General features: G+C 41.8%; 2 protein-coding genes and 1 pseudogene across 13 annotated transcripts; 2 read left to right on the top strand and 1 right to left on the bottom strand.

Moving 5' to 3' along the window:
* Nucleotides 1-61,481: 61,481 nt before the first annotated feature.
* On the bottom strand, nt 61,482-110,982 carry ASB7 (ankyrin repeat and SOCS box containing 7). The gene is made up of 6 exons (XM_005560609.4): nt 110,542-110,982; nt 110,261-110,359; nt 103,728-103,849; nt 101,169-101,430; nt 83,100-83,705; nt 61,482-64,873 (listed from the first exon to the last, which is right to left on the bottom strand). The coding sequence occupies exons 4-6, from the start codon at nt 101,377-101,379 to the stop codon at nt 64,734-64,736; spliced, it is 957 nt and encodes a 318-aa protein (XP_005560666.1). The 5' UTR covers nt 101,380-101,430; nt 103,728-103,849; nt 110,261-110,359; nt 110,542-110,982; the 3' UTR covers nt 61,482-64,733.
* Nucleotides 67,023-67,781, top strand: LOC123574390 (ribosome biogenesis protein WDR12 pseudogene; annotated as a pseudogene).
* Nucleotides 110,983-111,055: 73 nt separating the features above from the next.
* On the top strand, nt 111,056-141,974 carry LINS1 (lines homolog 1). 12 transcript variants are annotated; one of them, XR_012415490.1, is made up of 8 exons: nt 111,404-111,471; nt 132,506-133,002; nt 133,098-133,187; nt 134,744-134,885; nt 135,940-136,230; nt 138,120-138,291; nt 139,530-139,742; nt 140,076-140,957. XR_012415490.1 is itself a non-coding variant. In XM_073996846.1 (7 exons), exons 2-7 carry the CDS (start codon nt 132,847-132,849, stop codon nt 140,953-140,955), a joined length of 1,731 nt encoding a protein of 576 aa, XP_073852947.1. In that variant the 5' UTR covers nt 111,404-111,471; nt 132,707-132,846; the 3' UTR covers nt 140,956-140,957. The 12 variants fall into 12 exon arrangements, 8 of the variants coding, with proteins under 8 accessions (XP_073852948.1, XP_073852947.1, XP_045251990.1 ...); XR_001492333.4 differs by having other exon boundaries at nt 135,640-136,230; XR_012415488.1 differs by lacking the exon at nt 139,530-139,742 and having other exon boundaries at nt 135,640-136,230; nt 138,164-138,291; nt 140,076-141,974.
* Nucleotides 141,975-144,179: the final 2,205 nt, after the last annotated feature.

Below are 144,179 nucleotides of genomic sequence, written 5' to 3'. Positions count from 1 at the left end.
TTCTGTGCCAAGGCCAGCGTTATAAAGTGCATGAGCTGCCTGGGGCCTGCTGGAGCTATACCTATACAATGGCATTTAATTTATGAGCGCACCAACCTTCCAGATAAGCATGCTTATCCCTGACTTAGAGATGGATAAACAGACCAGCTGAGGCTCCCTGCCCAGGCTCCACAGCTGAGTCAGTACAGGAACCCAGGTCTGTCTGATAGTGAGGTTTCTGCTCCTTCAACCAGGCCATGAGGCTTGCTGGCCAGCCATGGGGGACAGGCAGGACCCAGGTACCCCAAAATGATCACGCCATAAACTCTAGCATCCAGCGATTCCTAGTATAATGTGGTCAATCAAATACTCCACTGAGATTCATATATGAGGCTGGCTGCGGAAAATGCTGCCCAGGGAGAGAGGTAGTCGGTAATCCATTTAAATAGAAGCAGGTCTGTTAAAACCATTTCATCTTCATTTCCCTTTTAAAAAATTAAATAGACTGGGCGCGGTGGCTTATGCCTGTAATCCCAACACTTTGGGAGCCTGAGGCGGGTGGATCACGAGGTCAGGAAATCAAGATCATCCTGGCCAACATGGTGAAACCCCGTCTCTACCAAAAATACAAAAATTAGCTGGGCGTGGTGGCATGCACCTGTAGTCTCAGCTACTTGGGAGGCTGAGGCAGGAGAATCACTTGAACTCGGAAAGCAGAGGTTGCAGTGACCCAAGGTTGCGCCATGCACTCCAGCCTGGCGACAGAGCGAGACTCTGTCTCAATAAATAAATAAATGAATAAATAAATGGCACAGCTGGAAGAGGCTACCAATAGGAACGCAGCAGAGGCCTGTTCTCTGCTACAAGGTCATTTTGCTTCCATTTGCCAGTGAGGGTCAGGTCTTTGTCCATGCAGGAGTTCTGGAGACCATTCCAGAAATTCCCTGGCCCACACACCATGCCCACTCCAGCTCCTCCCACACAGCTCTCAGATGGAGTAAGGCTGGGCCTGGCCGGGTGGGCACCAGTGGCCTCAGGGGAGACCAGAATGTGGCCTAGTTGGGACCCCACCCACTTCCCTGGGCTTCAGGCCCGACCTGCAGGCTTGTGCGCATTCTCGAGCTGCCTGGGAGCTGGACATTGGGGGCGACTGACGTCAGAGCCAGGAGAGAGCATCCTCTGGTCTGGCTGTGGCCTATGGGATGTGGTGGGGATGCAGTCTGGCAAAGTTTCGCCTGCTCCTTTGAGCACTGCAGGCACAGAACCTCAGTAGGCCAAACCCCATCGGCACCAGCAATGCCAGGAGGACACCACTCATGCAAACTAGAGGGTTTGGTTAGCCTGTTTTTTGTTTTCTACATAAATACCAAACAACCATCTCTCCTTCCCTTTGACAAATCAGCAGCTCCATTGTGAAAGCTGATGGTGGAGGATGCATTTCACGGAGGGAGGGAAGGGGTCCAAGTCAGCCTGGGTATCTACTCATCTGGAACGGGGGGTCCTGGATGGGGTGTCTGGGGAAGGTCTTTTCTCTAGTGGAGATCAAGAAGGAGCTGCCAGTGACCTGGACACAGCAGCTTCCCCCACCCCATAGGCACCACTCAGAGCTCTTGCCTTTTCCCTGTTACCATAAGATGACGTAAGTCCCAACCCATGCCTCAGCTCTACCTTCCTACTAGTGATTTTCAAGATGTTTGGCTCTTCTGAAGCCTGGACATTATACACACAAGTTAGAGCCAAGCACAACTGCTTTAGCTTAAAACAGACTCTGCCTTCCATAAGTAAGCCTCGACACAATGGCTGTAATGTCTGTGTGCTTGCTGGCTTCTTTCCTGTGATCTCTCCAAGCATATCACAAGTCGCTCACAAGCCACATGCAAACCCAGATGCACAGAACCCTGCCCCCAACGCCCCCAACCTTCCCTCCTGATGGTGAGCCATGGGCACTTAATTTATCAAAGTTCGAAGAGGCCATATAGGTGCCAGGCATCCTGCTGCAGCTTGTGGTCTTTGGCTCCATTCGAGTTGCTGGAACATTTATCTAACAACCCCAAGGTGCCAGAGCCACTAACACTGTGCTAAGGGCAGTGCACACTAAAGGGCTTTGAGGAAGGGAAACTGTGTAATCTGAACCCAGGGCCAGTTAGCATGGAAACAACACAGCCATCTGTAGAGACAAGCCCAGCCCTCTTAACTGTCAACCCAAGATCAGTCAAGGGCTCCAAGATGCAGGTTCTTCCACTCCCAAATGGCACACACATCTTTCTCCACCAAGTGGCTGCTTATGAGCAACTGGGCAGAAAGCATGCACCTACTCCCTTAGGTCCATGACAACAGGGCAGGTGAGGGTGGAGGTGGAGGTGGTGGCAATGGTGGAGATGGTAGAGCTTGTGGAGATGGTGGTTGTGGAGGAGGTGGTGATGACGATGGCGAGGAATAGCAGTGGACAGGCCCATCCTGGTTCAGATGGAGCTGGGTTGGCACTCCTTCCTGCAAGAGCATGACCAACTACACCACTGGATATTATACTTAAGGAATTTTCTGATAGATTTAACACTTCAGAGGCACAACTGCCCCTTCTTACTAGAGCTTAAAGAGCACACCATAACCTGGGCCCAACATCAACCTGTCTTCCTTCTGCTCACTTTTCCTGAGGTTCCACCAATTTCTGTGGCTGTTGACTCCCAAGTCTGTATCTTCAGCCTAGAGCTGTTCCCTGAGCCTTAGCTCCTACATGATAGTTCTTCAGGACATCCTGTGTCTGTTCTGTGATCAAACTTAGCATGTCCAAATGAGCTATTTTTTAACATCCATCCTGGTCTCAAACCTACCATCATTCTACATTCTCTATCATGATGAATCCATGCAGACACGAATCAGAAATTTCTACTATGTCCCACACTCATCATCACCACCTCCCCTACCACCACTCTACCATCACCTCTTCCACCACCTCCATGACCTCAACCTCCACCTTCACCTCCACTTCCACCCCCACACCCACACCCACCACCTTCACCTCCACCATCACCACTTTTATCTCCTTTACCTCTGCCACCACCACCACCAATATAAACACTATCAACATCACGTCCACCTCCACTTCCACCACCACCATGACCTACACTTCCACTTCCACCTCCACCACCCCCATCACAACTTCCACCACTGTCACCAGAAAATTCCTAAGTATAAGATCCATGGTGTAGTTGGGTCATGCTCTTGCAGGAAGGAGTGCCAACCCACCTCCACCTTCACCTCCATTTCTACCACCACCATCTCCACCTACACTACTTTTACCTCCACCTGTACCACTACCAACATAAACACCATCATCAACTCCACTGCCTCATCTTCACCTCTAGCTTCACTTTCACCACCATCGCCATCACTGTCACCTCTAGCTTCCATCACTACCACCACCACCACCAATACCACCTCCACCTCCTCCACCACCTTCACCTCCATCATCTCCACAGTCTTCACCAACATGTCCACCTCCATCTCCAACACCACACACACATGCACAAATGTGCATGTGTGCATACATACACACACGCACACACTCCTACTGGGTCAGGTCACCTAGTTCTAGTGATTCTTTCTCCTTTCTCTGGAGTCTGCCCCTGTGTCAATCTTGCCATATCCAGCTCTTCACTCTTCATCTCCCTCTCCTCCCATCTGGCCTAGACACAGCTGTTACAGTGACCTTTCTAGAGGGCTTAAAGCCTGCAATGACTTCTTACCACATGCCCCCAGACTTCCCCAAGTGTGCCCTAAAAGAAAGAGTCTTGATCAAATTTGGGAAAAGCTGAGTTAAAAACTTAAATGCTTGTGTTTATTGCAAGCTTTGTCACAGCCTTTAATATAAATGGGTATTGAGCCACATCTAGAGGAAGAATAGAGTTTCCCATAACTTGCTGGGACTCCTTAGGGAAAAGTGGATACTAAGCCACCTCTTTGGCTCTTGCTTCCCCTTCTCTGCCTTAAAAACCCTTATTCTGCTGATAAGAATAAGGGTTCCTTACACACCTTCCAAGGTGAATGTGGTCAGCCCCTCTCTACTCCTTCCTCATTCCTTCTCCAATACTATAATCATCTGTCTCCATTTCTGATTGCCCCCACTGGTCTGGAAGCGCCCTAAAGCAGGTAACAGTAGTGATCCTGGGCCAACACAGCAATCAAGAAATGGTGTGTGTCCCTTTCGCATTTGTGGAGTAACTGTTGAACGTTTACTGATCTGGGCAAGAAAAGTTGAAGCAAAACCAGTGGTCTACTGGAGTGACATGCCCACCCTCTGCATCTCAGGCCCTCTTCTCCCTCCAACACCTCAGCTCACTGCCCCAGACCCTGCCTCCTCCCCTCCATCAATGTTGCTCTTACTCATTTCACCAGTGACTGGAACCACTAACTCCCCCTGGCATATTTCTTCTTTCAGCCAACTCAACCTCTCAGCAGAATCCTACACAGTCCACCCACTGGTCTCGCTGAGACACTCTCCAGTCCAGCCCTTGCCTGGTTCTCCTCCCACCCCTCTGGCTACTACTCTGTCCTGGTCACCTTTACTGGCCTGGGCCTCTCTACCCTTCTGGCCAATGCGGGTGTCCCTTCAGGCTTGGCCCTAGTTCTCCTCATCCCTTGCTCTGGGCTCTGTCCAGCAGCAGTTTTCTGACCCTTCCCAGCTTCTCCATGGCTGTGACTATCCCCATCCTCTGATGACCTCTCATGATGTGTCTGCCCCAGACTTCTCCTTGGACCTTCCAGTCTGATCTCACTAACTGCCCAATGGACTAATGTCCTTTAATATCTCACTGGCACCTCAAACTCAGTGTAGCCCAAATCTTAACTCTTGATCTTCCCCCTCCAACCTAATCTGCCTCTGGTATTTTCACATCTCCCTAGATGGCTCGTCCATCTGGCTTAGCTCCATGGCTTGGCCAAAGTTAGTTCCTCTACATAAATGTATTTTATAAATTCCTCTTGTAAATGTATTTTATTGCAATAAGAATAATAAATGTGTGATCTGCACTTTTAAAATACCATGTATAGGCCAGGTAAGGTGGCTCATGCCTGTAATCCAGTTTGGGAGGCTGAGGCGGCCAGATTGCTTGAGCTTGAGACCAGCTTGGGTAACATGGTGAAACCCCATCTCTGCCAAAAATACAGAAATTAGTCAGGCATGATGACGTGCACCTGTAGTCCCAGCTACTTGGGAGGCTGAGGCAGGAGAATCACTTGAGCCCAGGAGGTGGAGTTTGCAGTGAGCCAGGATCATGCCACTGTACTCCTGCCTGGGTGACAGAGCAAGACCCTGTCTTAAAAAAAAAAAAAAAAAAGTAATCATCTTGGTTTACTGAAACTCTTTGCTATTGATTAGCAAATCCCCATTTCCCCCTGCTCCAGCCCCTGGAAATCACCATTCTACTCTCTGCTTCTATGAGTTTCACTATTTTCAATATCTCAGATGTAAAATCATGAAATATTTGTCCTTCTGTGACTTGTTCATTTCTCTTAGCATAATGTCTTCCAGGTTCATTTACGTTATTGCAGACAGCAGTATTTTCAGCTTTTTCAAGGCTAAGTAATATTCCCTCGTGTGTCTATACCATATTTTCTTTATCCATTCATTCTTTGAAGACTCTTAGATTGTTTCCACATCTTTGCTAGTGTGACTCATGCTGCACTGGCACAGGAGTGCAGATGTCTCTTTAAGATCCTGATTTCAGTTCTTTAGAACAAATACCCAGTAGTGGGATTGTTGGATCATAATAGCTCCATTTTTACTTTTTTGAGGAATCTCCATACTGTTTTCCAGAGCGGCCGCACCATTTTGCACTGCTACACAGTGTGTGAAGGTTCTAAATTCTCCACACCTTTGTCAACACGTATCTTTCGGGCTTTGGTAATAGCCATCTTGACAGGTGTGAGATGCTATCGCTTTGTGGTTTTGGTTTGTGTTTCCTGGTGATTAGCAATACTGAGCATTCTTCCCAGTCCACCTGTTTCTCTTGATCCTCATTGCCACCAGCCAATCCAAACACCAACCTCTCTATTGCTTGCATTCTTGTGGCAGCCTCCAAACAGGTCTCCTGGCATGCTCCTACCACAAAAGGCAGCAGCCTCACCCTTCTTGGCAGATCAGCAAGAACCTTCCTTCTTGCCTCCTGGAGGTTCAGGGCTCTTAGACATTCTGCTTGTGTCGTGCATAATAGAACTTGCTTTAGTTTCCTGGGGTTGCCAGAACAAATACCGTAGACCGGGTGGCTTAAACAATGGATATTTATCATCTTACCGTTCTGGAAGCTGGAAGTCTGAGATCAGGGTGTCAACAGGGCTGATTCCTTCTGGGGGCCATGAGGGAGAATCCGTCCCAGGCCTGTCTCTCTCCTGGTGGGTTGCTGGCTATCTTTGGTGTTCCTCGTCTAGTAGACCCCTGCCTTCATCTTCACATGCCATTCTTCCTGTGTGCGCATCTGTATCCAAGTTTCTCATCTTTATAAATTCACCAGTCATATTGGATTAGAGGACTACTCTATTCCAGTATGGCCTTTTCCTAATTTAACTAATTACATCTTCAATGACTCTATTTCCAAACAATTAGGGCAAGTTCTAAAGTACTGAGCATTATGACTTCAACTTCAGTTTTAGGGGCAGATCCTGTCCACAGGTCCAAAGAGGAGGCCACAGAGCCCTGGGTCAGCTGGCCAGGAATGAGTGGGGGTCTGTCTGTGGTTGGTAGCATATGGATAGGGCAAGCACCCAGTGTGGAAGGCATATGGTGGAGTGGCCAGCGTTATGAGACCTTCAGGCCCTGCCTGGCCTAGGAAGGTTACTTTTGAATGAAGGGACCTTCACCCACCTCCAGAGAAGGCGGGGATCTCCACTACATCTCTGGTAAGGAGATTGAGTGGGGGCCTCCACAGGGCTCCCTAGACCTCTTGCCAGCTCAGCTCTGACCGCCCCAGTCACCAAAAAGCTCTGGGGATGAAGCTGGGTGGCCGCTCACCTTGGCAGGGCCACGGCTCTGGCACCTTACTTATCCACTACCTGGAAGGTGCCAGCCCTCCCCCTCCTTATTCACTCTGTCACCAAGAACTGAGGGCTGGCCAGAGCCTTCCCAGCACTTGCAAGATAAATGGGAGTGAGCAGACATTTCTGTGGCCCGACTCCCTTTCTGTGGCTGCCTTGTCCACTTCAAGGTCCGCAGACTCCACTCCAGAAGAGTAGTAGTGCGAAGAGAACTTCTCCCAACACGGAGGTGTACAAAGGGTGCACCCACGACAGCTGCTCCAGGTCGCTGGGAACCCATGGTCTGTGTGAGCCTTGGCACCTGGAAGGCACGGAGGGCCCTTCACATTGACATTTTATCTCCATTAAAGATGGCAGAGGGATTCCTGCAGAGGCCATCCTTTGAGGTTGGCTCATCACAACCACGAGTCCTCCTCTTCCCTCCCACACAGCTGGGCTCCCAAGATTTCAAGAGTGCCCATAGCTGGCAAACTGCAGACTGGGCACAAACAGGTGCTCAATAAAGGCCTCCTGGCTGCTTCTTTGTTCCCCATTGACATGCTCAGCTTCCTCCTAGGACTCCCTCTCAAAGTATGATTCTCTGATTATCTTTAGCTGACCTCTCTCCCAAGTTCCCCTGTGCTGTCTCTGGCCAGGGTAACAGTATCACAGCTTTCAGTTGCCTCAGCCAGAGATGTTGACTCCTCATAGCCTGTCCTCTCTGAGGCCCCTAGCTTCTGTCTCCCTATTTCCCTTGAGCCCTGCCGTATCTTTCCATGCAGAGAACCTCCCGTCAGGCCTGAACATGGCCTTGTCCTTAGCATGATGATGGCCTTTGCTCTTGGCTCCACTCTGGTGGGTTCTTTCCATCCCATCCAACTTCCTCTCTGCCTCAAGAGCCCCAGGACAGCTTGAGAGCCTGTACCAGCCGATGGTACACTGTTTGGACATGCATAGTCTGGCCTCTGCCTCTTTGGCTTCACTTCCCCTGGCCAGCTTGCACCATCCCCTAAACATCCATGCCCTTCACCTCCTGCCTCAACCACACCAAGCCACTTTCTATCCCATACCAGGTCATGCCATCTCCTACCATTGTGCCTCTCACCACTATGTCCCTCCTTTTTGGAACACTCTTATTCTAGTCCTCTAGCCCCTGAACCCTTACTCATCCTCTGAGGCCCAATTCCAACGTTGACTTCTGTGACATCAGCCTGAGTCACCCCACTCCTTCATGTCTCCTCCCAGAGCAGGTTGGAACTTCATCCACATTGGATTTGTCACTTCCTATTGTGATCCTTTGTCAACCAGCCAGTCTCTCCCACAAGAGTCCCAAAAGTTCTCAAACGTCAGTGTGCACAAAATCACCTGCCAGCATGATAAACAGCAGGTCACCTGGCTCCACGCCCGAGATTCCAGTTTGGGGCCCAGGAATGAACACTTTCACAAACATACCAGGTGATCTTTGTGCAGGTGATCCTGGGGCCCCACACTAGAGCTGCTGCTCTCGTCGGTTCTAGGCTTGACGAATCTTGTCTTCTTCAGGGGTAGGCGTCCCCAGCTCTAGCTCAGCGTCCATCACATGGAGTAATAAGTGAAAGACCTCGGCTCACAGCATGGCTTCCCCCCTTCTGCCAGCCAAGTGGCTATGGCAGGCTCCATAACTCCTCTGAGGTTCAAGAAAGACTTCCACCAGGCCCGGCTCACAGAGCTATGCAGAGGATTCAGGAACATAAGAACCTCAGGTACAACATCTGGGCCAACTACATGATCAGTGAATACGGTTGAATCTATAGTGACATATGCTTCTTATAGTTTTCAAAATGTGCTGAGGCCTTACTCTAGTCATGCAATGGGATATCTACTTGCGAACAGTCATAGGAGGAAAAACATCCCTTCGTCCCCTCCCTTCTTAGGTATCAGTGGAGTTTACAGTCTGTTCCGAGTTTCCCCAGGTCTCCTGCCAAGTTCTAGGAGGATGGGTGCTGATGCATAGGGAAAAAGGCACTGATATTTCCCAAGAAGAAGACAAAGGGAGGAGAGTGTTTCCAGCCTGCTGCATGTCCCCTGTGGTGGGGACAGGCCCTGAGGTAGGGACCATGGGAAGCTGCGGTGTTCCTGGGCCTGTACACACTAGCCAGCAGAAATCACCTTTTCCCCACAGCCCCTCCCAGAAGGCTTGAGGAACAGCAACGAGACTGGGGCTGGAACAGAGACTGAATGAAGGCCAGAGCCATGGAGAAAAAGGTGGAGGAGGTATGGCGGGGCTCAGGCCAGGGCAGCCACTGGAGGGTGTGGGCAGAAGAATGTCACCATCTGATTTCCACTATGAAACCATCACTCTGGCCGTTTTCTCAAGACTGGAATATGGGGAGAAATAGGGAGGCTGCTTGAGAGCTTGCATCATTCAGATGTGAATTGATGGTGCTTAGACAAAGTGAAGGTGGCAAACCTGATGAGAAGCGGGTAGTTCCAGAAAGATCAACAGGGTTTCCTGGCAATAGGATATGGGGTGTGAAAGAAGACAGAAGTCAAGTTTGAATGGGTTTCTGTTGCTTGCAGCCAAAAGAGCTGAGTCCTGACACTGGGTTCCTTTGCTCTCCCCAGGAGCTGGAGGTGCTCTCTTCCAGCTGACTCCCCACTGGGCCCAAGGAAAGCCTGGTAAGATGCTCTCTCAGAAGCCACCCAGGGCCCCATGAGGAATTAGAAGTGATGACTAAGCCAAAGAATTGAGTGAGACTGTTTACATACAGAAGCCCAGAGTCAGAAAGAACAAAAGGTGTGAATGAGAAATCCAGGAAATGAACCCAAGAGCTCCTCCGGGTTCAGCACACTTTCCCACACATTGTCAGCAGCTGCAAGGCCCATCTTCTGTGGCTGAAACTTTTCGGTGAAAGCACCAGACCACACACATCAGCCTTTATGACCGTGCTGGTGTGGTGGAAGCAGTACTCACCTACCCTCTCTGTGAGCACTCCAAATTTCCCAGCCTCCCTAGTTATGAGGCCAAGTCATGTGACTAATTCTGACCAATGGACTGTGAGCACCAAAGATGGGTTTTACTTCCAGGACAAGCAGTAGGAGGCAGTGTGTGTCCTCCATCCCTCTCTTTCTGTGTTACAGTGACCTCAGGCAAAATGGACTCATCTTGGATCCTTGAGTCACCAAGTGGAGAATAACTATTGCCCACTCTTGCTGGGCCTTATAGGAGCAAGAAATGAACTTTTGTTTCTTACAAGGTTAATTTATTGCCAGAGCATGGCATGGCATAGCTGTGGCAAATACAATTGGGTAAGGACTTGGACACCAATTTAAAACAACAATACAAGGGTAAGTCATATTCATATATTACTTTGCAGTTTAAAAGAGCTTTTGCTTATTCTCATTTGATACTCACCTGTTCTATGAACTAGGTAGGTCTATCTGAATATTTTCAAATGGACACCTTCTGACTGGATTCAAAAACAATTATAGAGAAATCAATAGATTTCCTTTGTAGAAAACAAAGTGTAAAAGACGACTTTTTAAATCATACTATTAAAAGTTAATATAGACATACAGACAAACTTACTAGAAACAAAGCAGGACCTACTGAGAAAGCTATGAACTTAACTGAGGGAACTAAAATTTTAACAAATACTGAGTTCTTGATTAGGAAGATTCAGTATCGTAAATACAAAAACTCTTCCAAATTAACATATGAATGTAACATACTTTGATTCAAAACCCTCAGATGACTTTTTGAGAGGCTTGACAGCATGAATACGAAGTTTTTTTTGGAAAATGAAGAGGTGATAGTAATTTAAACATTGTGTGTGGGAGAGGGCACAGTGCACTACTAGATATTATAACAAAGCTAACCTTAAACCACAGCCATCAAGGTGGGCTCTAATGGAGAAATAAACATAACAACAAGATAGAGTAAAAAGTCTGCCAACAGACTCCAGTACTTCTTATTCCAAAGGGATTTGAAACCAAAGCTTAACAATTTTCAAACTCTGGGGTACTCCACACATTCCCAGGGTAACAGTGGCTTATTATGTCAAAGATTCTCACTAGAATGGCCTGAGATGGAAAGGAAGGTGTGTTGAAGTGTGTGTGACTTTGAAAAACTGCCTCCACACATATACATATTCCTAAAATGCAAAAAATGATAAACAGTTCAAGATATTGCTTACTTCTGCAAGAGAAGAAAAATAATGAAATCAGAAAGACTTCAAAGGTTCTTCAAAGACTTAATGATGTTCTATTTATTATGTTGAGTGGTAGGTAGATGAGGGTTTCTTTCTTTTTTTTTTTTTTGAGATAGAGTCTCACTCTGTTGTCCAGGCTGGAGAGCAGTGGCGCAATTTTGGCTCGCGGCAACCTCTGCCTCCCGGGTTCAAGCGATTCTCGTGCTTCAACCTCCAGAGTAGCTGGGACTACAGGCACATGCCACCACACCCAGCTAATTTTTTGTATTTTCAGTAGAGACAGGATTTTACCATGTTGGCCAGTCTGATCTCGAACTCCTGACCTCAGGTTATCTGCCCATCTCAGCCTCTCAAAGTGCTAGGGTTACAGGAGTGAGACACTGTACCCAGCCCATTAGATTATTCTTTATTCCGTATATAGACAATCTACACATTCTTTGTATGTATGAAATATTTCCTAATACATTTTAAAACCCCTGAGATGTATTGATATCCCTCCCAGGAAGATGTATCCACTCCATCTTCAGTTACAAATCAATGAATTAATAAATGAATAGTAAAATGATAAAAGATCTTGAAGAATTATAGCTTGAGGCATTATCCATGATTCACCATATTTTGCACACACACACACAAAAAAAGGTGATGAAGATGAGGTCCAGTGCTTTCATAAAAACAAGTGAGGAAATAACTTTTAGTGTCATGCTATTCTTCCCCTAGCACTTTAACCTCCCTACCATACTGTACAAAAACGGCATAGACTTTCGATACAGCTGCAATCACAATTTGGAACTGTAATGGAAAAAAACAATAATTTTTCTCCTTTTCTTTTTGAGATGGAGTCTTACCCTGCCACCCAGGCTAGAGTGCAGTGGCGTGATCACAGCTCACTGCAACCTCTGCCTCCCAGGTTCAAGCAATTCTCCTGCCTCAGCATCTCGAGCAGCAGGGACTACAGGTGTGTCCCACCACACCCAGTTAATTTTTGTATTTTTAGTAAAGATGGGGTTTCACCATGTTGGCCAGGCTGGTCTTGAACTCCTGACCTGAAGTGATCCACCCACTTTGACTTCCCAAAGTGCTGGGATTACAGGCGTGAGCCACCATGCCTGGCCAAAAACAAAAACAAGTTTCAACAATTTTTAAACTCCCTATAGAAACAGAAGATTATAAATTCTATATGGAAAACTCAACAAAAATTTACTGAAGGACATTTTTTAAAAGACACGAATAACTCCATGTTCCTCATGGAGTTGCTCATTTTTATAAAAGGCTCATGTCTCCCCCAAATAGTGTACAAATTGAATAAATTGCCAACCAGTATCTTAAAGGATTCTATGGAATTTGCAAAACGGGTTCTATTTTAAATATATCTGAAAGAAGAGCCAGAAGTGTCCGAAAAATAAGATAATTGAAAGGTTCTTGAGATATTGGATATCAAACTATTCTATAAAGTTTTAGTTATTAAAGCATTGTGGTATTGGCAATAGGATAGACAAATTGATGGAAAAAAAACCCCAGCAAATCTTGAAATGAACTCATAATACATGGTAGAGGTAAGACCCTGTCTTAAAAAAAAAAGTGAGCTACTCAGATCCCTAACACAACACTATATACAAAAATAAAATTCAAATGAATCAAAGAATCAATTGCAAAAAATAAATTTATAACAGTATTAGAAAAATATATAGGAACATATCTTCGTACTTAATATGCAGAAAGTTTTGCTAAGCAAGATATCAAATCCATTAGCCATAAAATAAAATAATGATATATTCAACTACCTACAAATTTTAGAAGTTCTATACATTAATAACATCATTTTCTAAGTTTAACGGTAAGAGAGACTCAGGGAGAAATTATTTGTAATGTGTATGATAAATAATCCCAATTCACAAACTATAAACAATTTTAAGAATTAATAAAAGAAAAAGAGCAACCTGGGCAGAATAACCAGGCAAAAGACACCAAAACACAATTCACAGAAGTACAAATGTTATACTTAAAAACGCAAGTTCAAACAATGAGATGACATTTAAAAATGTACCAGATTGGCAAACATTTTTAAAGATTGATAAGATAACATGTAGGTTAGGTTATGAAAGAAAGGAATCCATTACAAGGCTGCATCACAAGCTCTCAGACTATGGAATGGGCGCCCTGTTTTGGAGGGCATTGAGCAATGCCCAGTGACCAAACAGGCGGCCCTCTGATCCAGTAATCTCACAGTTAGGAATGTACCTGACCCAAATCCTCACACCATGCACAAGGCTACACATTCAGGAACATTTCCCGCAGTATTGCTAATAATAGCTAAAGTTGGAGAAACTTAAATGTCTCTTAGAATGGGACTGGCCAAATAAATGATGGTGTATGACTCCTATGAAATATCATGCAATCATTTATAAGAATTAGGTGGTTCTAAATGTACAGAAGCAAAATGAGACCAAAGGCATATTCTTAAATGCAAGATAGAGCCTCAAAACAATACATTTGTTATGACCCATTTTTCAAGTGCCTATATATATATGTGTGTATATATATATATACACACAATATTTGTAATCATAAGTAGGCCTTTAGGGAGGGAGATAGATAGATAGATAGATAGATAGATAGATAGATAGATAGAAACAAAGAACTAGAATGGTCCTCACCAACCTGTTACTCTAGCAAGAGAAATCAGATTGAGAGTGAGGTGGGAAGATGGGATCTTCAATGAAGAACTTTTAATAATCTATGTTTCTGTTGCACGAAACATTTTAAAAAGATATGTTAAAAAGTCAACGAATAGTAAGTGAAGAATTATTTTAAATTTTTAAAAATTATTTCATTTAAGTTTTTAAATCCTTAAATATATTTGCAGCAATCTTTCCTTTGTAAAGATACAGAACCATAAAATGACCATGTAATCTGAACCATGCAAAGCAATCTTAGTGATTAAGAGGGAGAACCCACCCTAAATCTCCTCTGAGAAGGGAAACAGGACTGGGTCTTGAAGAGAAACCTACAAGTTTTTCTTTTTTGTTGTTTTTTTTGTTTGTTTTTGAGATGGAGTCTGGCTCTGTCGCCCAGGCTGGAGTGCAGTGGTGCGATCTCGGCTCACTGCAAGCTCCGCCCCCCGGGTTCACACCATTCTCCTGCCTCAGCCTCCCAACTAGCTGGGACTGTAGGCGCCCGCCACCACGCCGGGCTAATTTTTTGTATTTTAAAGTAGAAACGGGGTTTCACCGTGTTAGCCAGGATGGTCTCGATCTCTTGACATCGGGATCTGCCCGCCTCGGCCTCCCAAAGTGCTGGGATTACAGGCGTGAGCCACAGCACCCAGCCAAGTTTTTCTTAATATACTTCTGTTATTGGATAGTTGACAATGAGCCTCAGAATTTTTAAAAGAAGAAAAACACATGCAGAAAAAGAGAAAGTCATCTGACAATACCATTGTTTTTTTAAAGAAATACTTAAAATGCATATACATGAAAATATTTTATTGGATTATTGAATTATCTTTATTGGATTTTTAAAGTTATGAAGTAATACATGTCTGCAACAATGAAACAAGCCAAGGATGATGAAGAAAATGTTACCATTTCTGCATTTGTTCCGTTTCACTGCTTTATGTGAATATTTGAGCGTCAATGCCACACTGTTTTGTTAAAACAGTTTTAAAGCTGTAATATCCCCTGAGGCAAAATACTCCCCTCACACCATTGTTTTATAAGATGTCCAGGCTATTCTCAGACTTTGTTCTTTTCAATTACCTTTAAGATATATTTATTTAAAGATATAGTATAGGGATTCCATTTAAAATCGCATTTCATTTTCATTTTTATACAATTTTGACTTTCTATTTAGGTATATGATATGTCTGTCCAATGTTATTTTAATTTCTTTAATACAGTTGTATAATGTTCTTCAGTAGGTGTTAGATTCTTCTTGCTAGTTTTGTTCCTATGAATGTTGCAGAATTTTAAATAACTAAGATGAGTAGGAGCTTTCCATTTTCATTTCTAACTAAATTTTGACAATAGAGAAAGGCTATTTATTTTCATATATTTACCTTGTATCCAGAAAACTTGCTACATGTTCTACTCAATACTAAGTTTTTAATTACTCTCTCAAGTTTTCAAGATATGCAATCATGATAATTGCATATAAATATAACTTTGTCTGTTTCTAATATTTATATTTTTAATTTAATTTTCATGTTTTATCTTAGTAATAAAAACACATAGTTTTAAAAGTCAAATGATACTAGAAGATTTATAATTTTAAAAAGCAGTTTCTTGCTACATTCACTTTTTTTGCCACACTTACTTTTTATTCTGAATCTTCAGATGCAGTGACCTTGACCTATTTTAGCTACTTCTTTCAACATTTTCACAGAGCCATATTTTTAAATAACATGTTCATACAAGCACATTTTTTTTTAGGTTTAGATACTATCTATTGACTTCCTACAATGGGAAAATAAGAATTTAGCTCTCTTATACCACCCCTCACCCACATATATATTCCCCATTCTTCTAATATAGTTTTACCTACCACAATAAACCAATTTTTATATTCACATAGTCGTGGATATGTAAATATTATCTATAGTTGTGCCATACACATAGTGACCATCTTTCCTTTGCTTTACAGTTTTTCTTTTCCCTGAAGTTAATAATGGCTTTAGGTTTTTGTTTCTTCCTTCCTTTCTTTCTTTCTTTGCTTCTTTGTTTTCATGTGTGTGCATGTGTATTGTTGTTATTGTTTCGTTTTGCTTAGCTGTTCATTAACATCTCCTCTGGATACATTCTCCTCTCAATACATTTAAGTATACCCCATAATCTATTAATTTTGTATTTTCTTTTTTTTTTTTTTTTTTGGAGATCTCTTTTTGGTGGCCCTCTATATTCCTGCTACAAATGGGATCAGCTGCTCTCATAGGCAACTACATGGCTGTAATTCTGGAATTCCATTCACATTAACCTTTCAAAACATCTTTTTGCCTTTCAGTCATGTTTCCTGCTCGCTTATTTTTCATTTTTTCATGATCTTTTTCTGTATTAATTTACTCTTTGCAGTAGTTAGAAGAGAGATGATGAGAAAGAAGTCATTCCCACTTGTAAAAGTTTTCCAGTAGAGAGAAACATGAACTACTAACCCAAAATGGCAGAAAAGAAAGGGTTAACTGAAAGAGAAAAACTGTGGTCACCCAAGATAAGAAGGTACTATGTGGGAGAAAGTTCCCAGAGATCACACATGGGTGAGCTGGCTTTGGAGAGAGGAAAGTCTTCCCACAAGCATCGACCGGAAGAGCTGAAAGGCAGACTCTGCTTCTGGGAATTTGGCAGACTGGACTATTTGGGTCAACCCTTCTGCAGAACACAATGACAAATGTCAGATAAAATAGGAGAGACACATATTTTGAAGCATCCAAAAGCTGGCTAAATATTAGATCTATTAAAGTTGCCTTTTGACAGTCAAAAATGGTGTACTATTAATAATATCATATGTTGCAACCTAATAGTGAGGAATAATTAGGCCAAACATTTAAGAGAAAGAGGGAGCCCCAGAGAGGAAAGAGCAATACTGGAGTTGCTTTCGTTTTGAGGGCATCTGCTGATCCAGCAAACTTGAACTTTGATTGGTTCCTGATGGTGAAGGGGAAAAAACAAAAGTGAAGAGTATAACAGGAGAATCTCCCCATATTAAATCATGAGCCAAAAAAGCTATACCCTCAGAATAAAAATGAGTCAGTAGTAATCTTCTCCCATCCAAGAGAGGGAATTAAATGAGGCACTGAGCAGAGCAGGAGAGGATAGTGATGTCCTCTCAATATCTGTAATGATAAGTAGGCCTTTAGGAAGATCTGCATCCCAAATTCACATTCCTGGGATGGTCCCAAACTAATCTTAAGTGCAAATTTAGTTTAAAGTACTCTTTGACTAGTAGTGACTTCACACAACTTCAGGAAAAAAAACAAAAACAAAACATGCAAACCCTGAAGGAAAACACTTTATCCCACAAATAATTTTTCAAGGACAATGAGTATTATACAATAAAAAATAACCAAGAACATAAGGCAACAAGGCACCATGAGTGAGACCCAATAGAAAGAATGAACAGCAGAAACAAACCCGCAAAAAGTCAGATACTAGAATCATATGACATGGATTATAAAATAACTACACTTCTTGATGTTAAAAGATTTTTGAAGCTTAAAAGATCCTGCAGAGAATAGGAAACTATAAAAAGTGACATAGCAAATTTGAAATTGAACCAAATGGAACTTCTAGGAATAAAAATAAGGAATAATCATAGGTTAAAACTCAGTCAACAGGTTCAACAAAAGCAGAAAAAGCTGAAGAAAGAATTTGGGAACTGGAAGCTAGGTCAATAGAAATCACCTAGAATGAAGCACAGAGACGAAAAGTGGAAAATATGAAAGAGAAGCTAAGAAATATGGACGATGGAATGAGAAGACCAACATGCATTTAATCAGAGTCAGAGAAGGGGAAGAAAAGAATGGAGAAAAGTCAATATTTGAGGAGATATTAGCTAGACATTTTCAGAACTGGTGGAAGTTTGGAATATGATCCTGGGTAGTGTTCCTCACTAAATACATAACAAAATTTGTTCTGCCGTCATAGAGTTGTGGGTGTTAGTAGGACTTGGGGAATTTAAAATTTTATTAAACCAAGATCACACCACCCCACCCTCTGACTTAAAATCCAGTATCAGTGTGATAACGCATTACAAAATTAGCCCTTACTCTGGATGGGAAATGATGACTTACAGCCCAGCTGAAATGGAGTGGATGAAGTTGTTTAGAAACACCGATATTAGTATAGAATTCCTTTGAATCTTCCCAAAAGAGCCATGAAGGTTCATTTTTAAAAATCAGTATTTTGGTGAAAAAGCATAACTTCCTTAAAGGATGAAAAAGAAAATCCCACAAGGTCCTACATCAACAACCCGGGCCAAGGCGCCAGAAAAACTTCATATACTCTGGTCTTGTCATGAGTTACAATCATTGTTCTGGGAATTTTCTCAGGGGCTTGGCATTTTTCCTTATAAACAAAACTACATATCATTCTTGAAGCTGTCTGATAACTGGAATGCTGGCAGTTATAGCATCTTTTCCAGGCCAAAGAGCAATGCCCAGTGGTCCCAAGGGGCAACTAGGGGTCTAGGTTTCAGTTTTCATTCCCCAGTGGAGCTACTCTCATTCAGGACACATGTGGAGACAACCAGCTCACACGGACCTCAGAGGGCTTCTTCCTCTACTCCAAAGCCCTGTACTTTTCTCTGCCTGGAGATATCAAAGGTCAAGGGCTAAGGCTTCTGAGGGTCTATTAGTGTGTACTAAGTTCCTTGAGACTCCTAGCTCAAGTACCCATGGCTGGTACAGCACGTTCCTTGTTTGCAAGTTAATCCTGTGATGAAGTTTATAAGACAAAGTTTGATGACCTCTTGGATAAAGGGATGCAGGCTCAGAGATAGTTTAAATAAACTGAACTAAAAAGGCAAAGAAATAATCATTGGCAAGCTTCCCAGTCATCTTTCTTTTAGTTTCTCTCCCTCTTTTCCTTCCTTCCTTGTTTCCTTTCTGTTAGTAATATCAGGGTAGTTTATCTCTTCATTATCTAGCCTTGATTCCCCACCATGCCTTGAGCAGAGCCCCTGATTCCTTTAGAGATTGATCAGGGAGTCATGTACTCTTCTGTGTCATTGTACCTCTATTGGTAGTGGTGCTGGGCTCTTTCATGTGAATATGAGACTGATCCCTGTAGGACTGGCAGAAGGTGGCTTACAGGTATTCTCAGCTGCCTTGAAAGCCTGCTCTCACTGGAGTCTAGGTTCTCTCCTTCTCCAGTGCCTCCCCCTGGCTGCCCCGCACACTCTTCTTCACTCATAAACCTTCAGTCACTCCCCATCGTCTCCAGCCTTAAGGCTAACCTTGTTTGGCTTTCAAAGCCTTCCTCAGTCTAATCCCAATAACAGTCCCCAGCTGATTTCCAGCTCTTATTTCTCTAGTGGTTCTCAACCTGGGGTGCCCTAGAGGGTATTTGGAAATGTGTAGAAGCATTTTCATTGTCATTAGGATGGGGGTGGTACTTACTGGGCAGGGTCCAGGCATGAGAATTACCCTCTAATGCCTGGAACAGTCCCACACACTGAACAATTGTCTCATCCTGATGCCAGTAGTGCCCCTGTTGAGAAACGCTGCTTGATTCTGGCCAAACTTGTTCACTCTCCGTCCATCAAACCAGTTATGTGTGTTTGTCACTACTGGCCCAACTCACCTGGAATTTCCCTCCTTTCCTCTCTGCTTTTCTGAGTTCTACCCACTTAGAAGGCACTCATTTTGAAGATATGGCTTGCTTGGACACACAGCTGAAGCCATTCCCTCTAAACCTTCAAAGCCACGATTATCACTGAGAGGCTGACCAGCTAGTGGGAAGTATGTGGACACTGGAGCCACATAGCCCCAGGTTTGAGCCTCATTCTGCCACTTTACCCATGTGGCCTGAGGGGAGCCACTTCCTCTTGCTAAGCCTACTTTCCTCATCTCCAAAGTAGAGATGATAATAGCACCTACCTTTTTTCTATGAGGAATTTTCTATGAGGATTAAATGCTGCACCATAGGGTAAAGTGCCCAGTGCCTCCTGGCATGTGGCAGGAACTCCATTAATGCTATATATATACTTATATATATTCCTTACAAAATGGTGTGCTTATTCACTAAATGCTTGTAGAGTTGATATCCACCCCAAGGCTATCTACAAAGTTGAAGCATGTAGTTGCTGCAAAGTTGAAGCATCATGCTAGACAGACTATGTAGGCAAAGATTTATTTTCCTACAGCCACATAATGTGTCTTAGTATAGGAGCCACTTAGAAGCAGCAAATGAAGAGGGGCCCCCATGGGGCAACTCCCTCAGAATCCTATCTTTCCACTATGCTGAAGCACATGCTTAATGATGCCCACTCCCGGAGGTCTGTGCACATCCTGAAGAAGAGCTAAGAGGAGAACCTGGGCTCCATCAGTCTTACTGAGGGCAGTGACTGCCCATAAGAAATGGAAGCCAGAGGGTGGGAGTGAGATGCTGCCCCATGAAATGGAGTGCAACTTCCACGCCACTTCCAGCATCTCTCAGCTGCTCTCTCCTTGCTCTGGTTCTGTACTCCTAAAACTCCATTACCTTGGAGTCTTCCTAACTCGGCTCTGCTCTGTGGCCTAAGAAAAGGCATTGACCCTTAGTGGAGGAATGGCTTCACTGCATTTATCCAGTGACATGGGATGTTACAGATATCCAAGAATGAGGGCAAAGGCCAGACCAGCCCCAGCTTGCTGGTCTGAGCCCAAAGCCTGAGTCCCTGCTGTCTTTGAACTGGCTCATAGCAAACACGAAGGCCTCACCGATGAAAGTCCAGGATGTGACTTGCTTGGTAACCTTTAAGAAATGAAAGTTGAGAAAAATTCTTAGCAAGGAATGACTAAGAGTGATACTGTAAGCCAGGGACTTTCAAGTGCCTCCTCAACGATTTCCTACTTTAAAGCTTAACAACATTCCAGAAGTCTAAGAAGATGCATAGAGAGTATTGCAAACTCCCAAGAGGAAGAGTTCAGATGCAAGGCATTGAATTTGCTGGGCTTTGAAGACAAGGAAATGTCAAAACCAAACTCAGGACAATATGTTAAGGGAAAGGATGGGACTGTCTGGTGGGAGTGAAGGAGCCATGGACAGAGGGAGGAGGACTGAACCTAAGCTAAATGACAGAAGACTTCTGGGCACCTCACACAACTTCTCTGAGCGTCTGCCTCATTATTCCATGAGAACACTGGCCTATAAAGACTACGATGCTCCCTGACTTACAATGGGGTTGCATCCCAATAAACTCTTCATAAGTTGAAAATATCACAAATCGAAAATGCATTTAATACACCTAATGTACCAAACATCATAGCTTAGCCTAGTTGACCTTAAACAGGCTCAGAACATTGACATAAGTCTACAGTTGGGCCAAAATCATCTAACACAAAGCCTACTTTATAATAAAGTGTTGAATACCTCATGCAGTTTATTGAATACTGTACTGAAGTGTGATTTCTAGTCAATGTGTATAACTTTTGCACCATTGTAAAGTTGAAAAACCCTAAGGGAAACCATCATAAAATCTGTACGTTTATGTGATGAGCCAGTTAAACACCCAATGGACTTTTACCCAAGGGATTGGTAAGTGGCCAAAATGATTGCATTGGATGATTCTTTGTCTGCTGGCTCTTTCCACAGAAGACGTCCCCCTCACATGATGAGCCACAAAGGCATCTGAGGATGCCCAGCTCTCTCGGGTCACCCCAGATCCACCTGATGCTACGTTCCTGGCCCTGGGTCCTGGCACCAAGCTCTGCTCTTGACACCAGTCATCTGTTAGTTACCCCTCTGGACTTCCCCTTCTTCGTGTCTCCATGAGCTTGCTCCCAGACCCCAGGGCAGGGTTAATTCCATCAGGGCTCTGGACTGGGTGTCAGTTGCACCTGTGCCCAAAAGCCAGAGCCAAGAAGCTGCGATGTCCTTTGCTCACCACACTGCACTGGGTAGCACCTGGTGTACAGTCAGAGCACCAGGCTAAGAATAGACAAGGGCCAACTTGGACTCCTGTTCTCTGAGGGGAATGTGGCTGTCACTTCCCTGAACAGGTAAGTCAGAGAGGAGCTGGAACAGAGGCCTGATTGGGTTCCCGCACCTGTTGGCACACCTCTCAATACAAGGTCTCGACAGGAGCTCTGGACTGAGAGTCACAATCGTTTACACCGCTGGGTAAAAGTCTCTAAAAGAGAAAGGCTGGAGGGGACTCCCTGGCCAATGACAAACACAGTGTTCCTCTTCAGGAGCTGGAGAAGCCTAGGCTTCAACATGGAGAAACATGTGTCTGTCTCAAACCTATGTCTGGTCAATGTAGGCACATGTTTCCCTGCCAGGGGCCAGCTGAAAGCTTCCTAGAACTCCTTATGCTTCTGGCCTCTTCAACTTACAAACTGTTCAGCGGGGCAAAACCCTTAACAAGCTGGAACATAATCAAAACTCTAAATGTATTAGGTCATTTCTCCTGTAATGAGAAAGAAATCACAATAAAACAAATTCACATCAAGGACATACTATAAGAACAATAACAATAGCCATATCCACAAAACAAGTCTTAGCCTTGTCACCAACGAGGAGGCAACCTTAGGATGGTGACTCTAAGGCCATCAAATCCCCAAGGAACTGTCCAACCATCCAACAAAAGAATCAATACTGGAGATGATTGCTGTTTCCCAAGGCAGAGAACAAACACATGCATCGCGCCTTGTCAGTGACGACGCAAATGGAAATGCTTCTGTGGTCAATCCTCAGTGAATTCGATGATTTTATTAACTGATTCTTGAGTATCCAGGGCCCTCCTTAAACATTTGGGTGAAAGGACATTTGTAAGATACACAAAGGATTCACACACCCTACATCTTGACAAAATCAGACACTTCATATCCTTTGTGGAAATGAGATCGAGAACAAAATAAAATATAAAAATCTTTGAAAATCCACAAAACAATGAGGAAAAGAGAAGGGGACGAGGGGACAAACAAAAAGAAAAGGGGCCACTTGCACGACCCTTTGGAGGCCTGGAAAATTAAGCGTGTCCTGAAGTCATGGCACTGGCTGCCCTCCAAAATTTGAGAGGTACCTCAAGGCATTTGGAAGAAAGCACCACTTGGCTGGGAAAAGTGGTACCAAGGGAGGCTTTCGGGCCAGGAATTACAAGGAAAGTAACAATAATGTTAATCAAGTGCCTAGAATTGGCTTCACACTGACTTTCTCTGCAACTAACTATTGGCAAAGCATAACTTTCAGTTTATTTGCACAATTGACCAAAATTCCTTCTACCTTAGAACGTATTAACCTGTTCTACTTGTTCTTAAGATTCAGGAGATCACAGATTCCTTTGAGAATCCAACAAAGCTATGTACCCTTTCCACCAAAAAATTATTGTTGGCACATACTTTTCAATGAATTAAGAAGGACCCTGAAGCCAACTCGTAGACCCTGGTTTGAAACCCCTGTGCTAAAGTGGGCTCCATTTGTGACCCATGGACCAAGGATGGGAGCAGTTTCATTTCCCAAGTTTCAATGTCAGGGGCCAATCATCTATGGGAGGTGACGGGATCATTCTAATCACAAAAGAAAGGCACCTTGGCACCTCCCAAGTTTGCCCTGGGAATTTAGTATCCTCACTGGTTATTGTGGAGGCATCCATGCAACCTTGCCAGGGCCCTTTCTCCCAGGGGCTTTCAGGCATTTACAAAACACCAGTTGGCACGACTCTTCTAGGCAGGTATGAGACAGGACGACATAGTAGTACTCAAATCAGGGACTGTCTCCATTAGGAGGGTGTGTGTGTGTGTGTGTGTGTGTGTGTGTGTATGAACGTGCGTGCACGCACCGGTGCACCTGGGAATCTCAGGCCATCTCAGTGGGCTGGTTGGGTTCATCTAGACTCACCTGAGCCATTTCTTCACTCTGGAGCATTTCTCCAAAGGAATTATGGGTCAAACCAACATCATAAATGATGTAATGATTTGGCCCAGAAGTGATCCTCATCACTTCCCCTCCCAGCCCTTTGGCTGGGAGCAGTGCTACGGCCCTGTCTGACAAGGGAGGAAAATAGAAACTCCCATGTGGTCCACCAGAGCAGAGCACTGGATCCAGGCAAGCTCAGGAGTTCTCCTCCACACACTCTTTACACAGGAGTCAGAGACACCGATGGGTAAAATGACATGCTCTAGGTTACTGTCTAGAAAGGGCACAGCCAAGACTCCTGCCTGGGTCTGTCGTACACAGTTCCTAAGCCCCAAATCACAGTCGGAGCGCAGTGAGGGTATACAAAGGGAAGGCAGAAACAAAGAACGTTCTTGCTCTGTGTGATGTGTTTTCAGATTGCAAGGAGCTTTCTGCGTGCTGGGGGACCACCTGCCCTGGGAGAGTCTGGGGTCTACAGGCCTCCCCCCATCCCACTACTGGGGAGAGCACACTGATGACAGCCCTCACCTGGTGTTACTGATGTCTTGGCACGTTGGCCATGCGATAAGCGGATTTTCATCTCACCTCTGACTTGGCGACACACAATGAGCCTCCTGGTGAGCTTGAGGGTCGCACTGCAACATTCCATTTCTATTGCATCAGTGTCACTGGGGCACACATAGCCCTTCCTGAAGCCCCAAACCTACTCTGGCTACAGGCTCCCCCTGCAAGGCCTCTCCCTACACAGGGACCAGGGTGGCAAAGAGTGCACAATGCCCTCTTCCTGTGGACTATTGAGAAGGAGTGGGCAGGGCACGGAGGCAGTGGGGAGGCTATGAAGGAAGGCTTGCCTTCGTTTTAAGGGTTGGTGCTTTTAGACATAAACTCTGAGTTTCTATCCTGACACCATGCCCACAGTCAGGAGGCTGGGAAGTCAGGCTTGCTGGGGCTCAGACCTGAGTAGCCCAGTCTTCATGCTCTGAGCCAAAGAGCACAGCAGGGTCTGTGCCTGGGGGCAGTGTCCTCACAGCAGCAGGGCAGCACTGGTGGCCCATAGCAATGAGACTGAACTATTGCCCTGGGGTCCTGAGTGGCACACCACCCCCCAGTATCAACTAGGAAGGGTCTGGAGTCAAGCTTCTGCCCCTACATTGTGTTGTCTGTCTCTTTCCTACACAATGTTTAGGGGTTTGCTTGATTTATTTTGAGGGCAAATTACTCTCACAATTAGAGAGCCCTGCGCCCTCGCCTGTCCCAGGGCTCTCCGTCATTCCCCCAGTGCTTTCTCTCTTTCTCTCTCTCTCTCTCCCCTGTACACTCCCACCCCTGCAGCTGATGTGACACAGCTCAGCAGAATGATTTAACCCTGGGATCATTCCTGCCTGACACTCTGACTTGGGAGAAAACCTGGAAGTTTTTGTGCATAATAGAGCTACCTTCCTCACTCAGCATCAGCATTTACAGGCTGTACAACTCACTCTTCCTGGAATTTGCTCTTCTTGTTCTTGTAATCCTGGGCTGAGTGATGCCATGCCTCCCCGTTCTCTGTTTCCTGCAAGGAGTTTTTTTTTTTTTTGGCTGGTCACATTAGATCCATTAGAAGGCTCCCCTTTTTTCCCCTTCCATTTCTCCCTTTCCATCCCCGTTTCAGTCCATCCTGAGGGTTTCTGAATAAAGCCGGAGGAGTGCATTCCCGCCTTTGACTCACACTGCTCCAGTTGAAAGTTCACTGAATTTCCTTATGCACCAAGAAGCTTCACATTGAGTATCTCTGAGAAACTCTTACTCATGTGATTACAACATTGCTAAACTTTTGGCAGAACACATGTTTACCCATTTAATTATCATTATTAAGTGTTTCTCCCACTCGGATTTCTGGTTTTACATATTATATCATTTTTGGCTGAGTAGACATGTGTGGGGAGTGGTATATAGAAGGGGGGAAAAGATACAATTGATTAGGCTGTGCACTTAAACTTTAATTTTTTCTCCCAAGGACAACTATCTAGGAGCTATCCATGTCACTAAGCAAATATTCTTTTATTTAAATCACTTTTCTTTTGTTTTCAGAAAAAGTCTCTTTCATTGGTCCTCCCCTCACTGGGTCTTACTCATGCCTCAATCACTTCCTACTGGGGTTATAAATGGCTTTTGTTTCATGACATCTAAAATGATGTCTTTTGAATGAATATCCAAGGAACCAAACAGACATAGAAAGATTGATTCTGGAAAATAAAATATTAGTCATTTGCTTTCCTCACTTGTGAAACATGCTGAAGGATTAAAATTCAAACCACTCATCCGGATTTCCAAGGTTTTCGTCATCCCAATCAATCTCGTAATTCAAATCCAGCATCAACTTCATCTATTCACACATGCCTTTCTTTTTCAGTGGATTTGTGGGTGACCATTTCCAAGCCACTGGCCAGGGAAGACAATACAGGATGACCCCTTTATGAGAACCGCAGGTCACTTGCCCACGAGCCCAGCTGTCTCTAAGAGAGGACTGAGGAGCTACTGCCAAGGACACACTGACCTCTGGGATGCCCTGGCCTGAAAGGACCGCCACATTTGACTCTGCTCTAACTACCTGTCTCGTCACTCTTTTGTTACCCACTGCTCCCCACCAGGGCTCCTGGCTCTAAGTCCACTCTCGAGGACGAAGGCACCAGCTGAGAAGGCATGGTCCGAGAACATCTCATGTGCAAGGGGCCACGCTCTGGCCCCAGCCTCAGCTCATGTGTGCGGCTGACATATCTTCCCATGAGTGGGAACTGCAGGTTCACCCTTGTCTTTGTTCTCCAGCAGGTGGCCCTCAGCGAGCAGCCCTTCCTCACAGTCACCCGCTTCCCTCTGGGCCTTGACGCTGCTACTGTAGAGAAGGCTGTGTGCTCACCAAAAATGTGTGCGCACCTCCGAGTGTGGGGTGGTGCCTGGGAGACAGCCCTGTCCAGCAACAGCCCTGCCGGGAACGACATTTCCCCCTTCGCTTGCTTACAGGCAAGGCCAAGGCCAAGTGACTAGTTCTTGCCAGAGGAATGTCGGCAGATGTGCTGAGTGTCGTTTCTGAGGCAGACGTGACTGAGCCTTCCCTCCACTCTCCAGCTGGAGAAGGAGTAGGTCCAGGGGCCTGGGGGATGGCAAAGACACAAGATGGAGAGATCCAGGTCTCTACGGACAGGTCGCCGTTGCCCAAGCACGTCTGCCTCGGACTGCTGGGCAGTCCGGACTGCCTCGGACTGCTGTTCTGCTGAGATGCAGGGGGTCATTTGTTCCAGCAGCCAGTGTCCCCTCAGCCTCCAACGGCCATCTTCACCCCTCCCCCCCTGGAGCTGCTAAGTTCCTGGCAGAGCTCCCTGGGTGTGGCCACCCGTCCTGAGCCTGCCACCTCCCAAGGGGCTAATTTCCCCACAACAGCTGAGACCAGCACCCTGAGGGCCAGCAGCAGTGTCAGCTTCGAACCTCCAAGTCTTTTAATTATTTATTTATTTTTTGAGATGGAGTCTCACTGTGTTGCCCAGGCTGGAGTGCAGTGGCACAATCTCAGCTCACTGCAACCTCTGCCTCCTGGGTTCAAGTGATTCTCCTGTCTCAGCCTCCTGAGTAGCTGGGATTACAGGTGCGCAGCACCACGCCTGGCTAATTTTTGTATTTTTATTAGAGATGGGGTTTCACCATGTTGGTCAGGCTGGTCTCGAACTCCTGACCTCAGGTGATCCACCTGCCTCAGCCTCCCAAAGTGCTGGGATTACAGGTGTGAGCCACCTCACCTAGCCTCCAAGTCTTTTGTCAAGATGACTTCTGTCCCTTCAGGGCACGTCCAGCAGGTGCTGCCCAGGCTGCTGTGAAGGGGACAAGGGCTCATTCCCTAGTAGAGGTGAGGTGAAGCTATACTGGCGTCAGCTCCCCAGGGTGCAAATCTGCACCCAGACTTCACAAGGAGCCTAGCCTGTCTCTCTCTCAGTTCTCAGCCTGCGAAAGAGGAGAATGACACTTCCTGCAGGGTGGCTGGAGGCTTTCAAAGGATAAGACACCTAACGTGGCTGGTGCAAGGGCTCAGGAAACATTAGCTCCCTTCCGCCCTCCCTTCTGAGTAGGAAACTATGAGGCTGAAAGTCATCTAGAGAGGCGAAGAGGGAAACCCCCCTAAAATCCCAAGACAGGTCGGGCACAGTGGCTCACGCCTGCAATCCCAGCACTTTGGGAGGCTGAGGCAGGCAGATCACCTGAGGTTGGGCGTTCGAGACCAGCCTGAACAACATGGAGAAAACCCATCTCTCATAATAATACAAAAATTAGCCAGACATGGTTGCACATACCTGTAATCCCAGCTACTTGGGAGGCTGAGGCACGAGAGTTACTTGAACCCCAGGGGGTGGGGGTTGCGGTGAGCCAAGATCGCATCATTGCACTGCAGCCTGGGCAACAAGAGTGAAACTCCATCTGAAAAAAAACAAAAACAAAAACAAAAAAACCCAAACAAACTCCAGACAGGCAGGCAAACCAGACAGGGCGCAGTCACTTCTGGCCATGCCCTTTCCAGTTAGGGCTGAGCTTTACCTGCCTTCTAGCATTCCAGGGAGGTGACATCTGGACCGGAGTCCACAGCAGCCAGCCTAGGCCCACTGTGACCTGTGCCCCAGAACACACCACAGTGGCATGCAGGGTGCTGTTGGGACCCCCTTCCCACCACACCTAGGGTCAGCTGGTGGCAGAAAGGAAGCTGCTTCCAGAGCTCTTTAAAACAGCCCTTGATTACGACAAAGCCAAAAAAAATAACGGATGCTGATAAGGTTGCTGAGAAAAGGGAATGCTTACACACTGTTGGTGGGAGTGTAAATTAGTTCAGTCACTGTGGAAGACAGTGTGGCGATTCCTCAAAGAGCTAAAAACAGAACTACCATTCAAGCCAGCAATCCCATTACTGGGTATATATACCCAAAGGAATATAAATCATTCTACCAAAAGACACATGCACACATATGTTCACTGCAGCTCGAGTCACAATAGCTAAGACATGGAATCAACCTTCATGCCCATTAATGACAGATTGCATAAAGAAAACATTGTTTACATATACACCATAGAATACTATGCAGCCACAAAAAAGAACAAGATCATGTCTTTTGCAGGGACATGCATGGAGCTGGAGGCCATCATCCTTAGCAAACTAACACAGGAACAGAAAACTAAACACCACATGTTCTCACAAATGGAAGCTAAATAATGATAAAACATGGACACATAGAGGGGGAACAACACACACTGGGGCCTCCTTGAGGGTGGAGGCTGGGAGGAGGGAGAGGACGGGAAAAAATAGCTGTTGGGGTACTAGGCTTAGTGCCTGGGGACTAAATCTGTACAACAAACTCCCATGACACGTGTTTACATGCACAGGTACCCCTGAACAAACCTGGACATGTATTCCTGAACCTAAAGTTTTAAAAAAACCTGCACATGTATGCCTGAACCTAAAATAACAGGTTTTTTAAATAATCCCTAGCTATATGAACTTAAATGAATGAATGAATGAATAAATAAATAAAACAGCTCCTGGGGTATGCGGCCACCTCCCTCCTTCTCGGATGGAGAATCAGTGCTCTCCCACTGATCTTGTCTTGATGCGGATGCAGCCCAGCCTGCCCTCGAGAAAGCCCACAGCTACTTTCCATCCAGCTGCCTGATGAGGAGGGAACACAAGGGTGGTTCTCCAGGAGCAGCTCCAGCTCCACCATCCTCGGGGGCCTGCCTCGCCCTCCACATCTCTTTCAGCACGTGGGCAGCCCTACCCTTGTGTCCTAGGAAATGTGCCTCATGTCCTGCGCTCCACCAGAGCATCTGCTGGAACCGCAGCATGGGAGCCCACTTGTCATCGGGGGTCTTTTTGAGGCTCTGGCCTTCGTCTCAATCCATCCATGAGCACATGGTGCCTGGATGTGGCTTGCCTTAATCCCGCTTCTGCAGAATGTCTGCTCTCAAGGAAATTCAGTCAAGACACCAAATTCCACGGGATGTGGAATTCCTGAAGAAGAATTCAGAACCTCTCATTTCAGATGGAATCAGACACTGAAGGATGATATTCGTCCTCTGTCTTTCCCTAAGACCTGAGAGTGTCTAAACGTCAGCCAGGACAAACTCCGTTTGGGGAAAGTAGGGTAACTTGTTTAAAGCCTTGGAGATCATAAGTGGAATTACATTTTTTTATATGCAGGAGTTCTTGGGGAGCTCAGGATGGCTACTGCCCCTCTCTTCTCAGGATGGCCCAGCAGTAAGGAGGAAATAAAGAAGTCACCTCCGTCCTTACCCTAAAGGGGTGCCCTAAAGAGTGAAGGCACTCTTTCCTGCTCTGTGGCCAAGACCTGAGAGCCCTCCAAGGCCAGCTTCCAGGAAAAAGGAGATGACAACTTAAGGGCAAAACATCTCCTCTCTGGAGTGATAAGCCCAGATTCTCTTCCAGACCCACAGGACAAAATCATGGGTTTTTTTTGGAGGATGGATAGAGGAAACCCTTCCTTTCTTCTCTGCAGATGGAGCTACTGTCACTAGTGCCTCAGCACCTCCAGAAAGGCCCACATGCCAGCCAGTCCTCCAAAATTAAAGGAGCAGTTCATATTTTCAGCAATCGGAAGGGAGAGGAAAGCATGTGTAGATGACAGCTCTGCATGGCAGGAGTGGGGACAAAAGGGGCTATCAGAAATAGAACCAGGAGACCCACCCCCACCCAGGGACCCTTACTGGCCTTGGGGCCCATGAGTAAAGTCTTGACCACAGCAGGGTCCACAGGAAACCACTCCCTGACTGCTCAGATGGCCCTCAAGTAACTTTGATGTTTAGAGAAGCTTCTGTTAGAGTCCACAATAAAAGAGTCTGTGAAAAAAATAAGATCTGGGGCTTTTGTCTACTGCAGTATTTGAACTGGAACTACCAACTGCCTCTAGAGTTATAGATCCAGCCCTGCGTTAAAATACCCTTTCATGCCTGATGACAAAATGCTAGCAAGTGTTTAAAGCACTCTTCATTTGTGGATGCTGCAAAACCATCAGACTTTAGAGTTTTTGATAGAGGTAGTTCAATGACATTAAAAACACCTTTGCAAAAATTATAACAGTGAGAAAATTATGACAGTTAAATGTGGTCTGACCTAACCAACTTCATCTTGCCTTTAACCTCCAAACTGCCCTTGGTCATTCCTGAGTGTGGGCCAGGCTAACTTCAGGAGAAATTTAGTCTATAGTTTAAATGATAACAGCCCTCCCCCCAAAACTAAACTGCCTCTGTAAAACGAATGAAAGGCCAGTGGCTTAGGCAGCTTAGAGGAGCCTGAATTCACAGTTAAACTATTACCAGCCATGACTCCGGAGGTCATAAGATTTGCAACTTCCCCAATTACTCCTGTAAATAACCTCATGATTGTAGAGCCTGAGATTGGCCTTTTGAGATGTGTTTTCAGACTTTTGCATTTCTGACTACTGGATGACTCCACCAGGACCAGTGATTCCTGTGGCCCCCATCCAGAAGCAAAATCAGTGCACGAGGACCATTTTTCACACCCCCATGATCGTATCCCCAACCAGTCAGCAACACCCATTCTCTAGCCCCCCGCCTGCCAAACTATCTTTAAAAAACCCTAGCTCCAAATTTTCAGGGATGCTTATTTGAGTAATAATAAAACTCCAGTCTCCTGTTTAGCCAGCTCTATGTGTATTAACTCCCTCTCTATTATAATTCCCCTGTGTTGAGAAATGGGCTCTATTTGGGCAGTAGACAAGAAGAACCTGTTGAGTGGTTACAACATCAACCACTTCATTACCAAACATTCATGAAACAGAAAGGCTTCATTTCAGAGGGACTGACCCTTGAGTGAGCAGATCCATTTGCTGGAGATTTTCCAAGGCTCCTGGCCTGCTCCCCATGCCCAGTCGTCATCAAGTCAACTCTTGAAGGTAGAGTAGATGTCTGAATGCTTCCAATCAGGGGTAGGATTTGCACTCCACACAACTCTCTGTGTCTCCATATGCAAAGTCTGGCCACATGCCTCAAGTTTCTCAACTTGCAAAGACACATGGAGGACATTCTGAAAGGATATGTCATGAAGTTTGTGAAAGAGGGTCCCTATGGGGCACACCCATTGTCTGAGTTAGAAGAAAAGTGGGGCCCAGTCCTTTGTGCCCATGAAACCTTCCTCACCCCCACATGCTGGCCAGTCTCTTCTCTCTCCCCTAATCTGATCAGATGCATAAGGGCTTCTGGATAATGGATTGTAGTTAGGAGTTCCTTTGCAACACTTTTATCTTCATCTTTTCTCCAAATGTCATAACATGATGGTCATAATGTTCATTTGTTTTCTTAAGAAATTTGTGTTAAGCACCAGGTGCTGGATGAAAAAGGTGTCCCATGTTCATGAAGCTCACATTTTTGTGGGAAGGAGAGTCCCACAGCAGGTGATACAGGGAATAACAGGACTCCCCACCTACTCTGGGGTGGTCAGAGAAGGCTTCCTGCAGGACAGGATGTCTCAGCTGAGACCTTAGGAATGCCCAGGATTCAACCAGCAGAAGGGAGAAACTGAAATGGCGTGGAAACCTAGCCAGACTCAGGCCTCAGAAGCAGCAGACGCAGAGACAGTGAGGTGAGAGAGAATGTCGCACTTGGGGAAATGGCTGAGACTGCCAAGAAGAGATGAGTGGGGCCCACAGACCCACAGGAAGCTTTAATTTCATCAGGCGTGGTGGCTCACGCCTATAATCCCAGCAGTTTGGGAGGCTGAGGTGGGTGAATCACTTGAGGTCAGGAGTTCGAGACCAGCCTGGCCAACATGGTGAAACCCCATCTCTTCTAAAAATATAAAAATCAGCCAGGTGTGGTGGCGGCACATCTGTAATCCCAGCTGCTCTGGAGGCTGATGCAGGAAAATTGCCTGAACCCAGGATGCGGAGGTTGCAGTGAGCCGAGATCATCGCGCCACTTCACTCCAGCCTGGGTGACAGAATAAGACTCCACCTCAAAAAAAAAAAAAAAAAGAAAAAAATCTTAAAAAAAACAAAACAAAACAAAAAGAAGCTTTAATTTCTTCCCAGGGGCAACGTCAGGACACAAACCTGGCCTGAGAATGGCTGACAGGTAAGTCTGAGTCAGCTGCTATGTGTTATAAACTATAAGATGCCATCCATTTTAAGCCACAGTCTGTTTCAGAAATGTTAAAATGTGAAAAACTGTCAATATTAGAATATGAGAGATGGAAGGCCACTCCATTGAATGAAGAAAAAGTAATATCAGCTCAAAGCAACCCATGCACCAGAGGGGTGAGGCAGTCCCACCTGGGGAATGCAGAGTGTGGGTTGGGGAGAGGAAGTTGCAAACAGTACCACTTTGCTGGGGACAATTGTATGCCCCTATATGCCCTACTCTCAACAATTTTTCCCAGGCCAAACAGATAAAAGTAAACCTCGGCAGGGTGCAGTGGCTCATGCCTATAATCCCAGCACTTTGGGAGGCTGAGGCAGGCAGATCATGAGGTCAGGAATTCAAGACCAGTCTGACCAACATGATGAAACCCCATCTCTACTAAAAATACAAAAATTAGCCAGGCATGGTGGCACATGCCTATAATCCCAGCTACTCAGGAGACTGAGACAGGAGAATCGCTTGAACCTAGGAGGTGGAGGTTACAGTGAGCTGAAATCACACCACTGCACTCCAGCCCTCCAGCCTGGCAACAGAGGAAGACTCCATCAAAAAAACAAAAACAAACAAACAAACAAAAAACAGGATTCCATTCCAAGACGGCTGAATAAGAACAGCTCCAATCTGCAGCTCCCAGTGTGATAGATGCAGAAGATGGGTGATTTCTGCATTTCCAACTGAGGTATCTAGTTCATTTCATTGGGACTGGTTGGACAGTGGGTACAGCCCACAGAGGGCGAGTTGAAGCAGGATGGGGCATCACCTCATCCCGGAAGTGCAAGGGGTCAGGGGATTTCCCTTTCCTAGCCAAGGGAATCTGTGGCAGACGGTACCTGGAAAAATGAGACACTCCCACCCAAACACAGTGCTTTTCCAACAGTCTTAGCAAATGGCACACCAGGAGATTATATCCCGCACCTGGCTTGGTGGGTTCCATGTCCATGGAGCCTTGCTCACTGCCAGTCCGATATGGAACTGTGAGGCAGCAAGCCTGGCAGGGGGAGGGGCGTCAGCCATTGCTGAGGCTTGAGTAGGTAAACAAAGCAGCCAGGGAAGCTCGAACTGGGTGGAGCCCACCACAGCTCAGCAAGGCCTGCTGCCTCTGTACTCTCCACCTCTGGGGGCAGGGCACAGCTGAACAAAAGGCAGCAGAAACGTCTACAGATTTAAACATCCTTGTCTGACAGCTCTGAAGAGAGCAGTGGTTCTCCCAGCACAGTGTTTGAGCTCTGAGAAGGAACAGACTGCCTCCTCAAGTGGGTCCCTAACCCCGTGTAGCCTAACTGGGAGACACCTCCCAGTAAGGGCTGACTGACACCTCATACAGGTGGGTGCCCCTCTAGGACGAAGCTTCCAGAAAAAGGATCAGGCAGCAATATTTTCTGTTCTGCAATATCTGCTGTTCTGCAGCCTCTGCTGGTGATACCCAGGGAAACAGGGTCTAGAGTGGACCTCCGGCAAACTCCAACAGACCTGCAGCTAAGGGACCTGACTGTTAAAAGGAAAACTAACAAACAGAAAGGAATAACATCAACATCAACAAAAAGGACATCTACAACAAAATCCCATCTGTAGGTCACCAACATCAAACATCAAAGTTAGAAAAAACCACAAAGATGGGGAGAAACCAGAGCAGAAAAGCTGAAAATTCTGAAAACCAGAGAGCCTCTTCTCCTCCAAAGGATCACAGATCCTCGCCAGCAATGGGACAAAGCTGGACAGAGAATGACTTTGACGAGCTGACAGAAGTAGGCTTCAGAAGGTCAGTAATAACAAACTTCTCCGAGCTAAAGGAGGATGTTTGAACCCATTGCAAGGAAGCTAAAAATCTTGAAAAAAGATCACACGAATGGCTAACTAGGAAACAGTGTACAGAAGACCTTAAATGACCTGATGGAGCTGAAAACCATGGCACAAGGACTTCGTGACACATGCACAAGCTTCAATAGCCGATTCGATCAAGTGGAAAAAAGGGCATCAGTGATTCAAGATCAAATTAATGAAATAGAGTGAGAAGAGAAGTTTAGAGAAAAAAGAGTAAGAAGCAATGAACAAAGCCTCCAAGAAATATGGAACTATGTGAAAAGACCAAATCTACATTTGACTGGTGTACCTGAAAGTGACGGGGAGAATGGAACCAAGCTGGAAAACACTTCTCAGGAGAGCTTCCCCAACCTAGCAAGGCAGGTCAACATTCAAATTCAGGAAATACGGAGAACACTACAAAGATACTCCTTGAGAAGAGCAATCCCAAGACACATAATTGTCAGATTCACCAAGGTTGAAATGAGGAAAAAATGTTAAGGGCAGCCAGAGAGAAAGGTCGGGTTACCCACAAAGGGAAGCCCATCAGACTAACAGCGGATGTCTCAGCAGAAACTCTACAAGCCAGAAGAGAGTAGGGACCAATATTCAACATTCCTAAAGAAAAGAATTTTCAACCCAGGTTTTCATATCCAGCCAAACTAAGCTTCATAAATGAAGGAGAAATAAAATCCTTCACAGACAAGCAAATGCTGAGAGATTTTGTCACCACTAGGCCTGCCTTACAAGAGCTCCTGAAGGAAGCACTAAACATGGAAAGGAACAACCAGTACCAGTCACTGCAAAAACATGCCAGATTGTAAAGACCATTGATGCTAGGAAGAAACTGCGTCAACTAATGGGCAAAATAACCAGCTAACATCATAATGACAGGATCAAATTCACACATAACAATATTAACCTTAAATATAAATGGGCTAAATGCCCCAATTAAAAGACACAGACTGGAAAATTGGATAAAGAGTCAAGACCCATCACTGTGCTGTATTCAGGAGACCCATCTCACATGCAGAGACACATATAGGCTCAAAGGGATGGAGGAAGAGCTACCAAGCAAATGGAAAACAAAAAAAAAGCAGGGGCTGCAATCCTAGTCTCTGATAAGACAGACTTTAAACCAACAAAGATGAAAAGAGACAAAGAAGGCCATTACACAATGGTAAATGGATCAATTCAACAAAAAGAGCTAACTATCCTAAATATATATGCACCCAATACAGGAGCACCCAGATTCATAAAGCAAGACCTCAGAGACTTACAAAGAGACTTAGACTCCCACACAATAATAATGGGAGACTTTAACACCCCACTGTCAATATTAGACAGATCAACGAGACAGAAGGTTAACAAGGATATCCAGGACTTGAACTTGGCTCTGCACCAAGCGGACCTAATAGACAGCTACAGAACTCTCCACCCCAAATCAACAGAATATACATTCTTCTCAGCATTACATCACACTTATTCCAAAATTGACCACATAGTTGGAAGTAAAGCACTCCTTAGCAAATGTAAAAGAACAGAAATCACAACAAACTGTCTCTCAGACCATAGTGCAATTAAATTAGAACTCAGGATTAAGAAATTCACTCAAAACCACACAAATACATGGAAACTGAACAATTTGCTCCTGAATGACTACTGGGTAAATAACAAAATGAAGTCAGAAATAAATATGTTCTTTGAAAACAATAAGAACAAAGACACAATGTATTAGAATCTCTGGGACACATTTAAAGCAGTGTGTAGAGGGAAATTTATAACACTAAATGCCCACAAGAGAAAGCTGGAAAGATCTAAAATCAACACCTTAACATCACAAACAAAAGAACTAGAGAAGCAAGAGCAAACAAATTCAAACACTAGCAGAAGGTAAGAAATAACTAAGACCAGAGCAGAACTGAAGGAGATAGAGACACGAAAAAACCCTTCAAAAAAATCAATGAATCCAGCAGCTGGTTTTTTGAAAAGCGCAACAAAATTGATAGACCGCTAGCAAGACTAATAAAGAAGAAAAGAGAGAAGAATCAAATAGACGCAATAAAAAATGATAAAGGGGATATTACCACCAATCCCACAGAAATACAAACTACCATCAGAGAATACTATAAACACCTCTACACAAATAAACTAGAAAATCTAGAAGAAATGGATAAATTCCTGGACACATACATCCTCCCAAGACTAAATTAGGAAGAAGTTGAATCTCTGAATAGACCAATAACAGACTCTGAAATTGAGGAAATAATTAATAGCCTACCAACCAAAAAAAGTCCAGGACCAGACGGATTCACAGCCGAATTCTATCAGAGGTACAAAGAGGAGATGGTACCATTCCTTCTGAAACTATTCCAATCAATAGAAAAAGAGGGAATCCCTCCTAACTCATTTTATGAGGACAGCATCATCCTGATGTCAAAGCCTGGCAGAGACACAACAAAAAAAGAGAATTTTAGACCAATATCCCTGATGAACATCGATGCAAAAATCCTCAATAAAATGCTAGCAAACCGAATCCAGCAGCACATCAAAAAGCTTATTCACCATGATCAAATGGGCTTCATCCCTGGGATGCGAGGTTGGTTCAACATATGCAAATCAATAAACGTAATCCATCACTGTTTATGAACCAATGACAAAAGCCACATGATTATCTCAATAGATGCAGAAAAGGCCTTTGACAAAATTCAACAGCACTTCATGCTAAAAACTCTCAATAAACTAGGTGTTGATGGAACGTATCTCAAAATAATAAGAGCTATTTATGATAAACCCATAGCCAATATCATACTGAATGGGCAAAAACTGGAAGCATTCCCTTTGAAAACTGGCACAAGACAAGGATGCCCTCTCTCACCACTCCTATTCAACATAGTGTCGGAACTTCTGGCCAGGGCAATCAGGCAAGAGAAAGAAATAAAGGGTATTCAATTAGGAAAAGAGAAAGTCAAATTGTCCCTGTTTGCAGATGATATGATTGTATATTTAGAAAACCCAATCATTTCAGCCTAAAATCTCCTTAAGCTGATAAGCAACTTCGGCTAAGTCTCAGGATACAAAATCAATGTGCAAAAATCACAAGCATTCCTATGCACAAATAACAGACAGAGAGCCAAATCATGAGTGAACTCCCATTCACAATTGCTACAAAGAGAATAAAATACCTAGGAATCCAACTTACAAGGGATGTGAAGTACCTCTTCAAGGAGAACTACAAACCACTGCTCAATGAAATACAAGAGGACACAAACAAATGGAAGAACATTCCATGCTCATGGATAGGAAGAATCAATATCGTGAAAATGGCCATATTGCCCAAGATAATTTATAGATTCAATGCCATCCCCATCAAGCTACCAATGACTGTCTTCACAGAGTTAGAAAAAACTACTTTAAACTTCATATGGAACAAAAAGGAGCCTGCATTTCCAAGACAATCCTAAGCAAAAAGAACAAAGCTGGAGGCATCACACTACCTGACTTCAAACTATACTACAAGGCTACAGTAACCAAAACAGCATGATACTAGTACCAAAACAGAGATATAGATCAATGGAACAGAACAGAGGCCTCAGAAATAACACCACGCATCTACAACCTTTAACAAACCTCATAAAAACAAGAAATGGGGAAAGGATTCTCTATTTAATAAATGGTGCTGGGAAAGCTGGCTAGCTATATGTAGAAAGCTGAAACTACATCTCTTCCTTACACCTTATACAAAAATTAATTCAAGATGGATTAAAGACTTAAATGTTAGACCTAAAACCATAAAAACCCCAGAAGAAAACCTAGGCAATGCCATTCAGGACACAGGCATGGGCAAGGACTTCATGACTAAAACACCAAAAGCAATGGCAACAAAAGCCAAAATAGACAAATGGGATCTAATTAAACTAAAGAGCTTCTGCACAGCAAAAGAAACTATCATCCGAGTGAACGGGCAACCTACAGAATGGGAGAAAATTTTTGCAATCTACCCATCTGACAAAGGGCTAATACCCAGAATCTACAAGGAACTTAAACAAATTTACAAGAAAAAATCAAACAACTCCATCAAAAAGTGGGCAAAGGATATGAACAGACACTTCTCAAAAGAACACATTTATGCAGCCAACAGACAGGTGAAAAAATGCTCATTATCACTGGTCATCAGAGAAATGCAAATCATAACCACAATGAGACACCATCTCACAGCAGTTAGAATGGTGATCGTTAAAAAGTCAGGAAACAACAGGTGCTGGAGGGGATGTGGAGAAATAGGAATGTTTTTACACTGTTGGTGGGAGTATAAACTAGTTCAACCACTGTGGAAGACAGTGTGGTGATTCCTCAAGAATCTAGAACTAGAAATACCATTTGACCCAGTGATCCCATTACTAATTTACCAACAGTGTTCAAGTGTTTCCTTTTCTTCATATATATATATATATATGAATTCCAAAGGATTTCATATATATATGAAGGATTTCATATATATATATATGAAGGATTTCATATATATATATATGAATGCCCAAAGGATTAGAAAATCATGCTACTATAAAGACATATGAACACATACACATGTTTATTGCAGCACCATTCACAATAGCAAAGACTTGGAACCAACCCAAATGTCCATCAGTGATAGACTGGATTAAGAAAATGTGGCATATATACACCAAGGAATACTATGCAGCCATAAAAAAGGATGAGTTCATGTCCTTTTCAGGGACATGGATGAAGCTGGAAACCATCATTCTGAGTAAACTATCACAAGGACAGAAAAGCAAACACCACATGTTCTCACTCATAGGTGGGAATTGAACAATGAGAACACTTGGACACAGGATGGGGAACATCACACATCAGGGCCTGTTGTGGGGTGGGGGGCAGGGGGAGGGATAGCATTAGGAGAAATACCTAATGTAAATGACTAGTTAATGGGTGCAGCACACCAACATGGCACATGGATACCTATGCAACAAACCTGCACATTCTGCACATGTACCCTAGAACTTAAAGTCTAAAAAAACAATTTCACATACCAAAAAATGGATTCAAAAATTCATCTCAGTCTGAAATAAAAGTAAGCCTCAAGGCCTAATTAAAAAGAAAAAAAAAAGGCCAGATGCCGTGGCTCACGCCTGTAATCCCAGCACTTTGGGAGGCCGAGGCGGGTGGATCACGAGGTCAGGAGATCGAGACCACGGTGAAACTCCATCTCTACTAAAAATACAAAAAAATTAGCCAGGCGTGGTGGCGGGCACCTGTAGTCCCAGCTACTCAGGAGGCTGAGGCAGGAGAATGGCGTGAACCCGGGAGGTGGAGCTTGCAGTGAGCTGAGATCGCGCCACTGCACTCCAGCCTGGGCGACAGAGCAAGACTCCATCTCAAAAAAAAAAAAAGAAAATTTATATATATATATATATATAAATATATGAATTCATATATATATATATATATGAAGAAAAGGAAACACTTGAACACTGTTGGTAAATTAGTACAGTCATTATGGAAAACTCTATGGAGGTTCCTCAAAAACATACAAATAGAACTACCATAGATCCAGCAATCTCACTGTTGGTGATTTAGCCAAAAGATTTGAGATCAGTATGTGAAAGAGATATCTGCACTCCCATGTTCACTATGGCGTTATTCACAATAGCCAAGATATAGAATCAACCTAAGCGTCCATCAACAGATGAACAGATAAAGGAAATGTGGTATATATACACAATGTAGTACTATTAGCTTTAAAAAGACAGAAATTCTGCCATTTGCAGCCACATGGATGGAACTGAAGAACATTATGCTAAGTGAAATAAGCCAGGCACAGAAGGACAAATACCACATGTTCTCACTTATATGTGGAATCAAAAATAAGCAGATGGCTGGGCATGATGGCTGATGCCTGTAATCTCAGTACTTTGGGAGGCTGAGATGGGAGGATCGCTGGAGAGTTAGAGACCATCCCTGGCAACATAGTGATATCCACATCTCTATAAAAGATAAAAAAAAAAAAAAAATAGCTGGGTGGGGTGGCACAGGCCTATGGTCCCAGCTACTGTGGAGGCTAAGTTGGGAGGATTGCTTGAGCCTGAAAGGTTGAAACTGCAGTGAGCCAGGGTCACGCCACTGCACTCCAGCCTGGGTGATAGAGTGAGACCTTATCTCGAAAAAAAAAAAGGGGGAAAGGAGAGGGGAAGGAGGCAGGGAAGGGAGCAGAGAATAGAATGGCAGTTACCAGAGCCAGGGGTTGGGGAAAATTGGAAGACAATGGTCAAAGCGTATAGGGCCTCAATTAAAAAGGAGGAGAAATTTCGTTTTCCTTGGAGATATAGTGCACATCATAATAAAATTATAAACAATAATGTATTGTACATTTTAACAACGCTGAGAGAGTAAACTTCGTTCTCACCCAAAAAAACGAAAACTTTTGAGGTGATATGTTAATTAGCTTGATTTAATTTTTTCACATTGTATTCATAAATGAAAACAACAATTTGTGCTCCACAAACACATACAACTATAATTTATCAATCTACAATTAAAAAAAGAAAAGTCCAGAAAGGGGTTCCCTAAGTGGGACGTGGAGATGAAAAGTACAACCTGTGCTTTTCTGAGGGGGCACATTTGGGCCAGTCTCATGCATATGAGGCTCCCACCCACACAGAGCTGCCTTTCCAACCCCAAACTCAACAGCAGCCCCCAGACTGTCCCCTGCTCTGTCTCCCACCCTCTAATGAGGCTGTGGTTGTCCTGCCCTCTGCCGGATGGTCGGCATTCACACACCATATTTCCTGGTTTACATTTTACCCTCTTTTTAACATTTCTGTATCGGTGATGCCTTTTACAATCAACACCTATATTAAGATGGTGGCATTTTTCCCTTCTGAAAATCTGTTACTACCCTGATGGCACATCTTACAATAACGGCACAATCTAGAGCCTGAGACTCCAGAATATTCGGTAATCCCCGTGCCCAGCAGATCATGCTGGAGCGAATGTGACTCATTAAAACACACACGCATGAAAACAGGACACGAGCTTTTTTTCCTTTTTGTAAATACTGCTGTCTCCAACTGGTCTCCCCCTTTTGCAAATGTGCACAAATAACCACTAATAAACAAATTCCAAGCTCTATTGGGTAATTCCTCTTAAAAAGGAAAAAAATGGGGGAGTCTTGGGTTAGAGTCACAAGTATTTTGGGTTAGAGTCACAGGAATTAGAGTCACAAGTATTTTAGGGAATGCTTTTTGCCTCCATTTGTAGCAGTATGGATTTTGCAGTGGGGTGGGGGAAACAATCCCAGCAAAGCAAAGGCTGGGCGATTTGGCTGGACGCAGCTTGCTTAACTTGCTGACTGGCATTTGCCAGTGCCTGTTGACACCCATCATCTGGGTCCTCTTCACAGGAGCCCTGTGCCCACTGTCCAGGTGTGGGAACTGAGACTCTGGGAGTGAGGTGGCTTATACATCACCACGCAGCACAGAGGTGCACAGTCAGGACCTGAACACAGGTGCATCTAATTCCACACACCCACAGAGATTCCCAGAGAGAGGCACGGCGCCCAGGGTGCTTTAACCCAAGATGCAAATGAGCTTTCCTTAAGTTCTCCCCAGTAGCCCCTAAGGGCAGAGTTCACCTCCCTGCTATACAGCGCTGCCATTTCCATGTTGAAGAGGAATCGCTGGGTGGAGGTTAGTTCATGAAACGTTTGTTTCTATCTGTACTCCCAAAGCTGCGCTGGAAATGGCCCCTTTAACAACAGAGCCATTGGCAGGGCCCGCCCCTTTCTGGTGACTTCCAGATATTAAAACAGTGTGGTCACCTCCTGCCATGCTCACCTGGCAGCTCTCAGGAAGTCTTGCAGGGGCGGGGGGACTGACTTTCCAATACCTCAAGCCTTTCCATTGCGGGTATGGGCCTTAGTGCCAGAGCCCAGCCTGGGGCTCTGGGGAAAGGGTCCTGAACAGCTGATGTATTAACAGGGCTGGGGTGAGGTAGCCCGGGAGCAGAGCCCATGGCTTCCCAGGTAATAGTGTAAGCATCCCAACTCTCCCCATCTCCTCTTCTCTCCCTGTGACTTCCACATATACCCGGTGCTCCCAGCACTGGGTCCCTGTGATTCACAGCCTCCTGCCACTTCAATGAGCATGCTTTGAAAAGTGAGCCCTTATCCTTCCGGTCTTAATCAAGTGTCCTATGACCATGTGGAGGTTGACTGCACCAAGCGGGCCATGGCTATGTGGAGCCAAATATGGTGACTCTGATGGTGGAATTGTGTTCCCAACTAAAATTCATGTGTTGAATTCTAACCCCGAGCGCTGCAGACTGTAATTTACTAGGAAATAGGGTCTTTGCAGGCTGTACCAAGTTAAGATGAGGTCATTAGGGCGGGCCCTAATCTAATGAGACTGGCGTCCTTATAAAAAGGAGAGACGTGGACACAGAGAGACATGCACGGGAAGACTGCCACATGGACATGAAGGCACAGACCAGGATGAGTTTTCAACTAGCCAAGGGACACCAAAGATCGCCAGAAAACCCCCGAAGCTAGAGAGAGGCCTGGAGCAGAGTTTTCCTCCCAGCCCTCAGTAGGAACCCACCCTGCCAGCACCTTGATTTTTGACTTTCAGCCTCCAGAACTGAGAGACGATACATTTCTGCTGTTTAAGTCCCCAGGCTGTGGCACTCTGAAACAGCCCTCGCAAACTAATACAGCGACCAAAGACCCTGGAATCTCCAGGAAAGTTACAGTTCCAAGTGTCTAAACCTCAGTCCTCATAAGCTGTCAAAATGTCCCAGAAATTCACATTTAAGCTACAAAATACCCTCTCCCAATCTGCGTCCGAAACCCCCAAACAGCATAAAAGCTCATTGAGAGATCTAAGTCTTAATTCAGGATTCAGAAAATGAGGCCATCAAACAAGTAGATCCATCTACAAAAGCCTGCCTCATTCACGACTCACTTTACCCAGGGGGAAGTAACCAGGTTTTCTCTCGCTCTCCAGACTCCAGTAACGGTGGTGGGGGCTGGACCCACCCTCGGAAGGCAGGTAAATTCCTGCCAGGAGTCAGCCGAGCTGTCTCTCGCAGAAAGCTCCAAGCTCCAGGAGTGAGCCAGGTGCTGCTCCCGTGCTGGGAGTGCTGTCCCTCCCTTGGTGCCCTAGGAGCTGCCCCTGGGAGGACAGCCCCATTTGAAGCCCACGTGCAGGCAAAACTCCTTCAGATCTGGGCATGGGCTTCCAATCATTGCCACATCACTCCCTGTCTGAGCTTGAACATGTCTCACGCTTGCTGGTTGTTATTGGGTCACAGTAACTAGATTTTCTTGGGGGGCAGGGGGCGGGGATGGGTGGGAAGACACATCCAGAAAATGAAATCAAATGCTGCCTCTTATTCACCAAGAAGTTTTTCAAGCCAGAAGACCATGGTGTTTTTTGTTGATTGGTATTGCTTGATTTAGATTCAGAAGCTGGGCTCTCCTACAGTTACCCAGCCCTTCACTGGACTGGCTGACAAGGAGCCAAACAGCCCTGTCAACCTGTGTAATGCCTGAGGGTCAGCCAGAAGCCTTGGAGCCCCTGGTCTGAGTGGGGAAAGCAATTCACAGTGGAATGTGCCGAGGCAGGCTTCCAGCAAAACCCAACCCACAGTGGCTAGTGGCCCGAGACACGTCACCTGGGCTCTGGGTGAACTGTTTAAAGATGTCACAGTAAAGCCAGCCAAGGGACCAGTTAGACTACATGCAGCATTGTCTGTCTGCAGAGGAGTCCCCTGAGAGTTCCTAGAGACAGACATGTGGCTACCGTCCCACCTCTACCACTTCCTCGCCATATGACTTCGGGCAACTCCCTTAGCCTCTCTGTGCCTCAGTTTCCTCATCTTCATCTTGCGGTAATGGAGTGCCTGCCTCATAGAGTCATTGAGAAGAGTTGCCTGGAAGAGAGAGTATCGCACAAGCACACACACACACACACACACACACACACACACACATGCGTGCATGCAATCCACGCACCCAGGTTGCTAAGTTGTCAGTAACCACAGCCTTTAGGCCATCACAGCCAGCAGGGCCCAAAGATCATCGAGTCCAGAGGCCACCCGGGCTTCAGGGCCAGGCGGAAGCCCCCTCCCGAGGGGATCCCCTTGCCCTCACACAGAGCTGGGACGCTCCACATGCTTACACTCACCATGTGTCTTTTTCAGACCCAAGAAACCCACATTTCAGGAAAGATGATTTTCTTTAGTACGAGAGGCTCTTATTACAGGAAGGAAACAATTTTAAAATGGCATCTAGAAATGGCCACTTAGGTTAGGTGGGAACAGAGAGACATAATGACCCTCAGTCCTCCACTTTCCCACACACATTTCTGTGAGGGGTGTGTGTGTGTGTGTTTAAATACAAGTCTGAGTCACAGAATTTAAAATCTTAGGAAGGGAATTTTCAAGCAAGTCTCGTCAGCTCCAGCTCTGTGGGACCCACCAGCTTGTCCTATCTATTTACTTTATTATTCGGTTGTTGGCCAGAGAGATGAAATATGGGATTAGAGAGGAGGTGAGGGACAAAACAATCCACCATGGTGTAAATAAATGAAGAGCCAAATCCTCCGTCCAAACAAAACCCAAGTGGCCTGGCCAGGCCTTCCTCTCCACGCGCTGCCCCGCGCCTCGCCTCCCCTCAACCGCAGGAACATATGGAGTCGGAAAATGCACGTTAGCAAAGCGCTGCACATCGCCAGGCGCTGGCTAGTCCCTGGAAGAGACACAAGCATTTCCCAGCCTCTGCTGAAGGGCCAGATGTTTTCCTCATTAGGTTTTCCTCGGGTAGAAATAATTCTTGCCTGTTTAATGTTCAAGTCAATTAGTAATCACTCTACAAGGCCTGGGAGCTGTCTACTTTCAGTTGCCTTTAGAGATGAAACTCTAAAAACATATCCTAGAACACAGCATCATCTATGAAACATACCTGCCAAAAACGCTGACCCTGAACCCAGCCTGCTGCCAAACTTACTTCCAGTTTACCGGATACACCAAAAGTAGAGGAACAAGCTAAATGGCACCAGGGATAAACAGGCACGCAAATCCAGAATATGGGATATTCTCAAGACAAATTTTCTGGACTCTTTAGTCAACTCCTGAGGTTTTTTTTAAGGTAGGGTGTACTATTCTGGAATGAAAAATCAAAGGGACACAACCAAATGCAACGTGTAAACCAAGATTCAATCCTGGCTTTAAAAAGTAAATCAAAACAGTTATAACAGATATTCTTGTGGCAACTGGGGAAATTTGAATAAGACCTCTGTATTAGATTTTGAAATTACCATTGTTTTCTTACGAATGATATCAGTATTCTGGTTATATTGAAGAATGTATTTTTGGATGCAAGTGAAGTATCATAATGTCTATACCTTCGTTTCATTTATTGATTTATTTTCAGAGACAAGGTCTCAGCCTGTCATCCAGACTGGAGTGCAGTGCACAGTCATGGCTCACTGCAACTTCGACCTCCGGGGCTCAAGTGATCCTCCCACCTCAGCCTCCCAAGTTGCTGGGACTACTGCTATTATTTTAAATTTTTTGTAGAGAGAGAGTCTTGCTAGATTGCTCAGATTGGTCTCTAACTCCTGGGCTCAAGTGACCCTCCCACCTCAGCCTCCCAAAGTCCTGGGAGTACAGGTCTAAACCACCATGCCCAACCAATAACTTAGTTTTAAATAGCACAGAAAAAAAGATACATAGGCTTCCCGTACACATAAAGATAACTCAGCGATGTTAACATCTTTACAAATGTTGAAACCACAAATGCTTTCATATTAAACAGCTGGGGAAGGAAAATAAAGAAAAATAAAAGCAAACGAACAAAAATAGTTTTCAAACTAAAAAAAAAAAAATAAGTTAGTGAAAAATCTATTCTAATTAAAAGCCATGCACTCCACTACTCTGTCTTCTGAAAAGCATAATGGAGAAAATACTGCCAGCCAACAAGTGTGCATGATAAAACTACTAGGCATGAAAAGAGGAAACAAGAGCATTGTAAGATCAAAATGCAGGGTAGGCCAGGTGCAGTGGCTCACACCTGTAATCCCAGCACTTTGGGAGGCCAAGGCAGGAGGATCACTTGAAAAATGGAAGGGGGGAGCCATCCATATATGCACCAATGATGATAGCTCAAAAATCAAGTAAAATCAAATACTGCCCAGTTCCTGTACTTAGTTATATGAATGATGAGAAAATGTTCTCACATTGATCTTCAGTCCTCTGGATGCTGAACTAAAAGAATTATACCAGGCCAGGTGCGATGGCTCAAGCCTGTAATTCTAGCACTTTGGGAGGCCGAGGCAGGCAGATCACGAGGTCAAGAGATTGAGACCCTCCTGGCCAATGTGGTGAAACCCCGTCTCTACTAAAAATACAAAAATTAGCTAGGCTTGGTGGTGTGCACCTATAGTCCCAGTTAATCGGGAGGCTGAGGCAGGAGAATCACTTGAACGCGGGAGGTAGAGGTTGCAGTGAGCCAAGATCGTGCCACTGCACTCTAGCCTGGCAACAGAGTAAGAGCCCATCTCAAAAAAAACAAAAAAACAAAAAACAAAAAAACAACTTATACCCATTACAGGATGTTTTAGTTCATTCAATTATTCATTCCATAAATATTTACTGAGGGCCTGCTATAGTCCATGGACATAGACATATACACATATGTCATGCTATCATGAAATACATAAAGCATGGTAAGGGGCTTGGCAATAGAGAGTCTGACTTCTGGCCAAGGGGCCAGGGTTGAGCTCTTGGAGAAGGTGCCCTCTGGGCTGAGACTGGAGTGAGTGAGCGAGCTGCCCTGTGTTCCGGAGGGAGGAGTACTTCTGGCAGAGGAACAGTCAGTGCACAGAAAGGCTGCAGGGCAGGGGTGTGCTCTGCACGTGGGGATTGCAGGGCTCCGAGCAACTCCAGGAAAGTGCTACAGGCCAGAGAGGGCTGGAAGCCATGGGAAGCACTTCAGATTTGGTGAGTTGGAAGCCATCGGTAGGTTTGAGAGGAGTAGTGACATATCTGATCAGTATTTTTAAAGGTTAAAACCAAATGATTATCTTGAAAGAGTAAACCAGAATATTATCAAGTCTATGAAGGCAGGAGTGATATCAAAAACACTGAGCAACTTTTGAGACAAGGGCTCTGCCAGTCTCAGTTGACACTGGTCTTTGCATAGAAACCAGGTGCCAGAGAGCCCGCCTGCTGGGGCAAGGGCCAGTCCTGGAGTTTCTGGATCTGGATGAGGTACCTGAGATCCAGGAGGTCTCAGGGAATGCCTGTTTGCCCATCTGTATGGAAGTAGTTAATATTTTAACAAAAGAAGGGTAAACACATGCACATATAGAGATAAAATGAATATAAATAAGAGTCAGTCGTGTCTCCATTTAACTGTCTAAAGTAGGTAGAATTGAGCTGGAAGTTTAAGAAAACTCAATCAAGGTCATCAATGAGCAGTTCTACTTCTTCCCCAACTGCCTTTATCCATAGACAATTCATCCATCCATCCATCCATCTATCCATCCATCCATCCATCCATGCATAGAGAATCCGTAGTTTTTAAGTTACTGGCACGTGCCAAATACTGTTTTAGTGCAGAGGGTATATCAGTAAAGGCAGGCAACGTCATCAGTCTAATGGAGTTTATATGTATGTAAATGAACAATCAACAAATACACATCAAGCAAATTTCAGCCTGAAAAAATAAAAGCACTTCATGACGATAAGGTGATTGGGAAGTAGGTTAAATACTTTAGATTCCAGAAAAAAAATCAGCAAGAGAAAGACAGTAGAATAGAACCTGTTCCTGCTGTATTTCTGGAAAAGCATCTGGCATGTGGAAGGTTCTTTATATTGTTGGAAGAAAAATTGAATGTGGAATATTATTTAGCCCAACAACAAGAATTCACTATATCTGCACATGGTAACATGAAAGGGTTTCTGCAAGTAGAAACATATAAGCTGCAGAGAGATCATTTTTGTAAACTACATACACACAGATAGATGCACAGAGAAAGAGCTGGAAGAATCCACACTGCAATGGTTAGCACTGGGAAGGAAGAACAGGCTTTCACTTTTTACCTAAGGTATTTGTTCACTGATTATATTTTAAGGGTATATGCTCATTTTGAAATAAAAAAGACTTTTCAAAAGATGCACACAATGATTTATATGCATTGGTGGGGGGTGACTTAGAGCAGGAATACTGCTGAATAATTTGATTCAAACATGAAACCTGCACAAGACAAAGTCACTTTACAGATGACGACTCTTCAGATGTTCAGGCAAACTCACTCACACACTCACACATAATGCATCAGCCGGGCTCCCTGATGCCCCCAAGTCCTCTTCTATGTCCAAGGAAATACTTCTGCAGAGCATGTTAGAGTTTCCAATGCATGTGTGTTATCTCAGAAACAAAGGGCAGAAGGGGAAAAAACAGAAAATAAAGTATTGCAAGTCTCAAATTTCAGCATCCTGTTGTCACCATTGAAATAACTTGCCAGGATTTCTAGCGGTTAAATAGTCCAGATCTCTACTACAGAGGAAAATTAGAGATGCTGACTCAATGAACTCAGTCCAGGCGAATTCTGTTACTGGGTTGCAACAAAAAGAACTGGATGGGATGAGACTGTCCTTGTGGTTTCTCGCCCTAGAAAGACCCGCTTCATGTTAGGAGTATTAAAATCCTGGAGACAAAGGCGTCCTGTGCTGATTTTTGTGACAGTGTTAGAAAACTAACAAGGCATGCCCTCCCTAAATTCTCCTGGGCAGTGTTGGTCCAAGGGCCTCACCATGGACAGCTGCACACAAAAAATCAGTGGGTGGGATGCTGGCAGGAGAGGGTCCCAGGGTGAGGGCTCCCTGACCCCAGAGGCTGAGCTGGCGAATCAGGTGACTCAAACTCCTGAAAGACCCTGTAATTTTCAGTTAACTAAATGGGGGGAAAATCAAGATGCAAATCACCTTTCAAGTATTTAATTTAATTAGACAAGGAAAATGAGGCTTCTTGAAAATTCTTACTTGGTATTAACTTCTGTCACAAAGCAGCCTAGAGTAATTGGTAAAAGTGAAAAAGTGATTACCGAGGCTTAAGCTTATTTATCACAGCTGGTGCACTTTTACAAAGTGAGTTTTATGGTGCTAAACCCTCCACCAGAGCAAAACAGGCCCTGGAGCATGGATTCCAGCCTTTTTATAAGCCACTTCTAATAAGCCATGGTAAGAGGGTGGGTGGAGAGGGGAGCATGGCAACAGGCAGCCGACGTGGGGCTCTCGGCTCCATCTGTTGCCCTGGGTGCCCGGTTTTTCCCCCTGCTGGCTTCTCTGTGATGTTAGGATCACAATGTGTGGCAGCTGAAGGAACCCTTAGCTCATGCCTCTAACCCTGGGCAGATGACTCAGCCAGAGTCATACCACCACTTACCAGCACAGCCAGCTTTCAATGTCAGCCTGCATGAGGCCAGGTTAGGCTCTTTTGTCTTTTTAGCAAGCTAATCAGAAAGAAAATGGAACCAGGTCTCATGAGTGCACTGCAGAAGATGTTCGTCTCTAATTGGCAGCCTTGCTTTAGTGTTAGTGCATTAATAATTTTTGTTTATATTCTTTATTCTCCAAGGGTCTAAACATTTGGAAGGTGGGTTCCTGATCCCATTCCTCTTCCAAGATGAACTACCATATATCGGATATAGGAAGCATTGGACATAACAGAAGAAGAAAAGAAAAGAAAAAAAGAAAAGAAAAAGAAAGGAATCTCTCCATGTCAATAACAAACCTAACTGATGAACTTTAGGAGTCTGTTTTTTCCACCAAAACAGAATAAAACTTCCAAGTAAGGGGTCGACACTTGCAACGCAACAACCTCTGTGCTGAAATTCAAAAACTGAGGAAAAAATAGACTCAGCCCACAAAAAACAATTAAGTGGGTAAGACGACAATTTTCCTTTTTCATTTTTGAAAAAAGATATTAAAATGAAGGCTCAGAGAAAAATAGCACAAACAGTCATATACTTACTTCCAAAACAGTACATTTCATCAAACTCACTTTGTCCCTCCCAACCCAAAACAGTCAAATAAAATCAGTATCATGGCAAGCCAGGACTTGTCTGGGGTCCTGAACCAGTGAGCCGGGGATCTAGCAGCATTTCCCTCTAGAAAAATATTGTTAGGCAAGTCAGTAGATACACAGGTTGGAAAATATGGCCATTGCAATCTATGTGAGGATTCAAAGACCCTAAATATTTTATTAAGCACCTTTGCCTGATGAAAAGATTTCTGAACCCCCTCTCCCTTACATCTTGACAGGCTGTGTTCTTACTAAAAGGGGCTACAAAACTGGGCAGGCTTTGGAGCAGGGCGGGCTGGACCCAGTCCTGGGCTGTGTGTAGTAGATGATTGTACTCTGAAGAGAAACTTTGGATGTCCTTTTTCCTTCAGAGTTGTCTGTTTTTCCAATTTCAAAGAGAAACCTATCAAATTCATCCAATTGTATACATTAAATGTGTGTGATTTTTTGTGTAACACTTATATCTCAAAAAAACTGTTAACCAAAAGAGAACCAAGTTTTTTTTGTTGTTTTTGTTTTTGTTTTTGAGATGGAGTCTCACTTTTTGCCCAGGCTGGTGTGCAGTGGTACGATCTCGGCTCACTGCAACCTCTACTTCCCAGGTTCAAGTGATTCTCCTGCCTCAGACTCCTGAGTAGCTGGGACCATAGGTGCCTGCCACCACACCTGGATATATATTTTTTATTTTTTAGTAGAAACTGGGTTTCACCATGTTGGCCAGGCAGGTCTCAAACTCCTGACCTCAAGCAATCTGCCTGCCTTAGCCTCCCAAAGTGCTGGGATTACAGGTGTGAGACATCATGCCTAGCAGACCCATCTTTGTTTTAGCAGGCAGATTCCATGCAGAGATGACTCTATGTCGGCGGTCTCACCAGTGGCTCCAGGACCCACAGTAGCAGCAGCATCTGATGTGAGGCTATGCTTACCTCCTAGCTGATTTATTTTTCTTAATGCCCCCGCAAGAAGCTCAGGCTGCATTGAGTGGCTGGGAAAGAATTCATAGGTGCCATGGCTTCTTTTACTATTCAGGGGTTGGGGGTGGGTTGATCAGGCTGCAGTCAGCTGGAGCTGACAGGGTGTTTTCTATCTGCTATCAGCAATTGGCGCAATGCTGCCCATGCTTCTTAGAGACACTTCGTTGGCAGGCCGCCTCACGGGCAGTGCCAAGGCACATGCTGGCTGAGGCAGCTAGAGTCATTGTCTCTCCCACCCTGGAGCAGGCCGGGGTTGTCATTATTAATGTTTGGCACACATTATTATTTACGAGCCAGCAGATGAGACTGAAGAACATTTAACAGCAGGATAACAGAACTACAGGCTACGGGTTTTGTCTGTGCCCTACTTAAATTAAGTAGTTGCAAAAGATAATTGGAGACATAAAGGCCTAGGATGTCGAGTCAGCTTGTAGTGTGGCAGGAGAGATGTGTAGTCTTTGTTCATATAACACATGCGGAACTATTCAAGGCTAGTCCGTAAAATAAGAAGACTCAGTTTTACGTGTGGGTTCTGAAAATCACTACATCATTACTCACAACTCATGGGTAAGCAGATAGGTGGCTGCTGTAACATCTCATAGTGACAGTAGGCTTTCTTTCTTTCTCTTTTCTTTTTTTACCTTGTCCTTTTTTTGCTCCAAACAGTCCAAATACCCTTACACAGTAGTTCTAAGTTGAGTCCACAGACCAACAGCACACACCTCACCTGGGTGCTTGTTAGACATGGATATTATTTTTTTTTTATTTTTTATTTTTTGAGACAGAGCCTCACTTTGTTGCCCAGCCTGGAGTGCAGTGGCACGATCTTGGTTAACTGCAACCTCCACCTCCTTGGCTCAAGCAATTCTCATGGCTCAGTCTCCTGAGTGGCTGGGACTACAAGCATGTGCCACTACACCTGGCATTTTTTTTTTTTTTTTCCAGTAGAGACAGAGTTTCATCATGTTGGCCAAGCTGGTCTTGAACTCCTGACCTCAGGTGATCTGCCCGCCTCAGCCTCCCAAAGTGCTGGGATTACAGGCATGAGCCGCCATGCCCGGCTAGACATGGAGATTGTTAAGCCCCACCTGAGAACCACTACATCTGAAATTCTGGGGGTAGGACTCGCACTATTTTAAAAAGTTCTCCAGTGGGTACAGATGCTTGCTCACTTGCACTAACACAGAGAGTACCATAATTCCACACCCCAGGGATTGCATATGTTTTGAATCTGGAAAGCAGAAGTCCCTGGCTCCGCAGAGCCCCAGCCCTGATCCCCACCCAGCCCAGTCTTCCCGTGCCAACCCTGCTTCTGTCCTCTTGCTCATCATCTGGGCTCCCACGCGGGCTCCTTCTGAGTGCTGGCACGAATCTGGTCCTTCAGTGTAGGTGCTCAAAAAGTATGTGTTGAATGAGCAAGCAGCACTCACCAGGTTCATTTCTGAACACTCCCGGGATTTTGTGAACATGTGCAGTAAGAAACACCAGGGCAGAACCGAACGGGGATTAGGCTTGACTTAGAAGCACCGCGGGACTCCTCTCAGGGTCTGTATCACTTCCAGGGGATACAGTCTGACCTGAGAAATCTCTCAAAGTGCGTGTCATGAGAAGATGAGCTTCTACTGAGCAGGCTTTTTATTATTGCCCACTAAAACACAAGGTTATTAGAGTACTTTTTAATTAAATAATTGTTAGATGGAGTAGGAAGTAATGGTACAGGTTAATCTCAGGGTAGGGTTTTTTTTTTTTTTTTTTGAACCCTCTAATAACTTCCTAAACATCAAGCATTTCCATGAAGCTAGCCAAAGTTACTTAATTATAGGCTTCATGAGTAAGTGTTTCTACAGAATTCTCAAAGGGCTCATCAGGCTCCTCATATAACACACGGTTTAGATGTTTCCACGTGGAGCCTATATACGTGCTTTTAAAAAAATTTTTTTAGAGACGGTGTCTCGCTCTGTTGCCCGGGTTGAAGTGCAGTGGCACGATCTCGGCTCACTGCAACCTCCGCCTCACGGGTTCTAGCAATTCTCTTGTCTCAGCCTCCAGAGTAGCTGGGACTATAGGCACACACTGCCACACTGGGCTAATTTTTTGTATTTTAATAGAGACAGGGTTTCACCGTGTTGCCCAGGCCGGTCTCAAACTCCCGAGCTCAGGTAATCCACCTGCCTTAGCCTCCCAAAGTGCTAGGATTATAGGTGTGAGCCACCACGCCCAGCCTGTGCTTTTTTATCTTAAGGCACAAAGCTGTCCAGAAGTACATGCCATGAGGACTTCAACACCTGGGAGCCAGCTGGCTCATGGATGAGGCAACAACCGAACTCAGTTGCTGGCATCCCCACCCTGCCCAGCCACCAGCACTGCGGGGCCTGGCATCAGTTACATAGTGGCTCTCCTGGCGGGGGTTGGTCCCTCCAGGCAGGTGAGCACACCCTGGTGACAAGAATGTCACAGCTCATCGCCGAGACACCCGACATCGCTGTTGCATCCCCTCACAGCTCTGAGAATCTCCCTTCAAAGTCCTTTCTGCAGGCAAAGCCAGGCTGGGTATTGTAACATAGCAGCCTGCAAGGCGTTGGGGCAAATGTGGGCACAGTGGACCGGCAGCAATGCAGCACCAGAGCCAAGCCCAGCATCGCCACCAGCAGGGAGCTCTCCAGGCTCTTTCAGTCTTGATGTTCCCTCTCTGCCTGGAGGCCGCCTCCTGAGTGCTGACAGACTCTCTCTCTGCATCTAAAACAGGACCCATGTGGAGTTAAGTGAAGCAGCATAAACAGAGTTGGGGGAGAACTCGGGGAACACAGGGGCAGCCTCCGAACCCACTCAGCCTGAGGCCTCCGAACACACATGGCCCAAGGCCTCCAAACCCACCCAGCCTGAGGCAGGGCCTCGGGATGGGGATTCGAGGTCCAGAAGGCAGGAGGTGGCAGGCCCTGTGCGGCACACTCAAGTCACCTGACATCGGCAAGCTCAGCAGAGCAGAGATGCTCGGGAACTATCACAGGGGCGCCCATGTGTGGCGCCTTAATACTGCCGAGATCACAGTCCGCTTGGACATGGTGACAACGCCACAGACCTGCTTCCCGGGAAAGGTCATGTGTCTCCCCTCAGAGGGGCTTCCCAGCCCTGAATTCGGAGCCCCGAGGAGCACACACACACACAAACACACACACACACACACACACACACACACACACACACACACAGCAGGACAGCGGGACACGTGTCACAAAACAGGCCTGTGGGGACCCAGGAGGGTGAGCTACACCAGCTCAGGAGCCTGGGGAAAGCATCCCAGTGAGAGGCCCTGCGGAAGTGGGCAGAGAAGGGAAGACGCCCCTCCACCTCTTCACCTGTGGAAATGACTGGAATACCCACTGTGGGGCGGGGTGGGGGGGCGGTGGTGAGGGCGCATGGGAAGGGCTGTAGATTAGGAGTGGGTACACGAACAAATCACTGATTCCTTTCCAGTTCTCTCACCTGGTACCAGGGTTACGACCAGAGGCCTGCCCGTTTCCTCACTCACCCAACATCTGTCACCCAGGGACCACACACAGCGCCGTTCTCTTTGCCGGGCCGCCAAGCCTAAGGCCAGATCCCTGCCTTCCCGGGACTTCCGACGTGGCAGACAAACCAGTTTCCCCATTACAAAGAGGAATTGTGGGGCAACCCTTCCAACCTGGAGTTTCCCAAGGACACAGACAGACCCAAGGGCAAGGAAGGTGCAGGGAAAGGGTACCCTCCCAACTGGAACAGGAATGCCCAAAGCAGCTGGTCTGAGAGGCTGCTGCTGTCCTGGGTACAGATGGGGTGTGCAGCAGGATGGAAATCAGTCCTTTGCTCTCCCCAGCCCGCCGACTAGCAGACCACACTTCTGCATAGGCACCAGCCTCTCTGCCATCTCTGGTGGGATGAAAGGGATGGAAAGTCTAGAAAATTTGAGCATAGGTTACTCTAAATTCACAGGCCATGAACAATGAAGCCCGCCTTGGCCTGCACAACTGTAGCTGACCTCTCTGAAGAGGAGCTATAGGCCCAGCCTTCCCTCCGTGGATGTGGATGAGACAGAGGTATAGTTTCCTCCCCAGCACGGTTTTTGTTTTTGTTTTGTTTTGTTTTGTTTTGAGACAGAGTCTTGCTCTATTGCCCAGGCTAGAGTGCAGTGGCACCATCTCGGCTCACTGCAACCTCCACCTTCTGGGTTTAAGTGATTCTTGCAGCCTCAGCCTCCCTAGTAGCTGGGATTACAGGCACGGGCCACCACACCCGGCTACTTTTTATATTTTTCGTAGAGATGGGGTTTCACCATGTTGGCCAGGCTGGTCTCAAACTCCTGACCTCAAGCGATCCGCCCGCCTCAGCCTCCCAAAATGCTGGGATTACAGGTGTGAGCCACTGCGCCCGGCACCAGCATGCCTTGTATCAGAACCTCATCCTCGTTCATCTAAGGCTTTAATGTAAACGCACACACCCCTTGGGGTGGGTGGTAAACTTATGTCATTTTCACATTAGAGGACAAATGTGTCCTGAGAACAGACTTAATACGAAGCAGGACTAAAGGTGAGTGTTCTGAACAGGTTGTAGCAAAGCAGTAGTTGCTTTCTAGGCCCCCAGTGCAGGCAGGGAACGGTGGCAGAGCTCTCCTGGCCCCAGACAAGATGTTGTGCCCTAGTCTTTGAGGGGCTCCTAGGTAAGGATGCTACTGCTCTCAGTGCTGCCTGTCTCCATCCCAGGCGCCAGGTCTACCTTAGAATCTGTTCTTAGGCTGCCGCTGTGTGTCCTGCTCCATGCCTCTCAGGGAAGGCTCTCCTGACAAGGAGAGGTAGGAGGCAGGGGCCGTTCATCTCTGCTTTACTGGTAGAGTGAAGGGCTGAGCCACTACACTTCATGTCCTAAAAACACCTGCCAGGGATGGGGCTGGGAGGCTGGAGTGGTAGAGGTGATGACTTTCAAATCTGCCTGGTATTAGGTTTGACAGGAAGTTGCAAGAGACCTGATCACCTTGTCATTGACATGTGCACTGTGATTTTAAACACAGAACCTCAAGATGCTCCATAGATAGTATATGTGAGTCCACAGTTCTGGGATAAAGCATCACTATCTTAGTCTCAAAGGCTGATAAATTAGGACAAACGCTAATGGTATGACAGTCTTGAAATCAGCACACTGAAATACGCAATCTTACTTTTTACTTGCCTAATGTTCTAACAAACTAATAGATTAATTTATCAACTTCTTATAGAAACTTCAGGAGAAGACTCCACGTAAGTAAATGTCAACGTAAAATATATACAGCCACCCAACAAGTGCTATCGGATACAAGGATATTTATTTCAACTTTATTTCTAAGACAAAATATCCACGTTCTTCTCCCTACTCCTCCCCAAGTCTCTTTAACAATTCTCTTTTTCTCTTTTCAGTGGAAGTGTATGTTATAAATGTGAGGGATCATAAAATATGATGAAAGGATAGCAGTATACCAATCTCTTAGCTGACTGTAATGAAAGCTAAAAAAGCCAGCCAAGTATGCATGCCACTGGCCTCTGTGTGCAGGCTCATATGTTCAGTTATCCTGCTCATCTTGTAAACAGTGGACAGGCGGAGCTGAGAGCAGTAGCATCCTTGCCTAGGAAGTAATTCTTATTGCCACACTCCCGAGGCCAGCAAAGGGCACACGGAGTTCCTAAGGGAGTTCTAGAACCCAAGCTGTTTCCTCTTAGTCAAGATTATCCGAAAGACAGTCAGGTGCGGTGGCTCACACCTGTAATCCCAGTACTTTGCAGGGGCTGAGGCAGGCAGATCACCCGAGGTTAGGAGTTCGAGACCAGCCTGGCCAACATGGCTAAACCCTGTCTCTACTAAAATTACAAAAAATTTAGCTAGGCATGGCGGTGTGCACCTGCGGTCCCAGCTACTCAGGAGGCTGAGGCATAAGAATAACTCGAACCCGGGTGGCAGAGGTTGCAGTGAGTCAAGATCACACCACTGCACTCCAGCCTGGGCGACAGACAGAGACTCCGTCTCAATTAAAAAAAAAAAAAAAAAAAAAAAAAAAAAAAAGGGAGGCATGGTGGAGGCTAAGACTGAACTCTTGGGCCACATTTTATAGGAAATTACAGGCATTTTTATAGATGTGTGGGCTTTAAATCCAGGAAGTATAACATGTGAAATCCTAAGCCTTGCCAACTTTTGCCAAGATGGGTCTCATTCTATTATTGCTGTCCTCATAATGGGGTGATTTCCATTCCGTGGAAACCAACTGATGCCAGCAGGAGAGGAGTGACACCAATTCAGGGATGGTGAGGACCAGCTAAGAGCATAAGAAGGCCTGGCTTTCCCACCTGCCCAAGGAAGGGTTTGGACTAGATTCACTTGAAAATCTGCGGGAGTGAAAATCCATAGTGTGAAAGGCACTGTGCCAGCCAGGCACTAAAGAGGGCAGAAATGGTCAAACCAGGACCGAGTCGGCCAGGGCTTTCCTATGTAAGAATACCACCCATGCGGTGTATGAAACAATGGAGAAAAAGCAACACGGCGTAGAGATGCGGGGGGATCCACCTCAGTCCCCATCCAGCTTCACGGAGAGCGCTGTACAAGCACAGCCGGAGCCTGCATAGATACTCCAGCGAGGCAGGTGCCTGGGGGCAGCTCTGAGTCAGCCATCTAGACTGTGCCTTGCCCTGCCTCCTTCGGGGGCTTGCAGCACTGTGGGGGCTCAGGGAGGGAGAATCCTGACTGATACAATTCCTGGCAACCAAAATCCAGTGGTCTCTGCTGAAGGTCTCAGTGCCCACATGAGACCTGTAGCTAGGCTCCACTGCCAGGTGACGCTGACAGCAGGGAGGCTGAAGAGAGGAGGCGGAGGGAAGAAGGAAGAGCCAAAGGCAAGACTGGTGGGAATTAGGAGGGCCTGAGACTTAAAGCTATGAATGACCTGGCCCTCTTTTCCTTGGAGCCCTGCAGGAACAAAGTTAACATGCTAGGGACCAAATGCCACATGCCACTAAGGCCCTGGAAAATGGATTCTGTTGGCAAATACTGTTTGAGGGTCAGGCAAATAAGACCCAGTGTTTGTCTTCAAGGAACCCTCTGCCCAGTGGACTCATAGCAAATGAATTCTTAAGAGCACCAGTGGTAAACCAGCAAGAAATGCAATTTGTTCTCTGGTGCTACCCAAGATGGAAAATGGCTGTAGCCAACTGATGAGGCATTCTTCCAAAATGATAAGCTGTATTTCTACTCAGGTAAGGCAGAGAAAATAAGCCATTTGTGAACTCTAAAATCAGCACACTAAAACAACCTGATGAGGCTGAGTCTACACCTTGTACACAGGCGTGTACCTCACTAATGGGTTAAGTGACCAGAATGAAGAGAGGGAAAATCTAGAAACTCTCTAGAGAAATCTAAAATGGTCATGTACAGTAAGTCCATGCCCCACAACTGTTCTTTTTTCTGGTAAAGAAAAAGAAAACTAAGAAGTGACCTGACCTGAAACTATTAGAGGAAGAAAAGCAACATTAGCTCAAAACTGAGCAGCAAGAAAAATATGACTACATTTGCCAGATAAAATAGGAAATCTCTGCAGCTGGAGTACTTCTGTGTCAGTCTACTCATCACATAACCAAATTTCTCAACTTAAACTGAATGTCATTGTCCAAATTCAGCCATCTCTGTTCTGATTCATAAACTAGTTTCGCAAAAAAGTGAATAACTTCATTACTTCTTAATGTAACATAACGCTACACTTTTAATTTAAAACAGTGTTCTAATAAAAAGGAAACATAAAGGTTCCAAGTGAGATTTTCAAGATACTGGAATCAAGATTGAAAATATATTTACAGGCCGGGCATGGTGGCTCACGCCTGTAATGCCAACACTTTGAGAGGCTGAGGTGGGTGGATCACTTGAGGTCAGGAGTTCGAGACCAGCCTGGCCAACATGGTGAAACCCCGTCTCTACTAAAAATACAAAAACTAGCCGGGCGTAGTGGAGCACACCTATAATCCCAGTTACTTGGGAGGCTGAGGCAGGAGAATCACTTGAACCCGGGAGGCAGAGGTTGCAGTGAGCCAAGCCAAGACTGTGCCAACTGCACTCCAGCCTGTGCGACAGAGTGAGACTCTGTCTCTAAAATAAAATAAAATAAAATAAACTTACAATAACTACCAATGATGACGTTTTTAAAAGGTCACATCTGCGAAAGAAGAGAAATACTGTGCTTGAATGTGATCCTTTACTTCCAACGGTTTAAGGGTCAGAATGAATCAAACCCTTGCCTTGCAGATACACAACTGAAAAGCAGCACGAGGTGCTCTAGGCATAGCTGGATGAATGAGACTTAAAGATCACATCTAATCATTTAGTGTAAGATACTCGCTCAGGACAGTGACACCAAGCACTGGGGCAACAGGGCTAGTTTAGGGTTTTACTCCCACACTGATGATCTTTCATAGTCCATACACAAATCACCTCAGTCTTTTCAAATGTGATTCAGAATGTTGACTGTCACTCAGGAATCATAGAGTTCTTCTGGAAGATAAGGAAATATCCATCAAATGAGCCACGGTCTTCAGGAAATATATTACAAAGAGTGGAACACTATTTGTCAGGGGCATACAAGAGAAGTCATGAGATCCAGTTGGCCACATGCTGTCTGAACCTTTGTTTCATTTAATAGGTAATAACAAAATAACTAAAGATAGAATAAAGAAAAATTATCTTTGTATCTTAGTATGTTGAGTTCTATCATCAAAACTTGTAAAACTTCACTCTTACTCCTTCAGTTAAGCACACACAGTTACATTAAGTTACATAAATACAGGCAGAGGATACAAATCCATGTTCTTTCATCTCAGATATCCAAATATGTGAGATGTGGAACTATTTTTTTTATCAAGTAGATAATGTTTTATCAATAGCTGTAAACTATTTTTGTAAACTGTCTTTCAGCTGAGAAAACAATACACTACTTCTATCATATTGGAAAAGGAATGATCTCAAGGTTTCCAAGCAGCACAGCAATTTTTCAAAGCTGAACTCCCCTGCTGATCATTAGAAATAGTTTCAAATGTCCTATTCTTGGCCTTCATTCGTGCCAAACCCTGGACAAGGCTGCAACAAGATTATAATTCCAAAACATCCCACTTCTGCATGGGGTGCTAAGCAGTCCCTCTTCCCTTTCTCTTAGCACACCATCATTCATATTCACTTTGGGTCTCTCCTGAATCAAGCTGTGTTTATGTTTTATAGAGGAAATGTGAAATCAAAGTTGTTTTGCTTCATCCCCTGCAGGGTAACTCCGTCAGATTCATTGCTTTGACTGCATACTGTCCTACGTTTAGAAACGCTGTGGTCTAAATCCTGTCCTCAGTCAAGGTGTGACACGCGTGAGGTAGGTGGCGATTACGGCCCAAGAAAGCTCAGTGCTGGATCGATACACTCAACACTGTGATAATCTTTAGTTGGTTGGTATTTGCAGAATGCATTAAACAAATTAAAGGAGGGTAAGAAATGGCTTATCTGGTGACAATGTAGAGTGGTATTGTTTTCTGCATCATCATATTCTTAAACAATTCCCAGTGATCTAAAATGCTGATGAAGGAAGGACAGAGTTTTATTTATTTTCACCAAATAGCTGGACATATTAAAAAGTTAAGGTAGACTGGAAATAAAATACAACTCCAACATGTTTTAAATCAGATTTGATTTTTTTTTAATTCAAATTGACCCAAAGCAAAACTTACATTAAAAAGGAAGAACAAAATACATTATGATATAACACACTAGGAGTTACATGAAAGCTAAATTTGTGGGCAAATGGCCTTATCCCAATCACATTCTGGGCTAATGAGCACTTCTGCAGGAAAGTTAGAATCTCAATTTCGTATGGTCCACGCTGGTCATTAAACTACACATTCTCGTCTCTTAGGGTGTGCATCTGACAAATCATGCTAGACTCCCTCATGCTCCAGATGTGCACTCTTGCTACTGCCAGAACACTGAATTCTCTAGTGGAAATGCTGTTCCAAGCATGACTGATAATGAATTAAAAAACGAAACAGTCAAGTCCTCCAAACAAACAGGCATGGATTACTGTGTAGTAAATAGTTTAGAAATATGGGAATTAAATAATCTAAAAAACACTCTTACTCTGCTGTACATTTATAAACACAAATATTTACAAAAAAAAACAAAACACAAAACCTTGTTTTCGAAAGATGAGGTTTACAGTTCATTAATGATCATAATCTTTTATGAGCTGGTTTCTTTGGTGTATTTGCCAAATATATTTTTATAAAGGTTTAGTAATAGGCTTAAATAATAAATTTCAAAGGAAACATAAAAGAATCTGACAAATTTGAAAATATTCTGAACATTTTCTGCTCTGTCTTCTGGAAAAAACAATCAGTTGATTTTTCTGAAAAGTTCTGTTCTCCCTATTCATTATGTGACCACGGAATGCTTCTCTGTCAATCCAATTCAAATGCAGACCTGCAGGTTTCACCACTATAATCTACCAGTAACCCACTTGGAGACATTTTAGTTATTGTGAAATGTGATTGGGATTTTATTAACAACAAAAATAAAACATTCTTTTTAAGCTTCCAGATAAATCAAACCTCAAACAATAAATAATGGAATTATACACTTCTTCATTAAATAGAAATTTCAAAATTCCAGGAAGAGCTCTCATAATTTTTTTCTGAAGTCACAGCAGCAATACAGAACAAAGAATTTACCTTAATCTGATCTTTTTTTACTTGGAATTCCCTGACTCAAACTCAGTGGCTTAGTTTGGAAACCTCTGAATGGCTGGGGAGAGAAAATCATTTTAAACTAGGTGAATAAATTAACACACACATACGTGGAAATAAGCCCTGTGCAAGTGTAACATTAACATCACTGCTCAGAGTGCAGAAACTCCAGGCACCCCTCTGCCTCCTCACATCCCTGGGCCTGGGGTTTTAGGGAGAAGTCACACTCAATTCATTTCTAGCCACACCATGTCCCTAAGACTGCTAGTGTGTCCTAGCCCTGACCTGGGTATTGGTTTAAAGAATGAGAATATAGCTTGGCAACTGTCTTCACAGGGGACTTTCTCTGGAGATAAATTTTTGGAATATTTTTATGGAAAAAAGGACAGACTACTTGTTCCTATCCATCAGGCTCCAGCTAGTTTGGGGATGGTTATAGAACTGGCCACACTCAGACTGGCTGCCTGCGAAACAGTCTATGCCAAAGAGTCTATGGGTCACACCAGTAATCTCCCGAATAATCCTTTTTTCTGAAGCTGCCCGTCTTTGGAAACCTGTGCAATGCCTAGGCACAAGCAGATCGAGTGTAAGACGCCACAACTACTCTGCACCCAAGAGAACAAACACTGTGCTTGAGAAAACAGCACTGCTGGCTCTGAAAAAGGTAAAGCCAGAGACAACTCCTAATTCTGCTTAGTTACACTTCTGGGTGAAACAGTTTTACGCTTTATGACTTAAATCTAGAAATTCAGATGAGAGAAGCCCTTCGTCTTGTAAACTTCTGATAACAAATTTATTAACAGTGTGTGAATATTTTTTCCCAAAGCACTAAAAACGATACTGGGACATTTGAAAAGGTTCTTCTGAAGCTAATAACACAAATCAAGCACAGAATACATTTCTGAGGGCATCATCTTAGATGCCTAATGCCTCTGGGACCTTTTCCATTGTTACTGACACTTATCATAGCCGTGTTTACACAGCAAACAAATGCCCAATCAACCCAGAAAATAATTGTCCTGAAGAGCCTCACTGTATATAACCTTAAAATAGGAAATGTTTAATTAGCATATTAGAAATTAGCCAGACTTACAAATGTGTACCCCTTAAAGATTTTACCCTTAAAAAGTTTTTTTTTTTTTTTTAAACTGGGAGAAAAAGAAACACCATGAAGCCATTCCAAATTATTGAACCATTAAAGCCAAATGATTTAACAATTTTTAAGGGAAGACTCTACCACCAGGATACAAAATTTTCTGCTTAAAGTGAAGTAAAAGACATAGCTTAAAGTGGAAATTGCAACTGACATACTATGGTTCTGCCATGAAAATTAAAGTGGCGGCTCCTGTTCTCACGGGCATGTCAAAGCTGGCTGTGAAATGATGACCAGCAAGTGAAATAATGGATAAAATACACCAGAAAGAGTATTGCACTGCAGGCACAGTTTTAAAAACAGAATACACTGGCTTCAATTAAAGTTAGTTTCTTTCCCGTTAATTTTTTTAAAAGCACAACTCTAACTAGAGATAGAAATCGAGACACAATGTCTCAGGGTAGTGTACTACAGTTGTTAAAAAAAAAAAAAAAGTTAAAAACAAGAGCACACCAAAAGAAAAGCAGAGATACTGAATTTATGTCATCCGAAAGCTACATCAATTAGGAAAAAGAACAGTTTGAAATGGCCAATTTATACTCATTAAAAATGAATGAGGTGACAGCATTACTTTAAACATTTCTTAGGGCATTTTCCAGAAGAACCCAGGGCCCCCCTGGGTGAAACTGTGCCTCCAAACATTAACAAGTGCTCTGCTGGTTTAGAATATCGTGCTTACCAAGGAAACCATAAATTTGGAAAGGGTAAATTCTCCACTCCAAACCTGCTTGTGTCATTTAAGAAAAGACAATTTTTCTAAATGCAGTATTGTATACAAAGCTTGGACCTCTTAAACTTGGACCAAGAAACCAAATTAAGACCTTCAAGCATGTGGTGTGTGTTTTTATATATATATAAAAAAATCCCTTCCCTACAATGAAAACCAACCAAACAAACAGAAAACCCAAAAGTGTATACCTGCTTTCTGATTTCACAGCAAATCAGAAATTGCATAGGATATACTTTGTGCAAGGCAAAAAGCCTTTTAAGTATCTGGAATATAACTCCTAATCCTGCTCACAGTTCTGGTATATCAGATATCATCAAATTTGTGTTTTAAGTAGTCTTTCATGACCTTGGCAATTGGTAGTTCATCAAGTAGCTTTAGGTTTTGAAGGCCTATACATTGTCGAATTTTAATTCGGCACAGGTCCTGCAAGTTTCTGGGCTGTCCTAAAAAGACAGAAAAAAGAGAATGTTACAAAGCCACAAAGCACAATATTTAAGGCACTTTTGAAAAGAACTGTTTATTTCACTGAGAAGTTCTCTCTACGGACTTTCCACGCAAAGGCCCGGAAAGATACCAACTCAAACAAAGTGTCCTAGGACCTTCATGTGATGCCTTATTTGATCTTTTTCACAACTCTGGGATGGTGGATATTTTCACCTCCATTTTACAAATAAGAATACTGAGTATCAGATGTAAACAAGCTGCTTAATATCAGACAACCAATTAAGGCTTTAGACTGAGACTAAAAACAGTTCTGATTCTAAGCCTCATATCCTTTCTGTTACAAATCAGGAAAACTCTGGTTCTTGTCCTGATTAGGTCTCTCTCAGGCTGGGTGAGCCACTGTGAGCCAATCATTGCTCTGAGTCTTGGGTTCTCAATCTGAAAAGTGTGGGGACTGAATGAGATGTCCCCTATTGTGAGCCTCCCTTTCGGCTCTGGGTCTAGGACACTGGAGCCCCGAAGTCCACCATGGTCTCTGTGGAAATTTCCAAACGAGCTTTCCAGATCTGCCCACCTGTTTTCCGTGATTCTGAACATAGCAGAACCTTGGTTATAAGGCTGAGAGTTGAGGACTGCAGCAGGAATGGGTGTGAAAAAGCACCTCAAGGTATTCTGAATCTACATCGATTCAAGCTTCTACACCCTGATCATTTGCCAATAAAAACTCCTGTTATATCTCAATTCAAAAGAAAAATCACAAAATCCTATTTCTTTCCCTTTGGAATATTTTGTTTTACAAAAACAATACAGATGGCTCCAAAAACAAGCAAGAATTCTTCGACTGCGCTTCAGTAGTGTTTGGAGTCCAGGGAGTTTTGCTTTCATATTAAACATGATAATAAAGCTAATATATATTGAATACTTACTCTGTGCCATATATTGTTAAGAGGAAATGACATGTATGAACTCCTTTCATCCTTTTATGAGGGAAGTACTTTGATCATCGCCCCCATTTTATAGAGTCTCAGAGAGATTAGGTAACATGCTTAAAGTCAAGTTGAATGCCATATTTGTCATTCTCAAACTTTTTGGTTTCAAAACTCCTTTACACTTTAAAAAAATTATTGCAAACCCCAAAAAAACTTCTATGTGGGCTATCCCTATAGATAAATGCCATATTTTAAGTTAAAACAGAAATTTTAGAAATACTTTTAAATTCATTCTAATAAACCCTTTACATGTTAACATAAATAACACATCATTATGAAAATTAACTATATTTTCCAAAACCAAAAAAAAATTTAACAAGAAGAATGTCATTCTTTCACATTTTTGCAAAGCTTTTAATGTCTGGCTTAATAGATGATAGCTGAATTTTCATATATGCTTCTGAATTCAATCTGTTGAGATAAATCACACCAATCACACCACCTCGTCTCTGGAAAACACTGACACTCGTGTCAAAAGGAATGAGAAAAAGGCAAATCATATCTCAGTGTTATTATGAAAATCAGGAGCAGACCTATGGAGAGAAAGCAAAGTCCGAGATTAGACTGCAGCTTCTCGCTTACCTGTGCAGTGTAATTTTGAGCTGTCTGTTTGTAGTCCTAAGATACAGGAGCTCCCGTTCTCAGCCTACTAACCCATGTGTTTCTGTGGTCAAGTCTTGTGTGCACTCCCTGCCACTGCTCAGCTGTAAACACACTTCTACACTGATCACAAGAAATAGGCCATTGATGATGATGTTCCCTTCTCAGTCACTGCTGTCTCTGAAAGTGATGACTTTACTAACATCATCAATAAATTACTAAAGGACAGAAATGAGTTCCACAAATATATGGAGTTGATTTCCTTTTTAAGGATCAGTTTCTGCGAATGCCCTTGGTCAAACACATGGAACAGGAGAACATCTCATTAGAAGAAGTTGTGGAAATAGAATACGCGGAGAAGTATACTGCACCCCAACCAGAATGATGTGTCCATGATGACTGGACCAGTTCAATTTAAGGGACAGAGGTATGGATCTTGACTGGTTTGGATCTGGTCCTTGGAAGGAAAGTCAACATTGACAATTGTGGGACACATGGATGTTGTAAAAGATATGGCCTGGGTGATAAAACACAGTTTGTGTTATTACTGAGTGCCTCTATGGATCAGACTATTCTCTCATGGGACTGGAATGTTGAGAGAAACAAAGTGAAAACCCTACACTGCGGCACAAGTATAGATTCTACAGCTATTGGTAGCTCAGCAACTAAATTTTGCAGTGGCTCCTGGGATAAGATGCTAAGGATCTGGTCTACAGTCCCTACAGAAGAAGATGAAATGGAGGAATCCACAAATTGACCAAGAAAGAAACAGAAAACAGAGCAGTTGGGACTAACAAGGACTCCCATAGTGACCTTCTCTGGCCACAAGGAAGCAATTCCCTCAGTGCTGTGGTCAGATGCTGAAGAAATCTGCAGTGTACCTTGGGACCATACAATTAGTGTGTGGGATGTCATGTTTGGCAATCTTAAGTCAACTTTGCAGGAAATAAAGTGTTTAATTGTATTTCCTATTCTCCACTTTGTAAATGTTTAGCATCTGGAAGCACAGATAGGTATATCAGACTGTGGGATCCCCAAACTAAAGATGGTTCTTTCATGTTGCATCCCTAACCTCACATGCAGGTTGGGAGACATCAGTACAATGGTCTCCTACCCATGAACCACAGCTGATTTCAGGATCCTTATATAACACTGTCAAGCTGTGGGATCCAAGAAGTTGTAAGGCTTCTCTCTATGATGTGGCTGCTCATGAAGACAAAGTTCTGAGAGCAGACTAGACAGACACAGGGCTCCTTCGAGTGAAGGAGCAGACAATAAACTGTATTCCTACAGATATGGGGGACACGAACACGAATAATAATTTGATTACAGAGATTCTTTCTATAAATGAAACTGGTAGAGAATCATGAAATTACATTGATGCAGATGCAGAAAGCAGCCTTTTGAAGTTTATATAAAGTTTTCACCCTTCATAACAGCTAACATATCACTATCTTTTCTTATTTTGTATTTATAATACAAAAGTTTGTGTTTATAGAACAGAAACTATGGCTTGCATTCTCTATTAAAAACAAAAAAAAAGAAAAGAAATCATTTTGACCTCACAGATACCCCAAAAGGGTCTTGGGGACTCCAGGGTCCACTAGACCATACTTGGAAAACTATTCTTGTACTTTATCCCTTATATCCATTGTACTTGCTTACCGTGATCACCATTATTCAAAATGAAGTACTTCTTCATAAATGACAAAGGCTGACTTAGACCTCTGCTCTGTAAGGCCTGTATGAACATATGCTTTTCGAGAGGTTACCTGCTATGTGGTCTCTTAACAGAATGGCAGCAGAAGTGACTGCTTTCTTACAAATGTCTGCAAACTAGGAATATGTGTATCCACAGATGTCTGTACATGGATCTGTGCAGGGATGTGACACACACACTCATGTGTCTCTTGGGAGGATTATGTCTCCTCCACCTTTCAGATCTCTGCCAAAATAGCACTTCATCACAGGAGACTATGTCAGGATTCACCATCAGATACTCCCAGAGTTCCTTTCCTTTATAACATTTAATAAGGTTGTGAGTTCACATTTATTTGGTGATTATGTGTTAATTAATGCCCATCTTCCTCACTATATGACATGTTCCATGAGGGGAGGACCATGTCTGGCTCCATTTGCCAATGTAAACCTGACAGCTGACACAGTATTCAGCGAATATTAGTTGAATGAATGCTTAATAGGGTTGTCCTTAAAGTATAAAACAGTCAACGCAAAACACACCCAGGTCAACAGCAAATCATTTCCAAGCCTGTTTTGAATTGTTTTTCAACACTATTCATGGGCTACTTTAGGAAAAGAATAAATTATCATTGTCATTTTTTAGGAAATGCTTACAGTATTTGATCTGCAAATGCAAACCGGAATGTGAATTAGATGTGAATCTTCTTTCTTTAAAGAATTTGATTTTCCTAATAGATGATGGGTTCTTTTTAAGTATTATTTATTTATTTATTTATTGCGAAGTAGTCTCACTCTGTTGCCCAGGCTGGAGTGCAGTGGTGCAATCTCACCTCACTGCAACCTCCATCTCCCAAGTTCAAGCTATTCTCATGCCTCAGCCTCCTGAGTAGCTAGGATTACAGGCATGTGCCACTATGCCCAGCTAATTTTTGTATTTTTAGTAGAGATGGGGTCTCATCATGTTGGCCAGGCTGGTCTTGGACTCCTGGCCTCAAGTGATCCAGCTGCCTCAGCCTCCCAAAGTGCTGGGATTACAAGGCATGAGCTGCCATGCCAGGCCCTTTTTAATACTAATAAAAAGAACCACCACAACATATTCAGGCAAAAACAGACGAGGAACGAGTTTACATATGTGTATACAGGCATACTTAAATGAAAACATCATGCAAAAAAATGGTAAAAACTAAATTACTAGAATTTGCTTAGCTAAAGTAAAAGAGAAGGGGCTGGCCGGGCACGGTGGCTCACACCTGTAATCCCAGCCCTTTGGAAGGCTGAAGTGGGCAGATCACAAGGTCAGGAGATTGAGACCATCCTGGCCAACATGGTGAAACTTTGTCTCTACTAAACAAACACACACACACACACACACAAATTAGCCAGGCATGGTGGTGGCACCTGTAGTCCCAGCTACTCAGAAGGCTGAGGCAGGAGAATCACTTAAACCCGGGAGGCAGAGGTTGCAGTGAGCCAAGATCGTGCCACTGCACTCCAGCCTAGGCAAGAGTGAGACTCTGTGTCAAAAAATTAAAAAAAAAAAAGGGACTGAGACAAAAGGTTACGGAATGTGGGATCTGTTGACATGGATTTGTTTTGTGACAGACTTCTCTCCAAAGATGACCACATTACCTCCTATCTCTCATGCCTTTCCACAATGAGGCTGGACACTCCTATCATTAAGAGATGAGGTCTATGTTCCCTCTTCTTGAAACTGGGTGGGTCTGTGATAATGGTGATACAGTTGTTATGTAACTTCCAAGGCTAAGTCATAAAAGGTGATGCAGCTTCTGCCAGACTCTTGGGACATTTACTACTGCAGCACAGCCACCATTCCACGAAGATGCCCTGGCAGCCTACACAAGGGAACTGAGGTCACTGACCAATAATCCTGGCTGAGCTCCCAGACAACTGCCAGCACCAACTCGCCAGCCACCTGAGCCAGCCTTTTGTTTATTTGTTTTTTAGCCAGTCTCACTCCTTCACCCAGCCTGGAGTGCAGTGGCACAATCTCTGCTCACTGCAACCTCCACCTCCAGGGTTTAAGCAATTCTCCCGCCTTAGCCTCCCAGGCAGCTGGGACTGCAGGCATGCACCACCACGCCTGGCTAATTTTTGTATATTTAATAGAGACAGGGTTTCACCATGTTGGTCAGGCTGGTCTCAAACTCCTGACCTCAGGTGATCTGCCTGCCTCGGTCTCCCAAGGTGCTGGGATTACAGACGTAAGCCACCGCGCCTGACCGCAAGAGTGAGCCATTTTCAAAACAGAGAGGCCCCAGTCAAATTGCTCCAGAAAATAATGTGTGGAGCAGGGAAGTAAAACAAATGACTCTTGTTGTTTTAAGCCACTAAAGTTCTGCAGCATTAGATAACCGAGTGAGACTCTGGCACCTGAAAGTGGGGCTTTGCCCTTGGCACCAGGCAGTGGGAGGGCTTTGAGGTGAGTGTTACAAGGAAGCCAGAAGGGCTTTAAGAAGCCTGTTGGTTGGGGCTGTATAAAAAAGTTTTTTGAATGTTACTAGAAGCTGGAAGACAGGGAAGCCTTGTATGTATGTAATAGTGCAAAGTCTGGCAACACTGTCACCTGGGGAAATGTGGTAAACAGGAAATGTCCTATGACCTAATGGTCTATTTAAGTAAATTCCTCAGGCAGAATACTGTAAGTATCACTGGCTTTTCTTCATTATCTATGATAAGATGCAAGAGGGCAAAAATGAGACAATAACTTTAATTCAAGGGAAGCACCGACAGAAATGCTACCATCTTCACAAGTTATTTATCTCTGCGTAAGCCTTTTCCAGGGAAAAACACACATTCTTAGGCCTGAATATGTTGAAATGCTCTAGTCAATATGTTGAAATGCTCTAGACTAATTTTTCTTCTCCTTAAAACGTGTGTTGTTGGAAGAATCTGACCTTTTAAAGGTTTCTTGACCATGTGTAACTCCTGTCTGCAGAATTTCCTTTAATGATAGAGGCATATCATAGTGGTTAAAAGCATCAACTTTGGAGCCAGGCTGCCTGGATTTGGCTCCTGGCCCCACCACCACTTACAATCTGTGTGATCTTGGGCTCCTTAGCTTCCTGCCTGTTTTCTCATAATAATCACACTCACCTCAAAGGTTTTACAAGCATTAAAAAAGTTAATTTTGGTAAAGTGCTTACAATAGTGCCAAGCACACAGTAAGTACCAGGTAAATATATTTTTAAATATTTGTAAGGATGTCTGCTCTGGTTACCAAAAAAGTAGAGGGCCCTCTTTGGAAGCTGCAGTCTCCATCTTCCTGGTGTCAGGACAGTAAGAAAACTAGGTGACAGTTTAACAGTAAAGGAGCAACTGGAAACCCATTAGTGGGAAACAGTCCTGGGCAAATTGATATAAATCATATTCTAGAAATCCCTGCCTGACTTGCATCAGGCAGAGATGTGAGGGCTTTTACCTGTATAAAAAGATGTGCAGAGATGAAGTGAGGGGTATCATTACACTGTTCTCTACGAGTGTACAGGTATGAGCTCATCTTGCCGTGTACCAGTATTGCTGAGTGAAAAGTGAGCTAAATTTTAGGAATAATAAGGACTGCTCATGGTAAGTACTGTCATTTCTAAGACTGTCTAAGGAGCTATTTTTTTCAGAAATGGCATTTTAGGAATAGAAGATTATGACTGAAAGAGAAGTACTTATTTTTTTGTCAACTGATCGCTTAAAAGTATTTACTGAGCATCTATTAATGCTATATGTATTCAACAATGCACTATCCCAGAGATTAAAGGGCCAAGGGAAGAGAAGGGCAGTGGCAGAAGAAGAGAAGGCAGAGAAAGAGAATAAAGAGAATGAAAGAAGAAAAATCAACACAAATGTGCACACCATTTACTAGGCATCTTAGAAAATTAATTCCTCCCATTAAAGAACAACTTCCCTGTCCATGGGATCATAACAGGGGAAAACTGGAAGACATCTCACAAAAGAGCATAATTTAAAGAACTAGAAACCCTTTAGGGGATGCAGAAAAAACTACCAGGTATTCATACTAATGAACTACAATGGAATTACATAATAGTTCAAAGAGTTATTAGTCTTTCCATTTTATAAAGAAGCCCATCATTAGTAATAATTGGGCTGGTATAAAATAGGAAATCAGCTTTTGAAGGGTCTAGTATAAATTACAAAACCAGGGCCAGCGGCATAATTTAGAAAATTAAATATCCTAAATCACCTCCCTGTGACATCGCCATTACTGTTTTTATGATAGGATCAACTTATTTGTTTAAAAATATCTGGATTCAAAAAGGTAGAGAGGAAAAATATTTTTAAATACCCAAAGTGAGCAAAATGAAGGCAAAACAAAGTTCCAAAGTTGTTCTTTCGGGTGGAGAGGGGTAGAAATTGGAGGTGGAGGGGAGGCACAAAGGAATAAGTGAAAGATTTGTGTCCCCTGGATTGCTCTACACACCTGACCTGGTCCTTCCAGACTCTCTCCATCTTAGGTCAACATCTGGGATGGTCGTCCAATATCTCTTTGTTTTATTTCAGCTTCCCATTTTAAAATCCTACCATAGGCTGGGCATGGTGGCTTACGCCTGTAATCACAGCACTTTGAGAGGCTAAGGTGGGCAGATCACCTGAGGTCAGGAGTTCGAGACCAGCCTGACCAACATGGTGAAACTCCATCTCTACTAAAAATGCAAAAATTAGCTGGGTATGGTGGCACGTGCCTGTAGTCCCAACTACTCAGGAAGCTGAGGCAGGAGAATTGCATGAGCCTTGTAGGTGGAGGGTGCAGTCAGCTGAGATCACACCATTGTACTCCAGCATGGGCGACAAGTGAGACTCTGTCTCCGAAAGAAAAAAAAAAGAAAAAAGAAAAAGAGAAAAAAAATCCTACCATAAATACATTTTATTCCTTTTGCATCTGAATTCCCTTCACAGGGACCTAGTATGAAATGTGCTAAACAAATCTTACTTTATAGGACAAAGGCAGTTTCCAGCTCTCCTTAAAATAACAATTAAGGTATTCTCTTCAATAGAATCCTAATGTATACAACATCAGGCTTATGATATTTTTCTATTGCTAGATTTTTTCCATAGGTAAATGAGCTCTGAATTATATTTTCCATTTGCACTAAGTCAAATGACAACAAATCTCTAGATGTCTATATTAAAAATATAAAGTAATACAAATACTATAAATGGCAGGATATTTTTTGTATCAAAGAACCTTAAAATGTGATGCAATCTGACTAAAAATTGTGTTACTATTTATTTCTAAAAGCGATTCTTAGTAACTGGGACTGAAAAATCTAGTAAGACTATGATATAATTATAAATCAATAATCAAAAATGCCCCTGGTTAAAATGTATTACACAAATTACTTCTCCAAAGAGTTGTACTATACAACACTGCTTTGGATAAACCATCCTACAAAAATATCAAAGTAGCATTCAAAAGGAACACAGGAGGGGAAGGCACTTGTTTTAGAGGCATTTTGTGTGATCTGCTGCTCATATACTTATTGCTGTATGGGGTTTAACCTGAGAAAGCCGAAGCCTAAATTTTGCTTTCTCAAAATTAAAAAAAAAGGAGGAGTCGTGATTTTTATTATGCCTTATTTAAGTTATTTTAAAGTTGGAAATGCTGTCTTTAAAGTTTACTTCTACAGCTAGAACACAGTACTTGACTATTGCTAAAATTTAAACAAAAATATTTCAGGTTACTGTGATATTTATAAAATAGTATTTTCAAATATCTGTATTTAATGTTCCAGAAAGCAATTACTTTAAGTACTCGACAGACTGTCTTCTGCAAAACCGTTTATACAACTCAATTCCCATCTACCTGATCTTTTTCTTGTAGAAATACATGCCAGTTAACTCCTTAAAACGTACAAATCAAAACACAGCCCAGCCCTCCCTGTTATACACCACCAAAGCATACTGGTGGTGGCTTCCAGTCTGTGAACAGTGTCTACTACAAACAGCTCACTTACTCAGCTCAGCCTCCTATGGATAGTAAATACCAAACTAGCATATTCTCTGACTTAAGAGTCACCTAGACCAGAGCCTGCCACAGGAATAGAAGATGCTCTGTTCTCACTCATAAGTGAGAGTTTAACAATGAGACCACATGGACACAGGGAGGGAACATCATACACCAGGGCCTGTCGGAGGGTGGGGGGGCAAAGGGAGGGAGAGCGTTAGGACAAACACCTAATGTATGCGGGTCTTAAAACCTAGATGACGGGTTGACAGGTGCAGTAAACCACCATGGCACATGTATACCCATGCAACAAACCTGCACGTTCTACATGTGTATCCCAGAACTTAATAATAATTAAAAAGATGCTACAGTGTAAAAGTAAGATGTGAAAGTAAGTTGTTCACACTAGTGAACAAATAAATGCTTTATTTATTCAAGGACTTCCCGGCCCCTTTGATATGTTACTGTGCACAGTGAACCTCTGAAACCTGGACCTAGGATCCAAGGTACTTGTCTTCCAAACTGATTTGAATCATGAATCCACTTGACTCCACAGTATCTGGTAGACCACAATTTTTCTTTTTCTTTAAGACTAGTCAAGTGCAGTCTTGAGAGCGGAGGAAAGAGTAGAACGAGGGATCTGATCTGTAACTGACTGTGGACACTACCTTTGAACTAGCCAGCCAGTTTCATAAACAAATTTCAGGAAATCACGGATCTCTGCAGAGCCTACATAGTAAATATGATAGTAAACGGCAAGCAATAATGTAATACATCTCGTATTATCTACAGATTTTAACTTTAAACAGAAATACATTAGAGATTCATCAAATTCTGAAACACTAGGCTAACAGGACACTCTAAAAATCTGATTGTAGGGAATGTATATCACTAGGTCTCAGTCTTTTAGTTTTAGGACCCCCTTGCACTTTTAAAATTGGAGAAGCGCAAAGAATCTTTATGTCAGTTATACTTACCTACATTTACCATTTTAGAAATTGAGAAATTTTTTAAATATCCAATTCACTTAAAAATCCATCATCAATTGAAATATTTTTATGTAAAAATAAGAGCTGCTTTCCAAACCAAAAGGGATTTTTGTGAGAACAGCACTTCTTACAGTTTTCTGCAAATCTCTTTTAATGTCTGGCTTCACAGAAGGCAGCCGCAGTCAGAGATCTGCTTCTGCATTTCATCTGCTACAACACGCTGTCTTGACTGGAGCACCTGAAGAAAATCCAGCCTCACTCAGACACGTAGTTGGAAAAGGAAGGAATTTTAAAATAATTTTTTTCAAGTAACTGTGGATCTTCTCTGATACTCCATCAAAACTAGACAAGTGGGCGTTTCTTAATGGTTAGTTACAATATGAAATCTGGTACCAAACTGATGAACTTTCATACTCTGTTACATTAAAATCCACTGGTTCAACTCGCACTTGAAATGGATCATTTATCCATGTGTGATTGTTGTCACATTATGCATTAGTCATTTGGAAAACAAGGTTCATTGGGTTATATGGATCTTCCAAATGTTAACTTGTTCCATTATGTAAGATCAAAAAATCACTTTGTTAATATCTTCATTGATTGAAGAAGTCTCTAGATACTAGGAATCTCACAGCAGCAAATATAAGTTTTCTCAAATCCTCATTTGCAAAGTTCAAATTTTATGACTGGCCATAAGTCCTGTCAGTTGTTTTCCTTAAAGTGACAAGTGAATTTTACTCATTTTCAAGAAAATGTCTGCCAAATACCCAAGACTAACTGGCTAGAGTTTAGTTGTTACTCTCTCAAGTAAAAATGGTGTTTCATGAAAAAGTTGCCAGTTCAGCTCCAACAAATTGAAGTTGCTTTTCCTCAATCAAATCACTGCACTTTGGTATGCAGTAAGAATACTTGCCATTTCTATCCCACAGAAAATTTAAAAAGTATTCGCAGGGACAAGATTTAATAAAATTAATTTTAACGCTTCATCACAGACCTTCTTAAGTGGAATTGGAATCTTTTTTCCTGAGAGTGTCTGGCAGTGAACAATGACCAGTACCGGCTGGGGCCACTGTCTCGATTCATGCTAACATGCCAACAGTTTCACCTGCCACTGCTTGTACACCATCAACACAAATGTCATCACAGTGAAAAAGGCAAATCACATCTTAGTATTGTTAGGAAATTAGTTTTGATCTCATAGGCACCTAAAACAATCTTGAAGAGCCCCGGCTATAAAGTCCACACTGAAAAACATTCTAACATAAATTTAAAAAAGAAAAACCATTTGTTTCATTTTCAATCATAAGCAGCAGAAAATCATAGCCTTTAAGAGTAGTTAGTGGCAAGAAATTTTAAAAGGGAGGGATTTGGGGACTATGTTCCAATTCCTGTTTTTCAGAGAAGGAAACTGATGCCAGTGGGGTGGGGGGAGTGTTAAACATCTTGTCCAAGTTTCTAAGGCGAGTCAGACACTAAATCAGAAGCCCATTAGCTGCTCTACCGTCCCATCCTACTGATTCAACAGTGCCTCTGGCACAGGCACAGTGGCGAGATCTTTGGGATGATGTACGGGAGACACCTGATCCCAGTGGGCAAAACATTAACCAGCTCAAAGGACAATGGACAGAGTATATGTTTTTCCTATTTTAAATAAAAATGATAAAACTAAATAGACTTCCAGTTTTAGTTCCAACATGTAAAGAGCTTGGAAATCATCACGCCCACCCTTACAAGACAAAAAACCTGAACAAACTCGAAGTCAATGACTTTTCATGGATCTATCAGAAAACTGAAGCTGTGGGGCAAACCTCCACCACAAAATCTGGAGAGGAAACAAATTCAGAGCCATGGCTGAGATCTGTGCACCTGCAGCCAAAGTCACTGAAGCCAAAAACTGGAAGGAACACTGAAATGGTAATTTTGACGAATGGCCAGACTGTGAATTGACTAGTCTGAGAGTGGCAGCCGGTCTTATGAAGCCTCCCACTTGGTTGTGAGTTCTAATCCCAGGAACCCCACCAAGTCCTCAAGGTAAAGAGCCAGTAAAGACCCTCTTATGGCTCCAGCATGAAGAGGTGAAGAGTAACCCTTGTGAAATGCACCCAGAACCTTCTCCATGATAAAGGCCTGCACCCCAGAGGTAGGGAAGACTTTCTCAGAGCCTTGTCTCAGAGCCATGAGGAAAGGGCATTCCTGAGTCCAGTCCCCTCTGGCCTCCTGTCTCACTTATGGGGCTGGAAAAGCTACACAAGAAGAAACATGTGAAGACGCAGCCTAGAGACACAGGTCCACTGAAAGACTGAGAGTGAATCAGAAGACTGCAGACCACTGGCCCTTCCCACACCTTACAACTGCACCAATGGGGCTCCAACGTGTGACATAGGATGAAAGCCAAGAAAGCTGCAGGATGCACCCTTTCTCCAATGAGGGTGCTTGGGGAAGCCCAAAGCCAAGACACGGGACAAAAACAAGGGCACTGCAGGGACCGGAACCCTCTGGCACCCACAGCTGCAACAAACATGACGCACAGCCCAATTCACAGTCAGATTAACAAAAAGCCTCACGTCAAAGGACTGTTTACCTCAGTTTCTGTTACCCACCATGTCTAGCTTCAGTAAAAAAATCACAAAACATGCTAAGAGGCACGAAAAAAAAAACACAGTCTGGAGAGACAAAATAACCATCAGAACCAGACTTAAATATGACACAGGTGTTGGAATTACCAGTCAGGGAATTTAAAATAACCAGAATTATTAAGATTAATGAAATTATTAAATGGTAATTGTAAAATCTTGACTGTCTTCATGCCTTAATAAGCAGTAGCTCTGAGGAGGTGAAATTCTCAACACAGTAGAGATGTGGATGTCACTGGCAGAGGGGAAAAGGAGTGACAAGGTGACCCCTCCAACAGCACTGTACCTTGTCTGCTGGGGCAAACAAACCTTTGACTCCACTTTGCCTTTCGAACCTTTCCCCCCTACATAAAGGGAAAAAAGCCTCACAGTGAAAGGAATTCCTAGGTAGAAAGCACAGTATGGCATCTTTTTTGCAAATAATCTAGCCAATCAGACACCGCCTCTTTTCCAGTGGCCTTCTCCAGGAGGGAGCCATCCTGTTTACTGCTGTCTCAACTTTCACCGGACTGTGTTACTGAAAAGTTTCCTCCAATTTCCATACCATTTGCACAAGGAACTGCAGCTACTATTTCTTTCTTTTTCTTTTTTTTTTTTTGAGATGGAGTCTCACTCTGTCACCCAGGCTGGAGTGCAATGGCATGATTGCAGCTCACTGCAACTGCAGCCTCCCGGGTCCAGATTCTCCTGCCTCAGCCTCATGAGTACCTGGGACAATAGGTGCATGCCACCACACCCAGCCAATTTTTGTGCTTTTAGTGGAGATGGGGTTTCACCATGTTGGACAGGCTGGTCTCTAACTCCTGGCCTCAAGTGATCTACCTGCTTTGGCCTCCCAAAGTGCTGGGATTACAAGTGTCAGCCACTGCACCTGGCCCTTTCTCTTTTCTTTTGAATCCTTTCCTTTCACCTAAAGAAGTGGTTTTAGAGTGAGAACAGTACTTACCTTGCCAGGTCTATAATTTGTGCTTAAGCATTCTGAGGTGGGGTTTTCCCCAAAAACATACGTTCTCTCCTACTTCTCTTTGAACAAAATTCCAGTTGTGCCAATCATTAAAGCCTCATTTTTATATCTGTGTATATGTGAATATATGTATGATTAAATGTTCTTGCTAGTCACTGCCTCAGGTTCAGCTTTCTCATGGAATCTCTTTCTAAAAGATTTCATATTCTGAATAACTCCTTGGTCCATACATTGACTATAGGAGTTTACATTGTGAGCAAGAAGAAAAAAAAATCACTAACTCACTATCTGATTCTTCAGGGTGGGTGGTATTATTATTTACTCCTCAAGCTTTACTGAGGAACGATCTTTTCACGAGGTTATAGTACTGTACCTGTTTAACAACATTTTCTCGTGTCACCCTTTTCTTGTGCATAACCACTAAGTTTCTCTTTTGAATGGGGCAAACATTCCCACAACCTTCTGCTCTTCACCTGAGGCTGGAGAACTGTAACCAATGCCCACACGCCAGAGCCTCTGGGATCGTCTTAGTTCTGGAGTGGTGTGTGTGCAAACATTATGTACACATTATTCCACTTTGTGTGCACGAGCCTGAGAATGAGGGCCTCCTAAGTTTTGTGCCCTGGCCACGTCACTTGCCTCAACCTAGTCCTGGCCCAGGTACAAGGGGCTATTTACCTCTAGAATGGCCACTGCTGTCTGTCCTCATCACCATTTATTTCTCTTTCTTTTCTTTTTTTTCTTCCTTTCTTTCTTCTTCCTTTCCTTTTCCTTTTCCTCCCTCCCTCCTTCCCTCCCTCCTTCCTTCCTCTCTCTCTCTCCGTCTCTGTCTCTTTCTTTTTTTTCTTGAGAGAGTTTCGCTCTTGTTACCCAGGCTGGAGTGCAGTAGCACAATCTCGGCTCACTGCAACCTCCAACTCCTGGGTTCAAGTGATTCTCCTGCCTCAGCCTCCCAAGTAGCTGGGATTACAGGTATGTGCCACCATGCCCAGCTAATTTTTGTATTTTTAGTAGAGACGGGGTTTCACCACGTTGGCCAGGCTAGCCTCAAATTCCTGACCTCAGGTGCTCTGCCCACCTCGGCCTCCCAAAGTGCTAGGATTACTGCACCTGGCCGTCACTACCATTTCTACTTGACACTGGTCACACCTTCACTGTTCTCTCTTTAATTTATTCATTTCTTTTTTTTTTTTTTTTTTGACTACAAGTAAAAAACTAAAAACTGGCTTCTCATAAACACTGCCAACTAAGCAGGACATAGCTTTCCCTCCACAAGTGATGCTCATTATTCAAGCAGGTGCTTTGGCTCCTCTTAACTGTGTTTATCATTCCTGGGCACAGAGAAGAGGCTCCTCCATGGATGGGCCCTGCTGTGCTCCTGCCATCCTGGAAGGGGGAGGTTCTGAGGTCTGAATGCTAGACAGCGGGCTGGCTGAAGGGAACAGCAACAGCAGCTCTTCCTGGCCTCTCCCCCTACTCAGCATCAACAAGTCACCAGCAGATGCTACTTTATTACCAAGCCACGAGTGCACTCTGTTTTGTTTTTGTTTTTGTTTGCACTATATATTAGAGTTTTTATGGCAATTTTTCCAAAAGGCCAGAGTAGTTTTTAAATTCCGGTATTATAATTTTTTTGGTCTCTTCCAATGTAAATAATCTTGTTTTTAGTCAAAACAGTGTGATGAAGAGTAAAATGTCCCTGAATGAAGACCACCATGTGGCCCCTCTGCTGTCCTTATGCCTCGGCAGTCTGCGATCTCCAATCATAAGCCAACAGCATGATGCCCTGGCCTGCAGTGCTTAGAGCACACGGGCTAGAAGAAGCTCTCAGCTTTGATTTAGTGCTCCCTAAACTAACCAACCTTCTTTCGAGCTGCTTTTCATAAGAAAGCTCAGTCCAGAGCATCAGCCACAGTTGCTCCTTCTGGCCCACATTGTTCACTAGGAAAAGAAAACCTATTTAGACCCAAAGAACACACAGGTGAAGCAGAAACACCAATTTGCTTTTGGCAGGAAACATCACTGGAGAGTCAAGAAATACTAAATTATGTTGAGGCACCTGAAGACAAAGGACAACTGCAGCCTTAACAGACAGAGGGCCCTGCACTCAGGAAAGCAGTCTGTGCTTCCTCAGTCCCCACCCCTCGTTGTACAGAGTTAGCCAGACTGCCTGGACTTACTGAGGACCTCCTAGGTGCACAGCTCTGCTCCTCGTGCAGTGGAGAACCTAAGCACAGACAGAGGCAGTCCCCACTGATGTTTCTATCTGCTCAAATTTTAAAGTGCATGTGAGCCTTTAACTCAACATTCCTGCTGTGCAACAGCACTGCTGCGGGCAGCTCTAAGGGCTCAGGGACACAGGGCGGCTGCCCACATGCTTTTCCTGCCCAGCGGCTCCTTTCAGCCACCGGGCTGCGTGGCTCCACGTACAGACTCTAAACAGTTGTATATATGGTTGAAACTGGGAGGCTTGAGTTGAATATGAATCTAAAGATTTGCTCTGTTGGTAGCAAGCCAGTCCTCGCTGTTAATCCACCCTCACTTTATTAGTTACACACTTTATCTTGAAAAACAATGACAAAGAACAGCGCCTGGAACGTGTTAAATGTTAAGTGCATTATAAATATTAACTCATTTAATTCTCATAACAAGCCTATATTATCTTAATTTGAAGGTGAGGACACTAAGGCACAGAGAGATTAGGTGATCTGCTCAAGGTCACAGCTAACATGTGATAGAGTTAGGGCTCAAACTCTTGCAGTCTAGCTCTAGTCTATGCCATTAACCGCTGAACAAAGTATTTTTAAAAAAGGGGGCTGAGGCATTTAGGTGAGTATATAACACGCCTTCCTAAGGGGAGCCACACTCATGATAACTAAGTCTCTAATGTAGAAGTTAAAAGAACAACAACAACAAGGCAACCAGGAACTGCAGCACTGCAGATATCACATCTCCCGTCTTTGGCTACTTGTGTGTGTCTCAGAAGCTTTCTGCAATGGAACGCCCACCAGTCAGCCCCAAATACCCCTCCCAAGGCAGGCAGATCTGTGTGGACCAACAAAGGAGTCACCAGGCACTTGTGGCCATTTAAACTTAAATCGCAATTAAATAAAATTTCAATTCCTCAGTGGCAATGGTCACATTAATAGGTGCTCAACAGCCACATGGGACCAGTGGCTACTATACTGGACAGTAATGAGAGACCATTTCCAACATTACAGAAACTGGTACTAGCCAGCACTGAGTAGACAAAGTAGTGTGATTTCTTCTTATGCTTTAGTCTGAATACATTAGTGATAATAATTTCATCTTTTCTTGCATGAATCTGCAAAATTCAAGTTACATTTTGTTTCTTCATAAAGCAAGTTTGTACTCCAAAGGTCGGTTCTAAGGGGTAGAGTGGGTTATTTACAAGCAAGTCAAGTAAAGCCTTTGTCCTCTAGTAGCTGGTACCCAGGATATTAATATGTCTTCTTCTATCATCATGATCAAAGGTTCAAAACCAGTGAGGAAAAAGGAATTCATTAAAAAGTTCAGCAGACAGCAAAATCAATTTTGTTTACAGATTTCAGCTTCATGTTGGACATTAAGCATGAGACACACAATCAACTGGTCACATGGAAGCTTGACAAGAGAGGATGGCTAAGTCCACACAAACTGATACCCCATCACAGAAACAACTAGGACGCATGTATTACTACAGAAAGTGGGTCAGACACTTCAAGGCTTTAAAAAAAAGCACCCACACAAAAATTGTTCAAATACAATGGAAGCCATGTGGTCCAGGGACAGTGGTGCCAAACTTCCCACTGCTAGCAAATATTTTCTTACAACAATTTCTAGCATCCTTAACTTCCACTAGCAGTATCCCTAAATAAACAGTACCACTGTTCCATTTCATGTGGGTTCTCATGAAGCAGAAAAGCCACAACTAAAACGTGAACAACTTAGCAATAAAGCACAAATTCTAGGATATTTTCACAGCTAAGGAATCTAAAATCCAAAATTCTCCCTCTAACTCCTCAACTTGAAGTCCATGGAAGCCAGGTAAGATTATCCTTATGACCAACAGGAATTGCCTTGTTCTAACACAGATCTTTGTTTATTTAAAGAAATTCTCCTCTCTGTCCTTCTCTCCATTCCTTCCCTCACTCTTACTGTCTACCCCTATTACATTTAGAAACACAATTGAATTTTTATGAAATCTTGTGATTCAAAGTTATTTTTTTATTTCAGAAGAATGAGGCATCGCTTACCAAGCAGTGGTTATAGGAATGATTAATATCTAGTCATCTTAAGTTGCAAAAACACATTAAGCTCCTCAGAAGATGCAAATTTTTTTAAAATGCAATAAAGTAATAATTATATTACATACTTGTGACTTCTTGTAAGAAATCCAAACATGGTCGACTACTTCCAGAAATACTTATTGAAACAGCCAATGGGGTCTGTCCTTCATAGTTCCGTGTGTTCGTGTCTGCTCCATAATTATATAACATCCGTGCACAGAGCACATCATCCCTAAGGGCAGATAAGTGTAAAGGAGTCTGTCCGTCTTCTAAGCGACCCAAGTTTGTGTCTGCCCCTCTCTGAAGGAACATTCGGCAATAAGAGTGATTGCTTTTGATCACGGCGTATCGCAACAGGAAACCATTCTGAATGTCGATGTTGGCATTGTGGTCCAGGAGGATTTTCACACAGCTTGACCTCTCTCGGATAATGGCGAGCTGAAGCGGTGTGGTACCTTTATCACTGAGTGGGTCAACCTCAGCCTTGAACTCCAGGAGAAGCCGGACAAATGAGTCCCTGCCGTAGTGGGCAGCCACATGGAGGGGAGTCCAGCCGTCATTGCTTTTTGCATTAATGATGTCGCTCCTGTATTCAGATTCTAACATCAAGCGTGCAATACGGGCCCGGCCATGCATGGCTGCATAATGAAGAGCCGTGAAGCCTCCGATTAAGTCTTTAACTGTGGGATCAGCTGGAGTTAAAACCAAAATGAAAGTATTAGCAGACTCTAAGACAAAACAACAAACATTACCATGGCACAGCAAACTGTGGCCAATTCTCATATAAAATGTGAAGCAACCAACCACTGTAATGAATATCAAGTACTTTTTTCCTCAGTTTAATTCAAGTCTAGTTTTAATGGAAAATAAATTTTGTAGAATGTTATCACGTCTGGGTTAATGAAAGGAGAAAGACAAAGTGTTTAAAATGATACACACAAAAAACACGGAGTACAGATCACCACATTCCCTGTCTTTGCTAATTTAACCAACTGCCTTTGGCTACTCAACTCCTTCATCTCTGCACTGTTTCACGTTGCTCTTCTGTTTTGAACTTTTTGTTTTATTTTCTCTTGTGCTTCTTCTTGGTCTTAAAGAGAAGCATGTGTAGCAACATCTGCTGCTCTAAATTACGGATGTACTATGGTGTGGCACACTGTGTTGTTTTAGGGTATATTAAGTAATAAGAAAAAAGTTTTTCTGTGGTCTATAAAAATTCCAAAGCATTTCAGATATATGTCAAGTAATCTTGATAAATTGTTTTTTCAAAAGATAGAAGTCTATTCTGAATTCCTAGTTTTATATGAACTTTAGAGTTTATAAGAATTAAGCAATGCATTATGTGAATAACCTCAGCATTGTGTAAATATTATTTTCTAAAACAGTTCCAAAAACCTCTCCTAATTGATCTCTGCAGAAGAAAAAACAACTATAATAATTTATCTGCTATGTGACTCAAGTCACAGACTTTTGTCACTGGCCTCAGATATTTCATTAAGTCAAAGGTTGGTTCTTGATGGTGTTCACCCCATGGCATCTCTGGCTGGGGGCAGAAGAGGGACAAGGACTGGTTATGCAGGGCACCTCCTGGAAGCCAGCAATTCCATGCAAAAGACAAATTGATCAGACTTAACTATCCAGGATGAAAATGCTCGCTTCTTGTAAAAGTCACCCTTAATTTTTGGCTTGTTAACAAAAGAAAAAAAAATCATTAATGTTTCACACACACACACACACACATACACACACACAACACACACAGCCTCCACAGGTGAGTAAAAACTCATGTATTATTTAATAAATGTTATTTAGGTCTAGAACATATTATGATAAATGGTTCTCTTAGAAAAATCTAAGAGGCAGAAAACTGTATGTAAAATAACACTGTGGAGAGTACTTCAGTGAAGCAGTTGCTAACAAAACCTATACCAAATACGATTTTTTTAGGTAAGCCATATCATGTAGATTTCTAAAAATATTTATTGTAAAGTGACAGTACACAATGGTAGTATTAGTTGTATCTCTTTAGAGGAAATAAGAGCATCATATCTACCTTGGTCTTAAATGAAAGAAAAATATACAGTACCTGTTTACTATATGACTTAAATAAATAGGGCAAGAACATTTTAACACAGCATTTTGCTGCCATCTGCTGGTAAGGCATGAGCATGAGCTACTAATGTTTATGTTGGGCAGATACTGCTGAGCCCTCAAGTCACTCAAGCCTGTTTCAGGTGCATCGCTCACCAAAAGTTTGAAATCAGGCGTGAAATCTACAAGATGCTCTCCCATTCAAATGAAACAAAAAATCTTGCCAAAGGTCATTTCTAATCTATACCTGGCCAGTCAACTGCTTGCAGACATTCCCTCTTAATCTGCAAGTGAAATTTAAGAATACCTTCTTTCACTTCTCCCACCTTTCAGCCACCAGCGGTGCTTTTAAAGGAGCCAGCCAACATCCTTATTTGCATCCTATACTCGTTCTATTTGACGGTAAAATTAAAATTATGTTACAAAACACTGCACTTGCATCTTTGGTTTCCATTTCAGGTCTCTTTTAGGTTCTATGTACGTTTTGATGCTACACTGAGCTAAGGAAAAACAGAGATTAACACACACAACAATGACCTGCTTAGTCTCTGTTAAAACCAAATGGGAGATTAGAAAGCAAATGAAAATGCAAACAAAATGTAATTTAAAGATTATTAGCCCATGAAATAAGGTAAGAAAAATATGTCATTTGTAATAGCAACAAAAACTACAAAACACCTAGACAGAAATTCAGTTAAGAAATGTATAAGACATGTGAAAAGAAAACATTAATTCAACTCATGTCATCTGTATTCATTCAAATGTCCCTTTATCAAAAAAAGAAAAGCCTCCCCTAAACATTTCATCTAAAACAGCAACCCCACCAAACTAATTACTTTGTCCCCTTATCGAACATTTTCTCCCCAGGTAGAACTTATTTTAAAAAAGCTGTAGCAAAATCTCAACGGGTTCATTTAAATTTACTGGGAAAAAAAATGTAATGTATATAAACAGAAGCAAAGAAACATTCCCTATGAATATGAGGGGATTTTTTTTTTCTAACAGCTTTATTGAGGTAAAATGCATTCACTTTAAGTGTACAGACTGATTAGCTCTGATAATTGTATACAGGTATATAACCCACCACCCTATTTAAAATATAGAACATTCCATCATCTCAAAAAGTTCCTTCATCTCTCTTTAGCCCTTCCCAGTCTCTGGGTCCCATGCAAACTACTGGTCAACAAAAAGTTTTCTCTTTTCTGGAAATTCATATTAATAGAATCATATGTAGACTTTTGTGTTTGACTTACTTCACTTTGCATTATGTTTCCGAAATATTTCCACGTTGTATTAACAGTTCATTCTTTTGCATTGCTGGATAGTACCGTATACTATAGATATATAGTTTTTCTAATCCATTTATGAGAAGATGGACATTTGAGTTATTGCCAATTTGAGGCTATTTGAATAATGCTATCATGAATTAATACATGAGAGAGAAGGAGAGAGGGACAGTGTGTTTTCATTTCACTTGGGTTTAATATCTATGAGAGACTTGCTGGGTCATATGTTAAATGCACATTAAACTTTTATAAGTGGCTTTTTAAATGGCTATACCATTTTACATTCTCACCAGCAATGGATGAGTTCAAATTGTTCTACATCTTGGTATCATTAGTAATTTTAATTTCACTCATTCTAGACAGGTAAAATCGTGACTTTTCCATTTCCCAAATAACCAGCTATACTGAACTTATTCATATACTTTGTTTTGTGAATTGTCTGTTCACATCCTTTATCCACTTTTATTGGTTGCCTCCTCATTAATGAGTTGTACAAATTCTATGTATATTCTGGATACAAGCCTTTTGTCAGATGTGTTTTGTAAATATTTTCTCCTAGTTTGTTGCTTGCTTTTTCATTTTCTGTATTATGTTTTGAAGAGCAATACTCTTGATTTTGATGAAGCCCATTGTTTATTTTACAGTTTGTGGTTTTGTATCTTATTTTAAAAATATTTGCCCAAATGCAATGTCACAAAGATTTTCTTTTTTCTTCTAGGAACTTTGCACTTTTAACTCTCACATTTAGATCAATGGCCCATAATTAATTTTTGTGTGTGGTATACCGTAAGTTCGAGGTTGAGTACTTTCCACAAAGATACCTACTTGTTCTAGCACAATTTGTTAAAACGACTCTTTTCTTAATGATTTACCCTAGTGTCACTGCTGAAAATCAATTTACCATAAAAGTGCAGGTCTATTTCTGAACTGTTTTGTTCCATTGGTCTAAAAGTCTCTCCATACACCAAACCTACACTGTCTTGACTACTGTAGCTTACAGTAAGTTTTAATAGCAGGTAGCTTAAGTTCTCTAGCCTTCTTTAAAATTATTAATATTCGGGATAATACATTTTAGAATCAGCTTGTCAATTCTTCAAACAAGTCTGCTGGAATTTTGATTAGAACTCCACTGACTCTAAGGACAGCAACCTCTCTAAAATGATCTAAACAATATTGATTCTTCCAAACCATAAACATGGGATAATTCTCTATTTAGGTCTTAATTCTCTTAAGCAATGTTTTATAGCTTATATACATCATGCATACATTTTGTTAAATTCTTAAATATTTTAAACTTTGTTGCTATTATAATGAGCTAAAATTCCATTTTCCAAATGATGACTGTTGATAGAAATAAAGCTGATTTTTGTACACTGACTTGTGTATTCTATAATCTACCCAAAATCACTTTTAGTTCTAGTACACATTTGTAGGTTTCTTTTTTTTTTGGAGACAGAGTCTTGCTCTGCCACCCAGGCTGGAGTGCAGTGGCACGATCTCAGCTCACTGCAAGCTCCACCTCCAGGTTCACACCATACTCCTGCCTCAGCCTCTCCAGTAGCTGGGGCTCCAGGCGCCTGCCACTACGCCCGGTTTTTGTTGTTGTTGTTGTTGTTGTTGTTTGTAGTTTTTGTAGAGACAGGGTTTCACCGTGTTAGCCAGGATGGTCTCGATCTCCTGACATCTTGATCCGCCCGCCTCGGCCTCCCAAAGTGCTGTGATTACAGATGTGAGCTACCGTGCCTGGCCTGTAGTTTTCTTGCCAGTGTCTACATGCACAATTATTTTCTCTGCAAATAAAGACAGTTTGACTTCTTTCTTTCCAATTCATGACCCTTGATTACTGCTCTGCTCTCATTCCACTGGTTAGAACCTACAGTAAAGTGCTGAATAAAGTGGCAAAAGCAGAGACCCTTCCCTTGGTTCCTGATCTTAAAAGGAAAGAAATCAGTAGTTCACCACCCGGGAAGCTGTAGCTTTTCATTGCTTTGGAAATCACCTTCTGCTTCTGGTTTCCTGTCTTTCTCATGAAGGTATTTAAGACTGTCCCATTTTCTGAATCTACTGAAATGACTGTTTGGTATTTATGTTTTACTCTAATGTGACAAATTACTTAGCCTATTGATTTTCAGATGTCAAACAAATATTGCATTCCTGGAATAAATACTACTGGGGCATAATATCCTTTTTTTTATACACCAATAGACTGAATTTGCCAATATTTTGTTAAGAATTTTTGTATCTGTTGTCATGAAAAATACTGTCCTATAGTTTTCTTCCAAGGTCTTTGTTTGGTCTGTATCACGGCTACACAAGCCTCATACAACAAGCTTGGAAGTGTTCCCTCCTCTGTCAAAAATATTGTGTAGAATTCTTATATATGTCCTTTAATATTTGAAATAATTCAATGAGAAGCCAGGTGGGCCTAAAGTATTCTCAGTGAAAAGTTTCAGTGATTAGCTAGATTTCTTAAATTGATATAAGGCTATTAATCTATTTTTTCCTTGGGTCAGTTTTAGCAATGTGCATCAGGAAATCTGTCCATTTTTCCTAATGGCACACAGGTGCCCATTATACTCCTTATTATCTTTTTGATGTCTAGAGGATCTGTAGAAACATACCCCTTTCCATTCTTTTTAAATTTTTTTTATTGGTAATATTTTACATGTTTATTGGGTATATGGGAATGTTTATTACATGAACAGAATGTGTAATGATCAAGTCAGGGTATTTGTATTATTCATCATCACCTTGAGCATTTATCATTTCTATGAGCTGGGAACATTTCAAGTCTTCTCTTGCAGCTACTCTGAGATACATAATACATTGTTGCTAACTATAATCACCCTATTCTGCTACTAAAAGTCAGAGCTTATTTCTTCTAACAAATGGCACCCATTAACCAACCTGTCTTCATCTCCTCCTACCACCAACATACCCTTCCCAGCCTCTTGTTATCTATCATTCTATTCTTTACTCCCGAGAGGCCAACTTTTTTAGCTTCCACATGAGTGAGAACGTAATGTGCTTATTTCACCTCGCATAATGACCTCCAGTCATCTATGTGGCTGCAAATGATCTCATTTTTTTATGGCCCAATTTTATTCTATTGTGTGTATATATACCACGATGGACACTTAGGTTGATTCCAAATCTTTGCTATTGTGAATAGTGCTGTAATAAACACACAAGTGCAGGTATTCCTTTGACATACTGATTTCTTTTCCTTTGGATACTCAGTAGTGGGACTGCTGGATTATATATATTTCTATTTTTAGCTTCTTTGAGAAATGTCCAGTTTTCCACAGTGGATGTACTAATTTACAGTCCCACCAACATCATATTAAGAGTTTTATTTTCTCTGCCTCTTCGCTGGCATCTGGTATTTTTTGTCTTTTTAATAGTAGCCATTATAACTGGGATAAGATATCTCATTGTGGTTTTGATTTGCATTTCCCTAATGATTAATGATGTTGAGCAATTTTTCACATACCTGCTGGACACGTGCATGCCTTCTTTCAAGAAATGTCTATTTGTGTCCTTTGCTAACTTTTGTTTTTTTGAGATGGAATTTCGCTCTCGTCACCCAGGCCGGAGTGCAGTGGCGCCATCTCGGCTCACTGCAAACTCTGCCTCCCGGGTTCAAGTGATTCTCCTGCCTCAGCCTCCCGAGTGGCTGGGATTACAGGCACCCACCACCACATAGGCCCAGCTGGTTTTCATAGTTTTAGTAGAGATGGGGTTTCACCATGTTGGCCAGGCTGGTCTTGAACTCCTGGCCTCAGGTGACCCACCCGCCTCAGCCTCCCAAAGTGCTGGGATTACAGGTGTGGGCCACCACGCCTGACTTGCCCACTTTTTAATCGGATTATTTGTTGTTTTTACTGTTGAGTTCCTTGTATATTCTGGATATTACAATTTCCCTTGTCAGATGAATAGTTTGCAAATATTTTCTCCCATTCAACAGGTTGTCTCTTCATTCTATCAATTGTTCCTTTTGCTGTATAGAGGTTTTTCAGTTTCTAAAATATAGTCCCGTTTGCCTATATTTTAGGTGTCTGTGTTTCTGAGGTCTTAGCCATAAAATCTCTGCCTAAACCAATGTCCTGAAGCATTTTCCCTGTTTTCTTCCAGTAGATTTGTGGTTCCAGGTCTTATGCTTATGTTTTTCATCCATTTTGTGTTGTTTTGCATATGGTGAGAGACAGGAGTCTGGTTTTATTCTTCTGCATATGGATATCCAGTTTTCCCAGCAACATTTACCTGAAGAGGGTGTCCTTTCCCCAATGTACGTTCTTGTTATCTTTGTCGAAAATCAGTTTGCTATAAATACACAGATTTCTGGATTCTCTGTTCCATTGGTCTGTGTTTTTAGGTCAATACCATGCTGTTTTGGTTACTAGAGCCTTGTAGTATATTCTGAAGTCAGGTAGTGTGATGTCTCCAGCTTTGTCCCTTTTGCTCAGGATTGCTTCAGCTATTCAGGCTCTTTTTTGGTTCCTTATTAATTTTAGGATTGTTGTTTCTAATTTCACAAAAATTGATGTTGGTATTTTGATAGAAATTGCCTCGAACCTACACATTGCCTTGGACAGAAGAGTCATTTTAACAAAATTAATTCTTCCAATCCATGAGCATGGGATGTCTTTCCATTTGTTTGTGTCCTCTTCAATTTGTTTCATCAGTGCTTTGTACTTTTCCTTGTAGAGATCTCTCATCTTCTTGGTTAAATTTATGCCTAGGTTTTTTTTTTGTTTTTGTTTTTTTGTTTTTTTTGTAGCTATTATGAGTGAGAATACCTTCATGATTTCTTTTTTTGCCTGTTTCATTACTGGTATACAGAAATGCTACTGACTTTTGTATGTTGATTTTGTATCCTACAACTTTACTGATTTATCAGATCTAAGAGTTTTTTAGGTAAAGTCTTTAGGGTTTTCTAGACATAGATCGTATCAGCAGCAAAGAGGGACAATTTGACTTCCTCTTTTCCAATTTGAATGCCTTTTATTCCTTTCTCTTGCTTGACTGCTCTGGCTAGGATTTCCAGTATTACAGGAAATCTTTCTTCCACTCTTGATATTGGTTATGTATCTTTTCTCTTGTTCCCCCCCCCCCCACCATTCTAGACAAAGATTCATCAATAAAATTGATCTTTTCAAAGAATCCTTTTTTGTTTTTCAGTTCCATCTATCTTCTCTGTCATTTACCCATTTTCAATTCCACTGATTTCAATTATTCTCTTTATTACTTCATTCCTGTTTTTACTTTGGGATTAACTGGATTCTAGAAGTATACAGAAACTGTTTCAATATAGCTCCTTTCTTTGTGCAATTACTGTCATATATTTCATCTTTATATGTTATAAGCCCAACAACAATTTAATTTCATAATTATTGTCTATTTTCGTTTAAAAGATGAAATGATGACAAAAATATACTGTCTGTGGCAAAACTCCTCAAAGGTAAGAGAACAGCATTTCCTAAAAACTACTGTCAACATTGATGATAGACTTTCAGCTTTTCTTCTACACATTTTTAAAAAGTTATACGTAGCTGTAACCATACTCTAATTACTTAATTGCTTCTCTATATGCGTTGAGAATGCCTACATTTGAAAAATTATATACAATGAAAGATAGGCTTTTTTCAATACATCATGACATTTAGTAAGGTGAAACTTTTATATAGAAAATATTTCCTGCTTTTAAGACTGATTCCTCTGGCCACGTTAAAAGAATTGTATTTAATCTAATTATTAACTAAACTTAATTTAAATGAATAGAGTTAATATAAATTCTATACTGGCAAGAGAAGCTACTGTTTTTAAGACTTCAATACATACTACTAAACTGCTTTCCAAATGTACTCTTGTAAATTCCCATCAATGTGCCAGTTTCACCACATTTGGAATTATCATTTGCAAAATCTTTCATTTTTGAAAAGCTAAAAGTATTTTTCACCATTCTTCTGTGGATTTGATTACCCCCTTATCTCTCACTTTTTTCCCTGTGTTTCACCAAAAGGATTTTACCTATTTTATCGAGAGGTTTTCTCAGGTTCCTCTGGGGATCTGCTCTATAGACTTAACTTCTAGATCTTTAGCCAACTTCCCTCAGGCCAATTTGTATAAACACTGAATCTGAAGATGAATAAATGCACTAAGACATTGTCTCTTCAACATTATTTTCTTGAAACGTCCAGCATGGTCTTGGAGTTTTTAGAAGACTCAAAATTGGGAAATGAAGACAATCAGGAGTTTGTTACAATTTCCACCGTTAAAATAGAGACTCTTCCATTATGATTCTAACAGTACACTAACCTGGTCAGAAAGACTACCAGGATTTGTACAGATGTGCTATTATATGCATCCCATTTGTTTTTAAAAACTCAAATAATTTTGGACCATTGTAAAACCCTAAGTTTTCATCATTTTGAAGCAGGATGCTTGAAAGTAAAGCAGGAATATATCACTTATATGCACAGGCCAATGTTCCACTGTCAGTCCTTCATATCCATGTGTTCCCTAGCACAGCATCAACAAACCACAGATGAAAAATAATTTGATTAAAAAATTAGAAATAACAATACAACAATAAAAATACATTTTTAAAAAACAATACAGTATAATAACTACTTACACAGCATTTACAGTGTGTTAGGTATTATAAGTAGTTTAAAGATGATTTTAAAGTATACAGGAAGATACGTGTAGGTTATATGCAAATACTATGCCATTTTCTCCCAGGGACTCGAGTATCTGTGGTTTTGTTACACTGAGGGGGTAGTTCTGGAACCAATCCCCTGTAGACACCAAAGGACAACTGTGCTCTCCAATATGGCAGCCACTTGTCACACATAACATTTAAAACATGGCTAGTGTGTCTGAGGAACTGAACTTTTTAATTAACTTGGCTGAAATTTAAATAACCACACCTGCTATGGACAGCACAGGCTTAGATTAAACTAGAAAGACAGCCACACTGTGTTTTCCTTTTGGAATATAGGTAGTGTCAGTTACCCAACTCAAACTCGCTCATGTTCTCAACAAAACTGGATTTCTCCAGAAGCGCCAGCAAGTGTGGCTTCACGTGGTCGCTCCCCACCAGGCTGTCTGTGGTCACAATGCTTTCCCCAAACTATGGTCACAGACAATCTCTTTCTCTGATTTTGGCTGGCTCTGTGTGATCACTGGTCGATGGTTTCACCAGGCAGGTATCTGAATTTAACACGAGTAAAATGTGACCCATCAATATATTTGAGTAATTTCTAGTTGGGTGAGCGACTGGTATTAGATACCTATGTCCCATTTAATAAACTGCATCTGGCTAGCTTCACTCCTGTTCCTTTGCTAATCTTTATTTCAATTAACAACAATCTTCCTAATCCTCAGGCCAAAACCTCAGTCATTCTTGATTTATTTCACTCTCACCTCACATCCCAGCTAATTTTCTTGCCTTAGGGCTTACGCCCTTCTGATATGTCCACATACTACAACCAGATAGATTACTAAACCACGAATCTGTTCTCCCATTCCTCTGTCAAATGTTTTGACACCTCACCAATGTCCCTACAATTACTAGATATGCTCCAATCCTACTGAACATTTTTCAGCTCCTAAAACCAAAAGTGTTCCTTCTTTCCTTCAACCTGTCACATGTAGTGTACCCTGAGTTGGAATAATTCCACACCTCCATCATTCCAGTCTCCATCCTTGCCTCACCTTTCCAGATTTCCACTCCAACCCTGCTTTATCTAGGAAGCCTTCCTTGCACTCATCCACCCACCCCAGCAGACAGCGAGGACCTTATTACACATGGCACTTAAATTCACTCTTTTGGAACTGCCTTGTTTTCTTAGGGGCAATACAGAATTATAGGTAAGACAATGGTTTGAATGCCAGCTCCACTGCTTATGAAGTAATGACTTTGGGTGAATTACTTACTCTTCTGCAGCTTAGAATTTTTAATGTAAAAACTGATAATACTTACTATCCTAAAAGAGCTGTGAGGAATTTGGCATATACTAAACCCTCAATAAATGTTGGGTATAACTCTATCCCCCAGCAGATGATGAAGTACCAGAAGGAGAGCCCCATATTTGCTCATTTCTGCATCTTGGGGCCCAGCCCTGGGCCTGGCATCTATTAGGCGCTCAATTAATATTTGCTGAATACATAGTTTATAAGGGATCAACTGGCCACCTTGTCTATCTACATATATGAATTCTTGTTCTTTCTTTCTGTCTCTACACACACACACACACACACAGCAGGGTGAGAAGGTGAGGGAGAGTGAAAAGTCAAGTCTTGTTTCTTATGAGCTTTTCCACTCACTCTGTTCCCTATTGAGATCTTTGACTTCCTTTTGGTTTACTATGCACCACAAAATAAGCTACTAACAGGAAGAGCCAATCTGACTGGAGTTCACAAAGTTTTAAAGAAATCATTGTTTTGAGGCCAGGTGCGGTAGCTCATGCCTGTAATTCCAGCACTTTGGGGGGCTGAGGTGGGTGGATCACCTGGGATCAGGAGTTCGGGACTAGCCTAGCCAACATGACGAAACCCCATCTCTACTAAAAAAAAAAAAAAAAAAAAAAAAAATTAGCCGGGTGTGGTGGCACACACCCGTAGTCCCACCTACTCGGAAGGCTAAGGCAGGAGAATCGCTTGAACTTGGGAGGTGGAGGTTGCCGTGAGCCAAGATCACGCCACTGCACTCCAGCCTGGGTGACAGACCGAGACTCCATCTCAAAAGGAAAGGAAAAGGAAAGGGAAAGGGAAAGGGAAAGGGAAAGGGAAAAGGAAAGGGAAAGGGAAAGGGAAAGGGAAAGGAAAGATAAACTACCTTGTTTTGCAAGTAACAGGTATGGCTGAGGCAGGAGGACAGCTTGAGCCCAGGAGGTAGAGGCTGCGGTGAGCTATGATTATGCCACTGCACTCCTGGGTGTGCCACTGCACAGCCTGGGTGACACAGGGAGACCCTGTGGGAGGTGAGGGATGTATGATGTATTCAAGCGACTTCCTAATCCCACCAAAAGGCAGCCCATTTCCAATCTTTTTTGATAAAAGCAAAGATTAGTCTTGTCTCTGTAAAACTGAGGAACAATTACTTTAGATAATTGGTGTTAGTTTTCGCTCTCTTTCTTGATGGAAGCAAAACAGATACGGGTTCTACCCTCAAGAAGCTTTAGACTAATCAAAGATAGACATTAAATAAAGATCTATAAAACAATTCATTGTGCTCATGACAGCTGTAATAATAAAAAGTACAGGGAACAATAATATCATATAACAGAAGGATAACATTACACAGGGAACAATAGTATCACATAGCAGGGATATATACAAGGATTCTAGGTGACCTGGTCTGGCTGGTAAGAGAAGGTTTCCCTGAGAAAAGGATCAGTGAGAGCTGAGAGAGAAGCAGGCAGAGCAACGTGATGGGGCAGGGGTGGGGAGTGAGTAGAAGAGTGATCCAAGAGGGTCCCAGGCCAAAACCTTTGCACTCAGCGACTCTGCAAGAACGCAGAGGGGCTGTGGCTCAAAGCTGCAGCTGGAAAGGTAAGAGGAGCCAGGCATTGCAGGACCATGTGGATCACATTATAAACTTTCAATATCATCGTAAGAGAAATGGGAAACCAATTATGGATTTTTTTTTTTTTTTGAGACGGAGTCTCGCTCGGTCGCCCAGGCTGGAGTGCAGTGGCTGGATCTCAGCTCACTGCAAGCTCCACCTCCCAGGTTTACGCCATTCTCCGGTCTCAGCCTCCCGACTAGCTGGGACTACAGGCGCCCGCCACCTCGCCCGGCTAGTTTTTTGTATTTTTTAGTAGAGACGGGGTTTCACCGTGTTAGCCAGGATGGTCCCGATCTCCTGACCTCGTGATCCACCCGTCTCGGCCTCCCAAAGTGCTGGGACTACAGGCTTGAGCCACCGCGCCCGGCCCAATTATGGATTTTTAAAAGGAAATATTTTTATTTCCATTTTAACAGGTCACATTATTTGGAGACAGGTTGGGAGGGGGCAAGACTGGAAGCAGGGATGGAAGAGACCACTGTAACAGTCCTGGTGAGGAATGTTTCCTGGCCCAAGAATGGGGCAGCATCTCCAGGGAAAGAAAGTGAAAAGATCTGACAACTTTTTAGGAGGCAGAATCTATAAGACTTAGCCATCAGTCATACTGGAGGTAAAGAAAAGGTACCAAGGATGGTTTCTAGATTCCTGGCATGGCAATCAGAGGCTGTGGTGTCATTTGCTAGAATGAACACCGTAGTGAGAATACGAACACAGCTTGTGCTGTGCTGATGACATCTATGAGCCATGGGAGTGCAGAGGTTAAACACACTTGGCTACACTGGTCTAGAGGTCACAAGCCAGGACTAGACTAAATACAGAGCACACCTAAGCACCACAAGTGGTCATAAGCAAGTGGGGCAGTAGATGTTTTCTTCTACTAATTTTTCTAAGTTGGTTCATAATACACTAGGTGAAACACTCTCTGAAACTCTTATTCTACTAGGGAAAGGGTATCAGGTAGGAGGTGCTATATAAAAACAAATATAGGGCTTATCCAAAATATTTGTTGTTTTAAATAAAAACTCAGAAATGGAACCACACATATATGAAACTCTTATATCTGACCTAGCAGTGCACGATAATGAAGAAAGAAGGCATGATTTAGGCTATCTTCATGGGAAAAAAGTGAAACTTTACCAGGCTACCTCATATACACCAAATCCAATTCTGAACAGATAAAAAACCTAAATGTCATAAAACATTTTAGAAGAAAATAAAGGCAAATAATGACCCTGCAGTATATTTCCTAAACAAGACACAAAGGGCACAAACTATAAGGCTAAAGAAAACCATAATTCACCTACATTAAAAAGTAGACTTTTGCCCAACAACAGAAACAAGAATGTGAAAAACAAACTACAAAAAGAGAGAAAATATTGCAACATGTTAACAAAGGAGAATATATAAACAATCCCAACAAATCAATAAGACAAAAAGCCCAGTCTTTCAATGTTTGTTACTCATGTCATTTTTTCAAAGAAAAAAAAAAAAAAAGAGAGAGAGAGGCAGGCATATCACACCAGGAAGGAGAAAACCATCTGGTAGTACATCACTACAAAGGCAGGTAAACAGGTACTATCCTGCCCTGTCAGTAAGGACATAAAATGATGACAATCTCTTTGGAGGACAACTTGCCAATATCCATAAAAAATGTTTTGACTTGGCAAATGCACTTCTAGCACTTAGTCAAGAAATAAACTCTCACATAATGTAAGATGATCAGTCAAGGACATTCTCTGTAATGTTTCTAGTAGCAGAAAAATGAAAACGTAAAATGTCCAACAATAGAAAGTAAGTGTAAATAAATTACACATCTATACGATGGAATCTGAGACAGAGTCCTATGCAGATAAGGAACTATCACTAAATTAACTGTCATGTGAAAAAACCAAGAGGTGGAACAGAACGTTTAAAAAAGGGAGCTGGCTACAAGGTAGAAAATGGAAAAATATTTCTGCCTACATGCATAGACTATCTCTGGATGGTACAAAAGAAACCAGTGAAAGAGATGGCCTTTAGGAAGAAGAGTAAGGGACTGGGGCTAAAAGTTAGAGATTTGCCCCTCATTGATCAGTCTATAGCAGCTTTAATTTGCTTTTTAACCATGTATGTATGCACTACCTTTTAAAAAACAAAATCTCCTGCTGTGAACATTTCAGCCATTCTCAAAAAATAAAAGAGAATAAACAAATGATAGTATATCCATACTTATCAATACTATATTCAGCAGCTGAAAAGAAGAGTGAATCAATATGTATTAATAGAACCCATAGAAGGTTTCTTTGGGGATAATGAAAATGTCTTAAAATTGACTGTGGTGATGAATATCCAACTCTATGAATATGCCAAAAGCCATTAACTGTACACTTTAAATGAGTGAATTCTATAGCATTTGAATTATATCTCAATAAAGCTATTAAAATATATATAGATATACAGTCATATACTGCTTAACAACAGGGATACATTCTGAGGACTAGGTTGTTAGGTGATTTCGCTCTTGTGTGAACATCATAAAATGCACTTACACAAACCTAGATGGCACAGCGTACTACACACCCAGGTTATATCATATAGCCTACCATTCCTAGGCCACAAGCCTGTACAGCATGTTACTGTACTGAATACTGTAGGCAACTGTAATACAATGGCATTTGTGTACCTAACCATAGAAAACGTACAGTAAAACATGGTATTATAATTTTATGGGACCACCATTGTAAATGGGGTCCATGATTGAGCAAAATGTCCTTATGCTGCATGTAACCAGATACATACACATATATAGAGAGAAAGATTCAGAAACTTAGCCCAAGCTGGTCAACCTGCAGCCCAGGACAGCTTTGAATGCAGCCTAACACAAATTCATAAACTTTCTTGAAACATTATGATAATTTTTCGCTTTTTTTTTTTAAGCTTATCAGCTATTGTTAGTGTTAGTACATTTTATTCGTGGCTCAAGACAATTCTTCTTCCAATGTGGCCCAGGGAAGTCAAAAGATTGGACACCCCTGCTACAGCCTCTAAGCCCCTCACTGGTTTTTTTCTTTTTTTCACCCCACATTGGTTTTGATAAAGTTTTATTGGAACACTGCCACACCCATTAATTTACATACTATCTGTGGCTGCCTCCATGCTATGACAGCAGAGCTGGGTAGTTACAAAAGCCAGTATGGCATACAAAGTCTAACATGTTTACTATCTGGCCTTTTACAGAACAAGTTTGCAGACCCCTGTTATTAAAAAGTCTTTAAGTCAGTTGTATAAAAAACAACAGTTGTAGAATTACACAGTCAGTATATTATTGATGTTCAAAAACCACGCACAACATAATACCATAGAATTTTTCTTTTTTTTTTTTTTTTTTGAGACAGAGTTTCACAGTTTTGCCCAGACAGGAGTGCAATGGCATGATCTCGGCTCACTGCAACCTCCACCCACCAGGTTCAAGCGATTCTCCTGCCTCAGTCTCCTGAGTAACTGGGATCACAGGCGCCCGCCACCATGCCCACCTGAATTTTTATTTTTAGTAGAGATGGGGTTTCGCCACCTTGGCCAGGCGGGTCTCGAACTCCTGACCTCAGGCGATCCACTCACCTTGGCCTCCCAAAGTGCTAGGATTACAGGCGTGAGCTACCGTGCCTGGCCATATGACTGAATTTCTATGAGTTCATGTAATAGTGTTAGGAAATACTCTAGAAGGGTAAGCACTAAACCAAATGTATACCCAGTTACATCCACACAGAGGCAGACGGACAAGGATTAGGGTTAGTCAAAGGGGACTTTGGCTTTATTTGTAATTTAACTGAAGATTTGCTTTGTTTGAAAGAGACAATATTCATGTATTACTTGAATAACAGAATATTTTTTATTAACTTTTTTTTAAAGTGAGGCTGGCAGAAGTGAAAAGCAACAGGACTAGGTGGAATAAACATTGTGAGCCCTGATCTTGGTCTTAATGTCATGAAACCCTGCATAAAATTTTAACCGTTCTGACTTTACACCCACCTTTTACTTTTTACATATCTTTTTCCTGGCATTCCACTTCTATTTCCCTTTCATCAACTTCAGAACTGAGGTTTTTGTGTTATAAGGTGAAATTACATGGAAGACAAGCTACAAAGTAGGCACAGGCCAGAGAATTTCTGGGTTCTGACAATGGTCAACTATTTCAGGCATATAGTTCCCATTTCAAGGCCCCTGGGCCATACGGCTACTCCTAGTCTCAGTGTTAGCACGCCTTGCAATCAGTCCATCCTGTTAGCCTTTGTATTCATATTATTCACATGACCCTCATAAGAATTCTAGAACTTCCAACATTTTTCTGCACCTCAAAATGCAAGTAAGTTTGGCTAGTTTTGTAACAAAGTGCACCTTAGCAAGGAAACTAAATCACTTCTAATGAGCAATTAAAGCCCTAGAATGGCACGTATGTAATTTGAGTCCCCAACCAAGCTGCTTTCAACCATAATTTACAGAGATAATATGGGTATACATGATCAAATATATATAAAATCCATCTCTAGGAAAATAAAGTAGGTTGAAATTCAACTGGAGAAAGTAGTTTTGGACAATTATTGGTTTAAAAACCATGGGAATGGACAGTTTTTTGAAGCAAAAACATTAATATGTCAAATATAGTTTCCAATTGCATATATTTATACAAAATTAGATCTCAGATAACCAATCTTCTTACAGTATACCTACAAACTATGTACAGTTTCTGGAAAAAACAAGTGCTCTAAAATAACAAAGGAAAGCATCTAAAAGAAAAAGATAAGGATTTAAACATCATTAGGCCATGATGTTTAAAGGACTGGTGCTCGGTCTATATGCTTGAGCAATAATCAACAGGGGAAACTTGTGTAATTCTCTAATTATGAGTATACCACAGCCACTTCTGCTTCTGAAACAAAAGCAACTGGACAACCTGAAGAAAGGTTGCTTAGCTGAAATAACCTGGGCAAACCTGGCTGTACAGAAACTACAGTTTCAGCGAAAATAATCCATTCATAAAACTGATCTTTTAAACAATCTGGTTTTAAACAAAAAGGCACACTTATAGCAAATCTTCACAAAGGAGAGAGAATAAAATGTTGAGTATTAACAGAAAAGAAGCATTAAAAATTACACATAGACACATTTTAAACAAAAATAATTTATGCTTCTCCTTGGGGAAAAAGATTTGCTTCTACAAAACTCACCTCCGTGTTCTAGAAAAACCCGAACACATCTTTCCTTTCCTCTTGCTGCAGAGAAATGAAGCAGAGTCCAGCCATTAGCATCTCGGCCATTTGGAGAATAGCCTTGTTCTAACATCTTTCGCACTGTGTGGACATCTCCAGCAGCCACCGCAGCCTGAATCTGCAACTCTTCCTGGAGTTCAGGGTTCCTTCGACAATGATGGTGTAACATCCTAGCTGAGTCCACTTTTTACAAAGGATTCATTAGGTCACGGGGAACAGCCTTTAAGAAGAGAAGGTAGAAAATGTAAAATTTAGAATAGCTGGTTCCTGATACTGTGTCCATTAAATATTATAGAACATTCCATTTGCTAAATCAGTAAACCTTACTAATGACAGTGCATACTACTAGCCGGGTGTGGTGGTGCACACCTATAGTCCCAGCAACTCAGGAAGCTGAGGTGGGAGGATTACCTGAACCCAGGAGATCAAAGCTGCAGTGAGCCATGACAGCACCACTGCACTCCAGTCTGGACCACAGAGCAAGACCCCATCTCAAAAAAAAAAAAAAAACCCACAAAAAAACAAACTAGCAAGATGATACAATATATTTTAAAACCTTAAGAATCTAAACAATCAGGCCAGGCACAGTGGCTCACTCCTATAATCCTAGCACTCTAGGAGGCCAAGGCAGGCGGCTCACTTGAGGCCAGGAGTTCGAGACCAGCCTGGCCAACATGGTGAAACCCCGTCTCTACCAAAAACACAAAAATTAGCTGGGTGTGGTGGCACATGCCTGTAATCCCAGCTATTTGAGTGGCTGAGGCACAAGAATTGCTTGAACCCGGCAGGTGGAGGTTTCAGTGAGCTGAGATTGTACCACTGCATTCCAGCCTGGGCAACAGAGTGAAATTCTATCACAAAAAAACAAAACAAAAAAAGAATCTAAACAATCTGGTGATTAACCACATGATAAAATTACTGAAAGGAAAAGTAGTACAGTGAATTCTCATACTCTCTAATAGTTCAGAAAAGAGGACTGTACTAAAACCGAATATAGAATGAAATATCTGGCCAGGCACAGTGGCTCACGTCTGTAATCCCAGCACCTTGGGAGGCCAAGGCAGAAGGGATCACTTGAACCCAGGAGTTCGAGACCAACCTGGACAACACAGTGAGACCCTGTTTCTACAAAAAAAATACAAAATAAAAAAATTAGCCAGGCATAGTAGTGTGCACCTGTAGTCCCAGCTACTCGGGTAGAAGCAAGAGGATCACTTGAGCCTGGATCGAAGCTGCAGTGAGCTGTGATTGTGCCACTGCACTCCAGCCTGGGATACAGAGCAAGACCCTGCCTCAAAAATTAAAGAAAGTAAAATGAGACCTCCTTTATGGAAACAGGAACAGTCCAAAGTGAAATGGTAAAAAGTTGCATCTTACGCGTGTATACAAAAACATTTTTAGTGTGTTTTTAAGTTTTTAACTACATACAGCAAACTAAACTAACAAGCTTCTGGAAAGCAACTCCAGGTGTGCTAACTGGAAGGAATAGATTAGACTCATCTCTTAACTAGCAGCCTCTGTTTCTAAAAATTTTTTCAAGTGTGATAAAGCCCTTTAAAGACATTTCTGTTCTCATATGTAGGTTAGACATCTCAGGATAATCTTGCTACCAACAATCATTTATCTTGCAAAACTTATTATAGACTGTATAAAGGTAAACTTAGGGCTAACTTAAGTTAAATCGTTACAACTTAAGAATACAAATATCCTATGTTGTTTTATACATAGGAAATGGTGTCATTACCTACTCATAAGTATCATGACTAAGTGCTCAACTTTAAAAATATCAAGCTACTTCTACAAATAGCTATTTCCTCAGAGAAGATTGCCTCCTTTTTTTTTTTTTTTTTTTTTTTGAGACAGAGTCTTGCTCTGTCCCCCAGCTGGAGTGCAGTGGTGCAATCTCGGCTCATTGCAAGCTCCGCCTCCCAGGTTCAAGCCATTCTCCTGCCTCAGCCTCCCAAGTAGCTGGGACTACAGGTGCCCGCCATCACACCCGGCTAATTTTTTTGTATTTTTAGTAGAGACGGGTTTTCACCATGTTAGCCAGGATGGTCTTGATCTCCTGACCTCGTGATGTGCACTCCCAAAGTGCTGGGATTACAGGCTTGAGCCACCGCGCCCCACCACAAGATTGTCTCTTATTTCTTCTCTCAATTCCTTCACAAAAATTGTCCCTTCTCAGAAATTTTAAAACGAGAATCCTTTCAGAATAGGTTTTTGCTTATTCTCAGTTATAACAGAAAATGCTGAAGACCATCTGAAGGAACTAATGGAAACTTACTATGCTCACAATCATCCTTAACAGATTTTCTTTTTAATGAAGTGATTATGTTGGCACTTAAAATGAGGTCTACCACACAAGAAAAAGACTGAAACAATATGAAAACAAACCTGGGTTTTCTTTAGTGAGTGGTGTATTTAGTACACATTAACCGATTTAAGAGAGAAGTAAAAAAGTTAAATGAGTTTTCCCCCAGAACAACACAGATGATCAATGACCCTGAGTCAACTCACCTTATGGAAGAGTGTCCCTTCTCCTGATGTATGGATTGCCTAATAACCATTGTGCACATACAGCATCGTGGGGAGGGGCTTCAAAATATGTCCAGCTTGCAGAGCAAAAAAGCCTTCTTGACCTAAAAACAAATAAAAATAACAATCATAGGAAAATTCCTTAAAATAATAATCATAGCTGTCTGCACAGTCTATCTTTTGATGAATTTAAACTTCAGGGCTTTACAATAAATCTGTAGAGCAGAGAAAGAACTCAGATCAACTCTTACAGAAAATAACAAGATTATTATTTCTGTAAGAAAATAATCTTGTTATTTTCTGTAAGAAATAATTTAGTTTCAGGATTTTTCCCCCAAAATGCAGCTATTTGAAAAAGAGCAAATAAAAAAAATAATAAATCACATATTTGGAATTTAGATGCAAACATAGATTCTTCATTTTCCTCTACTGAGAATATAGTTTCAGACTTGCTTTATCTGAATTACTTTTTAACTGACACCATTAGTCACCTGCACTTTCTAAACAGGACTTAAATGAGAATATGTGTGCATTAAATATAGTAGGTGGCCTGGGTTAAAATAAAATCTGTGACAACTAAAAGGAGACTGTGTCTTTAAATGCTTTTTCTTCACATGCCCTAAAGGCATCAAGTCAATCACTTTGAAATTGTTATTCCTCTATGCATACACCAAACTAGATAAAACATTAACAACAGCCTTGCCAGGTTCCCCATGCGAATTCCGAATAAACTCTCTCTACAACTAAAAGAAAAGGGATCATTCTTCTTGTCAATTAAATTTCAGCTCTGTTAATTCCATCAAGGTTAAAGACAAAGTGACTTCCACACAAAACTCAAGGAATTACGTATTGGGAGAACTACTACCCCATCCCCCGATGGTGGGTGAGCATCACTTAAACCTTCAGACAAGAAAAGGTCAGACCACTTAGCAACCTGGCATGTGGCAGTTGTATGTCCTGCCAGCTGCACACCAGAATTTTCAACCAATCCAAATTGGTATATCCACTTCTCTCTTTTCCTCTATTCTCATCTACTTTTCCTTGTCAAACTTCTTCAAGGAAGGTAAAGAGTTTGCCAACTTGCTCTTGGAAATAAGATTTGTTTTAAAATTCTATTATTATTTCTAAATAAATGAGGCAGACAGGATCAGAACAAATCCTACGAAACAAGCTGTGAAACATGCAAAAAGATCCTTATACAAATGGCTGATTCCAAGACTGGAACATCGCACAGTGCCAGAAAGCAAGGAGGTGCTCAAAGAAAGACACCACGATGGGGGAAGTCAAAGGGACACAGGAGCCAACTGAAAGATCCCTCAATAGCCAAAAAGGGAACAACTGGAGCAATACTTAAAATAGTACCAAATGACAAAGTACAAAGCAGATACCAAGAGTTCACACTGATACAAATAACTGATTGGATAAATAAAGAGGGGGAGAAACACATCTGTTGTTCAGAATTCCAAATAATTTGTATAGATAGTCCCTCCTCAAGGTGGTGACAAACATATATGTTAATACAAGACGTTAATATGAGAAACTGAGTGTCGAGCATCTAGGAACTCTGTACTGCCTTTGTAATTTTTCTGTAAATCCAAAGCTTTCCTATAATAAATTTTATTTTAAAATGCAAATCAACATCTCCAATGATGAGCCTCACACATTGCCACAAATGAATATGCTACCACTTTTCACATGAGCTACGTCTACATTTCAAGAGTGAACATTACTGGACTTCTCACTTCTAAGTGTGTCCTCAGCACCCCTTGCTTCCCATAAGAAGTTAAAATGACCCAATATAGCTTCAAGCCTGTAAGAATTCCTGTGGTTGTTGCTGGCTTCCAACTACCCATCTCCACATCCACGGAGGCAGCTGGAGGTGACAGGGAAGAGGGCATGAGAGCTGAGCAGAATAGGAAATGGTGTTAATTTATTAATAATATCAAGAGAAGGCCTGGTGGTAGAAGATGAAGTGGCGAAACTATTTCTCCCCACAAGAAAGATGCACAGGCGGTAGCAACTTGTGATAATTCCATACGAGCTCCTTCAGTCAAACAAACAAATATCTACGGAATGCTTCACAAGTACTTGGCACAGTGATAGGGTCTGGCCACAGGTAGCACCTCCAGGTGGTATTACAATAGAGTTCTGCATACTTAAAATGAATTTTTAAAAATCCCAGACATTCTAAGATTATTTTTCTCTTTTCTGAAAATACCAAGTGCTATAAACAATAACCACAGGTTTAAACCAAAAAAGTACTCCCTGCATGTACTAGTGCATCAGTGTTTACCAGAAAAAAACATACACACAAGTCATGCACACATGATCCCTGTCAGTGCACTGCTTTGAATTGTGACAGACAATAATTTATTATAAAAGACCCCCAAATAGTCAAAAGCATGAACAAGTAATTTCCTCTTGGTATTACTTTATGAGAGCTGCGCCTGACAGAGTAGGGCTAGTCACATGTGTATAAATGAAGACAAGACCATGGAGCTGAAAAGCAAACACAATATCCAGTGGGAAAGATGTCTATTAAAAAACGACAGAGGAAGTCCAGAGATGAGAATAGAAGAAAGTCTATTTTCCCTCAGGGAGTTTACTAAAAAACGGATAGCTCACGGAAGTCACCTATAAAATAAAAAACGAATATAGCAAAGGAAGTAATTTTCTGGTTTTTTTTTTTTTTTTTTTTTTTTGAGACGGAGGCTCGCTCTATCGCCAGGCTGGAGTGCAGTGGTATGATCCTGGCTCACTGCAACCTCTGCCTTCAGGGTTCAAGCGATTCTCCTGTCTCAGCCTCCCGAGTAGCTGGGACTACAGGTGCGAGCCACCACGCCCGGCTAATTCTTGTGTTTTTAGTAGAGATGGGGTTTCACCATGTTGGCCAGGATGATCTCAATCTCTTGACCTCCTGATCCACCGCCTTAGCCTCCCAAAGTGCTGGGATTACAGGTGTGAGCCATTGTGCCCAGCCAGGAGGTAATTTTCTAAGTTATGTATGTTCAGTTAAGCTTTTGTGGACTCAGGAGCTACTGATACTCTGAGGGTATGATCTTTAGAAATTCTATTCTAGGCTTCAATCAGAAGGAAAAAAAAAGCATACAAACAAGGAAGACTTTCTTTTCCACTCGGGGTCAAAATAAAACAATCTAGGCTCCAAGCTTTAGTACTACTGACCATATTAAAAACTACTAATTTAGAAATTCAAATACATTACCATCTAATTTCCACATAGATGTCAAGTGTAGTTCATTTAAACCCAAAACTTCTTGCTTCACACAGTTAAAAGTCTATACTGATAGAACAGAGTGAAGAATAAAATAAACATAAAACAAAATATGCTTAAGACCTGTCCAAAGTTACAAAACCTTCACCAAATTTGACCATATTTCCCAAATTTCCTTCAGCATAAATGATTAGACATTAATGACTTTTTGCATATTATTATCATTAAAAGTCCACAGTTTTGATTAAGTGATGTAAACTGAACTGTGCTTTCCAATGTCACATAAACTTAGAAACAAGATATTGGCTTGCTGCTCAAAGAAAGAAATAAGCATTTCTTTGCAAAGTAAACAAAAATACACGCTGCTAAGAAAATAAATGCAATCAGCAACTCCAATGACACTGGGTCTGAGGAAAAAAAAAATCCTTCAATGGTTCACATTCACAAGATCTAAGAGGGAAGACGGATGTGAAAACACTACACGGCCCTACCAAAATGGAGAACATGGCTGAGACGCCTGTTCACAAGCTCTGCTGATAGGATCAGGAGCCTGGAACCCAAAATAAAGTAGAAGTGTTATTTCAGTAACACTCAACAAAATATAGCATAGTGGTTATGTTCCAAAACAAATAAAGGCATTAGTATTTCCTCCAAATTACTGGGCCTCCATATAACATAAGGGTTTATTACCATGCACAACTTATCCATGACTCACATAAATTCCAGCAGAGAAACCAGTAACTTTCATGAAGTGTGGATGAAGCAACAGAAGAAATTTTAGAATTCACTTATCCAGACCCAACTCAAAGCTTAAATCACAAGTATTATAACAATGAGGTCCTGTCAATATTATCCTATTAACCCAGGTCTGCCAACACCATCTTTGCAGCCTGTGTCAGTTCCTAGAAAGTTTGCAAGAAAGCAGACAATCATCCTACATACGAAGTGCATTCAGTTGATTATGAAATGGAAGGCTGCAAGTCAGGTAACAGATATGCCAATATAAATGATATCTGGCTTTAGACCTTTTAGGGATGAGGTGTATCTCTGTGTCACCAAAGCTAAACATGAACGAATTAAAGAAATATTGTATGCGTCACAGTATTAAATAATTGTAAATGACATCACTTTATGTGTAAAGAATGTAAGTACTGGCCACAGTATACTAAAGATGCATCGTTGTATATCTTCAATTAAAATCAATTATTCGCACTACATGATTATAAATCTATATTTGGTGACCAAATAAATTGGACTTTTTTAAAGCCACATGATTGGCAATAGAATTAATACAAAGCTAACTGCCAGGTTAAAAAATGTAAGCTACCTAACTAGCCATGTTGGTAAATAAATACCCAAATTAAATATTCTAAATGTCTGGTATAATCTAGACAAAACTCTCTCAATCATTCTGATATTAGAAACATGACAGATGTTGACAATTTATATATATTCCCTAATCTTAGAAAAACCATTAAAAGATGAGATGATCCAATACTATTTAAGCAATGAGAATGAACTGGCTGAGAGTCAGAGTAAAGCCCTCTCCTCTCTTACCTTATATACTGGAATAGCCACAGACTCCCTCCCTTACCATCTCAGGTGAAACTACTTCTTAGAAATGAAAGCATCCTAGAGTTAAATCTAAAGCTGAAAAAATATTTAACTGAGAGGCTTGAATACAAAACACAGTACTTCATTTTGATCTTTAAAACATGCTTCAAATATTTTAGCATTTTTTAAAAGTTCTGAAGTAATCATTAGGCCATCTCCCTGGCAACTTCCATACTTACATAATAAAAATTAGCCTTTAAAGATTTCTGCTTAGCTTTTACTGAAATGACATAGTCAAGTACTCCTGATTCCCCACATATACATACAAAAGCTGCCCTAAGTATTCATCAGGGAACAGTCATTGGTAGATACTGATTCTAAATCCTATTCCCTAGAATCTCTTCTTTTAGCATGCAGTTCCATGTCTCAAGAATATGTATACCGCAGATCCCCTTAAAAACGTCTTTAGCTATGTCTTGAGAATTAACAGAATCAGTAAAGATGCTAATTTCTTTTTGTGGAAGGCAGAAAGTCCAGTGGAACATAGGAAATCAAAAATATTAACTTCTGCTATTTTAAGTACTTCCTTGTAACAAAAATTCCCTAAACAATCTGGGATATTAAAATAACTCAGATTAACAAGTCACTTTATACTTTTGCTACTGGACGTTAGAAAAGTCATTCATTTGGCTAATTTTGGAATTAAACCTTGTATAATTTTCATGCTTATATCCCCTTTTTAGGAATTACACTAATGTCCTAAGTTTACTTTCAGTGCATATTCAGAAGCAACAACAAAATATGGCAGAAGAAATGTGATCACATGAATTGGATGCCTAAATTTCAATCTAGCAAACTCTATGTAAAGGTTTTAGAAAGAGAAATCTTTTTTATAGAGTGCTAAAATTAAGACCCAGATATGTAAACACACCAAAAGGTTCCTTTGTTTTTAAAATCCTGAGTCAAATGATTAATAAGATATTGTGTAAATTTTTAAAAGCTCTTCTAGAAAATCTGAGGTGTAACAAACATTGTTTGTATCTTTATAAGTTTCAAAGCCCATCCACATTTGTCACACACAAACACACAGAAAGCCCAAAGAGTTAATTACGCCTAAGTGCTTCAGGGTAATAATGTTGCCTTCATACCATTCACACTCTTAAGGTACACAGGTTGGCTTTCTAGTAGGAAATAAAATCAAATTATTTTCTGAAACTCATAAATCTCAGGCCAATAATTTACCTTTCTCTACCAAATCGATGTCAGTTCGATAACTCAAAAGATTTTTCTGATGCTGGTAGAAGAAAGGTGATAGGAAAGAATAAGGGGGAAAACAGTAAATTGTGGTTTAATTAAAAACGAAAGTGGTTCAGAATTAACAAGCAATTAACAAGGAATTGAGGAATTCCTATGAGAGTAAGGAAGGGAGGGTAGCTACAAAAAGGTCTCAAAGCCTCAGAGCAGAGTAAATGGCACAGTGTACCAAAAGATAATGAAAAACACAGAAACACACTGTACAGAGAGAAAGTGGGAAAATACGTTCCTGAGTAGAGAAGTTATAAAATGTTAAGGATCAGGCACGGGTAATGTTTTTATTTTTCCTGGGAAACTGGGGGTGGGGGGGCTAGAAAAGGTTGCATTCCCAGGCAACCACCCTGAAAATAAACCACTGCTTAATGAGGTAGGGGCCAGGAATAAACAGTGGGGGAGGGGAGGGCTGGCTCATTACCTTTATAGACGATGCTGGTCAGAGGCACTGTGCCTTCTGCTTCTCTGATAGGTGGGCAGACCCGTTCCTGCTTTCGCGTCCTCTTCAGCCAGCTCAAACCTAGAAAAACAGAAACCAGTGAGTGGTGTAGTGCCTCAGGGGTGAGGAGGAGGGGGCTCTGAAGAAGGGGGAACTCAGGAAAGGGGCTGGAGAGTGGCAAGAGCAGGCAAGAAAAAGCAGAGATTTTCCTCCCTCCTTCCTCAGCCAGCCCTCTTCCCTTCGGGAGAGGTAAAGGACTTTACCTGTCTCCTCAGCTGCTGCTTCTCTTCCTCCTTTCAGCCTCCTCTACACTCACCAACTTCTCCATAGAAGAAATACCCCAGGCAGGGCCGGACCCTGGCGTTCCTGAACCTCCTCGGTGCCTCACGGCCCCAGCCCGGCGAGCATCCGAACAGACGAGCAGGCAGGAGGTGGCGATCCCGGCCGCCGGGCAGCCTTGGGGCAGGGGTGCAGGGAGGCAGGGAGGAAGTCCCGGCTCGGGTGGGGGGGCAGTCCCGGTCCAGGGCTCGGAGCAGGGGGCTGCCGCGCTCCGGGCCGGAGGCTTCCAGCTACGGAAGGACCCAGGAGGTCTCGGGACGGCGAGGTCCCAGGTCATACGGGGCCCGAAGTGCCAGTCGTGGGGTCTCCGGACAGGGGGCTTTCGAGATGCACTTTGCACTGGGCCACCCCCGCCCCCTCCCTCCAGCACTTTGGGGTCACTGGGATGGGACCAAGCCTTCAGCAACCAATCAGCGGCCGCAGTGGAGCCTGAGCCTGGAGCCGTAAACCAGGTCCGGGATGGGTGGGGGTGGGGGGAGTGGGGGCGACTTGGTTGGTTGCTTGCTTCCTTCTCTCCTCCTTACCCCCAGCAGCCCCCACCCTCTGCCTGCCGTAAAGTTGCCTCTGCATTCGCGACAGTTAAGGGAGGCGTGCCGAACGAAGCAGAGATTCGTCTCCGATTGGTCTCACTCACTTCCCCCTACAGCTTCCCCGTGGTGGCTTCCGAGGCTCCGCCCCTGGCGGAGGGACTCAAAGCCGTTGCTAAGAGACACTATACGCCGAACGCGGGCTCTGCGCATGCGGCGGGAGGGGCCAGCTTGTACTTTCTGTGAACTACGGTGGCCCAGAGGGAGCATTTGTGTTCCCTCGAATGGCGGTGTGAAGAGTGTTCGCCTGAGCCAGATCCCAAGCAGGTAACCGGGAGCGGCCGCTGAGCTGGCAGCAGGGGAGGCACGAGTGCGGCCAAATGAGGGACTGGTTCAGGGCTTAAGGCTGGGAGGGCGGCAGGCTCCAGGAAGCAAACAAAGGGGTGCCCTGTCTCTCCGCCCCTGTTCAACGCTTCTCAGACGCAAGTACCCGGTCTTGGCGCGGCTGTTGGTCCCTGAGACCCCGGTAGCTTCCAGGCTGCCAATGCCTCCCCTAGAGTGGGAGAAGGGCCTGTCTTTGGGATGGCGATGCCGGGCCAAGGACTTTCCTGAAAGGATAGCAACGTTGGCGGGTTCCTGTGAATGAATGGAGAGGGGGCGTGGAGAAAATGCGAGATAAACTGATCAAGGCATGTTTATTAAGCACTTTATATTCATCTAGCAAGTGTTTACTGGCCACAGTTCTAGTCCTTGGGGAGACAACAGTGAACAAGATAGTGATTTCGGGGAGACATACACAAAATTATCAGATAGGGATGGGTTATATGAGGAAAATCAAGCAGAATGGTGGGATCGATTTTGACCAGGACGTGATGGGCTATATTAGATAGGTAGTGCTATGGTGTGAATATCTGTCCGCTCCATAACTCATGTTGAAATTTAATCCCCAATGTGGCAGTACTGAGAGGTAGAGTCTTTAAGATGTGGTTGGATCTTGAGGGTTCTGTCTTCATGAGTGGATTAATCTATTCATGGGTTAATGGGTTATCATGGAGGTAGAACTGGTGGCTTTTTAAGGAGAGACTTGACAACACGTGAGCCTGCTCAGCCCCCTGACCACGTGATACTTAGCAGCGCTGCCTCCTGACACCAGATGTGGTCCGTCAGTCTTAGACTTCCCAGCCTCCAAAACTGTAGACAATAAATTACTTTTCTTTATAAATTACCTAGTTTTAGAAATCATTTTATAAGCAGAAGGAAACGAACTAAGAAAGATAGGAAAGGTCTCTGAAGAAGTGACATTTGAGCAGCCATCTGAATGACAAATAGCCAGCCATGCCAAGGTCTAGGGAAAGGATTTTGCCAGCAGAGAGAATTAGAAATGCAAAGCCTCTGATGCCAGAATATGCTTTGCTCTTTACAGGAACTGCCAGAAAGAAGGCTAGGGTAGCTGAAGCAGAGTGGTGGGAAAATGACTGGTAATGAAACTCGGGGGTGGGGCATAGAGGTAAGAATGACTGGTAATGAGACTGGGGCTTGGGGTATAAAGGTGAGAAGACGCCAAGAGTCAGATCTTGAAGGGCCTTTGTAAGCCTTGTTTAGGAGTTTGGACTCTATCCTAAGGAAAGTGGATTGGTTTTTCAGAAGGAAGTGGGTGTAGGGTGGGCCAGGATACAACCACTTTGGGAGGGATTGGTTGCAGTTGTCCAGGGTAGAAGTGCAGTAGTGGCAGTGAAGATAGATTCAGCTTTTTTATTTTTGTCCCTTTGTACTTCCCAGCAATCATATTTCATAATTTCAACTTTATAAATTTCCATTTCTCCTTGAAATTGGTAGCTGAATTATAATTAGAAACAACTTATTCAGGACTATTAAATGGTATCAATTTTTAGTAGCTTTCGGTCTTTCAATTCTACCATGATTTTTCCCTGTTTTTTTTTTTTTTCCTTAACAGCAGGACTCCAATGTAAAAAATAAAATAAAAGCGGTATTTTATTAGTGTTGTTAAATGAAATGTATAGGAAGCCATTGTTTTAGATTAAACTCCTGCACTAGGCCCAACAGACCAGGCCAAATCAGAATGGAGTTGCTGGTGCTAGCTGCCACATAATCAAACAACTTAGAAATAGGCCAGTTGTCAAAAAATCCAGAAGATACACAGCAAGGAGTCAAGGGGGCCTGGCTTACCTGAGCCAGCGTGATAAAAAAGTCTCTCCTCCATTTTGTCTCTATAAGGAAAGTAACTTTGAAATGACCAGTCTGTCTTGTATTCTCTTTTTGCTTCTTCAACCCTCTTCAGCCCACCTCTGCTCAGCTAATCAGAACACCTTTTCTAAATTTTCAGTTGAGATGCTGCCAGATTCATGAATTGCTAATAAAAGCCGATTACATCTTTAAATTTGTTCAAATTTTGTTTGTTTTTGTTTTTGAGACGGAGTCTCACTCTGTCGCCTAGGCTGGAGTACAGTGGTGCGATCTTGGCTCACTGCAACCTCCACCTCCCAAGTTCAACCAGTTCTCCTGCCCCAGCCTCCCCAGTACCTGGGACTACAGGTGTGCTCCACCACACCCAGCTAATTTTTGTATTTTTAGTGGAGGTGGGGTTTTACCATGTTGGCCAGGCTGGTCTCGAACCTCTGACCTCAGGTGATCCACCCACCTCGGCCTCCCAGAGTGCTGGGATTACAGGTGTGAGCCACTGTGCCCAGCCTCAAATTTTGTTTTTTAACAGTTCACATATAATATATATGTTCAGTTTTATAACATTTACTAATTATAGACTCAAGAAGTTTTGAACTCCAAAAAGAAGGAAAAAGAGGCAGAAAGAGGTGAATAAATATGTAAATTGTTGTGGAGAATATATTCATTCTTATAGCAGACTCGGCACCCGTGCAATTCATATGGTGTGTTTGCTAAATGATGGTTAAGTAGAGAGATGGGGGGCTAAGAACTTGTTGGTGAAGAGCCTAGAAACAGAGTTGTCTCCTAATTCCTAGTTCTTTGTATTTCTGGCCATTTGTTTTTCATTTAAAATCCTGCCTTCGAGTTAAACAACCATTTTTCAAATGATTGAAGTACATGATTATATTATAACCAAGTAACATCATGTTGTCAAAGTTTTACAGAATGTGCTACTAGATGATTTTAAATTGCTTTATTGAATTGGTGCTATCAGATTTGCTAATTTTTATAACTTTTTGTTGATTTGTTTTTTATCCTCTGGTGTTGAAACAAACTTTTCATTGATGTAAAAGCGGTTTAGATTGTGGAGTATTTTTAACAAGTTAATATTGATTAGGTTTTAACAGATATACTTCATTTCCCATTCACTTAGTTAACCATATAAAACTCACAAAAATGGGAACATCTTACAACATATAAGTGAAATAATTTGGGGTAGGTAGGAAGCTTAATTCATGAAACCCTGACTCAATCAGAATTGAGTTTATTTCTTGAGTAGAAAAAGACTTTATCATTGGAAAAATGCCCCAGCCCCACTGCAGCAATTCTGATTTAGCTGGTCTCCAGGGAGTCAAAGGCTCATGGATTTTCCTAATGATCCAGTGATGTCGGTGTCAAGGTCAGATTCCAAGGTCAAGGACCACTGCCCAGGAGGCTGTGTCCTGGCCCATAAAGCACTTAGTGGTGGAGAGAACGAGCAGTTTATGCTCTAGTTGGCAGTAGGCACTGTTCTGGGCAGTAGGCTGTTCTGGGCCTGCAGGTGGTGTCTGGGGATCTTGATGTAATAAAGAGGGCCACCAGAAAGACAGATGCAGCAAAGTTTGGAGCCCATTTTCTGCCTTGTTAGCCCAACTTAGTTCAGCTGTACCTGGCAGAAAAGGAGATGGGGCTGGGTAGACAAATTATATTTCAGACCTTAGTCATCACAGCAAAAAGAATGCTGAAAGAAAGGAAGCTAACTGGAGGCTTTTGAGTTCCTTATAGTTCTTGCCCTGCTAATTTAAGGGATTTTGGTCTTCCAGGGTAGTTTTAATTTGTACTCTACCACAACCATTTTAAGATGGTACTTCAATGTGTGTTGCTTCTGTCAAGTACGTTGTCAGATGTATAATACGGTAAAGACTGAACGAGCTCAGAACTTAATCCCTGCTATGGATACTACTGTTTATAAGTTTTTTGATACTACATTTTTATTTTAATTTAAAATTCAGAACTTAAAATATTACATGGTATTTTAAAAGTTTTTTGAGATCAAAATGGTACTAAAATATACTTCGGGACTGATTTTAGGATTGAGACATATACACTACTAAATTAATCTTCAGCTAGGAATGTATCCCACAAATACAAGTACCTACTGTGTATCAAATGCTGTGCTAGGAGCTGGGGAAGAACCAAGCAGACAACTCTTAACAGAATTTACAGTCTAGTAAATCATACAAATCATTGCACAGATTGTTAAAGTGTAATTGTGACACATTCTGTAAGATATGGCACCAGAACTAGAAGACAGAATATCACCGGAGGACTTACCCCTGCCAATGAAAGTCATATTTAAGTCTACAACAAAAGGGAAAGTGGGCGGAAGGAGAAACATTATGTCAAGGCCCAGAGGCTGGAAGGAACCTTTCAAGGTTAATAAATAAAGACATACCGAAGTCCTCCTACTTGGGTTCTATAGGTGTTTTCACATATAAGCCAGTTGATTTTTGCAAATTTTTGAGTATGCTGCTATCTGAGGTAGATAGATAATCTCATTTTATCTATTGAAAAATCACATCTTGTCTGCATACAGAATTTAGGAGTTCAGTAAAATCTGGACAGTATCCCATCTATAGACAGTTCCTAAATGCTACCCTGCCACTGGTGGTGGGTTTGTGGGGGCAGATGGAAAAGGGACAAGACAGACTGGAAAAGGAGAAGACTAAGGAAAACCTTTCTGTGAAATATTTCATTCTGAACTACCACTTAAAACATACAGTCATAATTTAGCAACTAAGTGTAGAAAAGTATCATTCATATTGATACATTGGAGAGTTTCCATTTATTTAAAAAAATGCTTAGCATTAGCATAATATGATAAAAACCTAAGGAGCTCAGATTCCTCATCAATAAATCAAGTAGATTGCACAGTGGTTCTCAAAGCATAGTCCCTGGTTCAATTCTTGGGCCCTCCCCAGACCCACTAAATCAGAATCTCTGGAAGTGGGCCCAGCCATTTGTGTTCTAATAAGCCTTTCAGGGAATTCTGATGCTGCAGTTTGAGAATTATCTCTAAATTATCTCTGAGATTTTTTCTAGTATGAACACGTTATGATTCTAATGTCCAGCATTAATCTGTGCTATGTTTAAAAAAAAAAAAAAAAAAAAAAAAAAGGTTTGCCTTTGGAGTGGTCACATAATAGAGCTCCTTGAGAAAGATACTGTTGCCAGTAGGCCAGGTCAGGTTCTTCTCTGCACAAAAGAATTTGAAAGGGAGACCACAGTGAAAATGTAGGTTTGTTACAGAGTGAAAGTACACACTCAAAAGAGGAGTGTGGATATGCTCAAAAGAGGCATGTAATGTGGTCCGGGCTCACTACACAGATAGGCATGATGAAGGCACAAAGTATTCTATAATAAAAGGAGAAGGTTTACAGGAAATGGGCAGGCAGTTCCCCGAATAAGGGTGCCACCCTTTTCTTGACTAAATGTGATTAATCTGGAACTGTCATGGCTTCAGGTACGTGGCAGGGAGTGGGAGGTTTCCCCAGGGAAGTTTTATGGTAATAGGGGCATAGTGCAGCCAAGAGTATGCATTCGGTCAAGGTTTTGGCCAGCTTGGATTTAACCAATTGCAGCAGGCTTCCTCTTTGTTACATTCTTATCTGTGCCTGGTCCCCAGGTAGCCCTTTCCTATTGGCATAGCTGCCGGCATTCACCTATGCAGGCTTTTAGCTTGCGTATCTATGCTTGCAGCTTGATTTTTCAGGCCGCTTTTTGTTAGAAAAGAAATGATTTGGGGGCTGCTTTTTATTAAAAGGGAAGCCTTGCTGAGGACTCTCTTACCCTCACTATCTGTCTAAATAATTTCTAGCTCCTGTATCATCAGGCTGTTACCAGTATATCACTTTGACAGAAAAATGCTTTTAAGCATTAAGTCTTTTATCTATAAGTTGATTGCCAGGCTCTTCCTTCATGCCAAAAAAATCTGGCCTCTTTCAGAGTCCTAAGACAAGAGTTTAATAGGAAGACAATTTACAAACATGTGACAGAATTTGTGTTCTCACTATCTCAGAAGTAACCTGGAAACTTGTTAGAAATACAAATTATTGGGCCCCACCCCAGAACTATCTTATGGGAAACTCCTAGGGTAGGGCCCTGCAGTCTGCTTTCATAAACCTGTCAAGTGCATAGCACAGTTTGAGCAAAGGGCCAGTAACCACCAGCACCCGCTTTAGCCCTGAAGGTAAGGAGAGCTGGCAGTTGCTGGAGCTTGAAAGTCCAGCCTGCCTTCGGCCCTTCCCACTCCAAATCTCCTGGAGCCTGTTGGGGCACTGAGGAGGGTGAAGAATGGAACTAAAGGGAAGATACTGGCACACGGCATGCTGTTGGAAGATATCTGCCCCACTTCTTTTAATAGGGGAGGGAGGTGCTCTTGTCTAACCAGACCCATTTTATTTTTTTCTGTCAAAATTCATGCAGTTTTGATTGGTGGAGGGAACCAGAATCTTGGAAGACAGCCTTGTTTTGGAGTGCCTCAACTTCTGCTTCAAGTGTCATTGCATCTCCATTAATGGAACAAAATAGATTAAGTATCCTCTTGGGCTGTGGTCAGATTTGAACCTGTTGTTGAATTAGGGGAAGGCCCACTATTGACTTTCCAGTCTATTAGTCTGTATAGTAGCCACATCATAGTATGAAAACTAGTAATTTTTTTACTTTTAATATTGACCATGAAACTAGATTTTTTTTGTATTCTGAATTTAAACATAGACTTTATCTAAAGAAAACGTCCTAAAAAGTAGTGGCATTTTTGGTCACATAAAAACAAAGATTAAATTACTAGGAGCTTGTTCTTTGATAATTTCAAAATTAAGTGATGGGAGAGCGTTTTCTAACGAGTAGACAGTGTACTTAGACGTTCTTCGTATTTCAGCTGAGTGCAGTGGCATGCGCCTGTGGTTCAGCTACTGGAGAGGCTGAGGTAGGAGGATCATTTGAGCTCAGGAGTTTGCAGCTGTAGTGTGCTATACTTGCACCTTTGTGAATAGCCACCGCTATCCAGCCCGGGCAACATAGTGTGACCCTGTCTCTTAATATTCTGTAAGAAAATACTCTTAACATTTTTAGATACCGTTCTGTTCAGTTTTAGGTCTAGAGACCTTTAAAATCAAAATTCAAGTATATTTTATTTATATTTTAATTGACACTAATGAAATCCTATACATATTAATGCTAGGAATCAAAAGACTGACGTCTGAAATTTTTTTATTAAACTATTTTGAGATGATTATGGATTCATAAGCAGTGGATAATATAAAAGAATTAATACAGAGAGATACTATATAGTCTTTACCCACTTTGCCCTAATGGTAGCATCTTACAAAACAATCGTGTAATATCACAGCCAGGATATTGACACCAACACAATCCACCAGCTTATTCAGATTTCCCGTTTTACTTTTATTCATTTATGTATGTGTATAGTTAATTTTGTGCAACTTTATCATATATGTAGGGTAGCGTGTCCTCCACCAGTTCCATCATCACAAGTATCCCTTACGTCACCCCTTATAGTCCTTCCCACCAAGTGAGAGTGGCCTCCCTAACAGCTGGCAAGCACTGCTCTCTTCTCCATTCTTTAATGTCGTCATTTCAAGAGTGGAATCATACAGTATGCAGCCTTCTGAGATTGGCTTTTTTTCCCCTCAATGTACTTCTCTTGAGAACCATCCAAGTTGTTGCATGTATCAAAGGTACTTTCATTTTTTATTGCTGAGTAGTATTTCATGGTATGGGTGGACCACAGGTTGTTTAACCATTCATTTACTGAAGGACATCAGGTACAGGTTTTTATGTGAATAAGTCTCCATTTTTCTGGAGTAAATGCCCAGGTGCACAGTTGCTGGGTCATATGACAGTTGCATATTTAGTTTTTAAAGATAACCACAAATTGTTTTCCAAAGAGGATGTGCAATTTTACATTCTCACCAGCAGTGTAAGAGAGGTCTAGTTTCTCAGCATCCTTCCCAGCATTTGGAATCATTTTTAGCTCTTCTTGTAGTGGTAGTTCACTGTAGTTTTAATTCTTATTTCTGTAATGTCTAATATGGTTCAGCATCTTTCTGTGTGATTATTTGCCGTCTTTATATCCTCTTCGGTGAAATGTCTGTGATCCATTTTGTAATTCATTTTTTTTTTAATGTTGAGTTTTGGGAGTCCTTTGTATATTCTAGGTACTAGTCATGTGCTTTGCAAATGTTTTTCTTTAAGTCTGTAGCTTGTCTTCTCATCTTCTTAGGGTTTTTCGCAGAGCAAGTTTTAAATTTTGCTGAGTTCCGGTTTATCAGTTTTTACATTTGTGGATCATGCTTTTATGGTCAAGTCTGAGAATGCTTTGACTAGCCTCAGATCCCTAAGATTTTTCCTACACTTTTTTTCTAAAAGCTTAAATTTTACAGCCATGACCAATTTAGGGTTAATTTTTGTAAAAGGTTGGAATTATTTTAGAGAAAGCAAAATCAAGGTCATAGTCACCTTTATTCACAGTGCCTTTAATGTTGATGAACTGTTGATGCCTGAGGAGGAACAGTGGATAGTTGATTTTTCACGAGGAGCTTGCTGGGTTTGGTACAGCCACTAAAAGTACAGTCAGCCCTCCATATCCACGGATTCCATTCCAGTGGGTTCTGCTCCCTTGGATTCAACCAACCCCAGATCAAAAGTATTTAGGGAATTGGGGAAAATTTTTGGCTACAGGATGGTGTGCTGACTGCCAGGGGAACCAGCCCTGTGCTCAGAGTTGGCGCTGAACATGTTTGGATTTTTTCTTCTTGTCATTATTTCCTAAACTATACAGTGTAACAAATGTTTACATAGCGTTTACAATGTACAGTGTCAAATATTTTAAGTAACCTTGAGATCATTTAAAATACCTACGACGATGTGTATAGATTATATGCAAATAACTACACCATTTTATATATGGGACTTGAGCATCTGTAGATTTTGGTATGCTTAGAGGGTCCTGGAACAAATGTCCCATGGATCCTGAGGGACAACTGCTCTTTGTTTTGTTCAGAAACTCACAATTCCAGAAAACCATGTCACTGACAGTAGCACTACTAACAGCATTTGATCTCACAAGATTCATGATCATTAACCAAAATCAGAGACCCCTGAAGGTCTGATTACCATGCTGGCCTATTGATTCTGGGGCTTAAATGGAACGATAGTCGGCCCTCTGGATCCACAGGTTCCACATCTACAGATTCAACCAACCTCAGATAAAAAAAAAAAAAAAATTAAGAAAAAATTAAAAATAACAATATGATAATAAAAATAATACAAATCAAAACAGTACGGTGTAACAACTATTTACACATTACTTACATTGTGTTAGATATTATAAGTAATATAGAGATGATTTAAAGTATATGGCAGGATGTGCACAGGTTATATGCAAATATTATGCAATTTTTTGCCAGGGAGTTGAGCATCCATGGATTTTGGTATCCTTGGTGGGTCTTGGAGCCAATCCCCCACAGGTACCGAGGGGTGACTATATAATTTTAAAAATTCAGTCAAATGGTTGTCCTGATTCACCTTTCAACCTGTAGTTGCTGAGTATCTTTTGAAAAAAATAATCTTAGTTTATACTGGGAAATTGCATAGTAATTGACCTTGATTTTAGATCTTGCATGGCCTGTGAAAATGATTCTGAGCACTGATACTGTTTTACAATGTGAACAGTTAAGCTGTATAAGTTACTACTTAATTTGAGGTCCAATGTTGAACTCTTGTCCTGGGCTTTTGGAGCACCAGTGGAAGTTTGAAGAGTGCTGTGGTGGAGTGGTGAAGGGCACAGGCTCTGATAATAGATTTTCTGGCTTCACATCCTGACTCTGCCCCTTAAGCTCTGTGACATAACAGCTCTCTGTCTTAGTTTTCTTATCTGTAAAATGGGTACAATAATTAAGTACCCCCCCATAAAGTTTTTGTGAAACTCACTTAGAGCAGTATCTGGTACATAATAGGTACTCAATAACGATTCGTATTCCTAACACAGCAATTTTGGTGAAGATGGGTAGAAAGTATGTTATTTTATATTAATAAACACATGGTTTTATTAGGCATATAATGCAAAATTCAAATAGTTTACAGAACTTAATTAATAGAGGCTTCAGACAAATTTTATACTTAATATGGGTCACCCTTAGGCCACGTGGTATGGGATTTCAGCTCCTCTGCCAAGAGAAAACACTTAAGAGAAGCACTGCCCCTTCATTTACCTAGTAAGACTGCCCCAATTGTTTGTTTCCTCTCCAGGCTAGAAAAATCTCTCATTTATCATATATAGATGGCCTCAAAGCCTGTCAGCATCCTGTGCACCCTTCCTCAGACACTTGGGTTTGTTGGTGTCTCTTAAAAGCTTGTTGTCTGAAGAGTACACATTCCCCCAGGCCAGCATGATAATGCAGAATGAGATGTGCAAACCTCAGAGCATCCACTTCAGAAAAAATTGTGGTCAGTTAAATCCCCTAGTTTGTTTTCTTAAGGATTTATCCTTTCCTTTAATACCACAATTGATTTAAAAAACACACACAAACTGCAATTTTCAATTCCAGTGGGCTACCCACAGACATTTATTTTAAAGACAGTGTAATTAAGAGGGGTTTATGCTTGATCATAATAGAAAACAGCCTAGCACCTATTGTCGTCATTCATTCATTAGCTGCCTGGCCCCTTGGCATTTGTGACCTGTATTACTAAGATGAATGTATTTTGATTTCCATCTAAGATTCCAGGCTCATCTCCTTTAAGCCTGTTATTTCCTATGGGACTAGAACAGTAAGTTGATCTTCTGTTAAAGTAAATATATGGCCTTTTGTCCTGGGTTCCTGAAGCAGCTCAAGAACAGCTTCAGAGCACTAAAGGTCAAAGGCAGTCTTTTGTTATTTATAATAAACACCTTTCGCACACCCCACCTTATGTGAATGAGGTGATTTTTTTTGGACCATCTAGATGGCTACAGGATGGAGTGCTGGCTGCGGGGAGGGAACCAGCCCTTTGTTCAGAGTTGGAACTTTCAGCCCTATCCCCAGTCTCAGGAAGAGGAGAGGGACTTGAGGTTGAGTTTATCACCAAGGGCCAGTGATTTAATCAACCATGCCTAAGTAAGGAAGCCTCCGTAAAAATCCGGAAGTGTTATCGGTTGATGGGTGTCCAGGTTCTTGGTGTCTTGAACAAAGAAAGCACAAACAAAGCAAGGAAAGGCACATAAAACACACAAACAAAGCAAAGAAAGAATGAAGCAACAAAAGCAGAGATTTATTGAAAACGAAAGTACACCCCACAGGGTGGGAGTGGGCCAAGCTCAAGAGCCCCGTTACAGAATTTTCTGGCGTTTACATACCCTCTAGAGGTTTCCATTGATTACTAGGTGACGCCTTATGTAAATGAAGAGGGTAAAGTCAAGTCACTTACTTACTCTACGTGCTATGTAAATGGAGAGGATACTTCATAGGTGAAGTGTTTCCATTTGATTTAGTTCTAGAAAGTCAGCATGAATTAGCCTTATGTTCCTACCTCCAGACTCTATTTTGCTTCATTCCCCCCAGAAAGATGTGATCCCCATAAATCTTTATGGAGGCAGAGAGACCAATGATCTGTCTTCTGTAACTGCTTCATGCTGGCTTGGGGCATAGTCCCTACCTATTGGAAATCAACGGAACTCTCGCCCCACTCTGTCTAGTGGAGGCAGGGTAGCTTCTTGATGACCAGGAGTAGTGTCTGGAACTGGCTGGAACCTTTGTTGCATGATCATCTGAAGCTTGATGGTTTCTAGGCGAGAGGAAATGAATTTAGTTAAAAGATTTAATGAGAACTTCAGGTAGTGGATACCTATGCTTCCAGGAACATTTTTTAGAGATTTGTAGGAGAAAAACAAAACCTAGTCTGTTCTAGGATCTATGTGTTTCCTTAATGTCTTAATGCAAGCGACTTCATTATGGTTTGATTTGGTTTGGTTTGTTGGGGCCTAGTGCATGAGTTCAGTCCAAAACAATGGCCTCCCATAATTTTGTTTAAAAAATTCCCCCTTTTGGTCAGATTCTCACTTAGGTGAGAGTGTGACCAAAACTTAGGGCCTTAGCACCTCTCTCAGTTACCTTCATTTTGGGTTTCTGGTCTCAGTGTGTGATTCATAGGTTATGGTGTCCTCATGTTCACACATTTCTTTCAGCTCTTGTCATTCCAGTTGAAAACAGACCATTTGACATTCTAGAGATGGCTGTGTGCAAGCATTTAAAACCTTTAAGAGAATACAGTGCACAAGGGAAACTATTATTGTTATTATTATTATTTTTTTTTTTTTTTTTTGAGACAAGAGTTTTGCTCTTTTCGCCGAGGCTAGAGTGCAGTGGTGCGATCTTGACTGACTGCAACCTCCGCCTCCCGGGTTCAAGTGATTCTGCCATCTCAGCCTCCTGAGCAGCTGGGATTACAGGTGTGTGCCACCACGCCTGCCTAATTTTGTATTTTTAGTAGAGACAGGGTTTAATCATGTTGGTCAGGCTGGTCTCAAACTCCTGACTTCAGGTGATCTGCCTGCCTCGGCCTCCCAAAGTGCTGGGATTACAGGTATGAGCCACTACGCCTGGCCAAGACCATTGTTACGACTATCGGGAGGATAATACCAAGAGTTTGGAGTATGCTTCTTACCCGGGATTCCCATAAACCAAACCACCTAGAATCAAATAGATCAAAGAATGAGCTCAAGAGCCTACTCATTTAACCAAGCAGTCTTTTTGTTAATGCCCTACAATGAATCTCTATACTTTTCATTTGATGTATTTCTCCATAGGCCACAAGTGCCAGCAGCTCCTCTGTTCAGCCATTTCTATCATAACTTTAACAAGGGAATTTAAAGTCTGTTGTGTAACTGTAGCCTTTACAGAAGAATCTGTTATACAGCCTATCATGAGGGAAGCATTTCTAATTATTGCTTCTTTTGCAATGGAAAAGGGCCATGGAAAAAGGACCTAACAAATGATGCCCTTCTAGAAGATTGAATGCCTCCTAGCAATGTTCTCTTTAACTCGTGATATGGGTTAAGAGGAGTGAACCAATGTTCTCTTTCTGACTGATTATGAGGCAATGTGTGTACCATTAAAGTTTCTCACCTGCATTGGACCTTCATATTTTATCTGTCAAAGTATAAGGTTATTCATATATGAGGCTGGCAGCAAAATCCTTCACAAATAAAAGTGTACCCCATAAGTGCATACAACAGACCCCCTTTTCATTTCTGTTGTTCTTAGAGGCATAAACAAAAAATATTCAAAGATAAGAGGCTCATAATAGAAGTCTTGATCTGTGATCTTGGGAAAAGCTGTTCACATCAAGGATGCCATGTTCTTCTGGGGAGAGACTTCCTTGGTTAGCTTTATCTTAAGGGTTCCTGTGGGTGTACAGCTCCAAGAGTGTGGAGGGACCCTCCTCAGTTGTGAGATTATGAACCCAAAGTTCAGGGTTCCAAAATTTTGCTGCAATGCGGATGGCAAGGACAATCTTTCTCTGATGTTCTCAGAAGATCTAATCTTTAGGTTCTAGATTGTGAAGGGGTTGATTGTCCTCAGTGAACCATAAAAAACTTTCTCTACCTGGTGAAAATACACCGTGGTATAATGTCTTAGTTTTATAACATGAGCCTTCTTGCATAGGAGAGCTTTTATACAACCAGAAAACATGCATTGAAAATAACAATTGAATGAAATCACTTTATAAAATGTTTAGATGGCCCATCAGGTGACCAAATGTACCTGAAGCTTTGATTGTTTTCCTAGGAATATGGGCCCAAACATTGGTTATAAACTATTTCAGTAATTTGTAAGTCACCACACCAGTATATTCAGTTTGGATCATTTTATCTTTTCTGTGATGAGTCATCGAATGCAGAACTTTTAATAATAAAAGCTTTAAGGACTTGGAAAGGACAAGGTGACCATCCTGGTTCTCAGTGAGTCCATGCTTAGTTAATATTAGACTTATATCCTCTTGAATGCCAGTTGTTTCTCCAAATTAGCTGCATAGCACTAGTAACTGATGGGTTATCATAAGGTAATTTGACTTAGATCATGGAGTTCATTCATAATGTATATCTAAACAATTTCAGTATTAGCTGGTTTAACATGAAAATCTGACAAAAAGTATTTTCTTAAAGTATTTAATTCATTCTTGTTCTAGTTGTGTTAGCTGCTTTATACAAGGAAATTTAGTTATTTCTGTTTTTTAACCCTTTAAACTAGGCAAAAATGTACATTCCCATGCTTTCTTACAGTCTTTATGAACAACACCTTTCACTTTTCTTACACACCTTGCATGTAAAACTGTTTCTTCAGTAGTCTCAGTTACATGTTACAATGTTAACTCTTAGTGACTTTTACTTTTGGTGAAAACTTTGATAAGTTTGGGGTTTTAATTAGGTACTAGGTGTGAGGCACCTAGAACCCAGAAAGAAATGCAGATAAAGTCTGACTCTTTCTAGCGTCTAACTCCATGTGTCCCAGGCCTACCTAGCTGTAAAACAGGCAAATTGTACAGTTAAGAGTCATAGTGGCATTTACAAAGCATTTAGGAGGCCTAATCACCTTTAAATTGTACAACATTTCTTGCATAAATTCTTTTTCATAAATTCTTTCGTGACTTACACAGACCATCTATTACATGCTTGGACTTTCTGACTTGTCCTAAACATCCCTCTTTTAAACTAGCAGTTATTTTACTTTAGGACAAGAATTTATCATACAAGATCCTTTCTTATATAAAACCTTCTTTGCATAGCTAGAGGGCATGGCTCATTTCACATGTCCCCAAGATTCATCTAGAATCTAATGCTCCAGAGTAAATTAAGGAATTTTTAAAAGTCAAAGAAGCAGTTTGTGACCTTAAAGCATTTAGCAAACCTAATATCTGACCTGCATAATTTAGACCAAATGTTTACATTTGTGAAGATATTTTTATTTTACCAATACTCTTTAAAACTGTCTTTATTTCCCAGAGATTACTTAAGTCACATGAACTAAATGAAAGGCATTACACTTTTTACTTTTCTGACAAAATATTTGATTTAAGCTCTTAATTAACCAGTTAATTAAAGCTCTTTTATATTATACACACAATGCATATAAATACACAGGTATAACATAAAGGATTCATTCCCTGAGCCAGGAATTGAACCCTAAACCGGGCCACCGTTGTGAAAAGAGAAAGTACAGCCACATAGTTACAAGGTCAAACTCCCAAGGACATGACTGACCAATTTGCTGGGCCATCTTGAACAGTGGGCTTTTGGGGCCCTACACACACAGTTTATCCTAAGGTACCCCTCTTTATGACAGAACAACACAGGAAGACACACAAAGCACACCAGATTCACTACAGCTTACAACCAGCCTCAGAATTCCTTTTGTATTAATTAAAACTTTATAGAGGAGATAAACAGTGACATTTACCTTTCATTTAACCAGTTTGCACAGAGAGAGAGGCCAGAGTCTAACTACTAAGAAATTCTTGCCCTTTTGATGGCATGCCAGATTTCTGGGCTCTTTCTCCCTAAGCAACCCTAGTGACCCTAGTCAGCTGTAATGCAAACAAACACATTCACATGAGTTAAGAATATTCACAAATGGTTTACAAATTTTGGAGAAATTAGGCAGAGTGAGAAATATGACTCAAATTCTATTTACAAAAGTATAATCAAGACACTTAAAGTATCAGGAAGCCTAAACTCCAAAAAAGTTAGTTTAAGATTAAAAAGCTGGTGTGCTCCATTAATTTCTGTAGGCCCAACAAAGGTAGCCTAGGAATTCCAGATAAATGGGACAAATGATGACTTTCTAGAAACCCATAGGAAACAAAATACCCACAGAACCAAATAAAAGCCTTCCACTTAGGAACTTTAAAAAATCCTGGTTTTATATATATGCATACACCAGCAAAGCCCAGAGGAGAATAAACAGCAAACAAATGAAAACTAGAAGCACAAAGAAGCAGAAAACCAACCATAAATTTTCCTACTGAGTCTATCTTGGAGGCTACAGTGTTACCCAGGGCCCCAAAAAACCCACATAATGAATATTTAGTTACTATTACACAATTCAGTTTCCTTAAGTTCACCAGTATCATTATATATCCTGTGCAATCAAGAAATTCACTCTAGGCACATGACCAATAAGTACTTCAGTGCCAGCACTATCCATGCAAAACAGTAAACATAGTGTGAAGCAATGCGTGCACGTATGTGAAATTTGGCTCTACATTAAATCCAGCTTCAGGCTTAACTATATTAAAGAATTGCCAAACTGCTAATGCTTTTTTAAAAAATTTTTTTATTTTCTTTATTTTTGAGGCACTGTCTCCCTCTATTGCCAGGCTGGAGTGCAGTGGCGTGATCTTGGCTCACTGCAACCTCCGCCTCCTGGGCTCAAGCAATTCTCCTGCCTCAGCCTCCCGAGTAGCTGGGACTACAGGTGCGGGCGACTACGCCCAGCTAATTTTTGTATTTTCAGTAGAGACAGGGTTTTACCATTTTGGCCAGGATGGTCTCGATCTCCTGACCTCGTGATCTGCCCACCTCGGCCTTCAAAGGTTCTGGGATTACAGGCGTGAGCCATTGAACCTGGCTGCATTTCTTTACAATACTTACTTTATTTTAATCAAGACTAAGAGCTTTAACTGAAAACATTAATTAGCCAAATGTCTCCAATTCTCTATCAGGTTTTAAAGAATATTTTATTATCTAAACCTTTTCTACATCTTTCTCCACTACTTACTGGTTTCTTACTACGGTATTTCATAAATAACCTTTTCAAATCTGTAATCTGAACTAACTTTTAGATAACTTCTGAATTAAACAAAATTATTATGTTTCTACTAGTAATATAAACTTTTCGGCACATATTATCTACAGAATTATGTGTTAACTAGAATTCTTATCCTTAGTAACCTAAAACTTGTGTGAAACCCCAAAAAGCAAGAAATTCTGAACCATCAGTGTGGGCATTTATAGATAAGAACAGTTCCACAATTTAGAAACATACTTCCCCATATCACATCCCTTTCTTTATTGGAAATGACCCAGATATTAAATGAGCATCAAAAATAACTCAAAGCATTTAATTTACACAAAAAGTTTACCTAAAACATTTATCCCATTCACTGTGCTCAGTTCTTTCAGTTTTAACAAGGGTGACATCAGACATCAATCATGGTATGTAAAATGAACATTGGTTCAGTCCAGAAAGGTGGGACTCTAAGGGGGGTGGGGAGGGGGGGCTTCCAGGGCACAGTTAGGTGAGAGACAAACAGTTGCATGCTCTTGAGTTTCTGATTAGCCTTTCTAAAGGAGGCAATCAGATATGCATTTATCTCAATGACCAGAGGGATGACTTTGAGTAAAATGGGACACACATTTGCCCTAAGCAATTCCCAGCTTGAATGTTCCCTTTAGCTTAGTGATTTTGGGGGCCCAAGATATTTTCCTTTCACAGATTTCTCTGATTTGTCAAAAAAAAAAAAAAGTCACGCTAACCAAGATCATTTTGTTTTGGCTAGGTTTATAGTTTTATAATCTTCTATGCCAAACGCTGACATCTCAAAATATCTAGCGAAGACAAACATAAAACCAGACAAAAAATGTATGCTGATAGTTCTGAAGGCATTTGTTTTTATTTTACCAGTAATTTTAAAGCCAGCTTGTTTAGTAAAGTTATACTTAAGTCACGTGAACTTAAAAATTGCTTAGACTTAGTTAATGTATGAGCACTCTTATAAGTCAGTTCAGTAAACACAGCATATAACAACAAATGTACATACAAATAAACACATCTAGACATGTATACACATACACGAACCAAGATCCAATAGCTTGGAACCCTAGCCGTGAGATAGCAATACAAGCTCACCGGTTTTACTTCTTTTGCCGCAATAAATAATCCCATGAAGGCTGTGAACCAAAATTTCGAGTAAAGCATTTTCCATGGCAGTTTGATTTTTAAACGCCAAACCTCACCAGACCCCAAAGGACACTGGGGCCAAACAGTTCCAAACAAGAGCACCACACATTAACCAGGCCCTCTGCTTAGAACAGCAGCACAAAAGCCTGGATACATGCAACACCATCCCACTTTCCCATTCAACGGCAAACTCCAGATTCCAAACAATATTGGGGCCAAACAGTATTGCAACTACGAGAGAAAGTTCTAAGGAGAGTTTAGTACTAGACCTCAGAACCTCTGCCAAGGGCATCCCCTTTGTAGAGATTGAAGTCCAGAGGATCCCCGTGGGTTGTTCCCCTTTGGAGTCCAATCTTAGAGTATCAGACGTCTCTGACCTTAGGTGGGCACTGGTGCTGCTTTGTATACTTTTCCTCCAGAGGTGATGGCTTGCTGTGAGCTTTCCTTTGATACCTGGGTGTAATCCCCAACTTTCAGCATCTGTATAATTTGATAAGACCACGCTTTCCCATGCTTCTCGTTCCACTAGAGTGACAGCCATGAACTGTAATGATAGGATGTGGAGCCTGAGTGGGCTTCTTTTGTCCTTAGCCAGTCGAGTAGGGGAGGGAAGAATTTATGGTTATGTTTTTCTGATTTCTGTGAGCTGCCATAACATATTAATCAAACCCAAAGGAGAAGTCAGGGGAACTCCGATTTAGAGCCAGTTGATCAGAAGCACAGGTGAAACATCCTGGGGCTTGCAATTGGCATTAGAATTGTGGCTCAGTCTTCAATCTGTGTGATCTGATGGTATCCCCAGGTAGATAATGTAGAATTGAATTGGAGGATGCCCAAGTAGTGGTCTGTGCAGAGTTGCTTTGTTTGCTTACTGGCTGGTGGGGAGAAATCTTCACACATCTGAGGTCAGAAGCATGTTGTAAGAGAATAGTGGAAGAAACTGAGTTTATTTCTTCCTCTCATAACCCCAATGCTTTTTTTCCCCCCTCTGTCTCTAAAGGCTCATTTTGAATCTGCATTTCTTAAAGTTTACAACCTTTCAGTCTAATTTCTCACAATCACTCTTACCAAAGAACCTGGGTCCCACCATGAGAGAAAACAGCCCATCAACCCCCTGGAATATTTTATTTACTGGCATTCACTTTGGTTGGTGTGCTAAAATGATTGAGCCATATGAAATTGCCCTTTGTGTGGGTTGAAACTGGGTCAGATAGCAATTTCATTCTCATTTTGGTAAAATTTAAGGACTTAGTGACCCATAAGAATATTATTGGAAGTATTTTTATTGCTATAGCATTTAAATAAAAATAATTCCATTTGTTGCTGAAATTTTTACTAAAAGAGTTGAGCATGTGATAGTAATTAAAACAAAATATTCTGTTTTATAGTATCAGTAGTTTGAAAAGAAATATTATAACTAAAATATAAAGTAAGTGCAATGGAATTAGACTTTGAGGTGGAACATGAAGACCTAATTTCTGATGTGTGACAGATGATATATCAGGCAATTAAGGAGATTATTTTGTTCAGGCAGTTGCAATAGGGAGAATGTTCACTAATGGGAAACCTCTTGAAGAGGAAGGAGAAAAGGTAGGGATTAATAAAACGGGAGTCATCAAGGAAGGGTAGAAGTAGGTCCTATTTGGGAATTGTATTTCAGTTGGTCCTTTCTGGTTAACCGTTTCTTGGTTTAAAAAAGGGTGTGGTGCTTATCCATTCTGGCCTTCTGAGAGCACTCAGGGCTAAGATAAAGTGTAACACTGTCAGATGGAACAACATTATGAACGTTTGTATTAATAAATCATATGGGATGCATACCACAGGTTGAAAGTGTGATTCAGAGAAAACTTATCAAAAGTTTCATTCATAACTTTAAAATCTATAGGTTTCTTAATATTTATTTCTCCATGAAAGGACTAAAACAGGGCAGCTTTGTGTTGTGGAGTAATCAACAATTGAAATTCGGCTAAATCGGGAAGAAGCCAGCCATTAAAGACCAAGACTAGGCTAGTGGGCCATATTGTAGACGAAAGACCCAGTATAAGTGGTAGCCTTCCGAAGTCTTTTGGAAGTTGAAGATGGGAAGGGTGTCTATAAATGGGTCAGGGCAGAGAAGTCTGTAATTTTGTTAAAGGGTAAATTTCAAGAGTGCAAAATCACAACCCGTATAAAATGACCACGTATCAAAGATTTTATTTACCTTTTTAGTAAGGGAACCAGGCACAACCTGTTTAAAGGAGCAGTAAGAAAACCATGAATTCTATGTAGAGTGAAGGAATGTTAAAATGAGTTTACAGATGGAAGCAAAACTGATTTTTCCCGCTAGGGAGAGGGTTGCCTCTTTGTCAGACAGTTATTCACATATCTCTGGACAAGAATTATTTGAGGTGTGAAATAGCTCAAAGGCAATGAAAGGAGCAAAACCCCCTTCCTCCCCAGGGTCAGATTGTTCCCAGAGGCTCTAGCATTCCATTGTCATGGTATTCAGTAATCTCTTTTGCTTATGCCAAAGTCCTAAGTTTTTCCTTGCCATACTCCCTCTATAGTAACTACTTGCTGCTTCTGATATTGATGCGTTTTAAGTTGGAATTTCATTGGCAATAGCCATAATCTAGTTTGACCATATAGCAGTCTAACTTTAAATTTTTATCTATAAATTGGAGGTGAAGGTTAGTGAATTTGAATTAGCTCAGTGGTTCTCAGTTGGTGTGATTTTGTCCCCCAGGGGACATTTGACAATGTCTGCAGACATTTTTTTGGTTGTCAAAATCTGGCAGGTCAAGTGGGAAGTGCTTTGGGCGTGTAGAAGGTAGAGGTCAGGAATGCTGCCAGACATCTTATAATACACAAAACAGCTCCCCACCACAAAGTTATCTGGCTCCAAATATTAATAGTGCCAAGATTAAGAAACCCTGATAGCCATTGAAAACTGTTAGAGGGAAGCTCAAGTTTCTGCTGTGTTAAAATTAAACATAATTTTATGCTCTCAAATCTGTGTGGAAAGCATACATTTCATTGTTAAGGTCTTGAAATAATGTTCCTGTTACAATTTTCCATTTTAAAAATTAAGCAGTCAGCATACCCTTTAACTTGAGAGAGTTGGTGATTAAGTGGAAACAGTTGCTTTCTCTTGTAATAAGTGTATAGCACTTAGAATTTTTTTATTACTTTTCCTTTTTTAGGTTTCACTGAAGAAACATCTTAGAGATTCATTGCACCTCTGAGATTTAATGTTTACAACTTGGAGTTGTTGACCTTCTTAAACATTTTGAAAGTCAAAATGAAAGTTTTCTGTGAAGTTTTAGAACAGTTATACAAGAAGGTACTTCTTGGAGTCACATTTGAAAATGACAGCCATGATTACATCTTTTATCTCAACCCAGGAGTTTCAGATCAAGATTGCCCTACAGCCACCTCCTTAGAATGGGCAAACACCTATGGTATCCAGGGCAGGCATCAGCCTATCTCTGTCGGTGTGGCTCCCATTGCTGTAGCACCTGCATGTTTGAAGACCAACTCTCTGATGAGCAGTTCCAGAGAAGTAATGCTCCTTCAGTTAACAGTGATCAAAGTGATGACAACCCGGATATTGTCTGTCAAAACTGAGTTCCATGCAAAGGAGAAATACAGAGATATAATTAAAATTCTCTTAGAATCAGCTAAAGTTGATTCTAAATTAGTAAGCCATTTGTTTTTTTTAAAGATCTAGATATTTAAAATAAAAATTTTAAGAACATTCAGCAATAGTGGTTAATTGTATTTGTTTTCCTCTAGATCTGTATGTTCCAAAATTCAGATAAATTGTTATGTCACATGGCCGCACAGTGCCTTGCATTGCTTCTCTATTTCCAATTGAGAGAAAAGGTAAGATAAGTAATCAAAGTGCGTTATTATTTCTCTTTCTTAATTTTTTTTTTAATTTAAATGTTTTGTGGAGACAAGGTCTCAGTGTGTTGCCCACTCTGGTCTCAAACTTCTGGGCTCAAGCAATCCTCCTGCCTTAACCTCCCAAAGTGCTGGGATTAAAGACGAGAGCCATGGCACCCAACTTGTTTCTCTTATAGTTTCTTTAAAATTGCTCTTTGACATTTGATTTTTACCCTTCAAATGTTTGTATTAATAAGACGTTTGCTCACATAATAACATATGTAAAACCATAAAAATTTAAGAATAGAATAGGGCCGGGCGCGGTGGCTCAAGCCTGTAATCCCAGCACTTTGGGAGGCCGAGACGGGCGGATCACGAGGTCAGGAGATCGAGACCATCCTGGCTAACACGGTGAAACCCCGTCTCTACTAAAAAAGTACAAAAAACTAGCCGGGCGAGGTGGCGAGCGCCTGTAGTCCCAGCTCCTCGGGAGGCTGAGCCAGGAGAATGGCGTAAACCCGGGAGGCGGAGCTTGCAGTGAGCAGAGATCCGGCCACCGCACTCCAGCCTGGGTGACAGAGCGAGACTCCGTCTCAAAAAAAAAAAAAAAAAAAAAAAAAAAAAAAAAAAAAAAAAAAAGAATAGAATAGATTATTTGTGTCAAGGATTAGAGTCTTAAATATGTTGTCAATCTTAATCAGATTCTTAACCTGAGAGGTGAGTTTCACATAAGAGTCCATAACTTTCTGCATATTCTCAAACTACTACGTGGACCCCTTTCCCCTAAAAAGATTTAGGAACCACCTCTTGAGAACAAGCCTATTTTCACAGGTTTAATGTAAATTCTAACAACAATCCTCAGCATAATGTAAAACAATATAAACAAATTCAGAGTTGAGTTTTTCTCTTATCTCTGAATTAAACAAATGAAGTATCTACTGACTTTTCAACCATAATCTCTTGCTTCTTTCAATAACTTTTTCCTGAATATAAAAAGTGATATTATAGTAGAAAATTTGGAAAATAGACAAAGTATAAAGAGCAAATTAAAATTAAAAATTCACCACTTAGAGATAACACTGCTAACGTTTTCATCTTCCTTTTTTATTTCTATGGCATATTCAAATTTTTTACTTAAATTATATTAGGATATTTCTGTTCCTTCTCAGTTTACCACATATTATCATACTTCTTTTGACCAAATGTGTAAACAATGTGGTATACAGTTGTGTTATGTAAAGAAAATACTGTATTTTAACTACTTTTTTTTTTTTTTTTTGAGACAGAGTCTCGCTCTGTTGCCCAGGCTGGAGTGCAGTGGCCGGATCTCAGCTCACTGCAAGCTCCCCCTCCCAGGTTTACGCCATTCTCCTGCCTCAGCTTCCCGAGTAGCTGGGACTACAGGCGCCCGCCACCTCGCCTGGCTAGTTTTTTTGTATTTTTTAGTAGAGACAGGGTTTCACCATGTTAGCCAGGATGGTCTCGATCTCCTGACCTCGTGATCAGCCTGTCTCGGCCTCCCTTAACTACTTTCTTTATTTTCTCACTTGCAGATAACCTTAAGTAATTCCTGGATTGCTTTTTGCCAGAAAAATCTTTCTGAATACTCTGAGAGTAATAAAGCAATATACTGCCTCTGGACTCTTACAGCAATAATAAAAGAAATCTTTAAAGATTCATGTTCACAAAAAACAGGTATGGATTACATGGCCCCATAAACAATCATCATCTTGCTCCTGGGAGTATTGTATTTATAATGAGAAACAAAACTTACTTTGGAACATCTGATCTGTCTTAAAGTAATGAAAAACTCAGTCTCTTCCAATATATTTTGATTGAGGATAACCTGTTTTAAAAGAAAAAAGCATAAGGAAAAAAGTAAAACTTTTCATGGTCGTAAATCCCTTGCATTGTTTGATGCTACTGATATTCGTACGATGAATTTCTTTTTGTTTTGTTTTTTTTGTTTTTATTTTTTTGAGACAAGTCTTGCTTTGTTGCCCAGGCTGGAGTGCAATGGCATGATCTTGGCTGACTGCAACTCCTGCCTTGCGAGTTCAGGTGATTCTTCTGCCTCAGCCTTCCGAGTAGCTGGGATTATGGGTGCTCACCACCACACCCAGCTGATTTCTGTATTTTTAGTAGACACAGGGTTTTACCATGTTGACCAGACTGGTCTCAAACGCCTGACCTCAAGTGATCCACCAGCATCGGCCTCCCAAAGTGCTGGGATTACAGTTGTGAGCCACTGCACCTGACCATAAAATGAATTTTAACTGTGGTTCTTAGCCATTACTCTGTGTAACCTCATTTGTTAATGTTAGAGGTAAACATTCCAAATCTGTTTTTTCATCTTATAAAGTGATATTTATAAAAACCGAATTGTAAAATTATTTGAAGAAGACTGCATTTTCCCTGTTTATAATTCCCCCTATTTTTATAATTGCAGAAATTCTAAAGCAGTTCCTGACTCATTTCGACACTATTTTTGAAGTGTTTTACAATTCCTTATTCTCTCAGCATTTTGAAAACTGCCAGGATACTTCTAAAATAGTAAACATCCTGATATGTTTCCTGGAGTTGCTTGAGCTTCTCATAGCCTCCAGAATCTACCTGAAGTTACATTTCACTTGCCAGAGGATTTTATTTTTGAAACCATCTTGCATGCTAGAAGTTATTACCTGGCCTATTCAGGCTTTTGTCAAAAGGAAGGTCATCATATTCCTCAAAAAATGCCTTCTCTTTAAAGTGGGTGAAGACCTTTGTCGTGGATCTGTACCTCCCCTAATGCCGCCAGACCGTCATGTAGCAATGGACATGCTGGCTTTAGCTAATGCCGTTTTGCAAGCTGTGAATTCGGGATTGTTGAAGACACTGTCTGTTGATGGAAAACATTCCTTTTTTGGAGGTGATGAAGTTCAACCTGGATGTGAACATATCGCTAGTCCAGATCATGTGATCCTTAGAGCAGCAAGCTTAGTTATAATGAAATCCTTGGAAATCAAGTTTCAGAATTGTTTGTCAGCAAGTGAAATGAAAGGTAATTCCCCGAACTCCTTTTGTATGCAGCGTGAAATTATTAAGTATAGTAATTCATAATTATCAAATCTCAGGACTAATATAAATTCCACTAATTTCAGCTGTATGTTATCCTATTTATAACTTGCTACATTTTCCAAAAAAAAAAAAAAAGAGAGAACTGGATTTACCTTTAAGAAACATGTCAGCTTTTTGTGGCTACAATGAATTTGTAAAGTATAAGGAATGATTTAGGTTTAAAAAACTTGCTGTTGAGTCATCTCAAAGTAAGTGATGGAAATTCATATTCAAGTATTTATAGCATTTTATTTATATTAATCCTTCTTTTTTAAAAAAAAATCTAAAGTGCAGTTGCGTGACCATGGCCCACTGCAGCCCTGGCCCGCCTTCGGCCCATGCTATTCCTCCCGTCCCAACCTGGGAGGTCCCATCCTGGGAGATCAAGGCTACAGTGAGCTGCGATCCATCGCACACCTGTACTCCAGTCCTGGTGCAACAGATGGAAATCCTGTCAGAGAGAGAGAGAAAGAGAGCGAGGAGACAGAGAGATTAAAGAAAAATGTGTTCACTCCCACTTAAGTGTTGTTACTATTGTTAGTTATTATTTCTTTGTTATTGTTATGTTTACTGTTTGTTTGTTTATTTTGAGGCTGGGTCTTGCTCTGTTGCCCAGGCTCACTGCAGCCTCAACTTTTTGATCTCAAGCGATCCTCCCGCCTCCATTTCCCTACCCCATTTATATTAATCCTTCATACAATTATTAATTCTACTAATGTAGATTATTGAAAATTAGATATTGGCCGGGCGCGGTGGCTCAAGCCTGTAATCCCAGCACTTTGGGAGGCCGAGACGGGCGGATCACAAGGTCAGGAGATCGAGACCATCCTGGCTAACACGGTGAAACCCCGTCTCTACTAAAAAAAAAATACACAAAACTAGCCGGGCGAGGTGGCGGGTGCCTGTAGTCCCAGCTACTCAGGAGGCTGAGGCAGGAGAATGGCGTAAACCCGGGAGGCGGAGCTTGCAGTGAGCTGAGATCCGGCCACTGCACTCCAGCCTGGGCGACAGAGCGAGACTCCGTCTCAAAAAAAAAAAAAAAAAAGAAAATTAGATATTGATTTGAAGCTAATATATGAGAAGTTATATTGATAAAGAAATTGTTACATATATAATTTCCAGGATAGTAACACAGGAGTTCAAAGTCTTCCATTTTACTTGAGAAAAATGAATAGTAAATGTCTCTAAACAAGCAGCATACAGATTCAGTGAAAAGTTTGAATGTGAGCAGTGACATCACTGAATTGCTTTGGATATAATTTAGCTTCTAATAACTACACATTAGTTATAATTCTGTGCAGTTATAATTTATAACACTAGATGGCACCTGTTATATAATTCAGTTTTAAATTGTAGTTAAAACTACCTAAAATGTTTTTTATTTTTGTGCTTAATAGTAGTACTTCTGTGCTCTAAACAAACAAAAAATGTTTTTCTGTTATTTTGAAGACAAAATTATTTTTGCTTGGTCGCATTCTTGCCTCTAGTAACAGACAGCTCTGGCATCCGATGAAGTGATCTTTGTGGTCTGCTCATTTATTTATCTGCTTTTAGCAAGAAATCACATAGCTTTTATTTCTGAGAGACAGTTATTTGGCAGTTGTTGCAAATAGATGATCTAGCTGTACATTTTAAATGTATGCTCTGGAATGAGCCTCAGTGTCCTCATTTGCCAAATAAAGATGATTCCTAACTGATTCCTGATGACTTTTTGAAAGTGAATTAGGATAATTGCATCTTAAGGTAGTCTAGGCACTATGAGTTTATATATAGGCAAGATATTAATTCATTCATGAACTATTGCCTATAGTTTGAAATTTGCATTTTTTGAAGTTGACTTACAGAGGTTCATGTCTGAGTTATTGACCTTCTTAAAGCCTCACCTTCAGCCCTCTCTGCAATTACACAATCCATGCAAATGGCTGTCTAGAGTTTTCATAGAACAAGACGATGACATGCTGGAGGCTGCCAAGGCATCACTGGGCATCTACTTAACACTGACCAGGTTAGTGTATTTTAAAGTATTTATTGAACGGCCTACAAGTCAGGAAAGCAGAAAACATTTCTGAGAATTTGCTGGGCGTGTTTCTTACTTTGCATCATTTGGGGTAAAACATCCTGTGGTTTCCTCGTAAGTGGCAGTTCCTTTCTTTAACCCTGACTTACATGAAAAGGAGACTGCATTTGCATCACTGTGAAAACTTGGCTGGCTGGGCCGATCTCAGGTAGTATAAGCAGACTGGTATCTAAAACCATGGCTTCTGATTTAGTCTTCAGTAAGTCAATACACTTCTCTGAATCCTAATTGTTGTTCATTTAAGACCTCTTTTCACCCCTAAGACTTACTTTTTTGTGTTAAGCTTCAGTAAGATGATCTTTGCTTTTGTAAAGGTGAATACAAACTTAGAAATAGTCAAAAGGAGCTGTTCTGAATTTTCATTTCAATATTCAGTTGAATTTGGGCTGATACCTTCTTGAGGCAAATGTCTGAAATTGGTTATGTTACTGATGATTTATACTGATTGTCTCTGCTTTATTAAAATAGCTGTACTTGAGATAATATCTTCTTGTGGCAAATATCTATAATTGGTTATAAAGCTAATAACTGATGACCTTTTCCACTGTTTCTGCTTCTGCTTTATTAAAACACTCACATACTTGCTTTATTTCCATTTCTTTCTTGGCCTGGGAGAAAGGGATTTCTTGCTAATGATCTGTGGTGCAGTGTTGTGCTGCCAGTACTTACTTGTATTATGACACTGCTGGCAATGGCTGCTCTTAGACTCTTAAGTGTTTGGGGCCAATTTTCAAAAGATTCTAATCAAGAACACAAAATTCCTGCATGTGATTTGAATTAGGTTCAAAACGGTCAAATACAAATTCAGTCTGAAAATGCACACGCCTGTAAGAGTATATCTTAATTGTACTCAAAGTTAGCTCCTTACTCCTCAGGAAGTGGAAACCCCTGAATTGAACTTACTTTGTATGTGAATTTCTGACTTTCTTAATTCCAGTTTGGTGTGTCCAGAGAGGCATGTGCTTACAACATAGATACTTTTTTCAGATGTAGTTGTATTTGTTAAGATTTTTTTGGTTGTAAATGATGGAAACCAACTCTAATTTGAGCGAAAACCAAAGTTTATTGGCTCATAACTGGGAATTCTAAAGGGTCAAGTTGGAGTTAGGTATGTACAGGGACTATAATCATGTCATCAGTCACTTCTCTTTTTCTCTGTCTCACAGTTTTGAATTCATTCTCAAGGCATGGCCACCGGCAGTTCAAGGCTTACCTCAGCCCTACAGTTATAATCTTCCATAGCTCCAGCAAAAGTCCCAGGAGAGATCTTATTTAACCCACTTGGGTACAGAGCCTTGTCAGAACCGGTCATGGTGGCCAGGGTATGGAGTGTTCTGATTGGTCAGCCTGGATCACCATGCCCACCCTTGTTGAGGAGGGTAAGGAAGGAGATTTAGGAATTATCTTACCACATGGAATTGGTTACCTGTAAGAATGAGGAATTCTGATGTCAAGAGAAAGGATGACAGAGAACTTTTATTGGGCAGACAAAAACTAGAACTGCCAAAGTCAGTGGATTTTGCTTTACTGAGTCGGACTTATTTAGAGCTTATGGGGAAAGGAATAGGTTTTGAAATTTTTTCTTTTAAGAAGTGATGCATAGATTTAAAAGTAATCTAATAGGTTAATTTATGGTATGTGAATTATATCTGTTAAAACTGTTTATTTTTGTAAGGTCGTTAATCTGGATTCTCCATTATCTTCATTTTCAGAGGATGTGAAGCCACTGAAAGCTTGACCCAAGGAAAAGAAATGTGGGACCATCACACACATGAAAATGGCTACAATCCTCACTGTATTTTCTTGTTCTTCTTAAAAAATATAGGATTTGATTCTACAGTTCTTCTTGACTTTTTGATTTCATCAGAAACCTGTTTTCTTGAATATTTTGTTAGATATTTAAAATTACTGCAAAAGGACTGGGATAATTTTTTCACCATTTGCAATAACTTTGATGCAACTGAATCTAAATATGACATAAGTATTTGTGACTGTGTCCCCTCACTTGTCCAAGACCAAAGCACCAACCGAACAATACCCCATCATTTGACTGCTCCTCATAGTCACATAGATGTGTGTACTCGGCACTCCTGGGCTTCCGATGCTCCCTCTGAACCACTGAAAGCTATGATGTCCAAGGGGACTGACACCATGTGTACTTCTAGTCTGTCTTCCCCCCGGGCCTCTCAAACTCTGGTAGATTACGACAGCTCTGATGATTCTGAAGTGGAATCTACAGACCAGTGTTTAGCTAACAGTAAACAGACATCTTTACACCAACAAGCAACTATGGAGATTCAGGATGCAGCTGGGACAAGCAGAGATAAAGAAGAATTTAGCCTTGAGCCTCCATCAAGGCCTCTGTTTCTGAAAGAATTTGATACTGCCTTCTCCTTTGATTGTGAAGTAGCCCCAAATGATGTCGTCTCTGAAGTGGGAATATTTTACACAATAGTAAAATGCTTCCAGGAACTACAAGATGCCATCTGCCGTTTGCAAAAGAAAAATCTTTTCCCATATAATCCAACTGCACTTTTGAAGTTGTTAAAATACATAGAAGTGATAAGTAATAAAACTATGAACACTTTGTAAAACATTGGCATTTTATTTTCCAGGAATTGTTTTTCCTTAATATAAATTATGTCTCAATGAAATAATAGTATAAAATAATCACCACAAAAGGGTTTTCCTTTTTTTTTTTGAGGCAGAGTCTGATTCTGTCACCCAGGCTGGAGTGCAGTGGTACGATCTCAGCTCACTGCAACCTCCACCTCCCTGGTTCAAGTGATTCTCCTGCCTCAGCCTCCCGAGTAGCTGGAATTACAGGTGCCCGCCACCACACCCAGCTAATTTTTGTATTTTAGTAGAGACGGGGGTTTCACCATGTTGCCAGGCTGGTCTTGAACTCCTGACCTCAAGTGATCCACCCGCCTTGGCCTCCCAAAGTGCTGGGATTGCAGGCATGAGCCTCTGTGCCTGGCTGGGTTTTCTAAACAAGTTCTTACTTTTTGCCTTATTGGAAGCAACCTAGTGACTGAAAAAGAGATATCAAGTGACAGGTCACTCAATATACCTATATACCACTGGAGATTTATGACAGTTCAAACTGATACAAAATCAGGGGTGGTGATCACGCTTCTTAACTAGGGCTGCCATAACAACTTGCCACATGTGCTGCAGCTTCAGACACCTGAAATTATTCTCATAGTTCCGGAGGCCAGAATCCAAACTCAAGGTTCAGCAGGGCAGTGCTCTCAGGGTCTGGAGAAGAATCCCTCCCTGCCCCTTTCTGGCTTCTGGTGGCAGCCAACCATCCATGGTGTCCCTTGTCTTGTAGCAGCATCACTCCAGTTCCTGCCTCACATAGCATTTTCCTGTGTCGGTGTCCAGTTTCCCTCCTACAAGGACATCATCGGTCATTGGATTAGAACCCACCCTCATCCAGTATGGTCTCAACTTGATTGCAGCTGCAAAGACCCTAATTCCAGATAAGGTCACTTTCACGTGTTCTTGATGGACTTGAATCCAGGAGGGTCACTAACCAAATATAGTTACTATTTCCTTCTGGGGTATTTACACAGAAAGTGATATATTAAAAATGTAAAACCTTAGCCATTTCTTTGAGAAGTTATTATACCTGGCCTACTGTATGAACATGATTCTTTCTAAAAAAAAATTTTAATCACTATATAATTTTCCTATTTAAAATTGTGACATGAATAATTGTGTTCCATACTCTTGAAGGGAAGCAGTAAAGTCAATTTTAATATGTTTGTGTAATAGGAGCAATAGCTACATTGTGCTGCTAAGTCTTGCATTAAGGCAGTCTAAAGCATTGCCTGTAAATTTTTTTTAAAATGATCTCTTTGCAGAGAAACAGAATAAAGACTAAACCTACCAGACATTAAAATATAGATTAAGGCTATGGTATTTGAAACAGTTTAGTACTTAATTCAGGTAGAAATGGAAAAAACAGTGGAGCTAAATAGAAGGTTGCTGATTAAAATAACAGTGAAGTACCAGTGTTAGCCAAATAGCAATGCAAAGGTCAAAAGGTTTGCATTTAACATGATGTTGGTGAGGTTGTTGAGAAACGGCATTGAGGCAGTTTCTACTATAATTGAAAAAGCACGTCAAAGAATGTGTATTCAAGGATGCCACATTATTTGCAAAATATTTTAAGGTTTTATTTAGAGTTTTACTAGAAATATCTGGTTAACTAAGTCAGGATTTGTTCAGTGGAATACTATATGCCTGTGAAAATAATGCATTTTATGCATGTTTGTGGATGTGAAACATCTCCAGTAAAAAACAAGTAAATACATGGGGCTTGCAATTATTTAGGGAAAGAAGCAGGGCAGGAGTAATACACATTAATATATGTGCTTTTGTGCATGTATAAAATGTGTATGTAAGACTATATAAGAAAGTCATAATAGTGGTTGCCTTAGGAGACAGGTCTGATGTGGAAGACAAATTCTCATCTTTTTGTACTATTTTTAGCTGGATACATGCAGCACTGCATTAGGATATTTCAGTAACAGACCACATAGTACAGTGGTCCCATAAGACTATCAAGCCATTATTTTTACTATAACTCTCCTCTGTTTAGGCATGTTTAGATACACAGATACTTACTATTGTGTTACAGTTGCCCACAGTATTCAGTACAGTAACATGCTGTGTACAGGTTTGTAGCCTAGGAGCAATGGGCAATACCATACAGCCTAGGTGTGTAGTAGGCTATGCCATCTACGTTGTTGAATATACTCTGTAACACACATGACATGACAACAAAATTGCCTTACAACTCATTTCTCAGAACATGTCCCTGTCAAGTGACACATGGGTAACTGTGTTTTAATGGAAATAACTGGGAAAAGGAAAAAAAAACGAATATTGTTCCAAAGGGTACATAAATGTTGAATGCATTATAACTCATGCTTATGCAGGTGTGGTTTTGACCTGAGTTTTTCTATAGGATTAGCAAGGAACTGTCAGCCCCTCATTGCGTGTAAAATGAGGGAAAAGCAGTCTTACAGGTATGCTAAGTTGGTGTTTCAGAATATCTACATTTATAACTAACTAGAGTGTAAGTCAATTCATCACACACTCACTAAGCCCTGCTTTTGCTAAAGGTGACCCTTGGCTGGTGTGATCACTATCCTTGGCCCTTCTGAGCATCTAAGCGCTATTCCCAGAGTTACGTCATAAAGGAACACAAAACTATTGATATATGTCTGCACAGTGAGTTCCCAGAGTACAACACAGGAGCAGTCTGTAACCTCGGCCCTTCCAGTAAAAGCATATGGAAATGCAAGTGAGTACATGGTGCCATGCACCTAACTTCCTTGTTTTAAAGCAGAAGAGATACAGAAAAGTGCACTGTAAGTATACAGTTTGTTGAATTTTCAGAAACAGCACATCTATGCAGCCAGTCCCCAGACAAAGAAATGGCATGAGGCACCCAGAAGTCCCTCTTGAGTCCTCTCCCTGTCACTGTCCACCCCTGAAGGTAACTGTGTCGTGAACTGAGACAACAGAAATGATCTTTGCCTGGTTTTCTCTTTCTTTTACTCTTATAAATGGAGTCATAGATTATGTATTCTTCTGTTCAACATCATTTGGGAGTGTGTCCTCATTTATTTTTAAAATGTCAAGTACCTGGCCAGGTGTGGTGGCTCACGCCTGTAATCCCAGCACTTTGGGAGGCCGAGGTGGGTGGATCACCTGAGGTCAGGAGTTTGAGACCAGCCTGGCCAATGTAGTGAAACCCTGTCTCTTCTAAAAATACAAAAAACTAGCCGAGCGTGTGG

The sequence above is a fragment of the Macaca fascicularis genome, chromosome 7 (assembly GCF_037993035.2).
Source record: "Macaca fascicularis isolate 582-1 chromosome 7, T2T-MFA8v1.1".
Lineage (NCBI taxonomy): Eukaryota > Metazoa > Chordata > Mammalia > Primates > Cercopithecidae > Macaca > Macaca fascicularis.
Note: the sequence above shows the minus strand (reverse complement) of the source record. Positions and strands in the feature narration are given on the sequence as shown.

Coding starts and splice junctions, on each gene's coding strand:
- ASB7 (XM_005560609.4), bottom strand. CDS start 101,379: ATGTTACACCATCATTGTCGAAGGAACCCTGAACTCCAGGAAGAGTTG. Junction 83,706..101,168: donor GGTTTTTCTAGAACACGGAG/GTGAGTTTTGTA, acceptor TTTTAACTCCAG/CTGATCCCACAGTTAAAGAC. Junction 64,874..83,099: donor TTTCTTACAAGAAGTCACAA/GTATGTAATATA, acceptor CTGTCTTTTTAG/GACAGCCCAGAAACTTGCAG.
- LINS1 (XM_015453461.2), top strand. CDS start 132,604: ATGAAAGTTTTCTGTGAAGTTTTAGAACAGTTATACAAGAAGGTACTT. Junction 133,003..133,097: donor CTAAAGTTGATTCTAAATTA/GTAAGCCATTTG, acceptor GTTTTCCTCTAG/ATCTGTATGTTCCAAAATTC. Junction 133,188..134,743: donor ATTTCCAATTGAGAGAAAAG/GTAAGATAAGTA, acceptor TCTCACTTGCAG/ATAACCTTAAGTAATTCCTG.